Below are 144,179 nucleotides of genomic sequence, written 5' to 3' on the forward strand. Positions count from 1 at the left end.
TTTTGATTCTTTTCCATTTGATTCAGTTAAATTCCACAAAATATCTACTAAGCCCTCCTACCATCTGCAAGACATTTTATTAGGTTTTAGGGTTACAAATATAAAAACAAAACTGTCTCTGACCTTAAGGGAGTTAGGGATCATTCTTTTTTTCCTTCCCTCAGCTCTTTACCGAAAGGGACTTAATTTCTTTTTTTTTAATTTTGTTTATTTTTAAAGCTTTTTAGTTTCAAAATATATGCTCGGATAATTTTTCAACATTGACCCTTGCATAGCCTTGTGTTTCAGATTTTCCCCTCCTTCCCTCCACCCATCCCTTAGATGGCAAGAAATCCAAATATGTTTTACATGTTAAAATATGTTAAATCCAACATGTACAAACATATTTATATAATTCTCTTGCTGCACAAGAAAAATCAGATCAAAAAGGAAAGAAAATGAATAAGAAAACAAAATGCAAATGAACAACAACAAAAAAATGAGAATGTTATGTTGTGATCCACATTCAGTTCTCACAGTGCTCTCTCTGGGTGTAGATGGTTCTCTTTATCACAAGATCATTGGAATTGGCATCAGTAATCTCATTGTTGGAAAAAGTCATGTTCATCAGAATTGATTGTCCTAATACTGATGTTGCCATGTACGATGATCTCCTGGTTCTGCTCTTTTCACTTAACATCAGTTCATGGAAGTCTCTCCAGGCCTCTCTGAAATCATCCTACTTGTCATTTCTTATAGAACAAAAATATTCCATAACATTCATATACCATAACTTATTCAGATATTCTATAGCTGATGGGCATCCACTCAGTTTCCAGTTTCTTGCCACTACAAAAAGGGCTGCCACGAACAATTTTGCACATGTGGGTCCCTTTCCCTCCTTTAAGATCTTTTTGTGATATAATCCCAGTAAAAACACTGTTGGATCAAAGCACCGTTTGATAACTTTTTGAGCATAGCTCCAAATTGCTCTCCAGAATGGCTGGATCTATTCGCAATTCCACCAACAATGCATTAGTGAAGGGATTTAATTTCTACTAGGGAAGGGATGGGGGTAGGTGTAAATGTACAAAAGAAATGACAATGGAATTTAGACAGTGTGGACAAATGTGTAAAACCTACAGGCCAATTGATTCTCCAGGACTTGTGACCATGAAGCTAAATCGAAATTGGAAAACCTGGTATATTTGAATCCTTTCCCTGCCACTTAGGAGCAATGGCATCTTGAGCAAATAATGAATTTCAGTTTTCCTCATCTATAAAATGAGGATGGCAGTAATTCTAATACCCATAGGTTCTTTTTCAGGGCCAAATGTCCTTTGGAAATTGTGTAATGTCAGCCAAATCATTTAACTTACTTCAGTCTCTGTATGCCTCTTTTTAAAATGAAGAGATTGGTTTATATGACCTGTAAGGTCCCTTTTATCTTTATACATGTAATCCCATGAATCTATGAAATAAGTTAACACATAGAAAGTGCTTTGTATCTAGCAAGTGCTGTGTAAATAGAAATTGGGTGGCTGGGTGGCTAGGTGGCTAGGTGGTGGATGGAGCCAGGAAGATCATATTTTTGACTTCACATCTGAACTTAGACACTAGATGTTGTGACTCTGCGCAAGTCATTGTCCTCAGTTTCCTCATCTGTAAAATGAGCTAGAGAAGGAAATGGGCAAACCAGTCCAGTATCTTTGCCAAGAAAATGGGGTCATGACTAAAAAATGACTGAACAACAATAAATAGAAGCTATTGTTATTGTTATTTTAAAGAATAATGCTGTTCTTGCCACTCTTCTAAATACTTGAAATATACACTGGTATTGGTTACAAGAAAGTAGAATGCTGATGTTTACCATCCAGAGTTGGGACTGGAGGTCCAGCTTATACCCCAGATGGGCTCCATATGCTAACAGTCTGATCCTTCCCAGTTCATTGTGTATTCAGGATGCAGATTTGAAGAATCTTATAGGTTTTCCCCTCCTTTGTGCTTATATTGTCTCTATTCAGGTTGTGTGTATTCTGTATTAATTGTATCTTCATTGCTTTTCTTTGGACAAAGCTTCATCCAATCCACAAAACTGGGGATGACTTTCTGTTTTTGACTCACCAAATACACACAAACCACAGGCCAATAAGGGGGCGATTAAAGGTCTTTATAGAATAAATCTCTCATTGACTAGAGCTTTGCTTTCTATTACCACAAGTCATCAAAGTCTTTTGATGTGTGTTGGGCTCTCTTGCTCACAGACCTCAGCTTTATCATCACTTAGCAGGGCTATGAATCTTAATACCAGTGTGAATATTAAATTTAGAAGAGGTCATGTCCAACAGGAGATACATGTAGAAATCAACTTGGAGTTTGGGCTGAAAAATCAGAGAAAAGGAGCGGGGGTGGGGGGGAAGAGGGAGATTAGGAGGGAGAATTAAATAAAAGGTAAGTCCAGAAGAAAGAAAAGGAAAATCAGCAGAGACTGGAAAATCTTTCCCAGCTGGAGGCCTCGCTCCAGGCTGAGTTCCTGGGCCAATATTTGTAGTTGAGGTCATTCTTATTTCCAAAGGCAGCAGGGGATATAAGACTAGAGCACATCTGACTTAGGGGCAGACATGCATCCACTTTGGCCTCTTGGTACTTAGTCAATGATGAATTATGGGGAAGTTCCAAAAACTTCAAACTGCCTAGTGATAACGTGTTTTCCAGAAATAAATTTGCATGCTCTGACTCAGGACTGAGTTCATGAGGCACCGAATTTCTGGGTGCAAATGCAAGCATTTCACTCCATTATCTGTATGTTTGGCCTCCCACTAGACAAGACAAAGGAGTTGCTTTGGGCAACTATTCATTGAGAGGGGAGCTAGCTATCCATCAGTTCTGATATTGATGGTTTGAGTTCTTAGCAAGAGTTTTCTAGCAAAGTCCCCCCTGAAGCAACAGTAACTCTCATTTTTCATGGTTTTCATAATCTTCTTCCCAAAATAGACCAATATTTTTTGTTTAATGGATGAAAGAGAGATGGTAATTTTGACAACAATTCTTATAGCCCTAGAGCTCTGCCAGCTAAAGAGCAAAGGAATGAAAATGGATTTTTTCTCTTTTAAAACCACATTCTTCAAATATGACAAACTGTAAATAAACCCTATAGTGCCTGCCGAGCCCAACTGGAGTGGTGGAAACACCACATATGGACACTGGAGAGCTCCAGTTTGGGCTTTTCAAAATGTTTCAGATCACTCCTGACATGGCCTGCCTGTTGGAAGCCATCTGCTTAAAAAGGAATGCTCTTGGCGGTTGGTGAAGGCTGCCAGTTTTACGCACTTAATTTCAAAACCTCTCATTTGCCACAGTGCGACTGTCCATTTTCGGATCAAGGATAAGTATTTAGGATGAGATTCTTGGGTCTTGGATAAGCTGCCCTAGTTAGAGTAAGCATTAATTTAGTCAATTTTGGTTATGTCCGATTCTTTGTGACCCTTTTGGGGGGAGTTTTCTTGGCAAAGATACTGGGATAATTAGATTTTTCCTTCTCAAACTCATTTTACAGATGGGGAAACTGAGGACAAGTCAAACGACTTGTCTAGAGTCATACTGATAGTTTTGGAGGCTGAATTTCAGTTCAGGTTTTCCTGACTCCAAGTCCTGTACTCTATCCATCATACCACCTAGATGACCTTAATTTTACTGGACACAGTTTAAGGATCATGGTAAAATAGAAGAAGGTAAGAGCTTTGATGGGACTTTCTTATGTTGCAGAAGTGGAAATGAATCTGTTTCTTCTGGTGAGCATATTGTAGAATGTAAGTATATAGTATACTGTGTAAGTATAAGAACAGGGACAACTTTCCACTCCAAAACGTTGTAAATAACAGGGGATTGTTGGATGAAATGCCCCTTAGATTGGCCAGATTCATTTGGAGAGTGAAAGCTGAACAAAATCTATGAATTCTCTAGCTATTGCTTAACTCATATCCAAGCCACCTGTCCTCGTCCTTGCTAGCAGAACAGACTTTGCTCAGCTAACACCTGTTCCTAGAAACCCGACTCACTTCCATATCTCAGATGGATCAAAGTGAAAAGAACTGGCTATTTCAAAAGATTCCATCTCTTTCATTGGAGTCTCCTGATAATATTTTACCATTTCCTCCAGAGGAGAGAGAGTGCCAAATGACCAAGGCAAGTGACTCGGTGTCCTCCTATCCAATACAAATTTTGTAAGAAAAGTAAATTGAGTTATTAATTACTGCAGGAGAGGGAAATAGGAATGTCATTGATCTCTAAGTTTTCCAAAGTATCTACTTCATGACACTCCCGAGGGAGAAACTGTGAGGTACATCTTTATTTGGAGGGTCCAATTCATCTATGACCATTAGGACATACCTCCTTTACAATAACAATGGTTATTATTTACATGGCACTTTAAGGTTGACAAAGCACTTTGCATACTTTTTCTCATTTCAACCTCATTATCTGTGAAATTGGTGGTAGTGTTATTCTCATTTGATAGATGAGAAAATGGAAATTTAAGGATCTAAGATCCTTAATCCTGGAAATCTAGGATCATATTAATTTAGTAAATATTTAAGGCAAGATTTTAATCCAGATCTTCTTCAATGTTAGTATTATTTAATAAATTCTTGTTTCCTTTCTAATCAGAGGATAAATCACTTAAATTTATTTTGATGTCAGGTTTTTTATATGTTAAATAAAGGAGTAGACTAGTTATTCTCCTTTGATAGATGAGAAAATGGAAATTTAAGGATCTAAAATCCTTAATCCTGGAAATCTAGGATCATATTAATTTAGTAAATATTTAAGGCAAGATTTTAATCCAGATCTTCTTCAATGTTAGCATTACTTAATAAATTCTTGTTTCCTTTCTAACTCAGAGGATAAATCACTTAAATTTATTTTGATGTCAGGCTTTTTATATGTTAAATAAAGGAGTTGGACTAGAGGTTCCTTCCAACTCTAGATCTATGAAACTACAATTTGAAATTGAACACTATTCACTACACCAGACTGCTTCTAGTTATAGAAAATGGGATTTTAGTTGAATGTTGAAGGAAGCCAGAAAATCCATTAGGCAAAGAGGAGGGAGAAAATTGGAATAGCCAGGGAAGGATGCCCAGAGACAGGAGATAAAGTGTCCCGTGTAATGAATAACCAGGAAGTCAGTTGTCACTGGATTGCAGAATATGTTGTAGAGAATAAGGTGTAGAAAAAATGAAAAGGTAGGACAGGGCTAGGTTGTGAAAGACTTTGTCAAACAGAATATTTTGTATTTGACTCTGGAGACAATAGGAAGATACTGTATTTTGTGTGTGTGTGTGTGTGTGTGTGTGTGTGTGTGTGTAGTAATGGCAGGGGTGATGGAAGGTGGGGAGGTTGTTAAACATAGTCTACATCACTGGAAGGATGGACTGGAGTGGGTAAAGACTTGGGGCCACCAGAGCCACTGTAGGCTATTTTAATAATGCAGACATGAGATGATGAGGACCTGCACCAGGATACAATAACTATAATTTTCTGAGCTATTAAAAAAAAGAGATTCAGATGCAATCATTGTGTCCTCCCAATATTGTGAACAATTTAGAATTAGCTGTTAAATGTAATTATTACTCACTTTAGGTCTAATGCTATCCAACAGATCTTCCTCACCATAACAACTTATATACACAAAGTAGACAACTGTTTAAGATGGTGATGATAGCTGGTATAAAGGAAAGACAAATGTATCAGAGCAGAGAAAAGGATGTATTCAAGAGACATTGCATTGATGAAAGAATATTTTAGATAGGGCTTTGTGCAAAATAAATCATACGGGCATTCATTCATACCATTTATGTGACATCAGACACCATGAAGTCTTTGGACCTCATTTTTCTCACCAAGAAAATGAGTAGATTAATCTTGATCGTTAATATTTTTTGCAACTCTAAATCCTTGCAAAATAGTATATCATCTTTCTTTGGTAGATGAGGAAATTGAAGTCCAGAGATAAAAAAATTGGTATGTCCCATGGTCACCCAGCCAGTATGTATCAGAGCCACGAGCCACGGTTCTCAGCCAGGTCCCAAGATACCAGGTTTAGCCCTCTTTCCACCAAGCCATGCTCCCTGTCAGCACGGAAAATCTGCAGCGCCGCTGAGCACTTGGAGAATTATAATTAGTATTTCCAGGCTCTGGAGAATAAGCTTTTGCCTTCAGTTATTTCCTGGCAAGAGTTAACTCTAAGGTATAGCTAAAAGAATGTGGAGTGGGCTGGATCCCACAGGAGGGGCAGCCTGGCTGGACTTGGGTTCTGAGCTTTGCTATTGCAATCAGAAGACAGCCCAAGTCCCAGTTACAGAGCCCTTTGAGGAGATGCCAGAGTTGACACATGTTCCCAATTATCAAATGTGATCTTGAGACAGTGTACAAGTTGCACTTGCATTCTGTCAAAGTGAAAGGAATGGTGAGGTAGAGATAAAGGGAGAAGGACTGCTATCGTGGTATCTGTGCCCAGGAGGGGTAGCTAACACTGGGCAAGAACAGGAGCCCATCTGCCCTTCCCTAGACCCAAGGCTGTACCTCTGGAGAGCTGGCCATGGAGAGCATGTCCTTTTCCCAAGTGGGTTTCTTTGCCCACACATTTGGGGAACAGAGAGGATGGAGCTAATGTGTTTGGAGGAGTCTGTTCCTCAAGTATATTTGTTGGATTTTGGGTAGCATTCTTAAGTATTCAGCCTGGAAACTCCATGAGTCTTAATATAATTGAGGGTGAACTGCAGTTTAAAACTGAAGAGAGATATCTTAAACCTGATCATTAGTGGTATTCATAAAATTTTGGACAGAATGTTTCCAAATTAAGCTGAGCCAGGACATAGGGATGCTTTTTATCCATCCAGTGGAACTAGGTTATTAGAGATGCTATCTAGTATATTAGAAAGAACATAAACTCTGGGTTCAGCTCTAATCCTAAGAGATGAGGAAATGGGTTCAAAAATCCAAAAGAAAATGCCTAGGGCTACTTATGTAACCCTGTTTGCCTCAGTTTCCTTATGTGTAAATGACATGGACAAGGAAATGGGAAATTAGCCAAGAAAACCCCCCAAAGGGTCACAGAGTCAGATATGACTAAAATGATGGAATATAACAAGCTGGTCCTAGTAAATATCAGAGTTGGGACTGAAAGCCAGGGTTTTTGCCTGGAAATGAAGGTCTCTTTGCAATACAGCTATACTGATGGCCTATTATATGCAGTAATCATAGGATCCCTAGAAAGGGTCTTTGAGGTCATAGAGGCCAACCCCTGTCATTTGAGAGGTGTGAAAGCTCTATGGAAGGTCCTGTGGCAGAAAAAAAATAACTTCTCAAGAAGTTTCTATCTTGATTCACCTGTCTCTTGGTTTAGGGGTTAAGGGAAGGGTGGGGAATGAAGACAGAGTCTATTCCAGTGAGGAAAATTGACTGATGTGAGCAGGGCTGTCCATTTGACTCCTGCATCTTTGTCCAGGGAAAGAGAGATTATCCTGAGATCTATTCCCATGGACCTAGGAGAACTTTGGGAAGTCGAGGGCATATTGGGGCAAAACAAATTCTGCATGTTGGCCACGTGGAAGCTCTCAGAGCCAATGGTTTATAAATCTGCCAAGTGGCCAGGGAGTAAACACATCAGGGAAGAAACATGGGGCAGCTCCCCTGCAGCTGATGCACGCAAACCAAAAACAGACCTTGTTCAGCCATCTGCCTCATGAGAGCCATATGACTGGATTCAAGAAGCATGTTTGAGGTGCTGAGTAAGATGGGGCACCTCAGCAGAGGCATGTGGGAGCAGCCCGGGCATCTCCCCTGGGGTTGGAGCCCTGGCCCTAGAGTCAGAAAGACATTCTTCATCATCGACCAATGACCCTATATTTAAGCAGGGTTAATTAGCTGTTTGGTCCCTGCTGAAAATTTTATCCACATTATAGATTTTCTACTTTTAGAGGAAGCAGATTTCATCTGGGTCTGTAGCAGAGGAGAGGTCAGAACGACAATATGCGATGTTAGTCAGAGTCAGGAAGCATATTCTTCTCATCTCTGGGAACCAGGAGTTTTGCCTGAAGCTGAGAAAGGTAAAGGACTGATTCATTTGGGAGGCAGAGAAGGGATCTGGACACATTTATTTGGGCATTGTGGGGATGCTCTTGAGGGCAGATGAGAAAAGAGGAAGGGGGGGGTAAGTCTTAAGCTTTCAGAGTTTTTGGTGAAACTAGAAAGAAAGGTTTTGATGAACATGGAGTTGGAAAAATCCCTTTGGTTACGTAATTGCTGTTCTTTCGCACAGAATAATGTGAAGTTTTGGGGTGTTTTTCCAACATGAGTTGGAGCCCACACATTGCTGGCCTGTGTGTCCCTGGAGGCAGCTTGGGGTAGGTCTATAAACCAGAGATCCCTCCAGTGTGTGGGAGCAAGAGACCAGGCAGCTGAAACCACCAGGCCAGCAATTGTTCTTGGAACCCTCCAAATGGGGTACAGCCAAACTGATATCCTCCTGTGTTGTGTGAAAAGATTTTCTCCCATGCTGGGACTCCACATTTCAGCTCAGGGCAAATTTTGAGTTTAAGAAAGGTAGGGGAGTGAGGAGAGTCAGGACCTAGATGGTAGAGCCTTTCTCACCTGGTGGTATTAGAATGATAGTCACAGCTGAGTGGCCCTCGTACTACTAGCTAGCCTCTTCCCTATAAGTCAACTTGTAGGGAAATCAATAGGCTTAGGTAAACTCTTACCTTTTACTCCAGGTGTTTCTAGAATTACCTACTTTAGTTTCTTTTTAAACACTTTTGGAAACTTTTTCCCCCAAAAAGTTCTAATCATTTTGTGTGCAAGATATATCCTTCCAGGGTTGTTTGTGATGGTGTGACAGCTGATAAAGGGAAACCTGTCCCAGCCAGGAGCTTCCCTTGTGGGATTTCTCCCTGGGCCCCTTTAACCTTCTCTAGATTTGTCAGGGCACGTCAATGCTGCACAGGAAAGAGGCCCCAGAAGCTAAATCTGGGGAGACTAGATCATTTGATGCTGAGAATCCCAGTTGTTTCTTGCAAACAGCAAAAGGAGAGGAAGTGAGATCTTGGAGGATGGAGTTCTTTCTCCCTCTCCATGGTCCCTATCTCAATTAGTATCTCAGCACGGAATGTTCTTGGGGTTTCTTTCACATAAATCTTTATTCTGGGTTGCAGTAGCTTTGATAGAAAAAACAGGGCACATTTCATCATGTCTCTCAGGCCAAGCTCCCTGTTTCTCATCTGCCTACTTCAGTCATGGGAGTAGGGAAGGAGAAAGTTGTAGAAAACATTAACAACTCAATGTGCATTTTTCTTGGGAAGACTTTGGCCAGTTTTCATGGTGGGGGAAAGGAACTGGCAAAGAAATTTCATTTGGGGGGAAAAATGAAGAATCGAAATGTTAAATGTCAGTCAATTCAGGGGCTGTAAAAGTGGTTTTAAGGTAGGTACAGGAAAATGGAAGTTACCTAGGCAGAACACAGCCTAAAGGGAAAGATACTGGCTAATCAGCTTTCAATCTTAAGATTGATTGGCTCCCGCCTCTGAGTCAAAGACAAACTCTCCCATCTGATTGTAGACCTAAACCTGGAAAGCTCTTCAGAGAGGATTCAGAACCAGGTTTTCTTGATCCAACTTCCAGTATTCTTGCTCCAAATCTAGTAAGATCTGTGAATTCAATTTCCCCACAATGCTCATTTTGCTGCTACAGGCACTGTAGCCTAGTGGGAAAAGCTCCAAATAAAGACTCGGGAACCCTGAACGCTTGTCTTTATTCTTATTTCTCCTATTTTGATTATTTTTTTAAAAATGGAAATAGAAAAAAATCATCTTAAAGCTGTGCCTCACTTTGTCATCTTAAAAAATTTTTTTTTTCTGTGGTTTTCTCCTTGTATTATTCAGGACAAAAAAATTTCTTAGATTTTCTCAATTGGAAAATGGGGTTAGGAATACCTGTCTTTGCTACTCCACTAGATTATACAAAGAATAAAAGAGGTATAATGATGGAATAATAAACAATACTGGATTTGTAATTCCAATCCTGATTTTGCAATTCCAATCCTGGTTAGCCACTACTTGTGTGACCCTGGAAAAGTCATTTTTATCTTTCTTTCTATCTCTATCTATCTATCTATCTATCTGTTTGTTTTTTGCTGAGGCAATTGGGGTTATTTGCCCAGGGTCACACAGCTAGGAAGTGTCTGAAGCCAGATTTTGAACTCGGGTCCTCCTGACTTCAGGAACTGATGCTCTATCTACTGTGTGACCTAGCTGCCCCAAGTCATTTTTATATTTATGTGCCTCAGGCAACTCCATAGGGATTATCTCCTAAATTGTTGATGAAGTTGATATTGATGGAAGGAGTTAATCTTATGAAATTGCAGATCTTTTCTTGGTCTGTAAAATGAGATCATGAATATAAAAACATTTTTTCTCATCTGTTATATATTACACATGTATGGGTTTAGTTTGATCTGAAAAAAATGAGAAGGGAATAAAAACTTTAAATTTATTGGGGGAACAACAGAGCAGAATAGTCCCCCACGCTGTCTTGGAACAGGCTTCCTCTTTTTTCCTCCCTTTCCCCTTTTGTTTATTTTCTCTTTTCAGGATCTACTCTCCCTCTTCTTTACAGAAACAGAACCTGCTGCCATCTTTGGAAACTTATGATCTCTAGTCAATTGGAGAATCTAGTTCAAAAATCTTTTCATTATGTGTCCATAAATAGTTTTTTTTCCAAAGGACCTAAGTTAGTACTGTTAGGAGGATGATTTTTTTGGTCCAAGATTTTTTGCTGGAAGACTGAGAGATAGTCTGTGGGCATAAAAACTCTTGTTAGGTGGGAAGTCTTTTTAAGGTCAAAAAAGTTATTGTTGGACCTGATTCCATAATAAGTTTAGAAGACAAACTGAGAACCAAGGACAAGTCTAATCTGATGAAAGGGATTACATATTTGGACAGCTTTTCAGCAAAAAGGGAATTCTGCTTTTTTTTACACCTTCTCCTCTTTCCTTTTTTCTCTTTCCTCTCCCATCAGTTGTCTCCTAATTTTTTCTCTTTCTCTCTCTCTTGTACATTCTCTGAAAGTATGATATACAGAAAAGATAGTTGGATTTGGAATCAGAAGATGTGGTTTTAAATTCTACATCTTAAAAAAAATTCTACATCTTTTATTTAAGTAGTGTGTATGAATCTGGGAAATTTAGTTAACTTATCTGGGCTTGTGTCAAAAATGAGAAAATTGGCCTATATCAGAAGAATTGAACATTTCCTAAATTCAGTCCAAACCAGATTAAAATGCAATTGGGAAATAATTAGTAAAATAAATAAAAATACAATAAGACATAGATAATGTTAAGATGTGGTTTTCTAAATAGAAGTTTCTTAAATTGTGGATCAGAACCCTATGTAGGACCTTGTAACTGAATATGGGGGTCACAGAATTATGATTTTTTAAATGAGATGTTTGATTTGTATACCTTTTATATATACCTATATGTGCAGGCTCGTGTAAAAATATTTTGGGTCAAAAGCAGGAGGAGAGTAGAAGTTTCAGAAGCCCTAGTCTAAGTCAATAAGCTACCAGCAAGGATTCTTATGTACAATTTAATGGGCTCCATTCCTATTTAAATTTCTTATCAGTGGCCCAAGTCATCTCTATTTCTCTATTATCTGTAAATCTATGATTCTCAGGCACAGAAACTGTTCTCTTTTCATGATCTGTGACCATCTCATAGTACCTAGGATAGCCACATCTTCCTATATACTATATGGATATTAGACATGTCAGGAAACAAAGTCCTAATTAGAACTCTCCCAAAGTGGGATGAGCTGCTTCAAGAGAAGACTCTTCCTCCTTGAAGTTCTTCATGACATGTGGCTATGTCATATGTATTAAACTACACCAGTTTATCAATCTAATAAGTATTTACTAAGTACCTAATTTGTACAGTAAAGTTGAAATTATCCATCCTGTGGCTTCTTATGCCCAGAAACCTTGGGCTATTTGATTTTTATATGGAATCATATGAAAGAATAAGGATTTCTCTTCCTAATTAAAATTTTCTTAAGGCAAATATCTAGTTATTTTGTATTCCTTGTAATGTCTAATGGAAGGGAAAGGGATTGGAGGGAATTTTTATGGGAGAAATGAATTAAGGATTAGAAAAGAGAAAGATCAGAAAATGCTGTCAGGAACAACCCACCTCAGGAAAACTGAGAGTTAACAATAGGAAGTTTTTTGTTTTGTTTTGGCTGAGGCAATTGGGGTTAAGTGACTTGCCCAGGATCACACAGCTAGGAAGCGTCAGGTGCTGAGGCCACATTTGAACTCAGGTCCTCCTGACTTCAGAGCTGGTGCTCTATCCACTGCACCATTTAGCTGCCGGGACAAGAGGAAGTTGACTGAAATGACTGACCCGAAGGATGTTTCCAAAAAGTTTAATAAATAATGATTTTTTTAACTGTATAAACTATAAATATACCATGCAATCCTTATAATTTAAAATAATTTACAGGCTGAGGTAGGGAGGGGCCTAGGAGAGTGTTGGAGGGCAGGGGGCCCGGGGCTCGCTCCGGCCAGCTCAGGGTCTCCCAGTCTTCCTGCTGAGCACACACACGCAGGCGGTGTCGATCCGGATGAAGCGCCAGGCCGCCTGCTTGCCCTCCATGGTCAGGGCTTTGACGAAGGTGTGCGTGGTGGTACAGTAGGAGTTCCAGTGCTTGGAGTCGATGCCTCGGCACCCGCTGGCCACGGGTTTGGGGTCCCTGCACTTTGTCTCGAAAAAATACTGTTTGAAGACGTTGTTGTTGATGTTGACCTCCGCGAGCACCGTCACCTCCTTGCCCTTGATGTCCGTGGCGGTGTTCTTGTCCCCGACCCACACGCTGACGCTGTCGCACACCGAGAACTCGCCCCGGTGGAAAACGGGGTGCGCCGACCTCTTGCCCCTGTGAGTCCGGTTGAGGGGGGCCGTGTCATCGGCAAAGTCCACGTCCTGAGCATCCGCGATGATGACGGGTGGGGGCTGAGTGCTGAACAGCACCCGCGGTGAGCGCAGCCGCCTCTTTTTGAAAAGCTTGGGGTCCACCGAGACGTTAAGAGTCTGCCCGGCTCCCCTGTTATCTACCGTCCCGGCTGGGGGGCTGTGGCTTGTGTGGTGAGCTGTGTCAGGGTCATGTGGGGCCTTAGTCCGCTGGGGTTGGGGGATGGAGTGCCCTGCTGTACCATTGTCTTGCGTCTGGGGTGTTGCCTGTATGCCGATCAAAAAAGCTGTGATCAGAGCGTAGAACAACATGGACATCACTCTGTGCGCCTGCAACGGAACAAAAACGGGAGGTTACCACGGGTGGCCCCCAGTTACCTTTTCAGCGCGAGCCTTCCCGAAAGGGATGTTGTCGCAGGGGTCTATGGGATGACCTGTGTTTTTGCCCTTTTCTAGCATGTTTTTGCTATTCCCCAAACTCCCCCTCCTGCCTCCCGGAACATTCTTCCACATCTAAGATGAAGGTCACCCACATCTCCTTAATAGACCGTCACCTCAATATGACATTTTTTGACCCTGCTGGTGGAGGCGACCCAATCCTATATCAACATTTATTCTGATGCTTTGGTCATCCCAAATTCTACCCGGAATTATTTCTCATATTGTTACATATATTCCTTATTCCTTCAAAGCTTGATTTATATGCCATCTTCTACAGCAACCCATCCTGATCTCTCTAGGAATAACAGCTAACATTTAGATAATGTTGTGAGGTTTGCAAAATACCTTACAAGTAACATCGCATTACCTTGTCATCTTTACAAACTCATGCTTTTAGTATTCCTATTTAACAAAGGAAGAAATTGAGTCAGAGGGAGATTAAATACATGCCCAGGCTCACATATCTAGAAACTTAGCTCTTTCTTACTCTAACTCTAATTCTCTATCCACTGCACCAGCTGGCTGTCTCTTGGCCAGGCTTTTTATTTTTTATTTTTTTAAGATTCTTAAGTGTTTTATTTTTCCAAATACATGCAAAGATACTTTTCAGCATTCATCATTGCAAAACCTCGTGTTCCAAAATTTTCTCTTTCTCTCTCCCTCTCCTCCCCTCCTCCTAGACAGCAAGAAATCCGATAGGTTAAACATCTGCAATTCTAAATATATTTCCACATTTATCATACTGTTCAAGAAAAATCAGATCAAAAGGGGAAAAAAAACTTGAGAAAGAAAAAAAAAACCAAGCAAACAAACAATAACAAAAAAGTGAAAAGACTATGCTTTGAGGCACAATCTCCATAGTTCTCTCTTTGGATGCGGATATGAACTGGAATTGTCTTGAATCACCTCATTGTTGGAAAAGAACCAATAGACTAGTTTTAACAGTTATATTTTTGTGTGTTATGATCCCTTCTGACAGTCTGGTCAACCTATGGATATCTTTTTATAATTTCCATATATTTTTATGTAGGATTGCAAAGGTAATCAATTATATTGAAAGTTATAAAAAAAAGTTCATAGACTCCAGATTAAAAATCCTTTCTCCAAATTGTCCTGCATGTTTTTTAGTTTTATTTTATTTTTAATTTGTATATTTATATTTATTTTATATTTTTAATTCATATACTTCTAATAATAACAGTTGATCTTTGAATAATGCTTTAGATTTGCAAGGAGCTTTATAAACATAATTTTATTTGATCTGTGAGGGAGGTGCTATTTTTATCCCCAATTGACAGATGAGGAAACGGAGGTGGGAAATGTGAATTGATTTGCTTGGGCAGTTTATGAGGCAAATCTGACTACAAGAACTGGCTTTTTTGGGAGTCTTGTTTTTATTTTCCTAGAGCTTACTACAGTGCCTTTCATATTTTTGGCTCTTAATAAAGATTTGTTAAATTGTATTGGGTTACGTAAGAAGCAAGAGATTTTCCCAAACTCCTAGGGAAGGTCATCGTATTCTTGTGTATCTTAAGTTCTTGGTCATGTCAGGGTCTACTGTAGGTCACAAAGGGAACAAGGGGTGTTTCTGGTGGTCAGGACTGGAAGAGGAATCAGGGACATTTTTGTGGCTTGTAGGCTGTGTTTCCAGCACTCTTCCCACAGAGCAATAAAAGGTCTCAGACAGCTAGGGTCACCAGATTGGGTTGTTCTGGGTTTGTGCTGCTTGTTTTTTGCTAGAGCTGTGGGACAAGGCTTGAGCAAATTTTGGAACTTGCATTCTCCAACTTCCCTTGAGTTTCCACTGGAGACCTTGAGTCTTCACTACCATATCTACTCACCTTATAACATAATAAATACCTTTTTGCTATGGAAAAAGGAATTTTCTGGTGTCAAAAAGGGCATTTATTAAAAAAAAAAAGCCACCAAATCTAAGATGTTCCTAATTTTCCCCTAAATTACCTGTTTGGGGGTAGGCAGTTAATGCTTGCCATGCCTACTAAGCCTGCCCCCTGCAGACATGTGTGTGTCACAGGGCCAGTCCCCGCAACCCCAGTGTGCCAAAAACCTGGCATTTTCCCACAGCCTCAAGCTGGGGATGTGACAGTTCCTCTTTTGTCTGTGTCTATAGCCCTGGCATCGTTTTGCATTAGGACTGCAAAGCCCTTGGTTCCATTTATATATTTCTGACCCTTAATCCTGAAAGGGTCCATTTTGTCTTCCTACCACTCTCAAGATAGAATAGGGGCTCTTAAATTTTTATGGAGGGGGATCATGGACTCCTTTAACAATCTGGTGAAATCTATAGACCCATTTTTGAGAGAATGGTTTATTGCTTACATTCATGATTGAAGGAAATGCTAAACTTTAGTTAGAGGCTACTGAAAATACTATCCAACTTCAGAAATATGCCCTGCCCTTGAAATCTATGCCTGGACTCCAAGTAAAGAACTCCTGAGCTAAAACTACATAGGAGCTTGCAGAATTGAAACAGCGATGAGCTTCGGAGGTTCACTCCTCCAGAGCCGCAGGGCTCCATGCTTGGTAAAACATCCCAAGAACTAATTTCTATCCCTATCTGCCTTACTGAGCTTTAGCACCAATCTAAACCCAGCTCAGAGAAGAAAATCAAAGCATCATATAGGTGATCCAAATTCAACCTGCTCCTTTTACAGGTGTAGAAACTGAGGTCTGGAGAGAATAAATGTCTTGCCCAAGATCACATGGATAGTGAGAGATGGGATTATTGAAGATCCTCTTACTCTGAATGTCTTACTTCCAAGTACTTTAACTCTTGAAAGTACTTTTCACATTGATTTTCCAATTTGATTAGAGTCAAAGAAATCTAAAAGGAATGGACCTCCAAAGATATCCTGCCAGCCCATATCTGAAGAGGAAATCCCCTCTATAACAAAATTGACATCTTCCAACTCTGCTTGCCAGGGTGGTAGGTGCAGGAGGGTCTATTATTCCAATTTGAAAGATTAGTAGTTGAAGAAATGAAGTAGCTTGACTAAGGTACACTAAGAGTGAGCACCAAAGCTAGGGACACAGTTCAGCTCCCCTGGTGTTTTTTCCACTCCCCTGCACAACTCTTTCCATTTATCAGTGACAAAGAAAGGATGCAATTCAGTCTCCTTTCTGCCCAAAACTAACATTATGCTGCTTTCAGAGTGGTTGTGAGCTTTTTATTGAGAAGATTAACCAATTCTAGATATGGATGTACCAGCTGAGCTTGAGGGCTTCCTGTGGAGGGGGCAGATGCTATTGAGATAGATATAGGCTCAGTTAAACCTCAGATCTTTGTTCTTCTGGATGGTGCTGGGCACATTTCTCCCAATCCCAGTTGCCTTCGGCTTCCTCTGACCATTCAGCCTCTTCCCATTTTAGTAAAAAACACAAATCTCCCTTTCTCACTCAGATTCAAATCCAATAGGACATTCTTTTTCACACCCTCCATAAAGAAGTCCATACTGGTAGGAAGAGGGCAACCCAATAGCGCTGGGATGTGAATGGCTTGACAGAATCTCCATGTGGAACTGGATCCCCTTCTTCTTGGCTGGGATTGTTTCTTTTCATTCTCTTGAGCCAGCTCAATTCACTGACTTGTGGATGTCAATAGACCTTGTTAATGTGTCAAGTCATGTGGAAACTGGATCCCATTCCTCCTCTTGTTTGAAATTAGTTCTTTTCAGCTCCTGACCCAGCTCAGTTTACTGGCTTTTAGGTGTCAACTGAATTTGTTAATGTTTCAAATCAGGTACTGCAATGCCAGGGCACTGAAATTCCTTTCAAGATGCAATTTCATCTTTCCATCTTTACTAGATTTGTGATTGTGGGTGAGTGCTTAACTCTTTGATCCCCATTTTTCTCATGTATGAAATACCTTTGATATCAACCTCTGAGGTAGTCGTGAGAAAATTGTTTTGTACACCTGAAAATGCCACATCGATGTTATTATCTCACGGCATCTGATGATAATAGTAGTATTATATGTCACATTCCAGCTTGCAAAGTCCTTCACCTATATTACCTTGTTTCCTCCTCACAAAAATCCTGGAAGCTAGATTCTCTTATTTCTATCTTACAGATGAAGAAATTGGCTTTTCCTGAATCATACAGCTAGCAAGTATATGAGGCAGTATTTTGAACTTGCTGCCTTTCTGAATTTTATCTCCTATGTTTCAGAGTCTGTGACATCTAGCTATTTCTCATATATTGCTTTCCTTAAACTCCTTCTGCTGCTCTACTCTTAGGAATGGAGGTGACCTCTGGCTGTGCTGTATCTGAGAGCAAACCACTAATTTCTACGAAGCTTAAAAGGAGTTGGTTTTGTGCCCAGGAACAGACTTTGTCTATAATCCAAGGGCCAGCTAGCTACGCATAGATACTCATCCCTAGGGACCTGGGCACTAGATGATGAACTTTTTGTTTTTTTGAGGGGAGGAACTACAGCAACTCACAAAGCTCCTCTCCTAAGGACATGGAGAGGGGAAATGGTGCAAGTTGTCCATGGGAGATGCATCCATACTTATGAAATTTGAATCTTCCAATTTTTTTGTGGACATTATTATAGATATTTCTAACTACATCTTTTCCTTCTACAAAAATATATATTCTGAAAGGAAGAGACCATATTTTATCCACAGGTTAATACATGAAGAACTAGAAGAGATCATTGAATCAACCCCTTCACTTTCCATAAGAACTGGAGGCTAGGAAGGTTATATATTAGTGCCCAAGATCACACAAATAGAAATAGCAGAGGCAGAATTAGAATCCCACATCACTGATTTCAAAGCCCTCTCACAAGGCTTAGCACAGAGCTTTATAGGTGAGAAGCGCTCAATAGGTAACCTTCAGATAAGTCAAAGAATGAAAGGTAGGTTTAGGGGCTAAAATACATCACTGCCTGATTTCTTTTAGTTTAGTCTGATTTCTTTTAGATTTCATCAGGACTGTAAATAATAATTTTGTAATAGTGCCCTAAAAACACCTGTGGGGCATATACTCATGTAATGGGGGGCAGAGTGGAATGGAGTGGGAGATTTCCAGATGGGCTCTGGATGTTTGCAAATATGATAGTGGCCCTGAATGCCCCCATATGTGCACACAATCTGTACAAGACACATACTTTCATCTTTGGTAACTTGCGTAGATGTTCAGGAAGCCAACATTCCAACCAGATGTTCTTTTCCTTCTTCATCGTCATTCTTCAAACAAGTCTGATTTGGTCTTGAGATACTGAGGCCATACTCAGTTCTGGATATCACATGTTTTAAAAAAAGACTGGAAAAATGGACAGCATCTGGAGTAAGGATTATTAATCTTTTGTCTTTTTTTGTATCATGTATTGCCTTGGCAATCTTGTGAAGCCTATGGATCCCTTCTCACAATCACATTTTTCAATGCACAAAATAAAACACATAGGATTACACCAACTGTTCGACATAAATTGTAATTTTTCACTCTCCAGACTCATATACCCCTTGAAATTTATCCATGGACCTCAAACTAAGACCTCCTGACATACAATGTGATAACTGAGTTAGTAAAAGGACTGAGATCCTAATATATGAAAATCAGTTGAAGGAATTAGAAGTGTTTAATTTAGGAGAGAGAAGTCTTTCAAGCCTGTATGAAAGAGGTCACTGTTAAAAACCTGGAAAGTCTTATGTGAACTGATGCAGAGTAAAGTGAGAAGAACCAGGAGAAACAGAAATATTGTGTGATGACTTGACTAATTTCAACAATACTGTTCTAAGACAGCCTATTTCAGATTGCTAACTATCTCAGGGAGGGAGGAGAGAAGGAAAAAAGAAAATTTGGAAGTCATTTAAAAAAATCTTAAAAATTATAATTGGGGAAAAATTAAATATTAGGTTAAAAAAAGAAAGAACCTATTGGAAAATTTTATGTATGCACATTGACTTGACAGAATCCATAAACACTATGAATTAGAGCTAGTTATCTTGTTTTGTTAATTGTCTAGACTTAAAGTGATAGAGAAAATTTTAAGAATGTATATGATGTGCACAGGATCCCACTCCTTCCCTCCCACCCCACCCCCAAAGCTAGTTGTTAAACATTTACCACTAAGTTTCTAAGTGGCTGTCTTCAACTATATGGATGACTTTCACTGAGGAATAGGAATTTGACCACTTTTTTTTGTCTCTAGAGGACAGAGCTGTTAGCAATCTATGGAAGTAGCAAAGGGGCAGTGTGCATAATGGATAGAGCACTGAGCTCAAGCAGCTTTAGGTTCAAATTTTGCCTTAGACATTTACCTGCTATGTGACCCTGAGTAAATTATTTATTTGCTCCAATGGATTTCTCATTTCCTCATCTTTAAAATGGAGTGGTTGAACTTGACTACCAACCCTAAGGTCTTCTGAGTCTGCAATAGGCACATTTCAGATTTCTGAAATAATAAGTCCTATTAAGTAGGAAGTCTTTGGGTAAAGGCTGGATGTTGGAGAGGGGGTCCCAGCCTAGGAATGAGTTTAGACTAGATGACCTCTGAGATCCTTCCATCTATGAGATACTCTATGCAATTGGCAGGCAGAGAAGGAGTCAGTGGCAAGGAAGGATTCCTAACCACCTTTTTTCTGTTTTAGCTTGTTGACCTAGAGATGGAAGTGGGTTAACCAGGCTCTGGAATTTTATGTGTTCTTCCTATATTCCCCCCCTTGCCTTTTTTCTATCGGTCATATTCAGTGGAAGCTGACCTGGGGATTCTAGGACCTGGATCTCCTTCCCTAGCTTTAATAAAAATCACTAAAACTTATCACTAATTAATCACTAATGTTTAGAAAATGTTGCTTGCAAAGTACTCTACTTGTTGTTTCGTTTAATCTTGTGAAGTGGGTGCTATTGTTTTAGGCTAAAGAGATTAAGCCAAACTTGTAATTGAGGCAGGGTTGGGACTGAGGTCTTCCCTACTCTCCATCTGGTATTCCATCCACTGGACTTCCCCTAATTTCTTGCATCATAATTTCATTAGAGGGAGAACATGCACAGGGAAAAGTAATGAAACTCATCATCAGTCTGGTTTTATATTTATCAGCTTTGATCAGTCTTGACAGGCAGAAACTTGAACCTCTTAAAAGAAGGTCCAGACTGCTCTTTTAGCTTTATTCTATTTCTCTCACTCCCCATTGTCAAGGAATCAATTCACTTCAATTCAATTCAACTCAACAATCAAGCTAGTGACTCTGAACCTGACATTTGTGACCTTAAGAGAGACCTTTAACCTTTGTGTGATTTAGTTTCCTCACTTGTAAAATGAGAGCTTTGTACTTGGCAATGGATAAGGTCTCTTTTCACTCTAAAACTACATTCTTATGATCTCCTGGCTGGAGAAGGAAGAGGTATTGACTTGCCTGCATTATATGCTATAGCTCTAGATTTTTAAAATCTTTACTGAACACATGTACAGATACTTATGAGTGCTTAGTTCTATATACTAGATCCTCACTAACAGTTTATTTTGTACATTGAAAAATGTGTTTGTGAGAAGGGATCCATAGACTTCACAAGACTGCCAAGGCAATACATGATACAAAAGAATAGTCTATTTGGTGTTCTATAATAGAAAAATAATAGATAATATAATAATAGATAATAATATTATATATAATATAATAATAGATGATATGATAATAGATAAATAGATAATAGAAAATATAGATAATCCATAATTATGAATATATATCATATATAACTTTTTATATATGTATATATGTATTTTTCTTTATAACTTAATAGAAAATAGATAATTTTAGTATGCATGCTAAAATTTAGATTTCGATGACTTCTAACCATAATAGAAACTTGCATGGTTAGAAATTTCTGATATTTTGAAATATGCTGAGTATAGTTCTCATATGGTAGGGAGGGGGATAGAAAAGAGAAATTTTTTTTTCTTTTTATATACTTTTCTTAAAAGTTGGGATAAGAAAGATTTTCTTGAGATAGTGTTATTGTCCATTTGATTTTATTATCGCTCTTTTTTCTTCTCTCTACAACTCCAAAAGACTCCTAAAAAAGTCTGTACTCTCTATTCCAGTGGTATCATTTAGTAATCATGGTTTAAAAAAAAAAATAAACATTCTCTCCTTGGTTAGTGGTGAACAACGGAAGGAACCATGGATGTTTATTTGTTTATTTAAAGCAAAAGAAAATGCTGAGCCAATGATGATCACCCCTCTTGCTCCACCAACCAACCTTAGTGTTACCAATGTGTAGTTGTGGGAGAGACCACTTGAGTGAATGACCACATTCAAGACTAGTTCTGGAGGCAGAAAACAGTTATTTTTTTCGTCATGTCTGGCTCTTCACAACCCCATTTGAGGTCTTCTTGAAAAAGATATTGGGGTGTTTTGGCATTTCCTTATCCAGCTCATTTTATAGATGAGGAAACTGAGGCAGAGTTAAGTGACTTGCTCAGGGTCATATATCCACTAAGCGTGTGAGGACAGATTTGAATTAAGGAATATGATTGACTCCAGGTCTGATACTTTATCTACTGTACCACCTACCTGTCCCTGGGGTCAGAAAATCTAGGGTCAAATACTATCTCTGGTAGTTATACCTTTAAGACTTTGGACCAGTCACTGAACCAGAGAAAGACTTGGTTTCCTTATCTGGAAAATGTGAGTGGTGGAAAAGATGGCCTGGGATACTCTTTCTGATTTCTGAGTTATGATTCTATGAAGTAAACGTTTTATTTGCTTTACCCCATCCTGGAATGGTAGAAACATGGCTCAAATTAAAGAGGCAGGTAAGAATGCTGCATTGGTCTGGTCCTGCACCCTTCGATCACCTTCCCATCATTCTGTCAGGTAGGCACACTATCTCCATTGCTTAGTTTAATCCAGCACTTTCCAATCATTCACCTGGTCAAAGAGCCCTGGCAAAAATATACCCTGCTATAGATTTCTGTCCAAAATCCACCTTACCTGACTAGGTAATGCAACAGCTGGATGGAACTAGGCAATTAGTCCACATATTTGAATAGGGATTGTGGAACTAATGAATCCAGAAGACTTGGCAAAGATGCTTAATGAGAGGAAGCTGTAGAAGGGAAAAAGAATTTCTGGTAAAACAAGACAGGAGATGAGCTGTGTTAGTGATCTCAGACCACAGACTGGACTAAAGAGCCAGAAAGACTAAGTATTAGAGGGAGAGGAAATTCTTGCTGTTAGATGAAGATTTTTTTTCTTCCTCTTTCTCCTGTGTTTTCTTCTTCTCTTTTTCTGTCTTGTTATCTTTCTCCCTCCATTCTTAGAAAAGCTTGAGTCACTTTCATTTTTCTTGCCCTCTCTCCTTCCCTTTCCTTCCTACCCTGGCTTCCTCCCTCCCCCCTTCCTCCCTTTCTTTCTTCCTTTCCTCCTTCCTTTCATTTCTTTCTTTATTCTGTTCCTTCTCTAAAGGTAAGCTGGCCCCTTTCTTTAGCTTAATAAAACAGACTGTCTTGGAAAGTAAAAGATTCCATAGCCTTCTTGATGGTCAGTGAGAACAATTTTAAGGCTCCCCTTTACATAAATGATAGCATGTTTGAGCTGAAAGAGCCCTGGGAGGTTATCTTATTCAAGCTCATCATATTAGAGATGAGAAAAAGGAGATTAAGAGAGGAAGGGCCTTGCTAAGTTTGCTTAATTAGTTAGTTGTCGAGGTATGGCTTGAATTGTCACTTCCTGATTTCCAATGTGCTGTGTATTTTACTATGCTATGCATTAGGTAGCAGCATCCCATATATCTGGTACTAGAATAGAAAAAGGAATAATAGAATAAAATCCTGACGCACCATTGCTTCTCCTCTATTAGGATTTATTGAGTACTCTGACACTCTACTTGTGCTCTTTCCATAGGAAGAAGAACTAACTTTATACCCTTATTTAAAAACCTAGAAACTGATCAAGTACTCAGCCAAGAATTCTGTCTCCTTTGTCCCCATGATGCCACATAAATATTTAGATAGACTGAAAATATTTAGATAAATGCTTTTTTTTCTGCTGACACCCAAATATTGGGCACAGTGTAAATAGCACCTGTGAAGAACATTTAAATGCCTGGAAATTCAGCACAGGTGGCACAAATATCCACTTTGTATGTCTTTGGGTGTGTTCACTGAATTAATAGAAAAAGAATCTATGATCTCAGTTTACAAGCCATAAATCCTGAGATGGATGAAGGAAAATAGGGGGGGGGTGTTTCTAGGTGAAATAAAATTAAATGAGCTCAAATGAGCCAAGGTGAGCTTTGAAGGAATGGGACTGATGCTATTGTTTAAGAACAAAAGGTCCTGAATTCATACATCAAACTTATGCGTTAGAAGTTTAAAGGTAGGATGGATCAGACCCATATGACTTAGGAGTGATGGGGTCAAGAGGAAGGCCCTTAGGGAAGACTTCTTCCAGACACGTTTGGAAACCTCTGTGTGCACATGTTCATTATCACAGACATGTCCTCTCACATCCAATTCATATTTCAGGCCCATGCCAAACAGTACTTGAGTTCAGAAATATTCCTTTTCCTCATCCTTAGGCTTATTTCACAGCTGTCCATTCACTTCTGGGTCTTTTTCCTGCAATGCAAGGTGCTTGTGATGCTTGGATAATCACATGAGCTCTTACCTCAGTGTGGCCTGGACAGAAAGCTGCTCCACAGGGAAATCTTTTATTGGGTCCAGACGCTGAGCTGCATTTGGGTCCAGCATGCCATCCAGCCCCCCAGATTACACAGTCAAGAGCCAGTAGAATCTCACTCCAGGGCTCTAGAGAAAGAACAGCATCCATATGAGAAACAAGATTTCATTAGAGTCAGAAGTAGGAATCCCTGTTATTCTCAAATCTTCAAGTAAGTTGAAATCACCCCCAAAGGCCAACTGGACATTTACCTGGTGGCCTGTGATATGACCTGGAACTTTGTTTTTATTTTGCTGGGGTTGAGGGGTAGGTTTTGATGAGAGAAAGGAACAATTAGTCCTTTGCTCCCAGAAACTCTATCCTGCAGTCTGTGGATTGTCGTAGGCAATGTCCTTTGGAGAGAGGGTTAGTCTGTGACCCTTGTGCCAGGATTAATTCCTTTGGTTTGTTCTTGGGCATGGTCCATGACTACTTTTATACCCAACAAAGCGACTGCATGACATGTGACTGCAGACAGAGGCACCCTTATCAGATGGCAAAAATGAAAATCATTTTGTACGCTACACATTTGGAAATGGAGCCAACTTTGGAACAGTATAATGAGAGTAAATCAAACTAGAAAAAAAAGTCCTGACAATTCAGAACAAGTCAGTGCTTTGAAGAAAACTCAGATGAGCAATCACAGCAAATTAAAAAATGCAAGTATTTGAAAGATAAGGGTAAATTTTTTATGAAAATATGACAGAAATCTCAGAGAACCAGACCAAAGTTCAAATTTTAGGAATCTAGAGATAGAGAGGAGAAAATAGCTAAAGGGGGGGAGGGATGCCATTTAGTCTTAAAGTCGTTAACACTGAAATGGGAAAGAGGTTCTTTTATCTTTTTCTTGCCCCTCAAATAATTATTTAATATAATTATTAAAAGTTTGAATGGGAATGGAGGATGGGAAGATATTAGGATAGCTTTTTTCTCCCTCAGTTTCCTCCATTGTTTTTAGAAGTGACAAAGATCACTCTTGCTCCAATATCTTTATCTCTCTTCATTTTGGAAACCTGCTGGGTGCATATTTTTCCAATGCTAATACATAAGAATTAGCAAAAGAAGAACTGAGGAGGCAGTGTCCATGTACTAAAATTGTTTTCACCCTTGGCAGTAAAACCCCATCTCTCTGGTGCTTTGTTTATAACAAGCCTGTAAGGTAGGTGGTATGAGAGCTGCTATCTCCATTTTACAGAGAAGAAAATGGAAGAATTGAATATCCTCTAAACAAAAACTGGGAATGCCCCTTCCCTTTCAAGCTCAAATTTTGAAGTTTGGTTTAGTCTCAGGAAATGCCTGAAAACACCTCTGACTCTTAATTAGATTTTAGGTCTAGAGGGAACATTTACCTGGCAATCCTTAGAGAGAGTCAGATGCTCATGGGGAAAGACAGTGAATTCTGACTATTCCAAATTGGAGCTTAGTTTCTGGAGGGTGGTGTGCTATGGGGAGCTATGAGAGAAAGAATCAAACATGTACTCAAGGAAAACAGGATATGGTCAGTTATAGTAGAATGGAGAAAAGCTCAACCAGTTCTCCATTCTGAGCTCATGTTGGCCAAACCTGACAAAATCACCTTCCACTCTCCCACTCCTCAATCCAATAAGTTCCTTTAGTAGGCTGCAATCTTCTAATCCAGACCTAACCTAGTAAATCTCAATGCAGTAAAGCTGAATCCAAGGAGGGATAGTATAGTGGGAAAGCATTAGCATCAGAGCCAGGATGATCTGAGTCACTGCTAGCCTCTGACACTTAGGACACATGTAACCACAAGCATACCACTTCACCTCTTTATTCGGTTCTTTAATCTATAAAATGAGGACCACAAATACCTGTAATAATAACTCACAGGGTTGATGATGAGGAACAGATGAGACCATGGGCGTTAAACACTTGGTAAATAATTAAGAGCTCTACAAAGGTCAGTTGTCATAATTTCTGGTGATCCCATTCTATGCCTGGGATCCCAATCTCTCTTGTTGGCTAAATTTGTTCTTCACTTTCAAAGAAAACTGGTGACCTCAGGAAGGTGATAATTTGCCAGGGAATTGGGTTTAAGTGAGGTAGAATTGTGCAAAGCTGTCAGACTCTCTTTCTCTGCCAGCTAATAGAGCCTCCATGGAGGTAGAACAAAGGGATTCTCCTTCTGCTTGGACTTTCTACTCACAACTGTGCTTGCTCATGCTGGAGGTATTTTTGGTAGATAGATTAATTCTAGTTGTTCCTCCTACCTCTCTGACAACTTCTTGGAGAGGGGAAAAGACTATAATCTGTGAGGAACAGAAGGGTGGAAGGACTGATCATCTGGCTCCTCCAAGGTGACTGTATCTATGACTGCCCTCCTGGCCACCAGGATTCAAGTCAAGAGTATGGTGAATAGTCTAAATACTAACATCCTCTTTTGCCATGACATCTGACCAGGTATTGCTGTACCAGACTGTAGATTGAGTTTCAGTTTCTTTGATACTTTCTTCCATATCCTACAGAGATTTGAACTTACTGTGTAATCTTGGACAAGTTACTTACTCTCTTGGGGACTGATTTTCCTCCTCTATAGAATGATGGTTTTGAACTATAATAGAGGTAAGGAACTTTTTTTTTCTGCCAAGGGCCATTTGGATATTTATAACATCATTTGGGGGCCCTAAATTTTTTTTCACCTTAAAATTGTGTCTAGCTTTCAGCTCATCATTGCTTGCAGTTGCCTTAGAAAGACCAGATTAAATAATTTCACAGTCTTATACAGCCTAAGGACTGGATATTATCCACCTCTGCACTGGAAGATCTCTAAAGCCTAGAACTTTATGGATAAATATGAAAGGGCTTTCAAAATAGCAGAGTACTATATAAATGGAGCAGTAAAGTAAATGAGTGCTGAATCTGGAATCAGGAAGACCTGGGTTTGACATACTAGCTTTTTTATGACTGGTCAGATCTCTTAAACTTACTCAGTCTCATTTTCCTTATCTGTAAAATAGAGACAATAATAGCACCTACTTTACATGGTTGTTGTAAGGATCAAATAATGATAACATATGGAAATTGCTTTGTAAATCTTAATGCTTTATATAAATGCTGCTGCTGCTGCTGATTGATCATGATGATCAAAATGACAACTGGCATGACTCCTCATTGCATCAGTGTAGTTCAGGATCATAACAGTTGGTGGACAATATTTGTGAATTTCTTTTTTAACTTGCTAATATTTTGTTTGGTTTACTTTTCAGATTCTTACATCCATTGGGATCAAAGGGAAAACTAATAAAGCATGGGAGCATTGGTTCTTCATTATAGAGCCCTGAGAAAAGTCCTTAGAGATCTCTGAACATATATTTTATAGAAAACAAAACTGAGGCCCAGAAAGGGAAAATAATTTGCCCAAGCTTACAAAGGTTGTGCAAGGATTTAAACCTGGGTCTCTGATGCGAATGTCAGAATTCTTTTCCATGGAAAGAGAAGGAGAAGGGAATATGCATTTGTATGGTATTCTACTATGTGCCAGGCACTGTACTGATCTCTTTACAAATCTTATCTCATTTGACCACTTGGTCAAATGCATCACTTAGTCCTTCTAACAATCCTAGGAAGTAAGCAGGATAGAGGTTATGTTCATTTTACATATAAAGAAACTTAGTCTCAGGAAATTTGAATGATTGACCCTACACTGCACTATTGGTAAATACTAAGTCCGGAACCCAGAGCTTCTATCTCTTGGAACAATATTCTGAACACACTCCGGCCATTTATTGTGAAAGGATTATTTTGGGAACTGATGATTAACAGCCTAACCTGGTAATGGTTAGAAGGTTCCAGTGGGCACTTGACTTCTCCCTTCCTGACACATTTAACCCAGCAGGTGATTAGCATCAAGTTCTGTAAGAGTACAAAAACAAATCTACTTCTGCATCACATCTCCCCTCTCCATGTATTAGCCCTTCAGCTTTTTCTCCAAGAAATAAGAGCTTCACTTTCCAGCAGTGAACCTGGATGCTGATTTCTTCTGTGAGATTGCTCCAGTCTTCATAAATCTTGCTTGCCTATTCATCCCCCTCACCCTAGCCCCATTGATCCAGTGACAATCACTTCCCTACTATTTTTCAAACAAGATACTCTATTCTTTCAAGTCTCACCATTCCCTCTCATTGTCCCTATTCCTGGAATGCTCTTTTTCCTTATCTCCACCTTTTGATTTTCCTGCCTTCCTTCAAGTCCCACCTTAAATCCTATCTTCTACAGAAAATCCTTTCTCACTTCATTTTAGTGTCTTCCCTTTGCTGATTATTTCTCATTTGACCTTTTCCATATCTTTTTTGTACAGTCATTTGCTTGGTTTTCCCTCTTTCCCCATTAGATTGTGAGTTTCTTGAGGACAGGCACTGTCTTTTGGCTTTCTTTGTATCCCCAATACTTGGCACAATGCCTGGCACATGGTAGGTGATTAATAAATGTTTATTGGCTGAATTTCACTTTGAATAATAGATATAGTCCTAAAATTTGCATGAGATTAATTTAGCTTTTAATTCATTCATTTCAAAAACTTATTAATGGTTTTTGGCATCTGCACAGCCTTGTATGGATGCTGGGGGCATCCCCCAGGCATATTAAATACCTACTGTGTGCAAGGTACCATATTGGATAAAGAGCTCTTAATTATTTACCAAGTGTTTAACGCCCATGGTCTCATCTGTTCCTCATCATCAACCCTGTGAGTTATTATTACAGGGGGTAGATAATGAAGATAAAAAGAGACTTGTATCCATTCTAGTAGGAGGACAAAGTAATTTAGATATGGCCTTGTTGGTATTCTGTAAAGGGCATTGATTTGAGAGCCCATCATCAACTGTGTTACAATAAAAGAGCTTTGAGTTCTGGGCTTTTATCCAATATGGTACCTTGCCCACAGTAGGTATTTAATAAATGCTTGATGACTGCCTAGGGTCAGAAGATCTTGGTCAAATCCTGCTTCTAATGATCAGTATGACCTTAGCCTTTATGTAGTTTCTGTGGATCTCAATTTACTCATCTAAAAATAATGAGAGGGGGTAGTACAAAAGGTGACCTCTGAAGTCCCTCCCAGCTTTAGATCCATTGGGGTTCTATGATCTATGATATTATTATCCCTAAAAAGTTCATATCTAATGAGAAGTAATAATATAATTATATACTAATAACATGATTATACTATATGATTATAGCAAATATATTTAATTATATAAATATAATAATTATGGTTAATATTTATATAGAGAGAACTTAAAGTTTGCAAAACACTTTACATGACATCAGTTCTGTAAAGTAAATGCTGTGGTTATATCCATATAACAGATGATGAAGCATAGAGCCTCTTTGTCTAAGGTCAAACCACTACTATCTGAGGCAAACTCAGATCTTCCTGACTCTTTCCATTATACCATTTCTGTCTCCATAGAGTAAGAGAAATGCATAAAAGAATCATAAAGTATCATAAGAACAGCTGTCGGAGAAATCAGTTCTATAGTTTTATGAAGGAGTTGGAATTTTACCTGGATCTTGAAGGAGAGGTATATAATACCTAATAATATTAGTAGAGGAAGGGATGGTTGGGAGAAGACATTCCACATAAAGGGAACAGGTGTGGAGTTGAGAAAAATACTTGCCATTTGGAGAATGGCAAGTATTCTTACTTGCCTCTTCATTCACATTTTAAATGTCCCAAGCAGAGTGCTGGGTCACTTTCACAATTCCTAATGTAAGTCCTTTTATGAAATCCACAATCTTTTTGTAGAGTGATTTAGGCAGACTAAATTTATCTTCTGGGCAAATGTGGTCTTGTACATTCTTGGGTCTTCAGGGAGGTTTTTGATAGTAAAAAAGAGCAGGCAAGAGTGTTAATGATATCTATATAGGTCCAGTATTAATAAAGGGCTGCTCATCATTCCTGGATGATAAATTTGACACATCCTATCAACTGATGCTGGAGAATTAGCAAAGACTTTTTTTTTTTTGGCTCAAATGATCCACAATGGATATGGGAAAGATTGTCTTTCTAAGTTGTTTAAGCTAACAAAACTTCTTGCACATGTTCTATGACTTCTAAAAGGCATAGGATTTAGAACTGATAGGATTTGCTGAAGGGGAGAAGGTGGATGCAATAGGGGGGAGTACCTGCAATCGCATTTACATGCATATATATATATATATATATATATATATATATATATATATATACTTGTATGTGTGAGAGACAGAAACAGATCATGCTTCATGGGGTGGACTGGTAGTCCAAATTAACTCTAGGGTCTTCCTATTTTTTTTATGGTACTAGTAATGATGAAAAGCAAGAACACAGGTTTGAAAAGTGGTGAACTGGGAATCATAACCCGTAAGCTCTAGTCTGGGCTTTATGCTATGGAACCTTAAACCTAACCACTCCATTTCTCAAGGCCTCTTATTTCTGCCCCTGTAAATGAGGAGGAAGAAAGGAGTTAGTTGTACCAACTGATCTCTACATACTCTTTAGCCTGGTTAGATCTTAATGATTTTATGTCAAGTTGAAGTAAGAGACTGAAACAAATAGCAAAAGTTTCAAAATTAATATCTTATTCAAACTAGACCTTAATAGAAATATCAGGTTTTCTGCTAATTGTTATAGCCGAGGAATGATGGCCATGTCGCTGAAGCCAACTTTTCTTCTCTGACCTTAGTATTCACTCATCTGTTTCCTCTGTTCCAGTAGTTCTTAAGTTATTTTTGGTTCAGATTGAAAGCTCCCATAGACCATCTCCCATCTGCTTTCTACCCCCTTTCCTCTCAATGTGTCCTCTACTTGCCTTTCTAATTCTCACTTACTGGCATGAAATTCCTTACTGGCGTGATAGAAAGACTACTTTGCCATGAGTAAATTATTAATGTATTCCAGAAACTAAAACAGGCATGAGGACAGTCCTTGGGGCTGTCTCAGAGATTCTTAGAGGAACCTACACTGCCTTTTCTGACCTTTTCAAGCTATAGGGGGAGCACCTGATCAGAGAAGAGGCTCATCATTAGAATGGGAACTCTTTGAGGGCAGGGGCTATTTTTAATCTTTCTTCTCATTCCTAGTGGCTGCTTAGCACAGTGCTTGGCACATATTAAATGCTTGATAAATTCTCTTTGATTGGTTGATTTTGATCAAATTAGAAAACTTGGGTTTGAATTCACCCTCTTTCATCTAATTCATAACCAATTTTGCCTGCATAGGATCATAGACTTGGAATTGGAAAGGATTTTAGAGGATCCTCTCATTTCACAGATGAGAAAACTGAATCCCCAGAAAATGATTTGTCCAAGGTCACATAGGTAGCAAACAGAATGTGATTTTAACCCAGGATCTCTTCTTCCAAATTCAGCACAATACACATTTTCTCATATTCAAAAATGAGAATGTTATGCTAAGTGAACTCTAAATAATATCCCATTGTGTATAATTCTGCTGCTTTCTTTAATCTGTACACGTGTACATGTTAATATAGATGGGTTTGAAGATTAACATTCATATGCATGATTAAGTATCAAGGTTTTAGGAAAATCACCAAAACGATCCCCTTCAGACTGACCTTTCAATATGATTTTGAAGTGAATGCTTAGGAATAATGGCTAGTTCAGATGATGGAAAGCTTACAAAAAATTACCAGTGACATCCCAACATTTCTAACTGAGAAAAATCAGAATTCAAACCTAAGCCCTCTGATGCTAAATCTAGAGCTCTTTCCACAATGCCTTCATCTAACTATAGAGCCTCTTACCTCTCTTTGGAGGTATTTAGACAATTCTGGCTACCTACTTGTCAGATATGTCCTTCCTGGGTGTCTATTTCATTTTCTGGGAAAATGAGGGGCTTAGCCTAGGTGGCTTCTGAAGTCATTCCCAGCTTTATCATCCCATCATTCTGGGATGCTGTGATTTCTCATTATGGAGAAGGTTGAGCTGAGGAAATGCTGTCCCAATGTACTTCTCTAATTTAATTCAAGGAGCTATGATTCCACTGGTATAGGACTTCCTTCATGAAGGCAGATCCCAGCCCCCCATGCATGCCATAGTAGAAAGTCTTCATCAACTAATGTGGTCAAAAAAAATTGTCAAATGGGAGCTAATCTTCTGGTGAGGAATCTCTTTACTTAATGGGATTGGCCTTCAGATAAGCTTGTTGGGTATGACTTGCTAGAACTTATACCTTCTTATCATCATTTTCAAGAAGCCAAGATTACCTTCATATCATAATAATGATAAATATAATAATGATAACATTGATACCTCACTTTAAGGTTGGCAGGGTGCTTTACAAACATTATCATTTTTATCCACATTTTCTTTATAATATGACGGGGCAATAAAGTATGAATTTATTAGAGAATTTAAATATAATCATTGTTATTGTCATTACTATACTAGAGTCCCTCCTTTCTCTGTCAATTCTTATTCAGACTACGTGACTATAGGAAAACCGGGGACAGAATTTGGGCACATATTTTGGAGACCCGATTCATTTTTTTCAGTCTAATCCCCTTGTTATCCTTATTTTGGGTCTAATCAGGAGTTTAGTAGTATGGAACCTGAGCATGAGGCTGGCCAGCTAGTAGGCTTTTTAGTTTCATGGAATTAGAGAAAAATCACTTTGGTTAGTTTCTACTGATTGCAATGTTTGAGAAAAAAAGAACATGTTTAATGATCTAGTGGTTTTGGCACATTCAATAGGAAAATAGCAGACCTGGTACCAAGGCCTTGGGAAGGCATAAAAAGTTCAGGAAATTGCCATGTTTTTCAACAGAAAATTATTTAAAAGGGACAGATTTCTGGGTATGTCCCTTTCAAAGAAAACTGGCCCAATGGACTCCTTGAGGGAGATCCTGGATCGATTACAGAAGCACTTGCCAGTCACCATCAGCCACTCTTTGGCTCTCCCCAGAGACAGGGGCAGTTTAAAAGAGAGGCCATTGTGGTCGGCTGACCTTGAAACTTCAGATTCAAAGAGACTTTGATGTACTTGTAAGTGGCCAGCTATTGTTAGAGGCTGTCCACAGAAGACATGTTATTTACCTGACTGGGCTCATGGTATGGGTAGCAGCCTACGCTACAGAGAAACAGTCATAGAACAATGCCATTAATGTGGTCAACACAAAGACGGCTAAACACAAAGCAGTCTGCTGTGAGGACGGTATATTTTTGTAAGCCTACCCTGCTGAAATAGTAACCCTCATCATGTAGCCCATCAGCTTAGTAATACTAATGATATATCTATAATCTCTCCAGCAGTGCCAAAAACAATCTAGCAATTTTTCAAACTCTTTGAGACCCTAAGAAAACATTTCCTTGGTTCCAACTGGCTGATCCTTAAACCACAAAAAAGATCTGTTTCAGTTATGTTTTTGGCCTTTCTCTGCTTTGCACTTTGTGTACTCGGGACTGAAGGTAAATGACAGCACCCTGTCAAAGGGGACCACTCAGATTGGCTGGTGGCAAGCTTTCTATTGGATGATTTTAGCTGTCCAGCTTAAAGCTGAAACCAAACTTGGCATCTGGACTGGCAGCCCAGGTCCCAGCTCTTTATCCCCACTGGCCCGATCAGATTATATGTCCTTAGTTTTGCCTTTTCCTTCTCAGTGTGAGGTATGTTTTCCAAGCAATAGGTCAAGCAGTGTTACAATACATAAGCGTATAATGCAATTCAGATGTCATTTAAGAAAAATCAAGGGAAGCTACATCCCTTAAAATGATCAAGTCAGAGTCTAACTTAAAAAACATGGGATTTGAGGACTTTCTGAAAGCCAAGACAGTAAGTTCCACAATTAAAGAACAGTGATAGGACTTCAATTTAAATATTTCAGCCATGAGGCCATCTTTTTTGTTCCGAAAGACATTCTATTAAGTGTTGAATTGTCTGTTGGTACCATGGAGCTGTTTTCACTGAGAAAATGTTAGCACAGCCCCATCTTCTGCACTACCTTGTGTCCAACAGATCCACTGAGGACTTGTGTCCTGAACCTAGTGAGCATCATATGGAAAACTCAAACTTGGGGCACAGGGAAACTAAGTTTTGACTTTATTCCTACCCTTCTGCCCCCATGATTCTGTTGAAGGTACTTGGGAGCAAGAATTGACATAATATCTTTGATGCTCTTCCTTTTTCTTGCTGACATTTATTGGCATGTCCACTCACTTCACACCCAGAAAATCTGATTCAAAGCATGAAAGAGATAATTCAGTCCCACTCTGCCCAGACATGCTTCTCAGGCAGATCCTGGGGAACTTGGGGCTAAGATAAAGGACAGGGAAGAGAGATCCTCTTCCAAAAACGAAGAATTTCCTTTCGTGGTTGCTTTGTCTGGAGCCCTGCGATTTAGCTGCTTCCTGTGTATCTTTTTTTTTTTTTTTAAACAGCCTGAGTCTTAAATTGGCTCCTTTTCCCCATCCAATGCCGCATGTACTTGATGGAGAATGGTAGAATGTCAGTCAAGCAGTTAACTCTAATGAAGGACTATTTGAAGGGGGTATTTTTAAGCTTAGGTAAAGCGGAGCTCTTTCATTATCTCGGGAGGAAAGGTCAGCACAGATGGAAACCTGCTGTCCTTCTAAAGTCACATGATTCTCATATAATTACATCTCAGAATATTCCCAATCTTCTTGAATTTCTTCTTTTGGGTTTCATTTGACCATGACATCATGAACAAAGGGAAAACTACATAGGAGGAGAATTCACCAAGGGGTTAACAAGAGCCCCACAGTGTGCATCTGTCTCTGGAGGCCCAAACCTTTTGAGTAATAAGAGAAGGCCAGAGATTGAGAGCAGATTGTGTTCTCCCTTCTCTCTTCAGTGTTAAGGTCTCTATAGCCCAGGGCATACCTATAGGATGAAGAAAATCCATTGGCATTTAACCTATTATCTCCTGTTTAACATTCAGGAAAATGGAAAATACCATTTTTGATCTTCAGTCATTTCAATTTTTGTATTATCTCAAATCATGGAATCACCAAATCTTGGGATTGTAGGATCAATAGTCTAGGAATGAAAGAGATCCATCTAGCTCAAATTCCTCGTTTTTCAGGTGAGGAAACTGAGGGATAGGGAGTTAAGTGGCTTGCTCCTGACCATACCATCAATAGGCGGATTTGAACCCAGGTCCTCCAATGTATTTTCCATGTATATTGTTGGAATATCATAGAGATAACTTAATCCAAAGCATTTGTTTGGCAGATGAGAAAACTGCAGGTTCAGAATTTTATCTAAGATCACAGCTACTTAGTGTCAGAGTTGGGTCTGATATCCAGGCAATTCAATTCAGTTAAACAAATTGAGAGCACAGTGATGGGCAAGATGGGGGGGACAAACCAAACATTAAAAAAAGTAGTACCTCCTCTCATGAAGCCTTATAGGTAAGACAGGCATAGGTATATCACACATTAGAATGAGTAATAATATTATTTGCCATTGGAGAGACACAGGACAAGTGCTATATAGCCAAAAAAAAAAAAAAAAAAAAAAAAGGCTTTAGAAAGGAAGTGACTGAGTTTGCCTTTAAAGCACAGACATATGGATGAGGACTGGCTATTCTGATATATTGTGTTTTACTAGTCACCTTCTCTAGCTAGGAGAGATCATTTGCTAACATTTGGTTGAATTGTTGGCTGCACATGCCTGGTGTCTGCTCTCTGTAACTGTGAGATGCAAGCAACGATCCTGCAGCTGGGGTGCCATTATCTATAATCACTGAAAACAAAGATGCTGAGTAACTGACTTAAAGATTATTTTTGAAATGACCCATTTTTCTTGGTTCCTAGGCAGTCAGTCTCATTGCTATTTGGGAGATGCACAAATCCTGTTCATCAGAGACTGCTGTTAGATAAAGCTACACACTTAGGTATCAGAGGGGCCAGTGGATAGATAGTATGACATAAAGGGTAAGGCTTTGGACTTAGGAGTGAGGATGAAGTGGCTTGATTTGACCATCCTCCCCTTTTTGGCTAAAGTCTTTGAGAAAGATGTCTACACTGGGTGTTTCCACTTCTCTCACTTGCTTGATTCAAACCTCTCTTTCAGTCTCATTATTTAACTGCAACTGCCCACTTCAAAGTTAACAGAGATTTCTTTATTGCCAGACAGAATAACCTTTTCTCGAGCATCATTTTTATTGATCTCTGTAGCTCGTGATACTGTCAATTACCCTCTCCTATTTGATGCTCTCGCTTGTCTAGTCCTGTGATTCTCTTCTCTCCTTGTTCTCTTTTTACCTTCCTGACACCTTTTCTAATATCTTTTGCTAAATTTTCATTCAAGGCAAACCCACTAATCATAATGTCCCTTATGAGACTATTATGGGCTCTCTTTTCTTCGTCCTCTTTACCATCAAAGTTGGTTATTGCATTAGCTCCCATGGGTTCAATTATTCTCTCTCTGTGTAGGTGGGTTTCACCTATATTTTCAGCCTTACTCTGTCTCCTGAGTTCTGGTGCTACATCACCAACTGATTTTTGGACATCTCCAATAGAATGTTCTATAGGCATCTCAAACTCAACATGTCCAAGACAGAATTTATTATCTTTCTTTATCCTGAAAGTTTCCCCTCTTCCCAGTTTTCCTTTTACCATCAAGGGCACCATCCTCCTCCCACTGACCCAAGCGCATAACTTTGGTGTCATTCTTAGCTTCTCACTCACGCTCACCCCACTTATCCAATCTGTTATCAAAATTTGTCATTTCTATGACCATGACATCTCTCATAGACATTTGCTTTTCACATATCCATTGCTTGGAACAGCTTGGGACCTTCATCGATTTTGCAATACCATTCCCCTTGGTTTTCTTCCTTAATGCCCTTCTCTATTCAAATCTATTATATACTCAACTGCCAAAGTGATTTTTCTAAAGTGCAGGTATGATCCATAAATGTTCTATTCAATAAAGTCCAGTGGCTTCCTATTGTCTCCAAGATCAAACAAAGTCTTCCAAGTGGTTTTCAAAGCTTTCCACAACTTGAACTCTTCTTCCTTTTCTAATCTTCCTTCATTTTATCTCCTTCCACTCATTCAACAATATGGCCACACTAGCCGATTTGCTTTTCTTCACATACATCACTCCATCTCCCAAATCCATGGCTTTGCACTGGGTACCACCATGTCTGGAATACTCTGTCTCTTCGTATCCATCTGTACTGGTTTTCTTCAAGACTCAGCTCAAATCCTGACTTTGACCACCTTCCATCTAATGTTATATGTATCTTTTATGTACTAGTTACTTATAGGTTGTCTCCTCCATTGGGATATGGGATTCTTGAAGGCAGGGACAGAGTTTTTTATCCTTCTTTGTATTCTTAGTGGTTAGCATGGTTAGCTAACAAATGTTGGCTTACTGCCATGCCCCCATTTGCTTATCAAAGAAATTATACGATAAGAAATTATCTATGAAATTATAAATGAACTCAATGGCCTTTCTGATTTTTTTTCAGCTCTAAATCCCCAGAGAGAGACTCTATAGCTTTCTCCTTCATTCTGATTCTTGATCATTACTAAGCAGTTAATAGTTCCTTTGGGTTCACCTAACTTTTGCAAGAAGACAGCCAAATTCAAAATATTGCCCAGTAGTGTAGGGAGATTGGAGAACATCACTATTAGAGATGACACACTCCAGGAGGCTTCTACAAAATTCTCTAGACTCCCAATAAAATGTAATTTGAAAATGCTTAACAAAATTAAAGTACAATACAATATTACATTATTCACAGTAACATTAACATAGATGATGTTAATTTGTGATTTTTCTACGCCCAGAGAGGCCTGCAGGGACACATTTTTATTTTTCATTTGATACCACTGATCTATACAGTCACTCCGGGTCATTCAACAAAGTTGGACTGCTTTAGGCCTGTGTTATTAGAATTGGCTTGAGGACAGTCCCATATTTACTACTCAGGGTTCCTGGAAAACTTTTTCATGTTGGCTTGGATAGCCTGACCTGAAAACTGTAGCAAGTACTTTTGAAAGTATGAGAAAGTTATCAAGGCAGACAGAAGACAGGTGGATGGAAAGCTTTTGGCCCGTTAACTTCTGATGAGCAGAGACTCTGAGGCATTAGTAGGCAGTGATTCCTGCTTAAACTTGAGTGCTTAAAAATGCACACAGGTGCTGTGGAAAACTAGCTGGCTTCTCTCTTCAGTTTGTCTATTTTCTTTGTCCATATTTTCCATGAATGAATAATGCTGTGCTCTGTCCCAGCCTCTGGCTGTTTGCTGGGCCCTCTGGAGAAGGCAACTGCCTCGTTGTTTAGTTACAACCCGTGATGTGAGGCAGAAAATGAAAAACACACACACAGATACACACAGACACACACACATACACATACAGACACACACACACAAAATGAGGCTGAGGTTGTGCAATCAGTAATTAAAACCATTTGTGAGCATTTTCCTCCTGTCTGCATTGATATCCCTTCAAAGTCGGGGCCCTGGTCTGTGCAGGAGCCTACTTGTGACTAACTCCCCAGCTTTGACTTCTAAGGAATATGGGTATGTGAGCCACTGGTCCAGAGACCTTTCTGCTAGAGACTGCCAAGCCTGACTCTCTCCCCCATCCCAATCTCCCCAGATACTTTCCACTTTCTACTCCATGGGCGGGATATCATCCCATGCAGCGCTGTGTTTATGCAGTTATTTTTAAGCTTTTTTGCCCTGTTGGATTTTATTTTGAAGCAGAAGGCAGACATCCAAGATCCCAGAATTAATTGTCTTTGTGGCAGAATGGAGTTTCACTTAATATTCTTCTTTTAACATAATACTTAATAAAAATAGTGGGGGAAAAAGCTAATGTTTAAATCTCTTTATGGTATTTAAATACATTATCTCCTTTGATCCTCACATCTTGCCCTCTTCCTACCTTTCTAATCTTTTTGAACCCTTCCCCTTTCCATTTATTCTAAGAATACTGTAGCTATTTTCACCTCTGTTTGAAAGATGAGGAAACCGAGGCTCCAAGAGATAATGTTACTTGTCCAGGCTCTCACAACTGGTGGAAGTCAGAGGGAGATTTTGATCACAGATCTTTTTGAAATCAAGCTCAGCATCCTTTCCCCGAAAAGATTCCTTGAAAACTTAGTTGGTAGGGCAGTACAACTAAGGCCTACTTCATAGATATTGATGATGTATTATCAAAAAGTGGCTTCTCATCTGGGACAAGGTTTGGTTGGAAATCTGTGGCCTCTGGGTAGGGTTACTGCCCATTGGAGACAGTGTACTGAAGGAATAGCAACAACTCTGGGGCATCTATGATCTTTGTAGATATTCCCACCAGTGTTGAGCCTTCTTATCCTGTAAATCAGAAGTGTGTAATCCTGTTAGGAGACCAAAATCTTGGATATGGCCAGAATCAAAATAAGATAGAATTGGGAAATATTTAGCAAAATAAATAAAATATAATGGAATATAGATAATAGTAATATGTGGTTTTCTAAGTTAATAGTTAGCCTTCAAGGATCCTTATATATAATTTAGTGGTTCTATTTTAATTTGAGTTTGACACCATTGATGTAAGATTCTTCTAAGGAAATTAAAAATCAGCTATAGAGAATTTATATATTGTCTTAGAAACCTTTCTCTGGATATTCTAATATTTCCTGGACCGTAGGATGGCTCTGTAGGTTTAGTGGAGGAGTGATCTATCTATTATCCTTCCTCTGGCTGCATTTCCAGGTCATCTCTTTTCCCAATATTCATGTGCATATGGTTATAAATAGATACAGAGATAAAGGTAGATATCTATCTGCCTATTATCTATCACCTATCTATCTATCTATCATTTATCTATCTTCCATCGATAGCTTCTGTGATGTTCCTTGAATATAAGTCATGATTGCGAATGTGTGGTAGCTTCCCTGTATCCACTAGAAATCTTTTCTCCCCCTGAAATTTGGGTTCTTCTGAGATTTAAGTGTTCTATTAAATTAGTTAAGATGCAACACCACCAAGAGAATACTGGTGTTAAAAACAATGGCTTCTGCAGTTTGGAGATCATTGAGAGATTTCTCTGGTTTCCCAAATGCAAATCTATCCCATTTTCCTATGCAGTTCGTGCTTAGCTCATATATATGCAGTACCTTGCTAAGATTTACGTAATGATGGACTAACACAATGCACCATCCATCCAATTATGTGTCATCATCTAGAGATAGACATTCTTCATCTTCTTTATGTTTTGTGTTTTTATGGCAAGGTCGGTTTCTTTTAAGTGAGTGTGGATTACATCAAGGAGATCTTAGAGTAGTCTAGGATACTATCAGCCTGATGTCACTTAAAATCAAAATCATCTGGAGAGCTTCATCACCCATAAGCAGTATTAAATCCCAGATAATGATTTTTTTGTTTCTTATGCCCTCTGATTGTGAAAGTACCATAAGAGAAAAAAACTGTCTTGACTTAAATTCTTACCTCTTCCAACGTCTAGCTCAGGGCACTACACACACTAGATTATTAATATGTGTTGAATGACTATTTGGAACTTGGAGTAGTGAAAATTAAATTTCTGGCATTGAAATAAATTCATTTATTATAACACCTACCATTCAGAGAGCATTTTTAAGGTTTATAAGGCACTGTAGTGCATTACCAAATTTAAATCATACATTCTCTGAGGTAATTGCTACAGGTATTATTTTTGTTTTACAGATGAAGAAACTGAAGCTCAAAGTCATAAAAACTAATAGCTGGGGAAAGTATACAAACCCAGCTCCTTTAAGAATGTAAATCCCATTCTCTCTCCATAGCATCATATTTATGACAAATGGGGACTCAATCTGTTCCTATTCTTATTAGCAAAGGGAGTTTCCTCATCTGGGAGTCCCCCATCCAAGTTTCACTCATATGAGTAATTTCCAGAATTACAAGGTAAATTGGTACCTTGTCTCTAACTTATAGCATTATAGAGAATTGCCTTGAACACTGAGATGACAAGTGACTTTCTGAGGGCCATAAGGCTATTATGTATCAGAGGTACACTTGAATCTTCTTTGCTCAAAAGCTGGCTTTTTATTATTTTACACACTGCCTCTTGATAAGTAACTAACCCTTAAAAAATTCAACATCATGATGTGGTCCATCCATCCATCCATCCATCCAGACTGCATATTCTTCCTCCAATCCTGTGTGTTCTGCTAAAGAGAGCTGATTACCTTGCCTGTCCTGACTCCCTCTTCTAATTCACTCTAAAATTATAAGGTTGTGACTTATAGAGATTCCTCTGTGCTTAACAGCCATCTGCAGCCTGGACTGCTTTGAATTTAGGTCAAGGGCTACACAAAAAACAAAAGAACCACTGGAAGTATTTGACGGCAAATTCTCCCAATCTCCCTGGTCATTGCTCATCCCCTCTTGAAGGCCAGCTGTCTCTCTGTTCTATCTGCGGTTGCCTTTCACTGACTTAAAACCACCAAGTTTCTTCATAGAAGCTGCCTGCCAAGTAAGCGGTCTGATCTGAAATGTGCGCTGAATGTGTGCAGTCTGGCTGGCTTTGAGGTAAGACAGCCTTTTAATTTCAACATGCCTCAAAAGTCAGTGGAGCTCCTGAATCCATATGAAGAAGAATTCACTTGTTTGAAGGAATAGCTTGGCCACCAAAGCTTCGATAGATGAAGACCTTTCTGTTGCATAGTAGGGTTTTTCATTTCTACTTAGGAAATGAGCCAATTGCCTTGATGAAAGAAAATTGGTTTAACCTGTAACATTCCCTTTCTGTAGATTAGCCTTGGCATCGTGGATAGGGAAGCCAGCAGAATTGTTCAGAGAGTGAGCAGTGAGCTGTCCAGCTAGTAAGTGAGCTGCCATTTTGGGATGGAGCTAGGGTGTTTAAAGAGAGAGGATAGTGACCAATGCTGATGAATACTACCTATGTGACTAAGGATTTTAAAATGAATTAATTTATCAATGGAGAGAGTAACTGATTCAGGTAGTTTTAGGAAGTGTGAGGAAAGTTTTATCTCCTACTATATGGGTAATCTGAGGTCACTTCCTATATGTAGGTACTTCTATGGACTCTATTTTGTCTATATCTTCTGTACACTAAGGAGTTTTCGAACTGTGATTATACTTGGCAATTTCACCCAAGCAGGGGTCTATTCATTAGAATGGTGAATCTGTTAGAATAAAGAAATTCTGATTCAACCTAATTGGAAAAAGTCATTGAGCCCAGACCCTGCAATTTTGCCATACCACCCTAAAAACAACATTGATTCTGGAATAAGAGGACCTGGATTCAAAAGTAATCCATTCCCAGAATTCCCTTCTGATACCTTATTGTAGCAAGGAAAAAAAAAACCTGTGGATGAGAAGACTATGCCAGTGGGGGCAGAGTTGGGCAAGCTCCTTCATACTAAAAACCAAAATCAATCATTCAGACAGGAAAAATTGATTAAGCCTCTATTACATGGCAGGTACTGTGCTAAGTAACAGGCAGCACTGCTAAATATCTAGTGGATATTTCTAGTTATATCTTCCATAGTCAAATTAAATTTAACAAATCCAAGACATAATTAATTTCTTTCCCTTCTCCCAACCTTCCCTTTTTCTGGGCACCATCATGATTCCAATCACTGAGATTTTCAACTTCAGAATCATCATGAATTCTTCATCTCCCTCCTGTGCTCATATAAAATAAGTTACTAAGTCTTATTGATTAGAATTCTACAAATTCTCTGGCATCTACCTCCCTCTCTCTGTGTATCTAGCTACCAGTCTAATTCAGGTTCTCATTATCTCTTCCCTATACTGTTTTTTGTAGTCACTTTCTAATAGCTATTCTTGCTTCAAGTCTCTCTTCTCTCCAATCTATCACATACTTACTGACATCATTTCTAAAACACAGATCTAACCATGTCACTGCCACACTCAACATTTCCACTGGCTTTCAAATATCTCTAGGAAAAAATATACATTTCTTTGACATGTAAAATCTTTTGAAAGTTGGCTCGTCTCTGAATATGCTCCAATTTGTCAACAGTCTTCCTAATAGGTGGTGCCTAGAACTTAACTCAATACCTTTTTAAAAAAGATATTGTGGGGGCAGCTAGGTAGTACAGTGGATAGAGCACCAACCCTGAAGTCAGGAGAATCTAAGTTCAAATCTGGCCTTCAGACGCTTAATACTTCCCAGCTGTGTGACCCTGGGCAAATCCCTTAACCCCACTTGCCTTAGTGGGGGAAAGTATTGTGGTTTGATCAGGGAAGAGTAAAGAGAGACTAGCAGTTACTTAATACTGGATGATATATATCTCTTTATGTACCCTAGGACCGTATTAGTCATCATATCTTATTGCTGATTACTATTGAGCTTGTAGGCCACTAAAATCACAAGTTTTTTTTTCCAATTGGATCATTCTTTATCCATAATCGCTTTATTTTGTACTTATTAACTTGACATTTTGAAATAAAGTCTAAGATTTTATATTCATCCATATTACATTTCATCTTATTAGATTTGTCTTATATCCTGGCCTTTTAAGATCTTTTTGGCTGACCCTCTTTCATTTAACATATTAACTGTGTTTCTCAGCTGTCACTTATAAATCTGATAATCATATATGCCATTTACATCTTTATCCAAATTACAGAAAAATGTTAAACAGCTTAGGGCCAAGCCCAGATCTGGAATCCACCAATAGAGTAGTCTTTTCTGATAGATCTCAAATGATTGATGACTGCTCTTTAGGTTAGGGTTGATAACCACTTCCATGGGATTACAGAAACATAGCTTCAGAATGGGATGGAATCTCAGTGATCTCCAGGTCCAATCACCCCATTTTACAGATGAGGAATCTCAGAAATGAAGTGACTTCCTGGAAATAAATGGCAGAGCTAGGTTTCCAACTCAAAAGACCTGAGCTTGTCAGAAGACCACAAATCCAGAGCTATTTCTAGTCTAATATGCTTCCTTGAAGTCACTTCATTGTACCATCCTCTACTGTCCCACTTTTTTCTGTCCTGTCTGTGACAATAGCATGCAAGCCTTTGTCAAATGCTTTCCAAAAATCTAGGTAAACCACAATGATATCATTCCCCTGATCTATAGTACCTGTTTAAATATCCTGTTTTTTTTTTTTTAAAGGAAATGTGACTAGTTTGATGTGACATGTTTTTAATTAAGTTATGCTGACTTTTAAAGATCTTGGCTTTCTTTTCTAGATATACATCCATTTAATAATAATATATCCTGACTTTTTCAGGAATGAAATTCAAAATTACTGGCTTGTAGTTTACCCAAATAGAACTCACACATCAGAGAGAAGGAAGGATCTCTAACAAGCCATCCCAAGAACCTGAGCTCACATAGCTAGTATCCTCCAGTTTAGGATAATCTAGATTATCCTTAAATATTATCTATACATGAAGGTATAGTCACTGATCCTGATTGGAGAGAATACTTGTTAAACTGAGTATATCTAGAAATGTTCACTAGATCTTTGGGGGGAGAGGATGGTGACAAGTTAAGAATGTGACTTTTGCAAGCTGAAATTGTTTCCATCCATTTTTCAGGTTTAATTCAGTTTTAAAAGTGATAATATAGTGAATGATCATGAAGAAGGCCAGAGCTTCTCTTACCAAGGAAAAAAGCACTCACTGACTTCAGATGGTGGTGAGTGCTTCTTGATTAGTCAAGTTTTTGGGGGTAGCTACAAAGACAAACCCCAAAGTTGCTACAGCCAAACATTGTCTGTTCATATTTCCATTCAAGGCCATGCAATAAAAAATTAAAAAAAATCCATCTCCTACACTTACAGGAAAACCTAGAATATAATATCTTTGTCAAGCTTAATCAGAACCAGAGTAAAATTCCGGCCGCCAAGAATAGAAACAGACGCTAATGATTTCATTTTTGGTCCAAACTATACAGTGTTTGCTTTGCCCATTTTGTTTGTCACTTTCTCAAACAAGGAATTAGAGAAGGATGACTGGTTTGAGGGAGTGCAAGAAACCAATCAACATGGAGCAGACACGTAAAGAGATCAAATGTCAAATGTCCTCAGGGAAGATCTTTCAGAAGTGGATTTCTTTTTTCCTGGCATCTCTGTCAATTAGTCCATCACTGGTGAATTAGCTTTTCCTTATTCTCTCAGCAGCCAGCACTATATGTGAGAAGTAATACCACAAAGCCAAAGAAAGAATGTCTGTGGGGGGTTACTGTCATTCTTTTAAAAGGAGATGAATCACAGAATCATAGAATACCAGAATTGAAAGAGACCTCAGAGGTCATCTTAGTGCAATCCCTTAAATGAAACATGTATCCTATCTACAGCAACCCAGCAAGGAATCTTTCAGTCTCTGTTTGAACACCTTCCATGTCAGGAAAATCATTCTATCCTGAATTGGCCAATTCCCTTTTTCGCCATGTCTGATTGTTGGGGTAGTCTTCCTTTTATGAGTTGGAATCTGTCTCCTTATAAATTCCACTCATGGGCCATAGTTTTGTCTTCCAGGATCAAGCAGAGCAAATCTTAGTTCTTTTTCTTACGATGCTTCTTTAAGTATTTGAAGCCAGAGTCCACGTTTCCACTACATTTTCTCTAGGATAAACATAGAGGTGTGCTGAAGCCAGCTTTTGCTGATTGCTAAAATTTTAGTCTACATCTCAGAAGCTGACAAATACTACTAATCAGGGCTTTGCTTATTTTGTTGATTGCCAAGATTTAAGAAAGTGATGGCGAAAATGTTAATAATGCAGATTAAACTTGAAAGTGTGTCATGGTGCTTTTTCTGTGTGGGGCGGAGGTACAGATAGCTGGTTGTTAAATATTAACCAACATACCTCTGGATGAACACTACTACTGTCTTACAGCTGAATTTCTTAAGGCATGATTTTCTCATCCCAATGGTCTTCATGTATATTACTTCTAGTCCAGATCAGAACACAATACACTTGATTTAATCTGATCAGAATAGTGTACTGTAAGATTATTAGTATTGGACACTATTGTCCTTATATTTTGATTTGTCATCCTAACAAAAATATTTCAACTTCTGCTTCAAAAACCTCCAATGATGGGGAGTTCACTATCTACCAAGGCATCTTCATGTTGGGACAACTCAAAATCTTAGAAGTTCTTCCTTCTACTGAGCCAAAGATCTTCTTTCCTTTAACTTGGGCCCAATGGTCCTAGATCACTGATAATAAACATAAGTCCTCCATATTATGATTTGATTATACGCTGATTAGGAATCACAGAATTGCCATGTGTAGGAACAGGAATGGACATCAATTTAAACTCAAAACATGGAGACGAAATTTGGAAATCTCATGCCTCACCCTCTTGGCCTCCAGTGCACTGCCTTCAGGAACCCTTTCACCATGAAAAAGCAGTTAGGTCTTTCTTTTGTGGGTCTTGAAGAACTCAACTAGGACTATTATTTCATGGTGTTCTTTCCATTTCTCCATTGATACACGAGATCTGAAAGATATTCTTTTTGTTGTGCACAGGAAGGTAAAAGGTGTAAGGGAACAGTAGAATGGAGAACAGACTCTAAGGGGATGGTGTCACCCAATATTCTCTTTTTCCTGGCCATGACAGGGGAAGAGAACTGTTCAAGGTCACAAGCTTATCAATCACATAGTCAGACTTGAATTTCTAGCTTCTTGATTTGAAGTTTAACACCCTTCCCTTATATTATACTGCCTCTCTAAAAAGCACCTTTGCTGCCCAGTGGAACAATTATTGTTAAGTCAGCCAGTGCTTTTCCAAACCACAGCGCAGTCTGCAAGTCACAAATACAAAAGTTGGTCATTAATCCTGAAGGTTGGACCCAGGCCCTATTGGGCACTAGCTATGAACTGAGTAATGTTGGCACTGCAGCTGGGCCTGGCAATGACATTGGAATGACTGAGTGTACTTAGGGGCCAGCTCAGGGCTGAGCTCAGGCCCCTGACTGAGGGAGCAGTTGGCAGTCTCTCTGCCATACTGATGACAGGTCCAGTTCCCAGGTCACCACTCTTCCTGTATGGACCATATTCATACAGAGACTGGCATTTGTATAGATTGGGCAGACTATTTAACTCATGGCCTTCCCCAACATGGAACGTCTCTGAGAACTGCTATATAACTTGCTCTTAGAGAAAGAGCAAAAAGAAAGGGGAAAAGGAGGGAGGGAGGGAGAGAAAGAGAGAGAGCACAGAAGAGAAAAATATAGAGGACAGGGAAACCAGAGAGGTCCCCCCTTTCTGAGAAAGAAAAAGAGAGCCTAGAGAAATGAGGAGAGAAGGGGAGGGGAAGGGAGAGGAGGGCAGAGAAAGAGAGGTGGAGAAACAGAGAACAGAGAGCAAAAACAATGAAAACACATGCAGTGAGAGGATTGAACACATACCAAGAAAACATAAACACATAAAATAAGAAAGAAAAGGAGGTGGGGAGGAAGAAAAAGCTGAGAACGGGGAGACATACAGACAGACAGACAGGGAGACACAGAGAGGCAAATTCAGAGACACACAGAGAAAGAGAGACAGAGAGAGAAAGAGACATACAGAGAAAGAAACAGAGAGAAAGAGACAGAGTCAGAGGAAGGGAAGGAAGAAGAGAGGGAGGTAAGGAGGGAGGGGGAGAGAGAGAGACAGAGAGAGACAGAAACAGACAGAAAAGAGAAAGACCCTCATACAAAGAAACAGAGACAAAGATGGAGGGAGTGAAGGAGAAAGGGCTTTGAGGGGGACTTCAACTTTAGCTCTAATGAACAATGAGAAATCCCTACACAAATCACAACCAGATTCTTCATCCACAGTCTGGGATTTACTGCTCTTCTTGGGGAAACTCTCTGGGGCCTTGGCCCAGACAAATATGCCCAGGGAGCAGGTAATCATTGCCATTTACAATTCACAATCACTCCCCAAAGAGCCCATACTTAACTCTACTAGTTTCCATTATTAAAAGATCTCTCTGATTTGCTGCAATCATTAATTTCTAACAAGAGGGTAATTTTGCTGAAAGAATACCAGACCTCTCAGCCCAAGAACCCCAAGATCATGACATAAATGGCCCTGGCAGAACAGCAGCAATGATTCCATGGACTTGTCTGGGATTTAGCATCATCTTGGAATACTCTATGTCAACACAGATATTGCTAACCTTGGGGCAGTTAGGCTGGACACGAGAAAGAATGAGACTGGATGTCTTAATCATCATCTGATTCAGAGAAAATATCTAGGGAAGGGAGTCAAGAGCGAAAAAACAGAGGGCAACATCAGGGGAATTGAGGCTTTCCATTGATGCTTGGATCCAGCTGGAAAAAGTTATAGTGTAACTCCATCTAATCAAATTCATTGCCACTATTAAAATAAAAAAAAAAGAACTCAAACAAAATGTTGATAAATGATGTTGAACTTTTCTTGAGTTCGGCTAGTTGTACTCAACAATCATAGGTCATAAATCTGGGACAACTGCTCCGACACACACTCTAGATGAATTTGATCTGTCTCAAGAGTGTGTCCTTATGACTCACTACGCACTACTGTCTTTTCCCCTAAAATACACCTGCTCCTTTTTTTAATCAGCCCATGAGGGGGTCAAAGGAAATCACAGAGGTTAAGTCTAAGACTCCTAAGCCTTTCCCTTCCACTGAAAGGGGGAGGGAAGGACATTGACAAACTAGCAAGAGTCCAAAGGAAGGCAGCAACCCTAGTGAGGGCCTGGAAACAATTTGACATGAAGACTAGCTGAAAAAAGGAGCTGGGGTATTAAGGCTGGAGAAGAGACAGACAGGCTGAAAGAGATAGAGACAAAGAGCGATGGAGAGACAGAGAAATACTGGACAGAATGAGAGAAGAAAGTGAGAGGGAGAGAGAAGTCAGTATTAAAAGGTCTTATAAGTTAGGAGACCTGGGTTGGATTCCTGGCTCTCTATTTATTAACTAGGTAGCTTAGTCATAGTCACAAGTTCTCTAGGTCTCAGGTTCCTCATTTCTAAACTAAATGGACATTACTATATGATCTCACAGGTTCCAGTTCTAATATTTGGGAATTTTGTAATTCTGGGAGAAAACCAAGGAAGAACACAATAGTTACTTTACTATTATTTTTTGGAAGGCTGAATATACAAAAAGAAGAAATCTAACCCCAAGCTATCTTTCTAGGATAATTCTATGTTACCCCATTTTCTACACCCTGCAATCCAATCAATCAATCTCTTTCATAGGGGTATATATGTGTGTGTAGATGCATGTACATGTATGCACACATATGTATATATGTATATGTGGAGAGAGAGGTAAGGAGAGAGGAAGGGAGAAGAAAACATAAGGAGAAAGAGGGGGAGGGAAAGGGAGAGAAAGAAAGAGACAAAGAGACAGAGAGACAAAGAGACAGAAACACACACACACACAAAGACAGAAAGAGACACAGAAACAGAAAGACAGAAACAGAAAGACAGACAGAAACAGAAAGACAGACAGAGACAGAGAGAAAGCCAGAGCCAGATAGAGAGAGAGAGACAGACAAAGACAGAGACAGAAATGAGGAGAGAGTAAGAAGAGAAAGAAGGAGGGAGAGAGAAAGAGAGTGAGAGAGACAAAAAGACAGAGAGAAACACGCACACACATAGGCAGACAGAACAGAGAGAGAGAGAGAGGGAGAGAGAGAGAGAGAGAGAGCCAGCTAGCCAGAGATAAGAGACAGAGAGACAGAGAGAGACAGAGATGAGAAGAAAGGGAGGGGGAAGAGTAAGAGAGAGAGAGAAAAAGAGAGACAGAGACAGAAAGAGACACACACACACAAAGAAAGACAGACAGAGAGAAACAGATATGGACTCAGAGACAGAGAGAGATGAAAGAGACACACACACACACACACACACACACACACACACACACAGTGCTCACTCCATTTTCTTTCTCTGTGCTTTTACACTGGTTGTACTCTGTTCCTAGAAGGCACTTCCTCCTCATCTTAGGCTCACAGAGTCCCCCTCTCTAGTTTTGAGGTGACCTTCAAGCACCACTTTCTATGTAAAGTCTTTTCTGATTCTAGTGTCCTCCCTCTCAATTTTCTGTATATTTATATATGTACTTATTATCTTTTTTGAAAGGAATTCTTGAAAGTAAGGATTATTTCATTCTTTGTATTTGTATCTCTAGCACTTAACATAGTGTCTAGCACACAGTAAGTGCCCACTATAACAGCTGCTGACTGGCTAGGTTTTTCTGTGTAGTTTAAGGGTATAACTGAAAGGTTAGAAGGCTACAAGAACTCAGATTTTGGCTCAACTGAAAAAGGAACGTTCTAATGACTAGATTTGAATAATAATAGAACAGGTTGCCCCATAAGGACTAATTTCTCCAATAGAAGAAAATAGTAGTAAAATTTAATTTACAAAAAAAGGTCAGCTTTCAGAGACTTTTAGCTTTATTATAGAAGGGATTTCAGCATTAAGTGGAAGAGTGAACTAAATGGCTTCTAACAATGCTTCTACATAGAATTTCAGTACTAGAAAAGACTTAAGTCACATGGTACCTCCTAAACAGTCAACCTGTCAATCATATCCCTGTCTAGTGGTCACCCAGGAACCTTTGGAAAACCTCCAGTCAGACAGAATTTATTGCTTAATAATAACAATAATAATACTTAGTATTTTTATGATGTTTAAGATTTGCAAAATTCTCAGTTATGTCATTTGATTCTCACAGCAACCACGGGAGGTAGGTTCTATGATTATGCCCATAAGGAAATGAGGCTGAGAGCAGTGACATGATTTGGTCAGGATTAAACAGCTTCTTAAGACAGTACCATTCTGCTATTGTAAATAATGTATAGAAAAGTCTCCAATTTTCAGGAAATATAATCTTTTGTTGAACTAAGATATGCTTTTCTATTATTTTGACATATTATTTCTAGCTCTGCAAGATGGGACTAAGTAAATTATAGAATCCCTTTCTCCTATGGCATCCTTTAAAATACTTGAACAGAGCTAATATGTTTTCCCTAGTAAATCCTGTCTTCTCTAGGGTTAATACTACAATTCCTTCAACCAATTTTTTGGTCTTCTCATCATCCTGGTTATCTTCCTCTGTACACATGTAAATGTCTCTCCTAAAATATATCTCCTCAGAAGTACACACAATACTCTCCACTCGTGGTCTGATCAGAGCAGGGCACAGTGGGAAAATCACATTTCTGAATCTGGATTATAATATGTTTTTTAGTAATTCAGCATAAAGTCACATTAGTTCTTTTGGCTGCTATATCACACTGTTGACTTATATTAAACTTGGTCTTCACTGAAACTATAGGTTATTTTCACTTGAATTGTTTCCTGCTTGGTCTTCTTCTCAGAAACCTTCTAATCTAACATTTTCCATTTATCTTTATTCATTTTTATCTTTTTAGAACCATATAGAACCAGAGAAACTGGGTTTAAATTTTGACTTGGCTGTGACTATAAGCAAGTCACTTAATTGGGTCTAAAGTTCCTCATCTGTAAAACAAGGTGGTCAGATGAGATCGCCTTTAAGGTCCCTTTCAGGTATAAATCCATGGTCCCATGATCCTATGTTTCTGCAAATGTTGGATTCCAATTTATTCTTCTAAACCTCATGTTATACATACAGTTGATAGCCATATCATCTATGCTTTCATCTAAATAACTGGCAAAAGTATTGAAAAGCCCAGATGTCAAGGGAAAATGCCTGAGGCATTCCACTAGAATCATTCCTCTAGGATGACATTACTTTTCAGGCATAGTCTGAATTCAACCAATTGCTAATCCACTTAACTGTATTATTATCAATTCCACACTCTTCTCATCCATAAACAGATCATAAGAAGCTGTCAAATACTTGCTGAAATCCAGGTATACTCTGTCTATGGTATTCTAATTGTGCAGCATAGTAATCTTATGAAATATGCTGACAGTTTAAATTTGGAACACTTCCAGTGATGAGTAGATTAGACTTCACAATGTAGCATCTTCTGTGTTGGACAGATCTAATTATTAAAAATATTCTTATGGAACCAAAATATTAGCCCTTGTAATGTCTAATCATTTATTCTGCTCTCTGGAGCTATGCACTAAGTATAAAGTTATATATTTTTCCAAAGCAGCTCTCACAAAAGACGACATCACACTCTCCTTTGGTCTTTTCACAGAATTATAGAATGTTAGATATAGAATGACAGATCAATAAAAAATACTTAAAGGAAAAAAATGGAAAACTAAAAGAAAAAAAGAAATAGAAGGAACTTTAAAGATCCTTGGTCTAGCCTATTCATTTTACAGAGGAAGAAACTGAAGTCTGGAGAGGTGAAGGCCACACAGCTTGAAAATAGAAGGGCCAGGACTGAAAGTTAGGTCTGCTGATTTCCATCCTCAGGCTCTTTAACCTGCTGGTCTTTCATGGCTTTCTCCAGTCTTATACCCTTACTTCCTTCAGATATTCTTCATGTGAAATTGTTTCCAGATTCTCCATCATAATTGCTGCCCTCCACTGGAGTCTTGCTCTAAATGTGTCAATAACCCCCTACGCTGTATAATAGGGTCTGGAAGAGAGGGGCAATGGGGTCATAGGCTTAAGGTGAAAGAAGTCACCTCATCAAAGAAAGAGCAGGTGTTCATTAAGTGAGCAGTGGATCATTAGAACATGCTGGAGACAGTCCATATTTGGATGCAGGGTGGGTCTGAGTCCATATCCCAGATTTATGACCTGAGGTTCAGTATGATAAGGCTAACCTGATATGATTTATTTTCAATGAAGCCTTTATACTTTATATACTACTTTATAGTGATATATAGTTATACTATATATCGATATAGTTATACTATATAGTTTCCATAGCTAAGTGCTTTTACATCATTACGATATCATGGAAGAAATATTGGTCTCCATGGTAAAGTCTTGTATCTGATACATTAGGTGTGTAATTCTGGGCAAATCAATTGTCCTGAGTTTCAGCATCTTACCTAGTCTATAAAATGTGACTCATAATACTTGTACAATTTACTTCCTTGGTTTATGAATAAAGTTTATTATAAAAAACCATAAGGTGTAAAATAAATGGGTCGTATTCTATTAGGACTGGAAGACTTTCTTCTTGTTTTGTTTTTTTGTATCCTCTATACTTAGTATAGTGTGGCAGATAGTAAACACTTAATAAATACTTAGTGACTAACTGAAATCAGGCTCATTGGCCTGTAGTTTGAAGGATCATTTTCTTTTTGTATTTGAAAATTAGAATATTTGTGAACATGCATGCAGTCTTATGACAGTGATAGGTTCTTTCCAAAATTATATGTTGCAGTGGAGTTCAGTAGCATGGTGGTACAATGAATAGGGAGCTGACCAGAGAATCTCAGGTTAGATGGCCATTGATGAATTTTGTGACCTTGAACAAATGACTAATCTTTCTTCATCCAGAAAATAAGAGATTTAGACTTGATGATCTCCATGGTACCTTAGGCCTCCAAATCTATGACCTTACAAACCTATAGACATATTTCATGTGCAATGTAGGTTTATTTCATCCACCTTAGAATTTCTCTACAATGATCCCAAGCTGATCTCAAACTCCAGCCCCTTTTCAGCTGTCTTTTCTGTGTTGTCTTCCCCAGTGGGAATACAAACTCTTTCAAGGCAGGAAATCTTTCTGCTTGTATTAGCACAATACCAGGCACAGAGTAAGGGCTTACTAAATGTTGGTTGACTGAGGGCATGACTGATTTCCTGTTGATGATGGAAGCTTTTTTTAGTTATTTGAGCACCCCTTGGCCTATAGTGGGTCCCCTTTATAACTTTTATGGTCATCATTTTCTCTCCTCCTCTTCCTCCCTTTTTTCCTCTTCCTTTTCCTTCTCTTCTTTTTTTTCCTCTCCTCCTCCTGTTTCTCCTTTTTCTTCAGAGTATCTGTGTTAATAGTCAGCCATTTGCTACCTTGCTAAAGTTGAATCCAAATCTGTCTATTATAATAGCATCTGCCTTAACAGGATTGAGTATCAAACAAGATCATACACATAAAAGTGCTTTGCTTTTTTTTTTTTTTGGCATATTAGCCCCATAATACTAATGCCCTCCTTCCTCATATCTGCTTCCCAGAGTCCCTCTCTTCCTTAGGATACAGCTTAAATGTGAAGCCTTTTCTGATAACAATCTCCTCCCCCAACTTAGTGCTGTGCCTCTCAGACAACTTTGTGTTGAATTACTTTGTATATATTTATATTTATTCACTTTATATTTATGCTATTTTATGTATACTTGCTATCTTCCCATTAGAATGTAAGTTTGTTGCAAGGAGATACTGTTTTATTTATTATATTTGTATCCCTAATGCTTAGCACAGAGTTTAGCACATAGGAGGTACTTGATAGGCAGCTATGTGAGGAGACTACTGGACTTGGAGTCAGGAAGTTCAAGTCCAGTTAAACTTCCTAGTTAGGGCACCGTAGGTAGGTGATATAACCTCTATTTGCCTCACTTTCCTCATCTGTTAAATGGGTATGATGATAATAGGACATACAGCACAGGGTTATTATGAGCATCTAATGCAGTAATATTTGTAAAGTGCTTTACGAACCTTGAAGTTATATAAATATTAGCTATTACTATTAGCAACAATAATAAATATTTGATGACTAATTGACATGTTAGTGAACTATGTTAGAAAATGGCTATTCAACAATTTGGAATTATGCCTTCAAAGTTACTAAACTTTGACCTAGCAAAGAAACTACTAAGTCAGTGCTCGAAAGAGATTAAAGAAAAGAAAATGTCTGATATGAATGGACATATTTATAGCACTTCTTTTTATAGTGGCAAAGAATTGGAACTAAAGGGGTACATCCACATCAACTGGATAATGGCTGAACAAAATATGGTATAATACTAGAACACATTCATGGCATACACACACCTGAGAGACTTTGGGCAAAGCACTTGATCTACCATTTCTATGGAAATGGAATAGGAAATGATGAGAAGAAGAGTTTCAAACAAATCTGGAAAGACTTTTTTAAACTGATGGAGGGTGAAACAAGCAGGACCAGGAGAGGAATCTGTATTCATACAATAATAGCAACAATTGAAAGACAAATAATGCTGAAGGCTCTGCAATGACCAAAAAGAGAACTAGAGTTGGAGAGGTGAGGGACTCAGGATACAGAAGAAAACATACCTTTTGGTACACAACCAACGTGAGGATTTGTTTTGCTTGACTATGCATGTTTGTTATGAGGCTTTTGTTTTTGTTTTTAATGGGGAAAGGGAGGTGGAAGGATGAGAAAATGTTTATCATAAAACAAAATAAAATTGAAAACCCAATTAGAGCTTTTCTCTAACTTCCTGGAGCCCAACACATAGTAAGTATAAATATCCATAGTATAAATGCTTCATAAATATTCTTGATTGGCTCTATGACTTAAGGTTTTGTCCTGTTAATGTGTTTCTATATGCTAATACTCATCTAATACTCATGCTCAAGGATATATACATATATCCTGCTTGGTCTTGATGAATCTTGAGGAATTTAGCTAGGAATTTAGTCTTTGTATGAAAAGATGAATAGTTTATCACTGGCCCTGTACTCAAAATCCCTTAGATTTTAGCTTAGATTTAGATCTGTGAGTAACCTTAGAGATCTAGTTCTAAATGAGGAAACTGAGGCATGAAAGTAAAGTGGCTCACATCACCCAGGTAACAGTAGGTGGGCAGATTTGAAATGAGTGCCCTTCTCCAAATCCATTGCTCCCCCCATCATAATACAATGCTTTCTTCTATTGGCACATCACTCAAGAACCCAAGGTCACCTTCATGCAACAATGAGACATTAGAGGCGAACTTTATTTAATAGTGATTTATGAGTGTCTTTAAATCTTTTAATGTATTTCAGTTTTTCCTCCTCCAATCAGAGTAGAAGAGTCTGTGGATTTTTCAAGGTCAAGAATTATTTCTTTTCTTTTTTCTTTGTTAGTAAGCTCTCTACCCATAGTGTTTAGCTGGGGTTCTGTCACATGGTAAGACCGAATTGAATGTTGCTGGCCAACTAAGAACTCAAGGTTCATAAAGCCTCTCTTCCTCAATTTCCCCAGGAGGCCTTGGCTTGTACAATTTCTCCTTGTCAAAATTCACAAAAAATTTAAATATGCATTTAATCCAGTTTTATCAACTTTACTATAAGCAAATAGTGGAAAGACCATGAAATTTTAAAGACAAAATTTGCCCCTGGAGAAAAGTTGAGAAAATGCACCATTTATTTCCCTCTTTGTAGTTTTGGGGAACTATGGGAGTAGACATCACATATATCGGTCAGAGACAGTTGATATATTGATTGGTTTGACTAAACTTTCCCCCCCACTTGAAACAATTCCTTATTACAAAGTGTAGCTTAGAGGATATCGACCAATCAGATTCTGCAGGCGGCATTATACCTTTCCATTCTAATACCTAGACATTTCACTCTGCTTGTCTATTAAAGGTGATCCAGAGACTATAAAAAAGAACTGATGCTAGTAATGTAGATAGGAAGGAGTCAGGAACAGTGGAACTCAGTGGATCAGGTCAGAATATCTAATAGGGAAGGCAGCAAGGTTTTAAATCTGCTTAATTTTGACTGTGATCATTTATACTTTAGAAATCTTCAAATGTTTTGCATCAGGATTTAATTTATTATTTTGTTAATGGTCTAGATACAAGAAAATAGAGAAAATATTAGTAATGCCAATTAAATTTAAAAGTGTTTCCCACTGGTTATTAAACCTTTCCAGTGGCAGAGAAGAGTTAACCAAAGTGGGAATAATGTCTAAAATAGGTAAGTAGTCTCCAAAGAATGACAAAATCTTAGTATCAATAATGATGAAAGAAGAGACAGGAAGTTTGTGTAAGGGAGACAGCAGTTCTCTTCTGCAGAAATACGATGAAAAGCTCCATTTCTTGATGAAAGTTAGCTGAGGAGGCAGGGTTGACATATTCCCTAAATAGGGAAACACATGGAGACATGGAGACCTAGGAACGATGACCAGTTAGCCACTGGGGCAGCTGTTCCTAATTACTTTCCATCATTACCAATTAGGAACAAATCTATTTAAGCCAGTGTTGGAGCCAGGCATAGCTCTGGTGATCATTAGCCTGGCACATTTGATTTTAGGGAGGTTGAAGAAATTTTTTTTGTGGCAAATCAATAGATTTATGGTTCAAGAGATTGGAATAGGGTATTCTTATATTGATAGGGGTCTTGGGGTTACATCCTTTTCTGTCTTTCTATTAGTGGCTATAACTTCTCACAGGGAATTTGAAGAATTGGAAAGGCCAGTCTGTATGTATTTATATTGAGCAGGGAATAGGGATCTTGAAAATAAGAACCTATCTTGTGTCTTATGAGTCTGTAGGTTGTGGGAGCAAACTGGGGTGTAACTTAGTTTTCTTGGGTCAAAGAGGGAACCTGCCCAACATATGATCTCGCCATGGGTTCTGCTAAGTAATATGTACTTGAAAGTCTCCTGTTGAGACTTTCCTGTGATCAGAAGAGGTGAAGGGATGTCAGATAGGTGGTTTATGATCCTAAACACCAAAATGCAGATGCCAGGAAAGGATGGTTTAGATAATAGATATCTCTCTATCTATAAAGAATAGATATAGATATAATTTTATCTATAATTAGATATTATTATAATATCTAATTATTAAAGAGTTAGCTGTGGATAATTTATAAACTAAAAAAATCCATGTTAAATTGATCAAGAGTTGACTTCAATCATGACATCATAGATATACTCAGTATAACTATACTAAAACCCAACCACCTCTTCCCAAAAGAAACCATGATCATATAGAAGGCAATTAATATGGGAAGTGTCTGAAGGACTATCTGCTTCCTGATAACATAACTGGAAACTCCTCAGGAGATGTAACTCAAGCATACAACGATTCTAGCTGTCAATGCCAAGTTTAAGTTTGAAATTTATACAATGAGTTTACCGTGAAATTGGCAACAAGAAATTAACAACCTCACAAGTGTTACCAGTTGTGGCAAAGCCTAATCTGTATTAAATTCTGTAATGAATAGCTAAACAGCCTCTTGATTCCCAGGGATTTCCATGTGTCAAGTTAAAAACTTGGCTGTTCTCCTAATCCTAGGTCAAATTGTGAAGTTCTCACCACAGACTGTGTCTATAAGCAGAAAGTAAATATATTCAGTTTGCTGTGGCTTGTCTATAAGGAAGCATTCACTTGAATGTCAGTATTCAAACAAATCCTAGCTAATCATAGGCTTGATGAATTGTTGAATACTGCTGTGGTCCACATGGTTGTATGGATATAGGCTTATGCTGAAGCCATTTTGTGGCTAGTAGGTGGCTCAGATGATAGAGAACTGAACCGGGAATCAATATCCAGCCTCAGACACTAGCTATGTGACCTGAGAAAATCACTTGGCCTCTGCTTGTCTCAATTTCCCCAATTACAAAACAGCACCTGTCTCTCAAGGTGTTTGTGATGAAAAAATCCAAAATTATGTTTGTAAAAATGCTCAACACATAGTAAGTAGTACAAGTGGTTTTTTCTTTCTCCCCTAGGATAGTACTTATGATTTCTAGAAGAGATTATAATTGATCAGTTAGACCAGCTTCCAGTAGTAGAGTAGTAGTAGTACAAGTAGTAGAATCAAGTAGTAGAACAAGTTTGTTTTGAGTATCTTACTAAGTATTCTTGGGCACAAAACAGATACATGATTTGGTTACTGTTCAACTATTAAGAGGAAGAGACAAGAAGGGCGCACAAGAAACAACTGGAGAAAAATACAAGATAACAATATAATGTAACAAGATAATTAGCCTACTGTCTGCACACTGAGGTTAGTGGATCCCTTGGGTTCAGGAGTTCTAAGCTGCATTACAGCTAAAGCCAAACAGGTATCTTCACTAAGTTGTGGGGAAGGACAGATAAAATTATACAACCAGATATTATGGAGAATATCAGGCATAACAATAAAATATGGTGACTTCTACTCCCCCGCCCTTTCAGGGGATGTATGAGGTGGTGGTAGTTAGGCACCAAGCTGCTTAAGGAGGGCGATTACTCTAGATCTAAACCTAGCAATTCAGCTGATCAGCAGTGGGATCTGGTCCATGAGTTCCACTGTGCTTCCAGTCTGGGCAAGACAGGGATATTCAAACTCAAAAAACAAAATAAAACAAAATAAGAAACAGGTAATGTGCAATTGAATGTTAAGCTATATGACAGAATTGTTCAAAAGTGTAATAAGTATCTCTCAATACCGAGGTCTTAAAGCATCCATTGTCTTACTACTACTCAGGGCTGTGGTGGAGAGCATTCTAGCTTAGGTGCAGCTTGGACTAGGTCTATTTTCTAAATTCTCTTGCCACCCAGATTCTAGAATTCTACAGCCATAAGACCCTTAGGCCATGACTACCTAAGGAATTCAGAGAAGGAGAATATCAGGGATGACTGGAATAATTAAAGGAAGGTTTCCTGAAAGGAAGGAAGCTTTAGTTCAGCCTTAGAAGCAAGGGATTGACTACCTAGAGTGTTCAAGAGATCCCCAGGTTTAATACAGCCAATGATGCAGTGATGTAGACTAGACTTCATTAGAAAGAGAAAGAGGAAATTTCTTTCATTCAGTTAGAAGCAGAGAAGAGTCAGAATCCGTTATATTTCATTGAAATGATTCCCATGAGCAGCCTCTACAAAGTATAACTTTAAAGAAGTCCTAACTTAACCTCTGAAACTGAACAGCTGACCCCATGGAATCAGCCACAGGAGGATTCAGGATCTGGGCTCTGGTAATGCAGGTGCGTGCCCAGAATTCTATTATCTATAGAGAAATTCTTTGGCTCCCTCCTCTGATAACAGCCTGGCCAGTCCTTCATAGTTGGACAGCCAGAAGAGGGAAGATTGGTGGTCCTGGATGATGATAGCTGTGAATTTCCCCAAAATAAATATTTTATTTTGCTTTCCATAGCCTTTCTGGCAGATTTCCAAATAATGAGCAGTATTAGTGGGCACTAGACTACCTCCACCTAAAATAATCCTTGATAGTCCCTGCATTTGGTACAAGTGCATTTTGGACTCTAAAATTCTCAGATAAAATTACAAAAACTATGGAGAACATTGGGCATGAAAATTAAGGTAGAATGACAACTGAAAAGATATTAAAAAATCAAAGAGGAAGTAACCAGCAGCAGAATCAGACACAGTGTATATATCCTCAGATGTCTGTATACCAATGCAAAGAGTGATGGATAAAAGAATGGTTACTCCTGGGAAAAGGTAACAAAGGCCGAGGTTAGTCAATGTTGAAAATGACACATGAATATATTGTTGGTGGAGGCAGGAATCAGGACATTTGGAATTATGCAAATTTCCAAATGCTTTGGCTGTGCTGGGCACATACTAGCCGCCCCCTACCCCCTACCCCTCACCAAGAGTTCATTGACAAAAAGGCTCCACATACACCAAAGTATTTATTGCAGCATTTTTTTTTGTGGGAGCAAAGAATTAATAACAAAACAGACACCCAAAAAGTGGGGGAATGGCTAAACAAATTGTGGCATATGAATGGAATGGAGAATTATTTTACTATAAGAACTGATAAATAGAATGGATTAGAAAGAGACATGAAAGACTTGCACGAACCGGTGCAAAGTGAAGCAACAGAACCAAGAAAACAATATATGCATTGACTATATCATTTTAAGTGAAAATAATGACAACCACAAAATAATCAAAATGAATTTTGCAAAATTGCAAAGTTGGCCCCAGAGAAGATATAATGAAAAGATGTTTCCTCCTACTTTTATGCAGAAGTGAAGTGGGATGTGGTCCACATGTATGGAATATCGCATATGATGTCAGATTTTTTTAAAAAAGGAATTGGCTGATGTGGCTGATTTTTTCCTTTTCTTTTTAAATAAAGTTTTTGTTACAAAGGAAATCACTCTGGGAGGGAGGAGAGATAAAGATAGATGAGAAATTTATGTGAACAAAAGATATCACTAAAAATCTATTTTTTAAAAAGTGAGGAGAGATTTTTATGACTGGAGTAGAATGATTTTAAAGACATGACTTTTTAAAAAGAACAAACAGATCAGATAAAAGGGATGGCAGACTAGTACTGCCTGTTAAAGAACACTGCACATGGAGGAAAATCCTAACCTGAGGAAGCCAATCAATAAATATTTATTAAATGCCTACTATGGGACAGAAACTGTGTACCATCCCAGAAATATAGCTGTTTCTTGTGCAGAAAACTTGACTGATGCTTAGAAGCTAGTGAGCTTTTGAAGTTTATTCAGAAGAGCATGGGGTAGGGATAATAGGTTGGGATTGGCCCAAACTCTTTAGGTTAAAAAGATGTCAGCACAGTCTCACTTCCTTGAGCAAATGTAAGTATAAACCTATCTCTTTATATAATTTCAACCCTGTTTCGATGTCCCATTTCCTGTATCTTAGCTTAATTTAGGCCAAATTTGTCTTCCCCGCTTTGGATTACTGACTCCATTACCAGCCTTTGCCTCTGGATCTTAGATATACTTCTTATGTCTTGTCTCTTCTTACTGATTTTGTAACTTTAGAAGCTCTAATGATGGGCTCATCTGCTTCGAATATATCATCACATAATAATTAACATCATTAGTAAAGACTTCAACCCTAAAAATCACATCAGTAGAATAGCATTACAGTTCATTGATATAGCTCTCAGCTATATCCCTCTCTCATCCTGTACAAAGACTGGATGACTACTCACTGGGTATATTATAAAGAGAATTCTTGCACAAGTCTGGGTTGAATGATATGGCCTTGATAGTTCCTTCCAAATGTGAGATCAAAATGATTAAAATCAAGTGAAAGCACAGAATATCATGAATCAGTTGAATGTAATGCGTGGTATTATAGAGAACTTTTAAGATAATATGAATATGAACAGATTGTAGTGCTTTTACAGGGGAGTGTTATGTAAGAAGACAGCACAGTGCAGTAGATAACAATATGGGGTCTGGAGTCAGGAAAACTCATCTTTATGAGTTCAAATCTGACTTCAGCTATTTACTAATTGTGTGACCCTCGTCAAGTGACTTAACCCTGTTTGCTCTAGGTTCCCATATCTGTAAACATGAGCTGGAGAAGAAAATGTCAAACTACTCCAGGATCTTTGCCAAAGAAAACAAACAAAAAACCCCAATGGGTCTACAAAGACATTATGCAACCAACATTATGCAAGAGGATTGGGAAGGCAGGATGATATTAGATTAGGGAGGGATTTGAATGTTGAACAAAACGAATTGAACTGAGATCTAATATAAGACAGGAGAGGTTTAATCAGTAAAGATTTCCTGAAGATGAATTTTGAGTAAATTTATGAGAGAAGAGACATGAAATAATAGATTTCATATACCCTCAGATATGCTAAAAAGGTTGAAATAGATCCACTTGAGCATGAAAATCTGGCATCCTTCCTTTTCCTGCTTCTAGGTTCAAGGAGAGATGGATACCATTTGAAGCAAAGTCATCTAATGAAAGTGATATGTTACCTTTTCTAACTATAGATAGAAATCTGCAAAAGACATTGCCAAGGAACAGCTTTATGATGCTGTGAAGAGTCTAGAAAAGACACTCAGTGCAAGGGAAAGTTGATCTGCTTAGATGTTAAAATCCTAATTCCTCTAGGTATGAAATTAAATATGATTCTTTTTCTTTGCCTTTGGGACACGTTCAGTAATCCTTCAGATACCCACTCCATTCTATGTTCTTCCCAGCTGAGTCTTTGAAATCCCCCCAAAAGTCACAAACACGGACTATCTAGATAACATGGATATAGACTTGTGTAAGTCATAGTCCCCTGCCCTTGGAAAAATTAAACACTCATTTCTGATATAATTGATCACAATATTCCTGAGAATAATTGAATGCCAAATAGGAAAGTACTGACCTCACATACAAGCTCTAGACACATAAAGAGCTGAATGGAAGTGCTTTAAAGGACCTCAGCAGCCACATTTTACAGATAAGATAATTTGGGGGAATGGTAAAAGGTCACTTAGTCTACCTCTTGAGTTACAGAAAAGATTTAAAAAACCTCAAGATATTACTTTTGTCTTCTCTTTCCATCCTCCTTATCTTACAAAACAACATTTTTATACAGTTCCAGGAAAATATAAAATAGCTCAAATAAAAGTTTAATAAGTGTGTATATATACACACGTATAATATTCTCCCAAATAACCTTACCTCTAAAATTAAGAGATCATACAAAGTAACAAATAAAATGTTTCTCTGGGAAGTTCCCTAAACTTAGGTGAAAAAGTAATGCCTGATGTCAAGTTATTTCAGTTATTCAGGATTTTCCTGATCATATATAAAAATGTCTTATTTTTAGATTGACCATTGTATATGAGGTAGAGGGAGGTAAAGGAGTGAGGATAATAATTTTATGATCTGGGTGTTCATATGTACATATAGATACAAATATATGTTCACACACAAAACATAAAACACTCACAATACACAAAATAACACTGCACAGATATGCTACATAACAAAACGTCGTAAAAATGCATGTGTACATACACACAGTATAATAAACACATGTGAAATATACCTATGCACATATACATGTGTGTACACTTGCACACCCAATAAAAGTATACATGCATATGTGTACATAATGCAATATATAATTAATATTGTTGTTGTTCAGTCATTTTTCAGTTGAATGATTACTTATAATTATATTTGGGCTTTTCTTGGTAGAGTAACTAGAAGGGTTTGTGATTTCCTTCTCTTGCTCATTTTACAGATAAGACATTGAGAAAAACAGGGTTAATTGACTTGCCTAGGGTCACACAATTAGTAAGTGTCTGAAGTCAGATTTGACTGAGAGAGAGGAGTCTCCCTGACTCAAGACCTGGCACTTTATCCACTGAACTATGTAGCTGCCCATAATTAACATATAATATATATATACATATATAATATTTACATATTAATACATATATACATTATGATAAACATAATATACATATGTACACTAATGTGCATATCCATAAATATATCACATATAGGGATGCATGCATACTTATTCATGTACAAACACTCATAATATTGACTTGGATACATCTTCAGGCATTCTCAAGGACATCAGGATGCTATATTTGGCTTTGTCTGTAGGCAAAGATATAGACTAAATGATGCTCTGGACTCCCTTTCTGTCATTTTTATTCTCAACATGGCAGAATTGCCCTGGAATCACTATGTTTGGAGAGGAGAGAAGATTGGTACCTGAAGTATTCAGAGTATGATCTGGTTGCTGTGCTTTCCCACCCATGGACCTGTCAGAGCTTCTGTATATTCTAGGGCCCTCGGGACACCTCTTGGATTTCACACCACTTGACCCCAAGACTCTAGTTACTTTTGGAATTTCTTCAATCCTGGTTCAGATCATATTTTGATCTAGTGGCTTTTGGGGTATGAAAGTTAGGTTAGTATTGTTCTTTATCATTAATGGTGTTGTCTTCATTATAGGGAAAAAATACAACTATGAAGTCTGGAATTCCACCCACACATGGAAAACAAGACTCATAAAAGCAAACAATGGTGCTGTGTTTGTCACCCACAGAGTACCCCATCCGGCCACATGTGATAATGTATTTCTTCTCCCAGTGCTCTTCACCTGGGATTGATAAGGAGCAAAAAGTGAGCTAATGTCAGGAGACCAGCTAAGCAATTACATGGCAGAACATAAATTCTTGGAACCTCTATATAACTGGGAATACATTCCTAACACTGGCAGAAGTCCCATCTTTACTGTAATGTTTAGATAATTATCAGCAAAGAGATCTTTATTTAACAATATTTAGACAATGACTACAATAACTAAACAAGTTAATTATTTCAATCTTAATAAGGAAAACATGCCTTCATCTCCGGACCAAACATATTTGAATCAAGTAAATTGGTCTCTAAGGCTGGTCCAGAGCAAAGTAGGCACACCTGGTCAGCAGCATCTCTTATCCCTGCTCACTAATCTGTCTCATCTTTATACCCCCCTTTCCTCTTTTTGTGGCTTTTCTCCAGGTTTCTGGTACCCTCTTGTTGTCTCCAGATGCCAGCACTTTTCATAACTATTCCCTAGATGAGAACCTCTTGCAGTAGATATTTCTTGTTCAGGTATCCTAATGTACTAGTTCCCAAATTAATCTATATCTGTCTTCTTTCAAGCCTCTGTTAAACAGCAGAAAAAGAAAATTCATAAGTCAGTTCCTCAAGAACTCATGATTTTGTTGGGGTTGGTCCCCTCACTTTCATCAATTGAGATTACAACCCGTCCACATATTAGGAAACTGTCTTTGTGAGTTTTAGAAGCCATCGGAGACACTTCTTGGTAGCCAGTCTCGAGGTGATGATCCACAGGCGATAGATATGCAGTGTATTCGAAGTCTTTCCAGATTGAAATTAATGGGCAGGACTTGTCAAGAAGTTGCATTTTCCAGATGCAGCCTTCAAAAGTCAGGACCACCTCCAGTGCCATAATGAGGCAATGAGGAACACATTTGAAGTCAGGGAACAAGCACAATGCCAAATTCACATTAAGTTGCTCTTCAATACTTCAATTGATTTATGATCTCACTCCTTCCTAATGGTATAGAATAGATCATAACCCACCCACAGTCTCTCATCAGTGGACTCACACAAATGCATAAATCATCTGTATAGTGTCAATTCAGCATCCTGGGGGCCTTCCTCTAGTTCTTCAAATATTACTTGGGTACCATTACAAGCAAGGGACATGATCTCTCATTCTCACCACATGAATATCTCCTTTTGCAGGCATACATCTCTGACTAGTTCACATAGATTCTGGGCTTACAGTTCATTGTTTGCTATGGGATGTTGCCCATTTACACCCACCATGCATCTTTCCATTGCCTTCTGGGTGACCTGCAATTTGGAGATTGTGATATCAACCATTTGCAGTCATACATCATCAGGGGAAGAAAACTGGCATTAGAAATAGTGTTTTATTTCACTCAAGTAGTAAAAAACACTCATCAATTTCCCAGATACAGTTCAGCCTACTCTTCTCTGAATTGATTCTGGGCCAAATGCATTGTCCAGCTGGAGTATCTCTCCAAAATATATATGTCCTAATAGATCAGTTCAATGGGTCACCCATCCAACTGCATATCATAGCCCAGACAATAGGCATTCTTCATTAGTTCAGTTTTTCTTGGAGTGTCAGGCTAAACTTTTCTGAGTGAGTGTGAATCTCAATTAGGAGGCTCTGCAAGGTCATCTGCAACCAGGGAAGCCTGGAGGACCCCACAATCTATAGGGAATTCCCCTTGCATTTGGACTTATTCCTTAGATAGTGTCAAGTGTCTTTAGCAACAAATATCTCACTCTCTTCTATCTTAGTTGATATTCATAATCAGAGAATCATCAAAGTTATTTGTTATTGCCTCTCTCAAGGAATCTTGAGTGACCTTAACACCTGCATGAAGACATCCTGTTGGGAAGGAGATTTTCAACTTTAAGTTAATTTTAAAAAATCAACCAATATATGACTATGACTAAGTTGCTTAAATTCCCTAGGCCTCAGTTTTCTTATCAGTAAAACAGGAATAAAACAGGTACAATGGATGGAGTGGTAGAGTCAGGAATCCCTGAGTTCAAATCCAACTGACACTTATTAGCTGTTAATTTTTGTTTGCCTCAGTTTCATTATCTGTAAAATGGGAATAATAATAGCATCTACAGAATAGGCAATATATAAATGTTAGCTATCATCATAATTAAAACCTTAATGTAAGGTATTGTAGGGGCATCTAGGTGGTGCAGTGGATAGAGCATCAGCCCTGAATTCAGGAGGACCTGAATTCAAATCTGGCCTCAGATACTTAATAATTCCTAGCTGTGTGACCCTAGGCAAGTCACTTAACCCCAATTGCCTCAGCAGAAAGCAAAAGATATTGTATATAAAGTATTTTCCAACCTTAATGCTAACCATTGCCAACTAATATAACTATAATTGTTATTATTTATCAGTCTTCACGTTCAGAATTCTCTATAACCAGTTTGCATAACAACATAATTCTTGAAGAGAACAGAAGTAACTTAGGCAAAACTATAAAATAGGAGAACTATGTCTCTGATACCATATCATGTCTCTTCCCCATCCCTCCTTCATTCCTTTCCTTCTTCCTCTAGGACCCTTTCCCAGCAACTTCTACATATGGATTCTTTCCATTCTCTGTATTAAGCTTACTAGAACTCATTTCCTTCAGGCCTCTGCTTGGATTTTTGTATTTCAGTAGAAACTTCCTAGAAGTCTTATGTCAAGAACCTTTCCACTCTCTGCATTAAACTTACTAGAACTCATTTCCTTCAGGCCCCTGCTTGGGATTTTTCATTTCACTGGAAAGTTTTTAGAAGTCTATGTTCAGAACTTTTCCATTATCTGCATTAAGCTTACTAGAACTTATTTCCTTCAAGCCCTTCTTGGGTTTTTTGCATTTCAGTAGAAACTTTTTGGAGATATTAATTACCCTCAAGAACCCAAGACTAAAATTGAGAACTTTTTGGCACTGTGCCAAGAGATGGGAAGAGACACATGGTACATTTTCCCCATCATAACCAATAAAAGTGACCATGTCAAAGACTGTTTCTGACTGGGAGATCTGGCTTGGAGGGTTTTACCTCCCTTAGTTTCTCTAGTGCTCTGCCTGGCATATCATAGTCACTCAAATAAAGACTTATTTGAGCTACAGAGGGGAAGAGAGTTTACCAACCACCAGTTGTTGTAGCAGCATCCTTCAGCAAATTTGTATTAGTTCACAAAACTTTTCCTCCCCAAGACCCTTATCTCTTCAAACCTATTAGCTCCCCAAAATGACTCTTCTTTCTCTGACTGCATTCTGCTCTGCCTGCCTAAAATCATTTCCTGCCAACCCCTTACTACGCTCTCTCTCTTTTTCCCCCTCTCCCCCTCCTTGCCTCTGCCCCAGGCTGAGTACAGAACTTGGGTGTTTTACTGACCCAGAGTTTAATTTGGAATTATGCATCCTGTGGAGTGTGCTTTGGAGGGAGCTATTCTTTCTATACAGCTCAACACCTCTCAATTGTCTTCATTGCCCCCTTTTCAAAGAGGGAAGTCATAGGCTTGTAAGAAGACATAGATGTAGCGCCAAAGGAGATTGTAAAATTTGTATAGCTCAGTATTTCTCAAACTGTCATCCAAGAAACCATGAAATACCTTCAAATTGCTGCTTTTTCTTTAAAAAAAAAGTCTTATTTTGTTTGGTGATAGTTTTGAAAATATTCCAGAGGATTTTATAATAGTTCTGTGAACGTTTTGTTTAAAGTGAGGAATTCTTGATGCTGAGTGAAATGAGCCAATAGAACCAATAGAACACTAGAACAATAACAACAATATTATGTGGTCAAATATGATAGACTTAACTCTCATCAGTGATGTGGTGGTACAAGACACTTTCAATAGACTTGGGATAGAAAATGCCATCCACATTTAGAGGGTGAATTATGAAGACTTAATGTCAATCAAACCATACTATATTCCCTTTCTTTGGTTTGTTTTTTATTTCTTATGTTCTTTTCCCTTTTTGTTCTGATTTTTCTTTCATAACATGACTAATATGGAACTATGTTTATAATGATTATACATGTATAACCTAAATTAGATTGCTTGCTGTTTAGGATGGTGGAAAAGTAAGGAAGGAAGGAGGAAAATGTGGAACTCAAGATTATATAAAAATGAATGTTAAAAGCCATCTTTACAAATAATTGGAAAAATGAAATAATATTGAGGAAAAAAATAAAGTGAACAGTTAAGCCACCCATTTTATAGATGAGTCAACCAAGGCCCAACCAGAAAGATTTCGGGTAATACAGGTAGGAAGCATGGAGATTCAATCCCTGGTCCTCTGACTCCCATAATCAATAATCTTTTCAACACTGCACCAGAGCAAGGGATTTCCATAGATCAAGAAAATCTACTTCTGCCTTCTATTCCTTCAAGTTTGCTATGTCAACTACTTCTTACCACATGACCTCATGCCCATTTTCTCCTCTTAACTTTCAGTTTTCTACGTGATGTGTGCACTTAAATAACTAGAAAATAGAGCATTTTCATTGGGAGTCTCCTCTCCCTAGAACGGCCTCCTAGCTTCCATCTGCCAACACCACCATCCCCTCCTCTTAAAAATTCCTTTGGAAAACTGGCCCCATAGTGGCCATCTGCCCACGGAAGAACTGGGAGTATATAATAATGACAACTCTGGGCTTTAAAAGCGGTTGGAGTCTTGTGACTTTGAATTTTCACCATCTCCTCCCACCTGGTATTTTTGGTCTATAAAAATGCATCTCCCCCAATGATCTGAGCGATATCTCTTCATCTAAGTGCATTATAAAAATGGGCTGAATGTAGTTCTCAGCTCTTGGGCTAGGGCTGCTGGCAGCCCTAGCTTAATGTTAATGAAGAACAATGTAAGCCTAGTAACCCCAGCCTGCTACAAAATTCCTGAGGGGTCAGAGGCTGACTTCTGGTCTATCCATGGCTAAATGTCTCATACACTGCCAGGCACATGTGGGCGATTGATAAATATCATTAGATGATGGTAGCAATGACAAAGATCAGAAGAATAGTCTTTTCTTCTGCTACTTGCTACTTAAATTTCTAGGATTTTCTTCAATTCTAGGATAAACCTGTGAAGAGAGGGAACGTTCTTCCCCTATTAAGGAATAACAGGGAAAAGGAATCTTTACTTGACCTGGCTGGCACCTCAATTACTGCTAGATTGGCCAACCTATCTTGTAATTGTATTTGATCTCCAGGCTGCTCCAGTATCCTCAATTCAATTCAATAATTAAATAGTAACATCTAGAATGTGCCAGGAAATGGGTGCTAGACACTGGGAACATAAAGACATGAATACAGATGAGTGAATATAAAACATGAACATAATAAATCTAATGACATTTCCGTGTGTGTGTGTGTGTGTGTGTGTGTGTGTGTTGGGGGAGAGGAGCAGAGAATACCAAGAACTAGGATTGGTAAAGGTGGCTTTAATGAATGGGTATTTGGGCCTTGGAAGGAACTGGGAGTTAGAAAAAAGTGGAGGGGAAGAGGGAGAGCACTCCAGGTATTGGGGTGCCATTAATGCAAAGGTATATAAACACAAGATGAAATGGCATGAATAGAGAACACCAAGTATGCCACTCTAACTAGAAAAGATTCCAGGCCTAAGCCTTTGCATTATCATTCCTTTATTTTAGTCATCTGGAAACAGAATTTGGGTTATTCTCAAGAACTTTGGCTTTACTAGTAATTAAGGGAATTAAAGTAAAAAACAAACAAAATTAACTGAACACAGAATTGTCAAACCATAGAAAATAAGAATCCGTAATCTAGCCATGGAGGCTGGCACAAGCTTTCTGAGTCAATTAGGTTCTCCTCTCTTTGATCCTCTCTCCCATCTCAACCCTGCCACATGGCTAGACACAATTCTGTATGGGCAAAGCTAGCCTCTGCATCCACCACCCCTATACCACCTCCCAGTACAATTCCCTGTCAAAGCTATCATCCTCTCTACTCTATTCCATCAACTTTCCAAGTCAGTATTTTTGAGCCATCTCTCATATTAGCAAAGATCCACCTTCTTCCTTCTTCAGCCCGTGACTTATTGAGCCAAAGTCTCCTTCTTCGCCTATCCTTACCCATATATTCTATCCAAACTCACAGTATCTCAGACAGCCACAGAAGTTCCAACCACAGTAAGGAAAGGTTGATTTTTTTTCCCTACAGCTGCCATCTGGAAATTCCTCTCTCATAGACAGAAGATTACAGTTCTAAGCAAGCCCAGAATACTTGGTCTCAACTTCCTCCTTGGTGGGAACTTGGAGATCAATTCTGCATATATAAAGGGATCATCTCCCACTTCACCCATGGTCTAGATCTATATACAGCCACTGAAATGGAGGAAAGCATGGTGATTGAAAGAGAAAAGACAAGAAAGAAATTATCTTCCTGCCTTGCTCCTGAGCAGATGGATCTGTTTAAATTCTACCTGTGGGAAAAAAGTGTTGCATTTAACTATTTTTCCTGTTATAATGAAACTAGAGCCATCTTACTTTCAAAAAATTATTTCACGTCAAGCATTGTATGTAGGTATCAGAAGGATATTTGAGAAACACCTTATGTTTTCAGTTCAGCTCAGCCATTAATTTGAGGTTAAAAATTGATTAAATTTCTTAGTCTTTATGGGCTATTTTAGTTGTTATCTTTATAGAACCATTAATTTTTGTGCTAGATGATGGTCTTGGTGGCCATATAGTCCAACTTCTTTATTTTACAAATGAGAAAACTGAGGCTCTGAGGAGTGACTTGCACAATATCATAGAGGTAATAAATGACTGAGCAGAATTTGAATTCAAATCTTCTTGGCTCCAAATATAATACTCTTTCCCCTGAAGTACACCTGCATTTTATAAAAATACAAAATGAGAGAGTTAAGCTAGACTGTTTCTAATGTCCCTTCTAATTCTGAGATTCTATGAATCTTACTATAGGGAACAAGTGGTTTCAGCAATTTCTTTTTTCTGGGGTTCCAAGGGAAGAAAAAAGGGAAGGAAGAAAGAAAGGAAGGAAGGAAGGAAGGAAGGAAGAAGAAAAATGGAAGAAAGGGAAAAAGGAAGAGAGAAAGAAGAACATTTGGATACACTATAGTGGAGATTCTTTTAGGGGCATTGACTGGGCTAAATGACCAATACAGTCTCTTCTATTGTAAAATTTCGGTGTCTAAAGAAAGCCTATATATCACAGATGCAAGAACTGCTTGAATGGCACCTTTGCCTCTGTGAGAGAAAAAAGGAACCAGATTCCAGGTATCGTTTCTGGGTACTAATCGACAGTATGACCTAGGAGGGAAAAAGGACTATAGGATCATAGGTTTTAGAAGGAGCCATAGAAACTATTGAGTCAAACCTGCTCATTTTACAGATGAGGAAACTGAGGCAAGGAGGTTAATTCACGTGTATCAGGAGGTATCTAAACTCAATGTAGGTATTTCTCCCATTCATCACTGCAAACTTTTTTTGTCTTCTCATTCTGCAAAGTCTTAAGGGGACTTCTAGGACTTTCCTATTTTAACCTATTCTTATTAACAAGTGCTAAAGTTCACCTATTTCTAAGCTATTGAAAAACTTCAAGTGTTATGGCTCCTCTCTACCTTTTTGCACCTTGGAGCAAAGTCTATTATACCTTACTCAAGTTGGCCCTGACCCTTAGGTCTTGTGTGACAGCTCTCCTTTCACTTCTATAGTTGGGAGTGGTGGGAAAGGGACCAAAGAGCACAATTTTTATACCCTCTATAAATATTCATATAACTCTAGGCGACATTGGTATGAAATAGTTTTTTTTTAAAATAATAGTGATGTGATTACATTTTAAGGTTGAAAATTACTTATAAAAAGTATAATTTCATTTTATCCTCATTTCAACTCTAGAAAGTACGTTGTTTTCATTCCCATGAGGGAAATGAAGATGATAGAAATTGAAGAAAATTTTCCAGTGGGAGCTACATAACAATAAAATCTGAACTTCCTTTATTTGTTTCTTAGGGTACTGTGTAGTGATGATAATGATGATGTAGTGATGTAGTGATGATAATGATGATGATGATGATGGTTTTTATATAGCATCTACTATATGTCAGTTACTTTACAATTATCATCTCATTTGATACTCACAACAGATCTTGGAAATTGTTGTTTGTCCTTCATTCTCAAAGAAGAGCAATGACATCATGAGCATGATGTCTTGATCTAAATGTGAATTGGATTTGAATAAGGAAGTGTTGCGCAAAGTAGTCAGCCCTGATCTTTCTTCCAGAATCACTGGTGACAAAACAAAAGTCAAGATGACTGGTCCAGGATGCAGTGGATCACTTTGACCTTTCTAAATTAAAGTCTTTCTCAGGTCTCAGCTTGTCTGAGGCCATGCCCACTCCATAACCAAACGCTAGGTAAGAATTTCTTGAAAAGTAAATGCTATTCTTCTCCCCATTTGACTCATGAGAAAACTGAGGCAAACATAATTTAAATGACTTACCTAGAGTCACACAGCTGGTGTCTGAATTCAGATTTGAACTTGCTTCTTCATCCTAGCCACATCACCTAGTTGATACTGCTATTTAATTAGCCTGATTCTGGAATGGCGAAGTAACCTTAGCTAATGATGTCAGTCTCTTTGGCTTTTCCTCAGGAAGCCTTGCAAACAGCTTTCTGGGATAAAGCTATCCATCAAACAGGGTCTTTCTGGCCACATGATCCTAGGATGAAAATGTAGTGAGTTTCATTTCTTTAGAGCAGGGGTTCCTGGGATCCTGAGACTTTTAAAAAATGTTTTTGATAAATTAGATTTTGACATAACTGTTTTTCTTTATAATCCTATGTATTTTATTTTATGCTTTTAAAAACATCATTTGGAGAAGGGGGCCAATAGTCTGTCCAGATTGCCAAAGGGATGCATCCATAATACAACAACCTTAAAGAGGTTTATGTTTTCTTGAAAGACACCCTACAAGAGAAGTCACAGTTCAAGTTATTATCAGTATCTTCTACCTTGATTTTTTTTTTTAACTCAACTTCATGTTTTGGTTAATGGAGAACTAAGGGAATGGACGACATTGAGAATGGAGGGCATTGAGGATAGAAGAGAAGGAAGCAGGAGGCTACTGCTACTCCTCTGCAAGGACAAGGAAAAGCCCACTTCTATCACTTTATCTCCAATTGACCTGGATCATAGAGGTTTTCATGAATCTAAAAGTAAAAGTGAACAAGATATCACAGGGAAGTAGATGCCCTCAGCATCAGGCTGATTTTGTGACTTCCCCTGGGTTCTTGGTGGAAGTGTGATTTTTCTGGGACTCCCAAGCCTTAAACTCAATAGCTGCCATGAGGCTAATTCTCCTGGAAAATCTGGGCTTCTATCAACTATGAGTCAGTGTTAATTACACCTCCGGCTAAGCATTCATTTCATTGTCATTTTATCCATCCTTATTCCTTATAAATGCTTATGATGATGCTTTTTATATGTCTCAGGTAGGTACAATCTTAAGACTACATCAGTTGGTCATTAAAATGAGTCCTGAAAAGCCTAACACTTTGCCATTCTGACAACAAGAGGAGCCAAAGTTGTAAATGTCCTGACATGGTCCTGTGGGCAGGTGGTCCTGATTCCATCCTTGGTGATTGCCTGGCCCCCACTTTAGACTGACTACAAGATGACCAGGCCACGGGGATGCTTTGTGTCTCTGGGATGAGTCACCAAAGCATCTCCACAGACGCGGCTCCCTTCTGGAGCCTTTCTGTATCCACTATCCAGGAGTTCAGGGAAATCTTTTTGGAGAGCTATGTACCCCTTGATGGTGAGTGATCTGCTTGAATTCATACGGCTTGGGAAACATGAAAACTGAGACTGAGGCTCACTGGAGACTGGCATCATAGAGATTTCCAGGCTCAGAGCCAGAAATAATAATATTAGCTAGCATTTATGTGGTATTTTACATGGAATCTCATTTGTTATTCACAGTAACACTATGAGGTAGGTGGTAGCCCATTTTATAGTTGAGGAAAATGAGTTTGAGAGAAGTAAAGTGCCATATCCAGGGTCACACAGCTAGTTAGTGTCTGAAGCCACATTTGAAGTCTGGTCTTCCTGACTCAGAAACCAGTGCACTATCATTATGCCATCTATCTGTGTTTCTTCATCTGGGAATTATCTATATCAATTAAATCATCAATTCAGTTATTCACTTTTTTTTCCAGACATGTCTAACTATTTGTGACCCCGATTGGGGTCTTCTTGGCAAAGAAAATGAGGTAGTTTGCCATTTCCTTCTCTAGGTCATTTAACAGATGAGGAACTAAGACAAATATATTTATCCCAAACAGTTATGAATTTTCAATATCAGTGGATGTGTTCCCACTCTTTTCTAGTTCTTTTGTTCCCAGCCTTAGGTCACGATGCCAATTGGCATTAGGAACAGGACTGCATAAAGATCACAAAATATCCTCCTCTCCAAACACAAGATGGAAGGAAGGCTGTTTTGATAGGGAGAGAGGGGTGGCCAGTTCAGGCTGGGCCATGTTTCATCAATGTAATGATAACAGTATCTGTCATTACCATCCCCCATTTGCAATATCCCAAAGATGTACGAGCGATCTTCAGCTCTGTATGGGACCCACTGTTGCCTTTTTTATTTGCCGTTTAGTTGTTCAGAAAATGCAAGGCAAGGGTGGAGAAGGGAAACAGACAGCTTTCTCTGCCTTAATAGCATACCCAGAAGGTTAAAGGAGTGGTCATTTTCTAGAACAGAAGTCAGCACATTACTGGTGCCCTGTGGAGAGGTAAGGAGTTCAGCCTCTACTTAGCTTTGAGTCTTTCTTTCTTGATCCTGAGAAATGTAGTTTCTCTACTTGTTCATTTTTTCCGTAACGTCCTAAGCTTTCCCCAACTTCCACTGATAGTGAGGACTTGAGGTACTTTTTAATAGCTGATTCTTAGGCACCATTTCTGGGATTTAGACAAAATAGCAGTTGTAGACAATTCCCCACACCCCAGAGTTGGTTGATCTTTCTCCCTGGTCCCCACACCCAGAGTCTTTTCTTCTCCTCCAAACTGCTCTCCTCCTGCTCCTGACCTTAATTAACTTAATCCTTTCTCTTCCTCTGACTCATCACTGTTTTTTCTTCTTGTTGTTCAGAAGTTTCTGTTCTCAGACTCCTCCTATCCCATCTAACACCTAAAGTCCACACTATTTTTCACCTTTTGTTCTTTTCCAACACTCTATATTCCAGTCAAACTAGCTTGCCAATTGTGCCAAATACATGGCATTCCTGTCATTTCCCACTTCTGGGACTTGGCACAGGTGATTTCCCCCCCCCCTCCCAACACACACCTTTCTGGAACACACTCCTTTCCCAACCTCACCTCATCTTATGGAATACCTATTTTCCTTTTGAGCCCATCTCAGGTGTCACCTTCTAGGCCTGTGTCTTTCCTGATTTTCCTTCAGTGGTTAGTGATCTCATCCTCTTGAAATTACTTTATATAACTTTCCTATGTAATTTGTATTGACTCACCAGCATATGCTCTTAGCACCCTCTGCCTGCTTTTCTGTCACGCTGTCCCCATAACTGTAAAGTAGAAGGTGGATCAACAAGAATAAGGGATAGTTCTTTGTTCCATGTGTCTGGGGCACACAAGCTGGATGAAGAGTTAAACTGAAACTACCTTCAGCAACCACAAAGCCCCTTTAATGACTTCAAACTTCCCCTGAAAACAAAGCTCTATTATTCTAATGTAAACCGTTTACCCGTGTTACTGTATGGCCCATAAGACATGGAATAAGGTAATACCAGAAGAATCTAAAAAGAAGGGCACCCAGAGTGTAACGAAGGTATGCCTAGTGAATTTGCGAACAGACCATAGCATATGATAGGAGAAGAACTCTGCTGAAGAGCAGGAGTTAAAACATTATTTCAAAGAACTATATGATAGTAAGATGAGGTGGGCTAATTATGTGACAGGGCTGGTGGGGCTGACTGACAGACAGGCTCATGTTAGAAGAAATTAAGGAAAGCCATCAGGAAATTAAATGACTCTTTCTTTGTAAGGAACTTAAGGGAGGACATGGTAAAGAGTCCCAAAAGATGGACAGGTTCAAATAGACTGTGACTTGTATTATTGAAGGGAACTTTCAAATTGTTAGGAATTTTCAAATTCAAAATGTCAGATCTATTTTAATATTGAGTGTATCTATACATATGTTGTACTATTCCCTCATTCCCCAATCTATATTGATTTAAGTTCCTCAAACTTATCAGTTTCAACTGTTTCTAGTGACTTTAATGATCACTGATTTAGAGTGAAAAAGGAAACAGAAAAAACTTTGGCATCTGAGAAATCTGTGTTCAAGTTTTTTCTCTAGCCAGTATTAACTATGATTATGGATAGATTACTGAACCATTCATTGTCTGAAGCAATTATCTTCAGTTGCAGTTGTTGTTGAATCCTTTCAATCATGTCTAATTATGTCTAACTCTTTGTAGCCCCATCGGAGGGTTTCTTGGTAAAGGCACTGCAGTGGTTTGCAATTTCCTTCTGAAGCTCATTTTACAAATGGGGAAATTGAGGCAAACAGGGTTAAGTGAATTGGTCAGGGTTACATATCTAATAAGTGTCTAAAGCTGTCTGTCTCTGTCTCTCTCTCTCATACACACACACACACACACACACACACACAAACACACACACACACACACAAAACTTTCTTCTAGCACATGAATTGATACCATGGTAAAATGACCAGGGATGGGGTTGGATATCTGCAGACTTTACATAATCAGTGTCCTTTTTTGAAAACACTTTGGACAACTGGACGAATTTAGGAAGATTTCACAAAACACTTAAAAAATCTTTAAAACATTTAATGTTCGATTTTATTTTAGAAGGAAAGGCATGTTGCGAATCAACCCAAAATAAAAAACACTTGAAAACTCCACCCCCCAAATATTTTCTTTCTTTTCCAAGATACAGAGTTGCTGACACATGGGCAGAGAATCTGGAGGCAGGGTTGGAAGTCTGACCTCTTTAAGAAAAAAACTTTGTAATTAGTGACCTTTCTTGTAAAATAACAGACAACACTCTTGAACCCAGTTCAAAGGAAAGCTAACTCCTAGAATCATTCAGTTTCATATGTGGTAAGAAACTTTCTCTCCTGGTGTGTCATATTTTGGGAGAATTGGCTCGATTTGCCTTTGCAAGTTTCAGAAAAGGGTGGGAATGAACTTCTTTTTCACTTTTTTTTTTTTTTTTTTTTTTTTGGCGCTGGAGCCAGAGTCAGAATTTGCTTTATTCTGCAGGTAGAAGGAAAGCAGTCCAAGCCAACTCAGTAAAAACAAAACAAAACAAAACAAAACAAAATAACAAAAATCCCACAGATGTTTAATAGCTTATTTACTTTTTTATTGGGAGCCCAGAAAATCTTCCCTTTGCTTGATGGGTATGTTGTTATTGTTTGTCCTTCATTCTTGAAGAAGACCATGATATCAGGGAGGAATTGCCATGACATGTAAATGAATTTAATTTAAGTGAGGGAGGACTGGGCAAAGTAACCAGCCTTATTTTCTCCTCCAAAGTCATCAGCTTTAAAGTGAGAGCTAAGGTTATGTGACAAAAGCAATGAAAAATTCCTTTGCTTACGCTGTCTTGCTCTTCAAGCAAGTAGAACTTGTCACTTGCAATTGTATAATTAAAGGGCTGCCATTAATTTCATTTTTAATGTAAGAACTTAACTTATTATGAACTTCACAAATAAAAACATTTCAATATAAAGAGAAAAGAAAAGGAGATTGTGAAGTTTTGCTGTGTACCAATTGGATTTTTTAAAAAGTATATATTAAATTTAACACTGTAATATAAACCTGCCCTGCTTGTTTGGGTTCCCCTTGAATTTCCTTCTCTCTTCTTCTGTGTATTTTTAAAAATAACATTCATTTTATTAGATTGATAATGGCAGCAGGGTTTGAACTATAAACCTTTCTTTATGTGCAAAGATTATCTACTCTTCTATCACTCCTTCTAAACCAAACATACAATTAGTTCTTTTGTCACTCTTGGAAAGAGTAAGAAAAGGCAAGAACTTGAATTAGATTCAGATACAAATATGTCATCAGATTGGATACTATCAATGTCTTCTTTGCATCCAAGAACTGAAAATGGAGTCCTTTTATGAGACAGTCCCTATTTTGAGAGAAGAGATGTGTAGTAAGACACATGGGAGAATATCTGAGATGGAAGAAGATAAATATGTGATATGAGAAGATTAAGTCAGTCATTTGACAATACTTATCTTCCTTTGGAACTTAAATTGGATAGGAAGTCACTCATTCAAGCTGTCATCTGGTATTTTTTTTTTTTTACTTGAGCAAATGGACCCTGACGTAAGGAGGATCTAATTCAAATCCAGCCTCAGACACTTAACACTTAGTAGCTGTGTGATCCTGGGCAAATCACTTAACTCCAATTACCTTGCAGGAAAAAAAAAGATAACGTTCAAAATTTTTGGTTGCTTATTTCACCAACCTATAAAAGGCATAGAAATGGAAGAAGGAAGGTCATATAAGTAAGTACAAATAGAGCAATTTGACTGGAATACAGTGTGAGTAAACCTGGAAAGATAGGCTTAAGACATTTATGGGAACTTTTTTTTAACCTCTAGAGTTTCTGGAGCAGAAAACTCACTTGGTCACATTTGTAATTTAGGGATATCAATTTGCTAGCTATTTGGGAAGGAATGGAGTAGAGAAGAGAAAGACTAAAGGTGGGGAGAACAATGAGGAGGTTATTGCAATTGTTCAGGTGAAAGGTGATGAGGGTCTGAACTACTGTATAAGTAGAAGAAAGAGGATGCCTGGGAGATATGTCATGGAAGATGGGACCAATAAGATTTGGCAGTTAATTGAATGTGCAAAAGAGTGAAAGAACTACTTTTGAGATCCTTGGTGACTGGAAGAATGGTGATATCCTTAACAGATGGTATGAAGGTAGAAAGGAGGATGGATTGTAGGAGAAAAACTAGGGCTGGATATATGGAACTAAGAGTCATTGTTTTCACAATGGTAACTCAATCCATAGGAGTTGATGAGATTATCATAAAATATATATCGAGAAAAGGTCATAGGAAAGCTCACTGGTGGGTACACCCACACATGGAATGGGGAGGGACATCGGTGATGAATCAGCAAAGCAGAATAAAAAACAGAATGACCATATAGGTAGGAAGAGAACTAGGAGAAAGTAGCATCATGGAGAATCTTGGGAGGAGAATGGTCCATGGTAATTAAAAATTTTTCAGAACTGGAAGGGACCTTAAAGTCTAATCTTTTCTTTTTTTTTGGAGGTGAGGAAACTGAAGGCCAAAGTCACATAGGTGACTATCAGATTTGGATCTGAATGAAAGAATAAGTTTCTTCATTGTTCAAATTTTCTGGTTGCTGATTTCATCAGTAAAGACTTAGACTCAATGTAACGTAGAACTTTTCCTGTTATGGGAAAATTCTAGGCCCAGGGCTCTGGGAAGAAACTTCTTTAAAATTATGACAATGTCAACATTTTAATGGTATCTTAGCCCTGTTGGCCTTATAAAAATATACTATGGTGGGGGGGGAGGGATGTGATTTTGTGGGAAATTAAAGCCCTTTCACAGACATTGCAACTAGGATAAGATGATATCCTGCCTGCATCCCTAGTCACCGGCCATCCTCCTTAGCCCATAAGTTTTAGGCAGCTTCTGAAAAATTGGATTTTGCTTCCAGAAAAGCTAACAAATCTCAAGGTCCTCAAAGAGTTTTACTAGTGGAAAAACTTAAAGGAATGATCATGAAATCATAAATCTAGAACTATAAGGGATTTTAGGGATCATTTTGTCCATAACTCTCATTTTACAGATGAGGAAACTGAAGCCCAGATGTGTCAAATGAGTGGCTCAAGTTCAAAAAGGGAAGCAAAAAAGTGGTAGAACCATGTATTCATCCAAGTACCTCATTCAGGATACTAGATCATCACAATATTAGAGCTAATATTTGAACCCAGGTCTTCTTTGATTCAAATTCCAACTCTACATTACCTAAAAAAACATGGAAATGGAGTAGTAAAAAAAAAGATATTATTCACTAATGAGAGAATGAGCAAATTCAGAATAATTTTTTCTTATACAACTATAAGTATAGTTAGCATTTAAATAGTGCTTTAAGGTTGGCAAAGCACTTTAAAAGTAGAATTTTATTTGAGTCTCACAACAACCCTATGAAGTAGAAGTTATTATTTCCATTTAATTGATGAGGAAAGTAAGTCTAAGAGACATGAAGGGTCACACAGCCATTTGAATAAGGATTTGAATTCACATCTCTCTTCCAGTCTAGCACTGTATATGCTATGTCAACTAGCTGCCTCAATGAAGGTAAAAGAATGAATGAAACAGTTAAAAATATGTTTGTTAACTGTTTACTATATATCAAGCATTGTAATAAATCTCAGGGATACAAATAGAAAAATTGAACCACTTCTTACCCTCATGAAGCTCCTATTCTAGTTTTGAGAGACAATGTATAAACAAATTTCAGATGTAGCAGAGAGAATGGAAAAATCTAGAAGTCCTAAGGGCTCAGTAGTAGGAGAGATGGCAAAGTCCAGATCCCCAGGCTTTATCTTTTGGGAGTGATCTCTTTTTTGATGAAAAGTCAACCCATCCTAGAAGCCTTTATAGAAATCTGAATTTGGATATAACTGAATAATTCATAGCTATGCAAAGAGATGTCCATGTTTCTCAGTTCTTTCTTTTTTCTTATCTAAACAGGCAATAGCTTTCAGACAATCACATACTTTGGACTATACAGATCAGAAATAGCAGATATCAAATACTGAAAGAATAATAAATATCTGACAAAGCTGCTCCCTCAGAAACAAGCTCTATCCAGGAAATCATATAGAAAATATGATCACCAGATTCACAGCTGATCTTCCTTTTTTTCTTTCCTCCCTTTCCTCCTCCTCTCCTCTCTTCTCTCCTTCCTTCTGTCTCTCTCTTTTTTTCTTCCTTTCTTCCTCTTTCCTTCCCTCCCTTCTTCCTTTCCTTTTTCCTTCCTCCTTTCTCTTTTTCTCTCCTCTCTTTTCCTTTCCTTTCCTTTCTTCTGTCTCTCTCTTTTTCTCTTTCTCCCTTTCTCTTTCCTTTCCTCTCTTCCTCTTTTCCTTTTTCCTCCTTCCCTTTCTTTTTCCTCCCTCCCTTCTTTCTTCTCTCCTTTCCTTCTTTTTCTCCCCTATGTCTCTCTGTCTTTTTCTCTCCTTCCCACTCCTTTTATTCTTTCTCCTCTCCCTTCCTCCTCCTCCTTCCTTTTCCTTTGCCTCCTTTCCTCCATCCCTCCCTCCTTCCTCCCTCCCTCTTTCCCTCTCTCTCTTCCTTCCTTCCTTCCTTCCTTTTCTCCTTTCCTTCCTTCCTTCCTTCCTTCCTTCCTTCCTTCCTTCCTTCCTTCCTTCCTCCTTTCTTCCTTTCCTTCCTTCACCACTGTATGACTTTGCTTAATATCCATTTGCTTCCTATTCTGAATTTTCCAGTTATGGAGGAGATGATTTTTCTCTGCTTTGGGAACCTATATTGTAAAGTGCTAATGTGCTCTGACAGGACAGTGAACAGCCACAATCTAATAATAAACATTTAAAGAAAAGAAAGCTGAATGAAATCCAGAACACATTGAGAAATATTAGGAACTATTTTGGTGACTTTAAACTTTATTTTTTAAAAAACACATCCAGGGATTGGGGGAGGGGAAGGATAGATTTATGTATTGTCTGACCAATTGGCATATAGGTCAAAGGCTCCTTTCAGTCTTCATTTTCTACTGAAGTGTGTCTTCTCACTTTTTTGCACACCACAACTCAAATCTAAAATTAGGGTTCTTTTCACTGGAGTGTGTGTGTGTGTGTGTGTGTGTGCGCGCGAGTGTGCGCGTGTGCCTATACACGCGCATGTGCACACATGCCCTGGCTTATTGTAGGGATGTTTTTGTTTCTGTAGCCAATAAAGATGCTAGCTTGTAGGAGGATCTGTGGTTATCTGAAACAAATTTTGGTAGGGGGCAGAAAAGGGGGAAGAAGTGGAGGAAAGTGAAGTTCAGAATCAGGTGGCTGGTTGGTCTCAGAGCTGATGGATGGCCCACACAATGACTTCACTCCAAGCAATGTGAAAACTAATTGAGAAAACATGTTCCAGTGATGTCTTCATGGAAAAATCCAGATTGGGGCATTTTTTTTATTCCTTTAGAATTCCTTGAATATTTGTTGTGCGTGTCTCTACAGCCTCCTGGATCATTACCCCGTGCTTACTGAGAAGGACTGAGATTCCCTGCTTTATCTAAAGTTAGGTCTGTGAGGGGTGGAATTCCCTCAGAGGACTAATGGACCAGTGGTCAGTCAGAGTATGGGGCAGGGACAAAGATAATCTGCTCTTTTTTGCTTTTTCTATAGAAAGAGAGAAACAAAAGCTAAAGTTCCTGGAAACTCATTTTCTCCTACATCCATCATAGTCACTCTCCCATACATATCATGCTTTAGTCTATTCAAAATGAATACTATTTTTTCCTTTCTCTATTAATTTTATCAAAGTCTTGTCAACCATTCAAGGACCATTTCCTCCATGAAACCCCCCCCCCCCCCCCAACAATTCCAGTCAACTGAAGAGATGCTTATTAAATTCCTCCAAAGAATCAGGAAGTTAATTGGTGCCAAGGACACAAGGGAAACAGAAACTCAGTCCCTGACTTCATAGAGTTCCATTCTATTGAGAGGATATCCCATACTTCTAGATAATTATAATCCAGGTCATAGAGAAAATCAATATATCAAAGAACTTTTTATAAAGTACCTACTATGTACCAAGTACTGTGTTAAGTACTAAGGATACCAGAAAGAGGCAAAAGACAGACTCTAGTCATAAATTCCTTAATGGAGAAAACAATATGCAAATACAAAGCAAGTTATATACTGTTTAGGATAAATAGAAAATAAGCAACAGAGGAAAGGCACAAGAATTAAAGCTGGGAAATTCAGAAAGGACTCCTTGGAAGAGAAGAAGGGAAAGCAAAGGAAGTAAGCCTTTATATAGCATCTGTTATATGTCAGGTACTGAAGGGAATAAACTTTTATATAGTATCTACTTTGTGCCAGACACTGAAGGGAATAAATATTTATATAGTACCTACTATGTGCCAGGCACTGAAAGGAATAAACATTTATATAGTACCTACTATGTACCAGGTGATTTACAAGTGATTTACAAATATTATTTCATTTGATCCTCACACCAATCCTGCAAAGTAGGTATTACTACTATCCCCATTTTACAGTGGAAGAAATTGAGTTAAACAGATTATGTGACTTCCCCAGGGCCATACAGCTAGTCTGTATCTGAGGCTACATTTGAATTCAGGTATTCTTGTCTTTGGGTCCTGTGCTCTATTATCTGTGCCACCTACCAGTCTCAGGAAATAGAAATAGCACCTGAGTTGAGCCTTCAAGGGAGACAAGAATCTTGAGAGGAAAAGAGGGGTAAAGGTTGTATTCAAGGTGTGAGAATGGTTTATGGGAATGTACTTTATAGAGGCATGTAGAATTCTGGGAACAGTATGTTTGTCAGTGGTACTTAATGGGGAGGAGTGTGAAATAAAGCTGGTGGGGTAAGTTTGAACCAGAATGTTTAGAACCTTAAATGCTAGGCTGAGAAATTATTTCCCTTATTCCAATTTCTATAGCTCTTAGTGACTGCAGCAGGCAATTTAGTGTTAAGCATTTCCCTTTCTTCCTCTGTTTAAATATTTTCTAGGAAGAGGAAATAGAAAAAGAGGGCATTTTATGCAGGGGGTATAGCATGAGGGAATAGATGCTTGGGGATCTTCATGAAGGCACAGGAATGACTAGGAGGTATCTAGGAGACAAGTAGTTCTGAATTTGAAGGTAAATTCTTTTAGGACAGGAACCGTGTCTAATATTTCTTGATATTTCCAACAGTAACTTGAATAACACTGAGCTTTTAAATTGGTGCTCAGTAAATACTCATACAGAAGCATGGAGTCGATTGATGGAAATATAGTCTGGGGCCCTGGGATGATGAGTATTTGCCTTTTCCGGTTTTTTAAAATAGTTCACCCATTGTTCTTTGGTTATCATCTGTCAATTAAGAATTACATCTGAGAGCAATGGAGATAATTATTCTATTATTGCATTATATACTTGGTAAAATAAACTGCTTCTTTCTATCTACATTTATTTCTTCCTATCTTTTTTACTTTCCCAAAGGTCAAAAGGAAATCATCATATTGTTGCATTGGGTAAGAAGCTAAAATAAGATGATAGAATTTGGAGCTAAAAAAGATCATGGAGTCCAATACCCTCCTAAAAATACCTACAAATGCTTTCAGTCAAAATGGCAACTTTCAAAGAATTCTGTATTGAAAGGATGATGTTTTATCATTTCCAAAATAAAATCTGGGGCAAAAAAAAATACATCTGAACATCCACTGATATTTCACCCAGATGTCAAGAGGCTTGTAAAGATTATTTAAAGTAGGGAATGCAAACCAACCAAGATGTTAACTGTAAAATATTAAAATATACAACTGGGTAAATAAAAATGATTTCTTGTGCCAGAAATACCAATAGTAGATTTGTACAAATTAGGCCATCTAAAATGGAAATGAAACTGGAGGGGGGGGGGACAATTGCCCCAGGACTTAATTTTAAATGGAAAGATAGATCTAAGAAATGCAAATGGAGTGTACAATATGTTAGAAACCTGTCTTTTCATTCTTATTTTTTCTCTAGCTGAGCCTTCTATCCCAATCACAGAGGTTTGTCACTATTCCCAACATATCATTTCCTTTAGTGGATAGAATGCAGGATCTGGAGTCAGAGATTTGGATTCAAATTCTTCCTTGGACACTTATCTCTGTGATCTCTTGATCAATTCACTTCGATTCTTTGAACCTCAGTTTCTTTATATCCAAAATAGCTAGCTGACTGGAAGTGTTGGCCTCTAAGGTTCCTTCCAGTTATAGATCTTTAATTCTTTCTTTCCCTTTCCGGGTACTACTCATCCTTTAGCATTCTGAGTTATAACAAATATAAGATCCAAGCATGTGGAAGTGGGGAGGGCTCAGGAGTGACTTGTCCAAACATTTCATTTTACAAAGGAAAAAAAAAACAGAAGCCCAATAGCCTCCAAATGTGGAATAACCTGCCCAAAGTATTATAGTAGATCCAGGATTTGACTCCAAATTCTATTTCATCATTCCCTATGCTATTTAAGAGCCAAGACCACATCCCTAGCACGTAGCACAGCTAGCTAAATAAATATTTTTGGCACCTGTCAATCTATGCTTTTTCATCTGAGGCTGTCTTTCCTTCAGAAAAATCAGTAAGCATTCATTGTCCCTTGCTTGATTAGCAGGCAATTAGAACTACCTTGACTCACATTTCTTGAGGGTGAGGTGAGGAAGGGGGAGTAGGGAGGGCCCGAGACAATACTGGCCTATTGGCTTATTATCCTTGATATTTTGATGAATCTATGATCTCACTAATGTGGGTCCTCCCTCTAATGATGCAGAACATGAGCCATTCACGTCCTTTCATTCTGTATGACTGTGTCTATATACTCCCATATATCCTCTTCAGGTGGGTCCGCCCAAAATTCTGGAGCCCTTCCTCTAGTTCATGGGATCCCAGATTTAAAACGGAAAGGTCAACACTCTCTTTTTGCATGTTTGGGACCTGAAGTCCAGACAGCTGAGCAAAGAAGGCAATGAAGTGAAGTGACAAAGTCAGGATTCAAATGTAGATCCTCCTGGATCAACCCTTGTGTTCTTTCTACTGCATTATATTCTCTTGACACTGAATGGATACCAGTGCAGCATGTGAGCTTTTACTCCATGACTGGCCCACTTTCTTTTCAGATATACATCTAGGATATTCTTTAAAAGCTTGACAAATGCTTTTCATTCATTCATCCTTTATGTGGCTTCTCTTGTGAAATTCTTGGATGTTAATATTTATCATCATGGGTACAGAAAGGCTGGATCTTTTGATGCAGGTTTTTCATTTCTTTTGAGAGAGATGGGCATTCAATGTAAAGAATGAGATATAACTAATTCTAGATAGGGAAGTCAGAAGCCGCATGGAACATACCAAGGCAATTCAGCACATCTGCAGCAGATAGCAAATATTTTGCGGTTACTTGGAAACGATCATGTAGTATAATGGATTGTAAATTTCTTTATAGTAAAAGGCTACTGTGGTAAATTTGGACACCAGAGCCCATTCATTCATCACCACATCATAGTCAGGTCCTTCTATTTCCAGATTTTTTTCGGTTTTTAGAAAAGACCACTGCTGACCTCTAAATCTTTCAAACTTCTCCTTAGCCAAAGAGTATATTTACAGGAAAATTCTAGTTTCTGACTATGAATCCAAAGACAGAAAGGAAGAGGAGGAAGAAAAGTAAGAGAAGGAAGAGAATTTATATACTACAAAACCAATTAGGTTCCTGGATAAATCAAAGCAACTATGTAATTGGGTCATAACTAATAGGAGGAAATGTGGTGCTAAGAAAAGAGCCTTGGATTTGGAGGCAGAGGATATGGGTTCAAATTTCAGCTTATTATTTATTTGGAATGGAAAGATTTTGGTCCAGGGTGGGGGTTGGGATGGGGGAAAGACATTGCCTGATAGAAGCAGAAAGAACCCCCTGGGACAAGACTCTGGTAAGATGCTGCTACTGAAGCTGTCATATGAACAAGGAGCCTCCCATTTTCTGCAGCTTTTGTTTTATCTCAATAATTGCTTCAATATCCAATTCTACCTTCCCTGTCCACCATCATCTTCTCTTCTTTGTTCTTAATAAATATCAGATATCTTGTTATTACAAATCTCATTCCCTGAAACTGTATTCCTTTTATTCCTTTCAAAGAAAAAGACTCAAAAACAAGTCACCCATTCTTGCTCTTCTGAGCTATTCTGAGAAAGGCAGTAGGTAGGTAGAGGATGATCACTCTCAAGCATTTTTCTAAACATCTCTTTTCATTGTAGAAAAGTACCTAATTTGAAAACTAAATGGGAAATTACATACTCTCATTTATTTTAACAGCTTATGCCCATTTTTATTCATCTTTTGTAGAGATGTATGAATGTTGTATTAACTGGCCTTAGTGGTAGGGAAGGTTCTACTTGGCTGATGACTCAAAGGAGGGATCCCTTGGTGAGTTTAGAGATCACTCTCTTCATTTAAGAGGTAAAAGGATATTTCCCAGATTAGCTAAAATGATTTCCTAAGAACAGAGATAGATTGGGACTCATGCCTTCTTCCTACAAGTCTTTCTTCTACCAATTCCACGAATTTTGAAAATTTTCCTCTTTGAATATTGATGTGTATCACAGTCAACGTGGCCCATATAGTTCTTGGAACTACAGCATTTGACTATCTTTTAGTTGGTGAGGAAACAAGACACTATTACAATATATAGTCTCTGAAAAAAATCTAAATCCACATCCAAATTAGTGCTCATACTCATTTGTTAGTGATAGTCATTTAAAACTGCTTGGTGAAAAGATTTCTTCTGGATATGAGTTAAGTATGTGAATCAGTAGTCTGTAAAATTAATTACCTTATTGAATAAATGAATACAAAAGTCACAGGTACTATTAGGTTTAGTTCTGAGGATACAAATAGTACACCAAAAGTAAGAGAGTCTATCCTCAAATAACTTAACAGTCTAACTAGGAGTATCCTAGGTGGGTGCTTTATTTTGGGAAGTCACAAGGCAAATGATTTGACAAACCTTTTCCAGGAATGATAGTGTTGGTAGTACTATATCCAAAGTTAGGGGGTGGAACTCTGGGGAGAGGGAAGAGCATATAGTTGAGATCTGGTCCTATCAGATGTAGATAACTCTAATCAATCAGGAGTCAAAATGGATAGCTGGACAAAAACTGGGCATCTGGATTGAGGCAAAGGCAAAGAAGGTAGAGTGAGATGGAAAGACATGAACATGAATGGAAAGAGGCAAACTTGGTCTTGGTTTACAGAAATGTGATTTGGACTTCTAGAAGAGTCATAACTGTAATCAAGACCAAATTCAGATCAGAGGATAGAAGTATGTATGATAGATATCAGAGGTATAAGCTATATAATTGCTTGACTAGTATATTATAGGGAAAAATTTTTAATTGGGGGAGAGTGTTATGCATTGGGCAAGATGGCTTCTGAGTCCCTTCAAATTCTGTGAGTCTGACTATAGTGTGCCTAATGGTTTGTGGGTTGAGAAGGAATATGGACCCTCAGAGAGGAGCATTATAATGACAAGATGCATCAGGTAAGAATTGTACTACAGGCTTAAAGGGTAGTGAAATGAGGCACAAAGAGGAAACACTTCTCCATGTTCCCATCCTGAGGCAAAGATTCATCTGTCCATACTAGTTATGGCTCTAACCATAGGTCAACCATTTAGTAACCTTCCAAATCAGATACAGTAATTACCATGACAAATGAGGGAACAGAGCCCCGTTTCTAATGTGTAAGGAGAAAGTTTGGTGTTAGCAAAAGATATTAGTGTCTTTCATGAATTCCTAGTCCCTAGATGATTTTCTACAGAAAGGCCTTGGCTTCCGATGCCAGTTTTCACGGCTCTTGATTTCAGTGTCTGCTTGGGGACATTCCTCTTCTATCCCCCAGAAATGAAGCCCTTCATATGGTGAGAAGAACTTTTCATCCACTCCTTAGCAATGAACCCTTCATACAGGGATTAGTGTAATAGAGTGGCTGAACTGATTTTTTTGTAGTATTTGCTCTGTGATAGAAGCCAAGTGGCCACTGAAGCATTCTACAGACATGTTGTGAGTAATGCTTGATATCCAATTCAAAGAGCAAATTTCTCATATTTTTTTTTTTTCAGTAGGATATCCTCAGTAACCATGAGAAATTCCCCTCAGGCTTTTCCCCTGCCCTCCTGGCAGCTAAGGGCCTTCCTCTTGTCCTGACTCTCAGTTCCATCTCAGTCCAATATTTAGAGGATTGGGTGGGAAGCAACTGCATCAGTCTGGGTCTGGAACCTGCCCCTGCTCTACAGGACTCATAATATTTGGGATGGAATAAGAAGAGTAGGGATGGGAGTTTCATTTTCCCAGAAGTGATTAGGAAAAAAAGGATAACTAGAGATGCCTTAGGTTAAGGTAAATTGAAAGAAATATGTATGCCTATTGTGTTTTGAAGGGACTGGACAAAGGAAGATACAGCATTATTCCTATATGCTCAAAGCCCTGTTATGTATGTATGTATGTATGTGTATGTGTGTGTATATATGTGCACATGTGTGTATATATACGTGTGTGTTTAAATTTTACAAAATCAACCAGTCAATAAGCGTTTATTAAGGACCTATTATGTACCAGGGATTGTGCTAAAAAAAAAAAAGCATTATTATTCTAAAAGAGTCCACACTCTAGTGGAGAGAAAACATGAAAATAAGTATGTCCAAATCAAGATACCTACAAGTTCAACAGAGTGAAGGGACCAACCATTAAAGAGAGTTAGGAAATTATTCTTGTAAAAAATAGAATTTTGGTTGGGACTTAAAAGAAGTCCTTTAAATGGACTTAAAGGAAATAAAGAGGCAGTATTAGACATGAGATAAATTGGATAAGATACCTGGAGTCAAACTGGAAAAGACCTCAGAGGTTTAGTTCAGTCCCTTCATTTTATGTGAGAAAGCCAAGGACCACTGACTTCAAACGGCCTGCTCAGGATTATCCAGGTAATAAGTGTGAGGGATGATTTTTATAGTACCAAACTTTCTCCTAACTGTTTATAGAGTTCAACTGAACTACCTCCCCCACCCAAAGAAAAGAAAAACAAGGAGAGCTTATCAATTTCCACCTCCAATTTCCCTTAACACAATCCTTAGGCTTCACATCATCTTTTAAGAACATCTCATCCATTCCTAAGCAGCTCTCCATCACCCATTTTATTAGTAATTCACCAATATAAAAATGTAGGGAGTATCAATAAGAATTCAGTGATTTGTTTGAGGAAAGGTTGGTAATGAGCCCTCATTTCAAAGTAGGCCCCTGAGATTTATAAGAGATTTGAAACTTTCATTTAAATGCAGAAAAGGGAATACATTTTCCCTCTATGCCAGTCCCTCCTGTCTTTTTTGCTCTGGGGTGTTTTATTTTCATTTTATTTTTCTGTTGACAGACAACTATCGCCTTCATCAATAGCCCCTGGCTAGGAAATGAAATGTGAACTGCCTATATTGATACTTGGCAATGGTAACAAAAGAGGCCTATCAGGTTGGTTGAACTTATTACTCATTTGAGAGTCTGAGAGTTCACCTGACAAAGGGAGAGAGAGAGGCAGAATTAAAAGAAAGACTATAAGATCAGGGCGTTGTCCAGTCTCTGGCACAAGGTAGGTATTTAATAAATGCTTATAGAATTGAATAGGACCAGAAATTCTTCCTCCAGGGCAGGTTGGGGGGGGATGTTTCCAGTCTTTGGATAGTCTTGGTTAAGATTTTCTGGAGAAGTTGTTCTGAGTTTTTGACTATCATTCATTATTACAACCTGACTCCCAGTTCCATAACTGGGAGTCCTAAGTGGGAGATCATGACATACCACAGTGAGTGAGGGTGCATAGAATACAGGCAGAACAATTTCTATAGCTCTTTCCTTAGGGATTTCCTTAACTTCAGATCACATATTGACAGAGTAGAATCAGTGAAGATTTCACTTCTTTTGTTTCCAGCTGGGACGTGTACTTCGTTTCTCTTAATACCCCAAGCACCCAAAAGGCTTTGCTGTAATAGACTTTAATGCCTGAAACACCCATAAATTATCCTCCAAACTGTTACAACTTCCAATCTGGAACGACTTGGAAAAACCAGCCCGGCAAGCAGGATCTTTTTTAAATCTCACTTTTTAGGAGCATAGAAAGTTAGAGCAGCAACCCCTTTTCATCATAATCTGGTTAAGTTCTTAAGGCGATTAGAACAATCGCGATCAGCCCGAAGTAAAATACTGTCGGGTATCGTTTCCTGGCCCCTGAAGTCTTCTTTCTCTCCCTCTTTCTGTCCTCCCTGATTTAGAAGGTGGTGCCAAGTCTCTATTGCACCTGGCAACACCCGGCAGGGAAGGATGTCCCAAGAAGGCGGAGCTGAAGCCTTAGCTGGCTCGGCCGGACACCTGAAGGTGCCCGTGGCGTTTTGAAAACGAAAAGGTTGGTGCAGCCCAGCCTCCATGCCAGTTTCTTGACAGTGGGCACATCGGCGTTCCCATCCCTAGAAAGGAGCCTTTGACCTTGGGCACCACCACAGTCCGGGAGCTCTCGGGAGAGCCCCGAGCCCTCAGGGTCCCAGCTGCCGCGTGGGGAGGTTGGAGAGGGACTAGATAGTGAGTGCTAAACCGACTCCTGAGCTTGGGGCTAAACTCTTCCCCTCACCTGGGGAGCCCCTGGGACCGCGCCGTCTTTGGGCAGCAATGCTACTTTCCGGATTCAGCCTGCTGTGGTGCACTCGCGTGCCAAACCCTCGTACCTGACTCTCCGGAGCTTTCTGCGTGATCAGAGCCAGTGGCCCCTGCCCCCACCCCTCACCAATTCCTCCCTGGCTTTCAGGTTTCTCTCCCCAGGCGCCGCGTACCCTCAGAGAAGTCTTCCCTGGCATTGCGGGATTCCCCGTGCGGAGCGCAGCTAAGCGCACAACCGCGGAGCCACCGGAGCCTGGCAAGGTCCGCGTACCCCCAGCCCAGTCCGGCTCCACAGCCGCGCTCTTGGCAAAGCCGCTTGGGACACTCACCTCGGGGCTGCGCCTCTGGATGCCGGGAGCCTAGGGGTTGCCCAGAGGGTCGGAGATCTCGCTGGACCGGCGTCCGTAGACACTCTCCCAGGCGGACACAGCCATCCACCCTGCCCCAGGTCCTCGCCGTGTGCGCCTCTGCCCGTGCGCTGCAGTGCCCGTGCTCTGGGGCAGTCCTGACTCACTCGGAGCTCCGCTCCCCTCGGGCTCGCAGCGCTTTCTGCTGGAGTGGCTGCCTCACGCTCTCCTCCTTAGCATTTTTTTATTTTAGTCCCTCCCCTTTCAAGGCTGCTCAAAACCTCCTCCCCCCCCCCTTTCCTGCCCCCACCCCCACCCCAGCACCTGCTCTGACTGACTCCGAAGGGCTGTCTGCTCCGCAAGGGAAGCGTCCCGAGGCTAGTCCAAGGTGGCCAGACTGAGAGAGAGATCGATCCCAGACCAGTGCCAGGCCCAGGAAGCTCCGGAAGGGCATAGACTTTGTCTCTTGGCAGCACCTCAGGCCGTTGTCTCTAAGGAAGGAGAGGGGCACCGGTTGAAGGGCTGCACATAGGTTCGGGAGGCACCCAGAGCTGGGCGCTGTATTTGGGGGTATATTCTTTTAAGCTCCCAGTCCCCTGCTCCCTCCTGGTCCAGCTTACTTGCCCTCGGCCACAGGAACCTCGAGGGTGGGCATGTACCTCTCCGCACCCTCTCTGATTTTCGCGGATTAAGAGCTCTTCTTCCTTGACCCGGCGGAGCTGATCCCCAGGAGAGAGAGAGATCCTGTAGTGCGGACCCCTGAGAGGCGTCCCCGCCAAGCGGGGGTCCCAAACGCGGGGGAGGGGGCTAGCCGGGACCGTAAAACCTGTGAAAGAGAGATCCTGAGTTTGGGAGAAACATCAGGATAGCGGAAAAAGGCGAGACTAAGGGATGGCCGCGGTCCATTTACACGGCCGATGCCAAGGTGGAGCGACGAGGTTCTCTGCCTCCAACTACAGGGACACCCCCTCTCGGCGCGCGCGCGCGCATAATATACCCTTAAGACAGTGCCCCACAGCCCAGTAACCTAATAAACCTCTCTTTTGACCTGTTCTCCACGCTACTTGCCAGATTTCTTCGCTCTCTTTGTGTGTGGAGCGTCCTTGGTTAAACCCTCAATTTATGCCCTTTTGAAAGCCAAATTGGAGGGGGCTTAGTTGCTTGTCCGGGCTCAACAAAGCCCCACGTGGCCCAGCCAAATGCCACCGACGATGCCAGGGGCCTGCTGGCACATCACCCACTGTTGTGCCAGGTTTTCACCAGTGTGAACTACTGAAGGGTCAGAGTTATCAACCCCTCCCCTTCCGACTTCCCCTCCACACACCACGGGGCCTCTGTATTTTTTCTAATTTTTGCAAAATCCTGTTCTGTCCTGGCTTCACAGACTGTGATTGTTCAGTGGATGGGGCAAGAGGAACACTCTCTGTAACCTTGTTGAAGTACAGCAAAAACGATGCTCTAATTTTAGTCAAATATCACCCCCTCCACCCCCACCCCCACCCCAGGGTGCTTGTAGGTGATGGAGACACCTTAGATTGATCTCTGGCTTGTTCTCTGCCAAGACTCTTTACTTGTCACAGCCTGGTACTGAAACACCAAGTACTGAGCATAAAGGGAAGGTGTTTGCTCTGGCAGACGGAAGAAGCTGGAAAACTTTGAGACCTTACATAAAGGGACATCTCTGTGAGTGCACCTTCTTCAGGATTTGGTCAAAGATGACCAGATCTATCCTAACCTGTCCACCTGTGAAAGCTGAACCCAGGAGCCTCTCTTGCCAGCTGGCAATGTTGATGAAACAAGGAAAGCATTGAGGTAGTGACCAAAGTCCGAAGGATGATTTAGAATTTATTTCAGTCTTTTCAGCTCCTGGAAACTGGGGATACCAAAAAAAAAAAAGCAAAACAGTGTTGTGTTCAGTGGCAAGAGCCTTGAATTTGGAATCAGTTCAGGAGCCTCAGAGTGCCTTTAGGGTAGCAACTATTTTCTGTTTTTCTTTGTATCCTTGGTGCTGAGTACTGTCAGGTGTAGAGTGGATAGATAGTCTCAGATACTTATTAGCTTTGTGACCCTGGGCAAGTCATATAACTATTTCCTTCAATTTCCTCATCTGTAACGATATTAGCACTTACCTCCCAAGATTGTGGTGAGGATCAAATAAGACAAAAATTGTGAAGCACTTAGCCCAGTGCCAGGCATATAATAAATGTTAGTTATTGTTTATTTAAGCAGCTATGATGTACTAGAGACTATAAAAGACAAAGACAGAACAGTTCCTATGCTCAAGAGTATGAGATCTTTGTTCAAGCCTCATGTTATGCTCCTTTATTAAATAACATTCCATTTCCCATCCCTATGTGTTTGCCCGAGTTATGACTGATGCCTGTAATATTTTTTCTCATCACTTCTGTTTAGCACACCCCTCAGATTCCTTCTGAGCTCCAATAAATTGTGACTTCCTGTGGGAAGTCCGTTTTGATTTTTCTACCTTTGCCTACTTGGGAAATACTTTCATTTACTTGGTATATGTCACTCCCCCCCCCAAAAAAAAAATCATCAGGGAAAAGTCTATTTTGTTTGTGTATTTGTATTCCCAGTGTCTAGACTCAGGAATGAAGAAAAGAAATTAGACCTATGATTCCATTGGTATAGGGACATAATGAGGGTTTAACAAATTATTTTTGAATGAATTAATGAATGAGTAAAACCCCTTACACTCTATAGGAAGAAACATGTCTATAGATAAAATGATCTAAAATAAATACAAGTTGATTTTAGAAAGGGAATAACAATTGGGGGAAGAATTAGAGGCTTCTTGTAAGAGAGAATACTTGACATTAGCTTTGAAAGGATGTAGAATTATTGGATGGAAATTGATTGGGTCAGAGTTTGGGATCCTGAATCTACATCCTAGTTCTTCTATTTTTTGGTTTGTGATTATGGGTAAGGCATTTAACTTTTGTGAATCTCATTTTTGTAATCTCTAAAAACAAAATTATCTTTTAAATTACTTTCTAACCTGACTGTTCCATTGCACAGCTGGGAAAATTAAGACATTAATTTCGTCCCAAAATTCTTATATCAAAAGAACTAAAACCAGTCTTTCCATTTACTTAGTATGAATGTATTGTCTCTTAGAATCCTAGATTCAGAGCTGGGGCATTGAAAGTCATCTATTCTGACTTGCTTATCTTACAGATAATGAAATCACAAACCAGAGAGATCACATGATTTGCCAAAAAAAAAAAAAACCAGAGGTACTAAAAGGTACAGAGTGGGCATTTGAAGCCAGGTCTTTTAACTTCAAATCCAGTGCTCTTTGTGCTGAACGTTAGTGAATAGTGTGACATAATGCATAGAGAAAGTCAGCCTCAGAACTAAAAGTCCTCCCTTTGACCCTTACTGGCTGTATGATCCTGAGCCAATCATTAACCTCTCAGTATTTTGGACAGTTCACTAAGACCATCAGCTCCAGAGAAGGTACTGTTTTATAAAGGAAGGAATTTCTCATACCAGTGAAATCATGGGTCCTGTCCTTAACCCTTTACAATCCTTTACAAGGATACAAAGAAAAACACATAGGGATGGGAAAACAAGCCTCATGGAGGTAAATAACCTAAGACAGTTTCTAAAACTGTAATTCTTGACCTCATATGTGGTCTTGTAACTTAATGTGGGGGTTGTGAAATTATGATTTACTATCAATAAATGTTTAATTTGGGTACCTAGTTTATATATCTAGGTTCACATAAAACTTTAATGGGCACAAAGAGTCATGAATGGAAAAAGTTTAAGAAGCTCTAATAAGGTTCCTTACCTATTATATGACACTCTGGTACTCAAAAGTGTTCCAAATACAAATCTATTATCCCTTTTATTAAACGATGTGGATGTAAATGATGAAAATGTTAATGGAGATTGAGACAGATGTTAAACTATAGTGTCTTCATTTTTACTTAATTATCATGATCATAGTAATTCACACTTATGCTGTACTTTAAGGTTTTCTCAGTTATTTCTCACAACAACCCTGAGAGGTATATAGTACAAGTTCTAGATTTTAAAAATTCAAAGACCATGGCTAAGGTGATGCAACTAAATGTTAGAGTCAGGATTTAAATCAGAGGCTTCTTATCATCTCTAGGATCAAATATAAAATCCTCTGTTTGACATTCAAAGCCCTTTATAATTTAGCCCCTCTCCTATCTTTCCAGTCTTCTCACACCTTACTTCCAGCTATGTATTTCTCTATTTAGTGACACTGGCCAATAGCTGCTCTTTTGATAAGACATTCTGTCTCTCAACTCTAGGCATTTTCTCTACCTGGAATGTTCTACCTCCTCATCTTGGCTCTCTTGGCTTTATTTTATTCCCTACTAAAATCCCACCTCCTGCAGGAAAACTTTCCCAATGACTCTTAATTCCAGTGCTCCCCCTTTTTCATTATTTCTCATTTATCCTATAGATAAATATGTATATGTATACACACATACTATATATATATATATATATATACATCTTGACTATATATATTTGATTACTTGTCTCTCCCATTGGATTGTGAGTTCCCTGAAAGCAGGAATCATCTTTTTGCCTTTCTTTGTATTCCTAGGGCTTCGCATAGTTCCTGGCAGATAGCAGATGCTTAATACATGCTTATTGATTGACAAATTGCAATGTCTCCTGTCATTGAGTCCATCAAAATTAGTATAAGCTCCCTAGAACCATTGGTGCTGAAGAGCTGGATCAAACAGATAAGGTTTGAAGTTGGGTTTAGAAGGATTAGAAGTTGAAATATTTCTCCCCCTACTTAGTTCTGTTTGGGATGCTTTCTTTATTTCTCAAGATAGACTTTCTAAGATGGGTTTTTACAGAGCATTCCTGTCCAGACAAACCTTGTAAACTAGCAGAGTTTGCAGGTGAAGGCAGGAGGCTCATGAAACACCATAAATGGTCCTTTTTGCATTGAAATCCTCATAGTCAACATTATCCATCAGGAAATTTATCATCTTTAATTAAACAAAAACATTTTCAGACAATAGGATATTTAGTTCATCACTTATGTCATGTACAAACTTGTCTAAAGGCACCACCTCAACCTTTTACAAAACTGTCCAAGAATTTGGGGATGAAGTTTAAACTTTAGATGAATAGAGAGTTCATTTTTTGAAGATGGAGCTTCAGTTGATGCAGCCTGGTGAGAATAATCCTGAAGAATAGAAAGGATTTGGAAGTCATGAATATACTATAGTGTTTTAGTTTTTTTTTTCATGTGCTAGATAGGAAAGGGGAAAAGGAGAGAATTAAATACTGAATATAGGACAACCCCCCCTGCTCCATGTGGGTTTCTTGAGAGTCTGTAGAAGACCTATTTAGCTCTATTGCTTACTACTTATATGACTGTGGGCTCAATTTAGAGAAAGAGAACTGGTCCTGATCCCAACCTGTTACTTACCACCTGGGTGATGTTGGACAATTCATTTAAACTCTCTGAGACTGTTTTCTTATCTGTAAGACAAAAGGGTTGAACTAGAAAGCCCTTCCAGATTTAAATCTATGAAATAATATGAAACTTACAGTAGCTCAATCTCAGTTTCCTCATTTGTAAGACTGGGATAATAACTGAAAGGACTGTAGGAAGAATGGATATATATATATATATATATATGTATATATATATATATATATATATGTTTTCTCCCCCACTAGAATCTAAACTCCTTGAGGATATGGACTAAACGTCTTCAGTACCTAGAACAGTGCCTGGCACAAAGCAAAAACTTTAATAAATACTTGCTCTATTTGCAAATTATAGTAGAAGTATTCCAATATTTGAAGGATCTGTGATTTTATCTGGGTGATAATCCTTCTAATAAATCACATTACAATCCTTTCATACCTTAACAGATAGTCTTTGTGAATTGTTATCCTTTTACCCGAATTTTTATAAATTAAAATAAAACCATCATTTGTTGGATACTCTTCAGATTGTGAACCTTTGTAAACTAAGTGAGCCATTTCTTTGAGTCACAAGTACAATCTATTGCCAGCTTCCTATTTGGGATCTTTTTATCTTGATAAAATCCACAAGAGCTTATTATATTCCATAGGCAATAGCCTTTAAAGAACTGAGAATTCCTCCCCACCCCCATCCTGACCAGGTATTGCAGGAAGATATTGACGGAGACCAGGAAAGAAGTCTAAAACATAAACTCAGGGGATTCAGAGTTGAACAGGGATCTTTGTGACATATTGTCCAAACACCACATTGTACAGAGAAGGAAACTGAGGTCCAGATCACCTAGGGGACTCAGTCATGAAGGTTGTAGGCAGCCTTGGGATTCAAACCAAGAAGATGCTAGAGACAGATATCTCATTAACTTCTATATGAGCCTTTACCCTTCAGAAATCAGCAAATGATACAAATCAAGACTGGAATGATTGTTTTGCTGATTGTCTAGACATAAGGAGGTGATGGAGAAAATATTAATACTGCAAATTAAACTTAAATGTGTGTTCTGCATACATTCTCTCCTAACTCTACTTTGATGGTTTTTAAAAATTTACCAGCAGACACAATTCAAAACCAGGTTCTCTTACTCTTTTTGATATTGCTAAACAGAATATCATAAATGAAACGGAACTCATATAGAAAATACAAGATATTTGAGAGGTTGCAGGGGCAGCTTGGTGTCATATTATGTGTCATTGGAAGAAAGGAAGAGATTAGTGGCCAGCCACAACAACTTGGGTAAGAGAGGCTCAATATCTGTTACTAATAATACTAGCTAACATTTAGAGATAGGCTGCTTTGAGGCTAGCCAAGCATTCTGTAGTCACAGTAATCTTTTGAAGTAGATAATATCTTATTTTACAGAGAGGGGAAACTGAAGCAAAGACAAGTTATAACTTGTTATACTTTATGTAGGGTTTATACTTTGTGTCAGACATTGTACCAGATACTGAAGACATACAGTCCCTGCCTTCAAGGAGTTTAGATTTTAATGGGGGAGAAAACACATATATGTGTTGACAAAAAATTCGTCAATGACAGATGTGGGATTTCAACCTCAGTCAGCCTAACTCCAAGTCTATGACTTTATGAAAGATATTCATTGCTCCTTCTTGTGCCATTGAATACAGAAATAAAGAGGGGAAGAGTTGGAGAGTAGGACTTCAAAGCCAAAGGAAGGGTTTGGAGGATATAACAATGTGGTAGTTGATTCATTGCAAGATTGACCTGAGGGATAATTAAGATGCAGACAGGGGAACAGATTAGAGCCAGGACTGATGGCATCAGTATAGAAAAATTATCCAAATGCCCTTCATCCTATCCTATGTGAGTCAATTAGCACAACTTTTTTTTTTGATTAAGAGAAACATAGATTTAAATAGTAGTGCATGTGGATCGGTGATAGCAATTCAAATAAAGCCTAGCTTTACCATTTGAGACTCCTGGGGCAGAATATACAAATCCAGTCAGAGGTATAGGGCACAGATACTCCAAGAGAAGAAGGGAGGTCTGCTCAACTCACTTAATCCTACCCATTTTGAGACAGAGTTGGTTAATCTTTTCTGTAGCATTTTCCAACATCAAGGGAAGAAAATGGAATAAATATTTATATAGTGTATAGGGGCTATATGATATGCCAGGCATTGTGCTAAATGCTCCTACAAATATCATCTCATTTGATCCTTACAACAACTATGCAAAATAAGTGCTATTATTTTCACAATTTTGCAGTTAAGGAAACTGAAGCAAATAAAGAATGATTTCCTTGTACAGGGTTATATTAGATTTGAATTCAGGTTTTCATGATGCCAGGTCCAGCACTCTAGATCTACTTCCTCTGGCACCCAGGACCTATGCGTTTCTCTTGGTTATTTGGTTAGTAGCAGTACATTTAATTTGGTACTTGATAAATGCTGAAATTGGATGAAATCATATCTCCTTCCCTCAGTACCTAACATAATACTTTGCTCATAGTATCCGATGATATGGTATACACTAGCCTGATTTTAAAGAAAGAAGATGAAAGGCTCAAAAAACTATAGGCCAGCAAGCATGGCACAGATTCCTGGTAGAATTCTACAGAACTCCCTGTTATTAAAGGGATGCTTAGAATATGTAGAAGAGGAAACAGTAATTACAAAGAGCTTCCAACAAGAACTGTTTATGCGTCTAGCTTCATTTTCTTTTTTTTTTTTTTTTTTTGACAAGGTTTTTGCAGTGATAAAAAAGTGATTCTGCATATGTGTGGAATACACACACATCTTGTATGTATTTTTTTTGGTGGAAATCAGCAAAGAATTTAACAAAGCATTTTGACATGAAAGCAAGGTAAATTTGTAGCTGGTTGAATGACCATATGTAGGAATATCTTGATACCAGCTAGAGGAACATCTCCAGGAGAAACACTGGACTCTTAGTTTGACCTGAACTATATATAATGTTTATCAAATACTTGGATGATATACTTATCAAATTTTTGGATGACACAAAAACTAAAGTGACTAGCTAACATATTTAATGACAAATCCCCCCAAAATCTCTTTAATTGGGCTCCATCCTTTTTTTTTCTGGAGCAAGACTCCTTACTCCCCCTAACCTTGGCAGTCTGTGAATCAAAAGTATAGAAATCAGTATCTCATAAATATCTAACCATGAACTTGGATGGATATACAATCCATTTCCTTTTGTCTTCTACTTTTATTTTTTAATAGTATTTTATTTTCCATTTACATCTAAAGATAGTTTTCATCATTAATCTTTTGTAAGATTTTGAATTTCACTTTTTTCTCCCCTTTTCTCTTTCCTTCTCTCCTCTCCAAGACAGCAAGCAATCTGACATAGATTGTATACATACAATCATTTTAAGCATATTTTGATATTTATAATGTTGTGAAAGAAAAATCAAAACAAATGGGGAAAATTGCTATAAAGAAATAGCAAACAAACAAACAAAAAGACAAAATAATATTCTTTGATCCACATTATCTCTCTCTGGATGCAGGTGGCATTTTCCACCCCAAGACTATTGGAATTGTCTTGGATAATCACATTGCTGAGAAAAGCTAAGTGTATCATAATTGATCATCATATGATCTTGCTGTTACTGTGTAAAATGTACTCTTGGTTCTGCTTACTTCACTCAATATCAGCTCATGTAAATTTTTCCAGGCTTTTCTGAAATCAGTCTGCTCACCATTTCTTATAGATCAATAATATTCCATTATATTCATATAGTATAACTTTTCCAGTCATTCCCCAATTTGTGAGCAATCAGTTTCTAATTTCTTGCCATTACAAAAATACCTGTTACAACTTTACTGGATGACCATTACTCTTCTGATGTTTACTTGAGGGTCCAAGTGTCCCACCAAGATGAGGGAGGTGAAAACTAGAAAAGGAACAGAAATAGGTGGATTATCTAATTTTTAAATATTAATCCAGCTTTTCTCAACCCCTAAATAAGTATATCTGTTACATAATACCTTATGATGAGGTCATTTTCAATTTGATTTTTCTTTCACAACATTATAAATATCAAAATATGCTTAAAATGATTGTCTGTATACAATCTATGTCAGATTGCTTGCTGTCTTGGAGAGGAGAGAAGGAAAGGAAAATTTTTGCACATGTGAATTCTTTTCACTCTTTCAAAAAAATCTCTTTAGGACACAGACCCAGTCAGTTACCACTTTAATTTTCTCCAGTTATGCAGTTTCCTCTGTCTTATTCTTTACTCCAAAAAGACAATGATTCATATGTGGGAGAATCAGAAAATTAGTCGATTGTTCATTACTTCAGCAACCACCTTTGTTTATCCTGAATGCTTAAATCCTTCTGAAAGCTCTAGTCCCTTATGTCTTTGTTATCTCTCAATGATTCTTTGTTTTTTTATCTCACAGGTCAATCTTTCTTCTCCCGTTCCCCATAACCTATTTTGTATATATTTTAATATATATTTATATAGTTTCAAGACTTAGTTATATCTTGATAATTATACTTACATATATTTCTTGTTCTGTTTGTGAAAGTTTATAGTTGAAATAATTTACTTACCTCTATCTTGTTGTTTTTCAAATATGCTTTAATGCTTCCTTCTTCTTGTTTGGTTTATAGTATATGTTGTTTTGGTTTGTGATTTGGGCTTTATTGATTTTTGGAATAAAATTTTCCAATCCCTTCTCTGATTTGTTCTAACTTAAAAAATAATTCTTTTTATCATATTTGAAGATCTTTCTGCTAGTGGTTTAAAAAAATTGGTGTCTTTGAAATTATTAAATTTGATCATTATATATTATGGATATTGAAATGTGGAGTTTAATTCATGGTATCCCTTGATCCATGCTTTCTGACTGTATTCTGAACTTCCTATTATTATTTCCTACATTATAGTATTCAGGCTTTTTGATTTGTCATGTTTTTTTTCTGGTGATTTATGATCTTCAATTTCTCTCTCAACTTCGATTTTTCAAGGCCAGCCATACTGACTTTTTTCTATATAGTTTGTGGATTCTTGACATTTAACATTGAATATTCTGTTTCCTTTTGCTTCTCTTCTGTCAAAATTTCTTCTATTTTGGTATTTTTCTATTGAAAATATACTTTTTATCTTATTTCTTTGAAGGATTTTCTATCATAGATTCAATTTTTTAACTTGTTAATTATAATTTTAAATTCTGCATTGAGAATTCCACTTTCTCTATTGAGAGGTCTATTTTAAAAAATCTAAATTCATTCATAACTCATTTTATGAGGGTTTTCTAAGCCATTTTAAATTTTCTTGTTTTTCCACAATATCAACAGGATGCTCTTTTTCATCAAGTACTATTGGTTAACTTTCCTCCATGTTGCAATATTTGCTAATCATACTTTCATTTCTTTGTGGTTTTACTCATCTTTCCTTCTGTTTTTAATATCTTCTGGCTGATTGATATTTGTGATCCTGGCAGCTAATAAAGCTTTTCCTCATGATATCATTGGTCTTTTAGCTTTTTAATTTTATGTTATTCATTTTCTGCCCCCACCTCCCAACTTCTCTTATATTAGTGTCATAGACCCCTGTGGTTTAGTTGCAGCCATTTCGTATAGAAAATATGGAGTTTCCAGTCATGGTCTGTGCCATGAGTAACCTCCCAATAACTGGACTGATCCCAACTGGTTTTCCTGTTCCTTTTCCCTAAGGCTTGTCACAACTAACTGGGAAAAATCCATTTTCAGCCTCTCATCTCTCCCTTCCTCATCTCCCTCTCCCTTCTCTCTCTCTCCTTATTTTTATTAACAAAGTTGGGCAGAATCATTGTCTGTCAATTCAGAGCAAGTATATTGAATCAGCCATTTTAGTCCCAGAGTTACCTATTCTAGGGCCAGGCCTCCTGTTGCAAGGCAGAGGATTTTCATTTCATTAGAATCCCCTCTACTGCTAATCTCTTTTCCTTCATGTATCAGACATTGCCAGCTTCTACTGCTTCTCATGAGATAGAGATTTGGGCATTTGGGCAATAACGATAACCCTGGAGGATAGTGGTTTCTTCTCTGAGTAACCCCAGAATGTGAGACTAGTCCCAGTTGGATTTTTACTCAGGCCCAGTGCGTCAGCTTTTTTGGCCTTATTTTTTTGTTTTAGCTTGTTTTATTCTTCTATTTTATCTCTTCTTTTCCTTTCCTTGCCTGGAAAAAGCCAGTATTTTCTACTTGTTAGGTGGGATAGATGTAGGTATTTGAACAGAGTCACTGAAGTATGGGGATAATGGGGGTGGCATGGGAGAGAAAGTGCAAGATTTTAGAAAAGATCTTGATATGGCGACAGAATGAAGGCAAAAGGAAAAAGGGAGCAGACGATGAGATAGAGATATAGTGTCATGGAAGCGACCATGAACTTGGATAGACTTCAAAAGATAATGGAGGATACAAATTCCTGGCAAATGAAAGAAAAGAGGAGTTAAAAAGACTTGAGTTCAAATTCTATCTCAGACATTTATTAGCTGTGTGATCCTAGGCAGTGAGGTAGCACAGTAGATAAAACCCTGAGTCTAGAGTCAGGATGACTAAGTTTTGTGAATTCAAGCCTGGTCTCAGACAGTTACTAGCTATATAACTATGGACATGTCTCAATTTCCTCATCTGTAAAATGAACTGGAGAAGGAATGGTAAACCACTTTAGTAATTTTGCCAAGAAAACCCCAAATGGGGTCATGAAGAATTGGACACAACTGAAAATAACTGAAGAATAATCTATGCTAAGCAAATCACTTAAACTCTGCCAGCTTCAGTTTCCTCAACTATAAAGCAGAGATGATAATAACATCAACCTTATAGGGTTATTGAGCCTGTGAGGATCAAATAAGCTAGTATTTGCAAAGCACTTAGCTCAGGGCTCAGCACATAGAACAGTTGGAAATGACTGAAACAACTAAATAACAACAGTACATAGTAGGCACTTAATATATTTTTGTTCCCGCTTTATTTCCTCTCTGCCTCTGTAATAATGATGGTAGAGGGAGAGAAAGGGGGTATAAGGTGCTACTCATTATAGTTTTTAGAATATCTATAAATTTAATACTTCTGCTGACAATCTCAATGTGAGATCCCTGTTTATTCATCAGTTTGTTGCTGTCTTGGTAGAGGAAGTGAATTACATCAATATTGACGTTTTTTTCTATAAATAAAACCAGAAGAAAAGAAGTTGCAAATAGATGGAAGGATAGCATCAATTCTTTTTAGAGAAGAAAATAGAAGATTGTGGTATGGATTCAAAGACAACAAGAAACATAATTTTATGAGATATTTGGTCATCTCCTATGGTTTCAAATGCATAGAGACAACCTAAGGATTATAGATTTCCAAGAGCAATGTGGCAAGTAAAAAAAAAAACACAAAAGTGCCAAAGAAATAAAAGAAAAATGACACTAATGTAAGCGAAGTTGGGAGGGGGGACAGAAAATGAATAACATAAAATAAAAAAGCTAAAATACCAATGATATCATGAGGAAAAGCTTTATTAACTGCCAGGATCACAAATATCAATCAGCCAAAAGATATTAAAAACAGAAGGAACATTACAGTGGAAGAAATGATACATGGAAATTACAAGAAAACAGAGGACTTCTCATTATAGAAAGGAAATGCCAATCAAAAGAATCCAGTGATCAATTCCAGAAGGGAAAAACAAAAACACACAAAAAACCTCTGCCACAAACTCCAAGATATATAGTGTTTAAATAGAAGTAATTCAATAAACAGCAAAAACCTCTGCCACAAACTCCAAGATATATAGTGTTTAAATAGAGGTAATTCAATAAACAGCAAATTCTGCAAGTGACCAAGGAAAAGATCTTCAATTATAAAGGAAAGCCTATTAAAATAACACCAAACTATTTTATATCCAGCAGAAATCAGAGAAAGAAATGGAATCATGTGTTCGGAAGAAACAAGGAGCTTGAGATAACAATCCAAGATGACATACCTTGCAAATCTGAGCCTAACCATAAATTAAAAAAGAGAGAGGTTCAGTAAGAGAGGGATATTTGAGACATTCCTACTAAAAGCAAAAACAAAACAAAACAACAAAGCCATAGACATGAGTAGATTATTTACTTTGCAAACATTCCATGCACTAAAAACACAAGAAAGGTATATAAATACAGTCACCAAGGAAAACACAAATAACAAAATAAGTTAGCCTATAAACTAACATGTGGAACTTATTATATGTTTGTTCATATTCTTTCTAAAATTTTATTATACAGCATATGTCTGAACAATAACATGATTTTAAAATACAGATGGTATCTACTTAACATATTGTTTTTTAAATTAATATTCTCCATTCTCAATAATGGTTATATAAATAGCAGTCTTGATCTGTTAAAGCAATGCATTGAAATTACTATGTACCATTGCATAACAATAAATTAAACTGAAATAAATGTGATATATCTTACAGAAATATTCTTCATTGTTACAGTTTTTCTTTTTGGAAAAAAATTAATGTCTCTTTTCCTACCCTCCTCACTGAGCACATTTTTTTAAAAAGCCCTTAAAACACACAGAAATTCCTTGTCTGTCAAAAGAAATGTTTCCACTGGCCTTGTTCAAAAGTATATGTCTTTCTGCATCTCAAGTTCATTACTTCTCTGTCAAAAAGTGAATGATGTATTTCATCTTCATTCTTTGGGAGTCATAATTTATCTCTGCATTGATAAGAATTCTAAAGTTTTTTTAAGTTATATTTCTTTGTAGCATTTTTATCATTGTAAAAATAATTCTCCCATTTCTGCTCACTGTTTTGCATCAGTTCATAGAAGTTTTCTAGCTTTCCTCTGAAACTGTACATTTCATCATTTCTTATGGTACAATAATATTCCATTACATTCCCATATTATAATTGTTTAGCCATCCCCACAAAGGAAGCTATTCTCTTAGTTTCAAATTTTGATTAGCACAAAAAGATCAGATATTAGTTTTTTAAACATGTAAGCCTCTTTCTTCTTTCTTTGATTTTTTTTATGGGGAGGGTTTACAACTTGATGAGTGCTAGGGCTAAGTCAAAGGATGTGAATATTTCGATAATTTTGAGTGGTGTAGTTAAAACTTCCACCTAGAATGACTGAATCAATTCAAAATTCCATCAATAGTGCAGTTGTTGTTCAGTCACGTCCAACTCTTCTTTTTTTTTTTATTTAATAGCCTTTTATTTACAGGATATATGCATGGGTAACTTTACAGCATTAACAATTGCCAAACCTCTTGTTCCAATTTTTCACCTCTTACCCCTCACCCCCTCCCCCAGATGGCAGGATGACCAGTAGATGTTAAGTACATTAAAATATAAATTAGATACACAATAAGTATACATGACCAAAACGTTATTTTGCTGTATAAAAAGAATCAGACTCTGAAATATTGTACAATTAGCTTGTGAAGGAAATCAAAAATGCAGGTGGGCATAAATATAGGGATTGGGAATTCAATGTAATGGTTTTTAGTCATCTCCCAGAGTTCTTTCTCTGGGCATAGCTGGTTCAGTTCATTACTGCTCCATTGGAAATGATTTGGTTGATCTCCTTGCTGAGGATGGCCAGGTCCATCAGAACTGGTCATCATATAGTATTGTTGTCGAAGTATATAATGATCTCCTGGTCCTGCTCATTTCACTCAGCATCAGTTCGTGTAAGTCTCTCCAGGCCTTTCTGAAATCATCCTGTTGGTCATTTCTTACAGAACAGTAATATTCCATAATATTCATATACCACAATTTATTCAGCCATTCTCCAACTGATGGGCATCCATTCAGTTTCCAGTTTCTAGCCACTACAAAAAGGGCTGCCACAAACATTCGTGCACATACAGGTCCCTTTCCCTTCTTTATAATCTCTTTGGGATATAATCCCAGTAGTAACACTGCTGGATCAAAGGGTATGCACAGTTTGATAACTTTTTGAGCATAGTTCCAAACTACTCTCCAAAATGGTTGGATTCGTTCACAACTCCACCAACAATGCATCAATGTCCCAGTTTTCCCGCATCCCCTCCAACAATCATCATTGTTTTTTCCCGTCATCTTAGCCAATCTGACAGGTGTGTAGTGGTATCTTAGAGTTGTCTTAATTTGCATTTCTCTGATTAATAATGACTTGGAGCATCTTTTCATATGATGTCCAACTCTTCTTGACTCCATTTGGAATTTCCTTGACTAAATTATTGAAATGGTTTGCCATTTCTTTCTCCAGCTCATTTTTACAGAGAGAAACTGAGGCAAACAGGTTTGTGACTTGCTCAAGATCCACAACTAATAAGTATCAAGTGTCTGAGACTGGATTTGAATTCTGGTCAAGAGGACCAGAGAGGCTAGTGTTCTATCCACTTTGCCAGAAACTAAGAAATGCCTAGACTAGTGAAGAGAAGACTTGGGGTCAATAAGAAGTGTCTCTACATGTTTAAAATGTAGGAAAATATTTTTTTGGTTGGTTCCAGAGGGCAAAGCCAGGAACAATGAATAGAATTTGCATAGAGGCAATTTAGTTTTGGTGTACTGAAAGCCCTCCTAACAATTAAAACTTTTCCAAAGGAGAATGACCTTTAATGGGAGGTTGTAGGTTCTCTTGAAGACTGAAGGTCTTCAAAACAACTTGTGTCATATGTTGGACAGGAGACTTTTGGTCAAGTACAGATGATATTTAATGGCTTTTAAATTCTCTTCCAAATGTGATCTTTGTAATACTTGATTGAATGAAATTAATAACTGCTAATGACTAATGAGGTCATTGTCACTCAATTAATCCATGGGATTTGTTTCCAGAAGATTTGAGATCAGGTCAGCCACATCTGGGAAAACTAATATAATTAATTGGTGATGCAGTGGATAGAGTGCCAGGCTTGAAGTACGGCTTCTTAGACATTTATTCTGGCCTTAGACATTTATTTGCTATATGACCCTGGACAAGTCATTCACACTATTGGATTCAATGTCTTCATCTGGAAAATGAGCTGAGAAGGAAATGGTAAACCACTCCCAACATCTTTGCTGAGAAAACCCCAAATGGAGTCATGAAGAGTTGGACACCATTAAAACTATTGAACAATAATAATCTAATAGAAGAAGCTTTAAATTGAAAATGGGGATGGAACATGGGGAAATGATATTAGGTGTGTCATATAGAGGATTACAGTAAAGATAATGACCAGAAATGTTTGAGTGTAATTGGGAAAAATGTTGTTAATAGAGCTCATGGCCCCAAATAACTATATAAAAATGGGGAGAAACTGAGAATAAATTAAGTGGGTTTAAAATTTTAATTCAAACAGACAAATACAACTTCTAAGGGATCTGTGAGGCTTGATGTGTTAAGACTTGTGACTGAAATAGAGCAAAATATGGTGGAAATAGTAAAATAATGATTTAGATAAAGAAAAGATGTGTGAATCATGAGCAAAATCTAACAACATAAAATTGAATATAGATAAAGGAAAACTACTGCATTTAGGTTCACAACATTAGTTGTACAAAAACAATATGAGTGATGACTTGTTGGTATTTCCTCTGCGGAAGATGAAGCTTACTTAGTAAGTTGGATATGAATCAACAGTGTGACATAGATTTCTCTCTCTCTCTCTCTCTCTCTCTCTCTCTCTCTCTCTCTCTCTCTCTCTCTCTCTCTCTCTCTCTTTCTCTCTTTCTCTTTCTCTCCTCTCCCCTCTCTCTCTCTGCTGCTGCTGTTGCTTCAGAATGCAGGCTACTCTTTCCTGGAAGGGAAAACTCTCTCCTCTTTCTCCTCTGTCTGTCTCTCTTACACACACACACACACACACACACACACACACATATGCACGCATACACTCGTTAATACACATACACATACTAATATAACCAGTAAAAGTACTATGATTACTATTGCTACTACTGCTGCTGCTACTACTGCTATTACTATTACTACTACTACTACTGTCATTACTGCTACTGCTGCTGTTGCAGCTACTATTACTACTACTATCACTATGGCTGAAGCTATTATTACTACTACTACAAATACTACAATTGCTACTGCTGCTGCTACTATTACTACTGCTTTTGCTATTGCTACTATAATTACTGCTAATACTTCTACTACTATTGCAGCTGCTGTTGCTACTCTTACTACTATTGCTACTATTGCTATGGCTACTACTACAACTACTGCTGCTACTGCTACTGCTGCTGCTTCTGCTGCCATTACTACTACTACTACTATTACTACTTCTATTCCCATTCCTACCACTATTCCTATCACCACTATATTACTTCCACTCCTCCTCCTCCTCCTCCTCCTCCTCCTCCTCCTCCTCCTCCTCCTCCTCCTCCTACTACTACTACTCCCACTACTACTCCTACTACCACCACCATTACTACTATACTACTATTACTACTACTGCTACTACTACTATTATTATTTCCATTCCTCCTCCTCCTATTGCTCTCACTTCTACCAGCACTCCTACTAACATTTATATAGCACTTAACACGGTGCTTGGCACCTAAAAGGTGTTTTAAATATTTATTAACTGACTGGCTTTTCAAATTGCTTTATCTCATGTATTATCTCATTTGAGCTTTACTACACCCCTTGTTGTAGGAAAGAAAGTTCTAATAAATAGAGATGGCTGCAAATACACTCTGAAATAGTTAACTCCCTGTCCCTGGAAGTGTTCAATCAGAAGCTAGGTGACCCCTTGACAGGGAGGTTTTAAGACATATTCATGCATCTGGCAGAGGGTTAGACTAGATGACCCTAAGATCCCTTTGAATTCTAACATTCTTTGATTTTTATCTTTGAGCTAGACCTGCCCAGCCCCCTTTCCTTTCCAGTCTTCCATGAAGAATAAAAAAGGAAATGATCCCCTGTTGGGGGCATTTCCAGAAATGTCTCCCCACCCTTGACCAACGACCCAGTGAATAGTATCGATAACTGTCCAATGTCTTCAGAAAGTCAGGGCAAAAAAGGATAGTGCAAAAACGCCAAGAGTATTTTTCTGTAGGAGATTTTCTTGAAAGAGCTTTTATCTAGGGTATCAAAATAACCAACAGCTGAAGCATTTGCTGACTCGCAGGGGGAAATGTAGAACGCACAGTAATTGTTGTTATTTCTGAAGGATTCAGAAGCCTGGAGCCGGTTAGGTCCCTGTCAACAGCAACACTTCCCCTTAGCACTAAGCTTCTGCCTAGTTCTTCATTCCAGAAGGCCAGAACAAAGTGCACAAGCTATTTAAAACAGGAGGTTTGGTGGTGATCTGCCAGCAAAGATGGAAAAATGTGATCTATTCACTATGCACGTGTGAAACATGAAATATCTTTCCAGATTTTTGTAAAAGTGGAAGATTATTCCCCAGTACCAACCTTCCCAAATCTTCTTAATTCTAGGGATATTACTCTCTTAATTATTTCCTATTATCCTGTATTTAACTTGCTTTGTATACAGTTGTTTGCTTGTTGTCTCCCCCATCAGACGATAAGCTTAAGGGGAAGGATGACTTTTTTTTGGCTTTTTTTTGTATCCCTAGTGCTTAGCACTGTGCCTGGCACATAGCAGGTGTTTAAATAAAATGTTATTGTTGATTGGATTTTCATAAAAGAGAGCATTTTCTTTCTAATACCAACTGTAGTCCCCAAGCACAGTGAAACAAAATTTCTCCTGGTGACTCTGAAGAGGTCATCAGAAATTCAGACAAATTCAAATCAGCAAACATTTATTGAATACCTTTTATGTGAATTGTACCATGCTGGATCCTAGAGAGGCAAAATAAATAATGTCTGACTCTCAAGGAACTTATATTCTACCAGGACATAATTTATAGTATACCAGAGCAGAGGTTATGAGAAAGAACGACTTAGACCAAAGATTGGGATTGCAAGGTTGCAGATATAGAAATAGAAAGGAATTAGAGGTCATTGAGTCGGCGTTCCACACACACAAAATGTGAGGCACAGAAAGATCAAGTGATTTTTCTTGGGTCACACAGATAATAAATATCTGAGATAGGATTTGAACTGACTACAAATGCAGTGTCTAATAGACTACAACAGGCTGCCTTGGTTAATTCACACATTCTTTCGCCTGGGAAGCTGGCCCATGCTCTCAACTCCAAGTATCAACTCTGATGAGGATTCTTCCTCAGACTAGTCCAAACTGCTCAATTAAGTTCAGTCTGCAATCAACATTTTTGAACATTCACCAGAGCTAGTATAGCAATTACTATGGAGCAACCATCCTGATTCCCAATCATGCTAGCAATTTGCTTTCCCAGAGGACAGTTACTAAATTCACTCAGGCTATTAAATTTCTTTCTAATTGAGAGAATACTGAATATTCAGGAAGAAGATTTAGTTTCTAATTACAATTTTTCCATCTACTAGTGATCTTTGACAAGTCATTTTACTAAATTGGAGCTTGGATTTCTCTTCTGTAAAGTAGGGGCCTTTCACTGGATGATCCTTTGAGTTCTTTCTGGTGCTGACAGTCTATGTACCTACTATGGCATTACATGAAAAGTAGATCCCACACTAAATATATATACCACATATAGATAATCCAAATGAACGTAGCTTTCATATATTTATATACAGCCCATGATAGTTGTAATATTTAGAGATCCAAGAAGCTTTAGAGATTATCTGGCCCATCTTCTACCTCATCATTTTACAGATGAGTAAACTTAGGGTTAAATGACTTTTCCAAGATGACATAATTTAAGTGGTTTTCTAAGGACTCCAAATTTTATTATGCCATATATTAGGAAATGATAACTCTTTTTCACAGTGTTCAGTTGGTCAAAAAGCATTTATTAAGTACTTCTGTATGCCAAGTTCTGTGTTGTTAGGTAAAAAAAAAAATGAAAAAATAGAGACGTTACCTTCAAGTAAATGACATTCTAATTGGTGACACAATATGCAAAACTGTACATTTCAGGGGCAGCTACATGGTGCCATAGTACATAGTGCCTGTCAGGAAGATTCACCTTCCTGAATTCAAATCTAGCTTCAGATACTAACTAGCTGTGTGACCTTAGACAAATCATTTAACCCTATTTGCCTCAGTTTCCTCATCTGTAAAATTAGCTGGAGAGGAAAATGGCAAACCATCCAGGATCTTTGCCCAGAAAACCCCAAATAGGGCCATGAAGGGTCAGACATGACTGACATGTCTGAACACACACACATACATAGGCAATTTGGTGGCACAGTAGATCCAGTAGATCCAATGGATCAATATTCTCTTACCCAACAGGTTTATAGCTGCCACCTTGGCTGCCTGAGAGGACTTGCTAAAGTCCTCATCCTTTAAGGCAGCAATTCTTAACTTTTTTTGTATTATGAAGTCCTTTGACAATCTAGCAAAGCCCATGAGTCTCTTCTCAGAATAATGTTTAAAAATATATAAAATAAAATGGATAGATTTACAAAGAAAATCAATTATACTGAAATGAAATCATTAAAAATTAAAAAAATTCATGGATTGTAAGTTAAGAATCCTTGCTTTATAGTGTCATTGATTATAGAATTAATAACTTCTCTGGTCTGTTTGCATATACTGCTTTTATGTAGAATCACATAACTTGACTCTGTGTTCCATCTACAATTCATTCCCCTTGCTATCTTCATGTCTTTTTGCTAGTTTTTCTTTGTGCCTAGAATTTGCTCCCTCCCAAACTCCACCTCTTAGAATCATTGCTTTTCTTCAAAATTCAGTTCAAGCTTTCCCTTCTAAGTAAGGATTTTATTGATCTCCCCAGCTATCAGTGCCTTCCCTTCAATAGTTCTTTATAGCTATTTTGAAATATACTTATAACAGAAATTCACATTTATCTATTCTGATAAAATATAAGCTCTTTGAGTACAGGGCTGATTTTACTTTTGTCTTTGTATCTTTGCCATTTAACATGGTGTCAGATGCATAATATGAATGAATGAAAAGCTTTTATGATAATGATTTATTATGTGCTAAGGAGATATAAATCCAAAAATGAATATAATCTGTATTACTCAAAGAACTTGAATTCTAATGATAAAAATACATAGAGGAGATTGATGATCAGAAAAGTGTGGTTTGGAAGTCATAAAGATGATATAAGGAACAATAGAGGAATTACTTCATTAAATTGTGGAGATAAGAGTCATGGTAATTTTATTGCAACACTCAGAAAAAGAAGTGGAAAGAGGAAGGAGGGTATTTTCTCATGCTTAGAGAAAGGGCAAGCAAATAACTGGAATGAAAAGGAGGATGCATGGTACCAAGAAGTATAGAGCCCAGCAGTTTAGCTCCTCTCAGGGATGGTCTCTTGGGTCCTGTATGGTACATGGAACAACAGCAGCAGCATGAAAAGAGAGGAGAAAAATAGCAGAGAGGAGAATGGAGGCACATAATAGGCACTTAATAAATGCTTGTTTATTGTCTCGTCTTGACTTGGTTTGGATTACAGAATTCCTCATTTCTAGAAGTTTTCAAGAAGAATCTGAATCACTTTTTTTTCCTGATGGCTGAAAAGCTTCAGAAGGGATTGATTCATGCTTGCAGAATGGGATTAAACATAATGAGTTTTAAGGATTCTTTCAAATCTAAAGTTCTATGATGTAAGGTACTGATTTTTTTAGCCTGATGTTCTTTCCACTATGCCATTTTCCTGATCATAACAATTCATTCTTTTCAACTACATTTTCTCAATTTGGGAAACATTGTAGTTGAGACTACGATTGTGTTTTAGATGTTCACATGGAAAATTTTAATGAAATGAATAACCTAAAATTCAATGAATTAATATAAAATGTGCAAGAATATGAAATAATGGAAAGAATTTGAGATGAAATTAGAAAAAGAGTAACTAGAAATTTGCAGCCTTGTTCTGTGATTTAAGATACTGATTTTTTTAAGTGATATTCTTCCCACTCTGCCATTTTACTGATCATAACAGTTCATTCTTTTCTACTACATTTTCTCAATTTAGGAAACATTCTGTTTGAGACCATGGGTGTGTTCAAATGTTCACATGGAAAATTTAAGTGAAATGAAATAACCTAAAATTCGATGAATTTATATAAAATGTACAATAGTATAGAATAAGAGAAAGAATTTGAGATGAAATTAGAAATAGAGAAACTAGAAATTCTTTTAGTCAGGGAAAAACAGAATGGTAGAAATAGGGAATAGGTGAACATGTGGGACCAATAGTGACAAGGCACACACTATCACCCCAGAAAGGAGTTTGACTTTCACCCCCCCAAGGGAATTAGAGAGAAAGCCAAGTTTGGATATGGATGAGATTGTAACTGTGACACCTAAACTTCTTGTTTTTTTCCTTTGTGGAGATCTTTCTTATCCCTATTTCAATGCCTTGGGAGAAAACCCTATTTGCCTTAGGCTAATCACTAGTCCCGGCATTCTGGATCCTAGTCCCAGCACAAACACTAAGGATTAGATATGAGAAAAGTCACTTTCTATCTCTGGGACTTAGTTTCTTCATTTGTAAAATGAGGATGTTGGCTTAAATGCTGGTTAGAATCCATTTAAGTACTAGTCTTCTGTAGCCTGACTCTATTGGTAGACCTATGTTCACCAAGGGAGTCTACATTCAAAAGAAGGTGAAGAATTTATATTTTGCCATTCTACTATTCCCTGAGGCTGTGATGTCCTCAGACCATCCTCTCTTTTCTCCTCAGAAGATGCCACATTCTAGCTAAGGTTTTTCTGATGTATATTCATTTCCAGACATTCTAATTTTAAAAGTTCTCCATGTGAAAGGATGACTTTGATATTCAGCAGGAATTTATTTCTTCCTATTAGCATCACATTATACAAGTCTCTGACAGATTAATCACAGCTATTGTTTTGCTGTTTATTCTTACCACAGTATAATTTTACTTTCAAAATGTTTTTTTAATTAAGAAGGAAGTACAGTAGGGGGAAGGCATCGTTCCTGCCAATGGCTTCTCTAGCTCCAGGGGTGTGCAGGTGGATGATGGATGCTGCCTGAAGCCCTACTGAAGACATCCCAGGATTTGTAGCTGCTCTCCCACCAGTCAGTACCAGGGAAGAAGCAAGTCCCAGGAGGTGACAGGAGGTGTGTGAATACTAGGTTGCTTCAGAACAATGTGTTTATCTAATAGTTTTTCCTTTTTATCCTTTTTTCCCCCCCAAATGAACATCCTTGACCTTATGGCAAAAAAATTACCCTGAATTTTGATCAAAGACTTTTCCCAGTTGAAGTAGGAATTCTAATTGTCTCATTGTCAACTTAGAATGAGTGGGGCAGGAAATGAATCTTTCAAGGTAAGAAGGATTTGGAGCCACCTCCTGATCTGAAGTATCCTTGGTAAACCTTTCAGCTTGAATTAGGTTTAGAAGGCAAGATCACTGTAAAAATGCAAATACATTTAACTTCTATTCATTTAAAGGATTAAGAGGTATTTTTGAATCTATGTTCTACCTTTGATTCTGTCAGTTTCAAATCTGACTATATTCTAGCTTTGATTCAATTTACTTATTAACTAAGGCAAAACACTCAACCAGAGCTTCTATTCAATGTCCTCATTGATAAGAGTATTCAAATGGATTTGTGAACTCATTTAAGTGGTTTCAATCACAGTACACAGCTCCAAAGTGCCTGAAACATAGTAGATACTTAATATATGCTTATTACTTTTCTGTTCTTTTCCCATCTCTTACAGTGTAATTTTTTCTCCCACATTTCCCTTCTATTTGCCACTAGAGGTCCAACCATTTTGTGGGAAGTACTCCCTATTTAACATGGACATTACCAGTCATGGATAGTTCCTCCATTATTCCTTGTGCTCAGCCCATCTTTTTCTCCTCTTAGTGCATTTTTTAAAATGGTATCCTTTACTCCAATTCTCCTTTATATTTTTTATTTGTTTATGATGTATTACAGCCATGCTCATACCCACCAATAGACTCTCCATTGTCCTCTGAGTGATTTTTTTATTTTAATATTTCTGAGATTATGTATGGTTCCTAGACATAGAATTAATAGTGGTAGAACACTATTTTAAAGATGAACATTTGTTTCAGTGAAAGTTTGAAATCATTTAAAGCAACTTTATAATTTCCTAAGGGCAATTCAGTCTCTTCTCCTACTGTTTAGAGCTGGACCCACATCTTTGTCCATTTGCAGTATCTGTCCGAGGTACCAAAACATCTCATTAAATTTGTATCTAAATCCTTACTAGCTTTATCTTTTCTGCCCACTCACTATCAATCAGTCTTTTCATATGTATGAATGATGTCTTTAACTTTTGAAAGCCCTTGCATCAGTGACTTTGCTGTATTCAATTGTTTAAGTTATTTATGTATTTGCTATGATCAGCAAGGGTAAAAAAAATTTTTTTTATTAACTTCAGAAATTATTCTAATTTTAACTTGATTGGCCAACAGACCAATACCATTAAACCAATAATTTATAGAATTTCTGTTTTCTAAATTTTTATTCATTTTGATTTACCACCTCTTTTCACTTCTGTAAAAGTTTGACATCTAGAAGTAAATACTTTGATTTACCAACAGCCATGTTTTATTTTCAGTAATGATGGTGGGCAGTTAGTGGTATTTTTTTGGTAGCTGACTAAGCTGATTAAGTAACACTTAATAAAGGGGAAAAGGAAGATGAACACTATTGTAAATGAAAATCATAAATATTTTTCCTCCTTTAATAAGATATATCACCTTCTAACTCTGTAATCTGTATTTGCTTTAATGTTTTGAATTCTGCAGTTCTTTCTTTTCACATGCAAAATTCATTATGACAGAGTACAATTTACAGAAGTATTTGCACTGCCTTATCTGTTTTGAGTAAGGTTCAATTGAGAACCCTCTTTAAAGCCTCTTCTTTTGCTGTGTGCCTTCAGATATATGTCACTGCCAATTTATTATATATATATATATATATATATATATATCTTTTTCCAATAAAAGCTAAAATTCTTTAGGACAGGGATGTAACCTAGTTCCACTGGAACTTTCCATTTGCTGTAAAGCTGAAACATTTTTCTTGTGTTATCCCTCCTAGTTGGAATAGAAGCTACTTTAGAACAGGGATGGTCTGTTTTTTTTAACCTCTTCTGGGTTTTAGCACGGTATTCGATACATAGTAAACACTTAAATGCTATTTTTCTTTTTTCCTTTTTATAATATTTTATTTTTCCAAAAACATTCAAAGATAGTTTTAACATTCACCTTTGTAAAATCTTGTATTCCAAATTTTTCTCTTTCTCCTCCCCTCTCCCCAAGACAGTAAATACTGATATAGGTTAAACACATGCAATCCTTCTAAACATATTTCCATGTTCGTCATGCTGTACAAAAAAAAAAAAAAAAAAAAAAAAAAAAAATCAAAAGAGAAAAATACAAGAAAGGAAAAAAACAAGCAAACAACAACAAAAAGATTTCGATATCACTATATCTTTATAGTGATATACTACTGAAAAACTACAAAGATGGGGAAAGAATCTGTACTAGACAAAGTATATTTGCAGAAAATTTGCATTTGTAGTGATATAATTGTGAGAGCACAAAAGAAATAATTCCCCAGCTATTTAAAGGAAGAAAAGACACAAAAGGTGTAGAAGAGAAATCCTGGAATTTATTTAAAAAAAAAAAAAGCAATCCAGATAACACATCATCAATATATAATTTTATAAGAATGATTAATTGTATTCTTAACTGTGGTGTTAGTGTGAAATAGGCTTTTGTGAGCAATGCTCTTATAGTAGACTTATTCATTACCATAATTCATTTGCAGAAAGACAGACAATTTATAGTCTATCCCTATCCCTATCTCTATTGACCAGTTTTCAGTAGTAAACCTCACTGAGAAAAAATTTTTAACCATTGAAGATCATTGAAATTTAGGGTCTTGGGGCAACTAGGTGGTATGGTGAGTAGAGCATCAGCCCTGAAGTCAGGAGAACCTAAGTTCAAATCTGGTCTCAGACACTTAACATTTCCTAGGTTTGTGACACTGGGCAATTCACTTAACTCCAATTGCCTCAGCAAAAAAAAAAAAAAAAAAAAAGAAGGAACTTAGGGTCTTAAAGAGTGGATTAGGCTGCTGAGAAATTTAGTGATATGTGTAGGATCACACATCTAGTATGTAGCAGAGGCAAGATTATTTTATTATTCATTATTCCATATTTTCTTCCTCCTATCTGCCCTCTCTCTTTTTCATATACATTCATGGATAAATTTATATATATATATATATATATATATATATATATAATATATATATACAGTTATTCAATTATGTTATTATAAATAGATAATTATGTATCTACCTAGTTGGATCTGTCTATATCCTTATAAAGTATCTATCTGCCTATCTATCTATCTGTCTGTCTATCTATCTTTCTATCTATCTATCATTTATCTATATATCATAAAATTGAGAGGTGAAAGAGACCTTGGTGTCATTGTTTCTTTTTTGGCCAGAAATCCTAAGACTCTTCATATGGTTACAAATATAGATGGATACATACATACATACATATATACATACCCAGATAGATAGGCAGGCAAACAGATGGATACATTTGTGGATGGTTAGATCAAGCTCTTTTAAGTGGTAATGGATCTTGTCTAGGAGGTTTGGCAGTGTATCTAGACTTGATGGTATCAAAACAGTGTTACTAACATATAAGAATATTGTGACAACCCTACTATATATATATACACATACACATATGAAGTATGACAACGGCAAATTCTTAGCATTTGTCATAGTTTTATGCCATTCCTGTTAAAAATCATCCAACAATGGTTATCCAACAAGCTTGGTGCAATTGTCAAATCTTTCAAAGAATTTTGTTTCATCTTGACTTAAGCAGGGAAGACATCTTATTAGAGGGAAACTTTTCAAGGCTTCGATTTGCTCTATCCAATCAAGTTTTTTTTTATAGTCAATAGTAAACACACCAGGATAAATTGTCTGTCTTTCTGCAAATGAATTATGGTAATGAATAAGTCTACTATAAGAGCATTGCTCACAAAAGCCTATTTCACACTAACACCACAGTTAAGAATACAATTAATCATTCTTATAAAATTATATATTGATGATGTGTTATCTGGATTGCTTTTTTTTTTTAATAAATTCCAGGATTTCTCTTCTACACCTTTTGTGTCTTTTCTTCCTTTATATAGCTTGGGAATTATTTCTTTGGTGCTCTCACAATTATATCACTACAAATGCAAATTTTCTGCAAATATACTTTGTCTAGTAGAGATTCTTTCCTCATCTTTGTAGTTTTTCAATAGATTTTTTTCTCCATTTCACCAATTCTATTTTTAAGTTGTTTTCTCTTTCTAAATTGTGAAATTTCTTTTTTTTCCTTTTTTTTTTTTTTGAAAGAATCAGGATTAAGTGACTTCCTCAGGGTCACACAGCTAGGAAGTGTTAAGTGACTGATGCTGGATTTGAACTCAGGTCCTCTTGAATTCATAACCATCATTCTATCCACTGCACCATCAAACTGCCTCTCCAAATTTATTCTTTAAGGAGTTGTTTTCTTCAGTCAAATTCTGTGCTTCCTTTTCTAAACTGTTGGGTCTTTTCCCCAAACTTTCATACTTCTGCATAGTACTAATTTCTTTTTTACATTTTTCTTCTATTTCTCTTAAGATCTTTTTGAACTCTTCCAAGAGAGTATTTTGAGCTGGACACCAGTTCATATCCTCCCTTGAGGCTTCACCGAAAGCCTCAATTTTTCCTTTGCTGTCCTCTTCTGGAATTGTGTTCTGATCTTCCTTGTCTCCATAGTAGCTTTCTATAGTCAGAGCTTTTTTTGCTTTTTTGCTCAGTTTTAAAAGTTGAGCTCTGCTTCTAGGGCACAGAAGAGATTGTCCCAAGCTCTATTGCTGGGGGACAGGAGCCTCTCACTGCCTGTGCTGGGGGTGAGCCTGGACAAGTACCCCCGGTTATGTTGGGGTTCAGGGGCTCACAATTTGCTTTCTCTTGTTGTGTTGGAGATTTCACAGCTAGTCTGCTGATCCATTGGCCTTCTAAATCAGGACAGAATAGCCAGTGCTGCTGTTGGCTAAGAACTCTTGATAGATTCCCCACCCTAGTCCTCACCACAGTGGGCCTCCCCATGTGATGCCTGCAAGTGGCCACATTTTCCCTTCCACAATGAGACAGATCTTTCCTGAAATCCTTTCAAGATATCTTATGCTGGAAAATTGTTATGCTCCAAATGTTTGTGGGGTCTGTCACTCTAAAATCCATTCAGAGGCTCAATCTAGCATTGATTATGAGTGAAGCTGGGGAAAGCTCTGGCAATGTCCTGTCTATTCACCATCTTCCATCTTTGTACTTTTAAGTATTATTTCTGTCTCCTTTCTGATCATGTCCTAGACTGATACTAGAATTTGAGCCTAGAATTTGTGGCTCCGTTATTCTGGATGGAGAAAAGGGTTTCTCATAAAAAAGAAACTTTTACACATCTTTACATACTTTATCTGTTTGTTTTCTCTGTTCCTTCTAGTTTTAACTTTAAATGAGCTCTATATGACTTTGTTTAGTTGGGTCTCTTGCCAAGCTTTCTTTAAACTGATTTTATCCTCCACTACTTTTCTGTATTTTATGATGCAATTTTGGACATAATCTTTGACCAATTTTTTTTTATAAGATTTTAAAAATGTGTTATTATTCTAAACCTGATCTGACCTTGGCTGTCACATATCTTTATTTGGAAAGCAAATTAAGTGGTGGTTAACTGAGACAGTTTTTAGACATTTGATCTCTTCATTACGATAGTGGGTTTGCATTGGTTAAACTTCTACATAAAAGTTTTGTAGTGTATGTCTGCAGACTTTATCCTGTTAGCTTTTATTTTGATATTAATAATAGTAAAATATAATAAGTTGCAATTTTTACAATATTGTTTGGTGCTCAACATGTCTAGTACCTCCCAATTTCCTTCTTGGAGATTGCATTCATGATATATATTTATGTGAAACATCTGTTGAACTAAACATCTTTGGCCTTTATCATTTCTTGTTCTTGATCCTTTTTCCAAAAATGAAATCCTCTGCATTGCTGATTATTAAAGTTTAGGATGATTCAAAAATCATTGAATTCTTCATAAAATTTCTCTGTCTCATTATCCTCTTTAATATAAGTTAATGTATGAGGTTAAATTATTTTCATTTTTAATTGTTTTATTTTTTCTGGTTGTACATGTACATTCTTTCAAACATAACAGCTTTTTATTTTCAAAATATATGCAAAGACAGCAAAGACAAACTTTTTGCATATGTGGGTCCTTTTCCCTCCTTGGTAATCTCTTTGGGATATAGGTCCAATAGAGGCACTGCTGGATCAAAGGGTATGCACATTTTGATAGCCCTGTGGGCATAGTTCCAAACTGTTAGCCATACATTCACTATTTTACACACATTTCTTTATGACTCATGTTGGGAGATGTTTTAATTTATTGTCAGTCTTTTGACAAATATGAATCATGAGGACAGCAATGAAAGAGAACTAAATAGCCCCCCAAAATGACATTCCTTGTTGCTTTTTGATGTATGATAAAACCCACTTTATCATCTACTATATTTGCTTTTCCAAGGAGAATCTGAGTTAACCTTCCATCTTAGTTGCAACATTCTTCTGTCTTCTGCTAACAACAACAACAATAATTATGATGATAATATCTACGATTTACATAAGGCTTTAAGGTTTGTATTTAAAATGCATATATTATATCATTTGTTCCTCATAACAATCCTATGATATTAGTGCTATTATTACCCTATTTTATAGATAAATAAACAGGCTTAAAAAGATTATGAGTCTTATTTAAGGTCATACAGTTAGTATCTAATTCAAGATTTGAATAATTTATCAACTACCTTATCTTTTTATTATTCATAATAAGGATATAGAAATTAATGTCATTCATTCAGTTGAATATATCCAGTTGTTGGTCATTAGATGAGACTCTCATACTTAGAGTACCAATTACCCAGGTGAATTGTGAAGGAAGTAAAAACAAAATTAAACAAACCTGATTCTTAGCATCTATTTTTCTACCTCTCTACCTCCATCACTACAGATTAATGAAGGGACCACAGGAATGAAGATCATTTTGGATTGTTCTTTGTCACATGGCTAACAATCTGTAAAATAGCAATGCATTTTGAGCACCCTACCTTACTGAAATTTCTTGAGAACTTGAAATGAGATAATACATCTGGCAATATTTTGTGAATTCTTTTTTAAAGTAAATGTCAGCTGCTGTTACTTCTTGGCTTATCAAGGTTGCTTTTTTTCAATGAACGGACAAATGTATCATTCAAGAATAGATAAATGCATTTTTACCAAAGATGGTTATTTTCATGGAAGATGCCCTTCAGAGAGTGCAAATGGAGCAGGAACTCACTATAGGTTGTGAGGTTCTCTGGTTGTGTTTGCAAATGATGTTGTACTGATTAGTTTACTTATAAGAACTGGAAAGATATTCTTTAAATGAGATCCAGAACATTCTAATTCCTGGGAAAAACACATATTGATGAATAATGCTTATTATCCAAACTATTACATTCAGTGATTGGTGGGCAGTTCATTCATCATTCAGCTCATCTTTTTTGTTTTCTGGATAGGCATTGTAAAAGTGGTAATGAGCTGAGTTGTATTAGTAATAGGAGGAACAGAGAATGGATAGTATTTGGAACATTATGTAGCATTTGTGTCTTCTCAAGCTTCTTCCAGCACATATCTCCATCTTTTTAGTACAGTATTCTTCTGACAAAGCAATATGGCTATAAGTCATGGAACACTACGGTCTTTGAAAAATCATAATTGCAGGTTGGCACAAGGCCAATGGAAAAGCAAATATGTACATAAATGTATTAAAACATTGACTTGTGCTCATAAAGCAGCATAGAAGATAACATTTAGGAAATTATGATATGAAAAGGAGGGATTCAGGTCTTATAGTGAGGGAAAGGCATGAGAAATGGATAGCCTGAGTACTACATTGGTTCCCATAGAATGTTAAGCGTATTTGAGGAAGTCCCTTTGCATATTAAGTTAATCATTCATAAAGAAAATATGAGGAGTGATCTTGTTAGAACCTGCCAGAAATAGTACTTTTCTGGCATAAACTTCAAGAATTTAATGCATTACCTTCATGCAAGGCATTTGTGTGCACTTTTGTAGAAGTATCAATAAATATATCAATATTTCAATGCAGCTGTGAACTCACAAATGTGAGTATATTCTCTATCTATCCACATCTTCTCAATCTTGTTGATTATTACTCACCACTTCCCATAAAAGGAATATATATACACAAAAAGCTATTATGTAGGGATCATCACAAATGGAATGGAAGGGTTAAAAAAAAAAAAGGAGTTGTACCAGGAGAAAGAGGAAGGGAGAGAAAGAATAGGGACAACCATCTTCTAATAGAGCTGCATAGGTACACACAGACTGGAGTATAGATATTCACTTTAACCAATAAGAAAGAAAGGGAAAGAGCTAAAAGAAAGGGAAGATACAAAGAAGGGCATATTAAGGGAAGCAACTGTCAGAAACAAAACAGACTTTTGAAGAGGGGAAAGAGAAGGATAACTAGAAGAAAACAGGATGGGGAAAAATACACAGCATAATTGTGAATGTGAATGAGATGAAGTCACCCATAAAACAGAAGCAGGGAGTAGAATGGATTAGCAACCAAAACCCAACAATGTGTTGTTTACAAGAGACATACTTGAAACAGAAATATACACATGGAATTAAAAAAAGGTACTACCATAGAACCTATTATACTTCAACTGAAATTTTAAAAAGCAGGGATAGTAAAAATGATTACCGACAAAGTAAAAGCAAAAATGAATCTAATTAAGAGAAATAATCAGAGAAACTACATTTTGCTAAAAGATACAGCAGACGATGAATCAATATCAATTCTGAATATTGCCAAATGGCATAGCAACCAAATTCTTGAAGGAAAAGTTAAACATTGTAGGAAATTTAAATGTTGACTACTTTTTAAAAATTAGCAACACATTTTTACAAATATATATATCTTCTATACATATATAGTATCTCACTTTATCATCTCAAATCCAGGTAAATCTAATTATACAACAAACAGTAAGGAATTTAAGAAGATAAATAGAATTTGAGAAAAGTTAGGTACGATAAATGTTAATGAATATTGAATGTAAATAGAACTATTTCTCATTTGTGCAGAGCATCTTCACAAAATTGACCATGTATTAGGGCATCACAAACAAATGCAGAAAAGTAGAAATATTAAATGTACCCTTTTCACACCATAATTCCATAAAATTATATTGAAAAAAATCTTTGAGATAAAGATTAAAATTAATTAGAAACTAAATAATCTAATTCTAATGAATTAGTGGGTCAAAGAACAAATTATAGAAAAAATCTATAATTTCCTTAAAGATTATGATAATAATCTGGCAATAGACCAAAATTTTGGAGATGTAGTTGAAGCAATATTTAGGGAAACATTTGTAGTTCTAAATATTTATATCAATAAAAGAGAAAAAGAATAGATAAACAAATTGGGTAACCAACTTAAAAAAAAACTAGAAACAGAATAAATTAAAAATATTTCATTAATCATCAAAAAAATCTTAAAAATCAAAAGAGAAAATAATATAACTGAAGAAAAACAAGTATTGAACTAATAAATAAAACAAGGGACATATTTTATGGGAAGGAAATCACATAAACAAAACACTGACTAATTTCTGATCTGAAAGAAGAAATTCAAATTACTAGCATCAGAAATGAAAAGGGTACACAAGCAATGAGGATGAAAATTAAAATAATTGTTAGGAGCTATTAATCCAACTATATGCCAATAAAACTAACAACCTAAGTGAAATGGATAAATATATACAAAAATGTAAATTGCCTAGATTAACAAAAGAGGAAATCAAATACTCATATAATCCTATCTTTAAAAAAAGAATTTGAACAAATCAAAAATGAACTTCCTGAGGGTAAAAATAAAACAAACAAAAACCTTAGGACCCTATGAATTTACAAACAGATTCTATCAAATAAATAAGACCAACTAATTCCAATGCCATTTTAACTATTTGAAAAAAAATTAGGTAAAGGAGTACTACAAATTCTTTCTCTGCTTCAAATCAGTACTGTTACCTAAACCAGAAAGTAAAAACAGAGAAAGAAAACTGAAGACCAATCCCTTTAATGAATATTGATCTAAAATACAAATAAACTTGCAACAAAATTACAGCAAATTATCACAAAGATCATAAATTATTACCAATCTGGATTTATTCCAAGAATTCAGGGCTCATTCCATAGCTAGAAATCCATCGGCACAATTCACCATATCAGTAACAAAAACACAAAAATCATAGGATTAAATCAATAGACACAGAAAAAGCTTTTGACAAAATACAATACTCATTACTATTAATGACACTAGAAAGCATAGGAATAAATAGAACTTTTCTTAAAATAGTAAATAATATTTATCTAAAACTAAGACTAAAGATTATCTGTAATGAGGTAAATTAGAAGCCTTTTGAATAAGATCAGGGGTGAAGCAAAGCTATCCATGTTATCATTGTTATTGTCCAATACTGTACTAGACATGTAAGGAGCAGCAGGTTAGACCCCCCCAAAAAGTAGAAATTGAAGGAATAAATAAAAGCAATGAAGAAATACAGCTATCACTTTTTGCAAATGTTATGATGTATGCTTGCACAAAACAATTGACATTAGCAAAATTGCAGCATTTAAAATAAACCTACATATCAGCATTTTTATATACTGCCAATAAAACCCTCGCAGAAATAGTTAGAAAGAGAAATTCCATTGGAAATCACTCCAGAAAGTATAAAATATTATCTGCCAAGACACATAGGAACTATATGAACACAATTATAGAACACTCCACATAAATAAAGACAGATTTGAGCAATTGGAGAAATATGAATTGCTCATGGGTGAGCCAAGTCCATAGTTTTTCTATAATCTCTTAGATGAGGGAGGTGTAATGTATGATTTCTAAGGTTCCCTTCCAACTTTAAATCTATGATCCTATGAGATGCCATAAAGGCTAAAGATTTAGGAAAATAAAATCACCAAATATCAAAAAACTCTTTCTCTTGATATAACGAAAACTAGAGTCAGAGAATATGGATTTGAGTATAAGGGAAGGGGGATTAGCAATGTTATATCTTAAAACTATTACAAAGTAATTATCAAAATTATTTCTTATCAAGTAGAAATTAAGTGGTTGATCAATGGAATAGATTAAGTATATATTTTATAGAAGCAAATGAGAACAGTAATATTGTGTTTGATAAACAACTATTAGGGCAAAAATTCACTATTTAACAAAAATTGCCAGAAGAACTAGAAAATAACCTGATTTAAATTAAGCACAAGCCAATATTTCACACCTTATACTAAGATAAGTTTGAAATGAATACATGATTAGGCATAAAGAGTGATATAATAAGCAAGTTAAGGGCATGTTCATGATTAGATAAAAGATAGAAAGCACCATTGAATAAAGCAGATAATTTTGATTACTTAAAATTAGTATATTTCTGCACAAATAAAACCAAATGCAGCCAAAGTCAGAAGAAAAGCAGGAAACTTGGAGGGGGGGTGTTATAGGAAGTTTCATTGATAAAAGTCTCATTTCTCAAATATATGTGGAACTAATTCAAATTTATAAAAATAAGAATAAATCCTTAATTGATAAATGTTCAAAGGACAAGAATGGGAAGTTTTCTGAGGAAGAAATCAAAGCTATCAATAATCATAAAAATACTCAAGATAATTAGTAATTAGAGAAATTCAAATTAAAACAACTCTAATCCATTAAATTGGCTAAAATGACAAATAAGGAAAATGACAAAAGCTGAAGGGGATATGGAAAAATAGTTACACAATTCTATTGATATACCTGTGAACTAGTCCAACCATTCTAGAGAGCAATTTGGGACAATACTCAAAGGGCTATAAAACTGTGTACATAATTTGACCTAATATTACTGTCACTAGGGTTATGCTCTAATGTAATGAAAGAAAATGGTAAAGGATTCATACATAAAAATATTTATAGCAGTTCTTTTTGTGGTAATAAAGAATTGGAAACAGAGGGGATACCCATCAGTTGGGTTGTGGCTGAACAAGTTGTGGTATATGATTGTGTTGGAATACTATTGTGCTTTAATAAATAACAAGCAGGATGGTTTTATTAAAATCTGGGAAGTCTTACATGAACTCATGCAAAATGAAGCATGCAGAACTAGGAGAGCAATTTATTCCTGTATGTATTTTGTTAAATAGAATAAAAATTCATTAAGGGAAGAGATTGCTTCATTTTTGTCTTCTCATCTCAGTACCTAGCACAGTGATTGGCACTGAAGGGACTCCTAACAAATGAATGTTCAATTGAATTGGATTGACCCAGAAAACTGGCCCCAAGGGAAAAGATTTTTAATAATTCATAAAGTTGTAGATGGGTGAGGTATCTGAATCAGCTCAAGGGTTAGGGTCATAATCTAGATCAGTAAAAAGGTGGCCACCTGTGCCCTAGGGACAGAGCGGGTTATAGAGAAATCTCATAAGAGAGCCTCCCAATTCAAACTCCAAGAATTCTTGCCTTTGACATCAGCATCATAGAATGGAGCTTAGACCACTGTTTCACCCAGGTGAGGTCCATTCCTTAGGACATTTATATTGCCCTGAGGAACAGGCTTCCTGGAAGGGGTGGGGAGCAGACAGAGGGAGTCCCCACCCCAATGAAATCATGTCTCCTTAAAGTATTAGTTGACAGCTAAGTGAACACAAAGCTCTGTAGGAATGGGCCTCTTGATGGGTGCCTTGGAAGCTGTAAGAAGAGAATTGCCAGGAATGGTGTGAGAGGGGCCCAGCCTGGGGACGTGGAAGGCAAATTTGTCTACTTCACAATTTTGTTGGAGAGGTCACCCTGGTTAGGACACCGCAACCACTCTTCAGCCTCTGAATCCAGAAACACATTTTAATTTCGCCATCTGCCCTCAAGCACTGTACCCAGAGCCAGACATCAAGTCACTTGGAGCAACAAGTTCATTTTTTAAAAAAAGAAAAACAGACTGTGGTGAGAGGAAAAAAAATGTTTCCCTGGGAAGCTCCAGCGTGTGATATACCAGCAGTGGTTGGAGATTAAACAGGGCATCACAATGGTGCTGAATTTGATTTCATCACTGTGTGTTCCTCTTTCTTTTGTGTGGGCAAAACCCAGATCTTCTCTAAGATGCCAACAACAATAGGAGGAGGTTCAGAACAGACCAATAGGGCTAGTACTTTTGGTCCTCAGGACCTCTGTGGCTTCTGCAGACTTTCCATGCTAAACCTGGACATGAACAATCATAACTTACATTTTTCTGGCTCTTTCATGTTGGCAAAACACTTTGCCTCCCAATGGTTTCCTGGGATAGATTAGTGCAAAGATTATTTCCTCATTTTATAGATAAAAGCAAGGCTCTAACACATTAAATGACTTGTCCATGGTCCCACAACTCTGATCTGAGATAGAATCCAGGTCTAGGTCTCCTAATTCAAGTTCAACTATCTTCCCATTGCATTTATTTAACTCACAAAATCTGAGAATTGGGGGGTGGGAGTGAAGCTCAGAAGCTATTTGGTCTATCTGATACATTTAAGGAATTCCCATCATAAGATTCTTGATAAGTAGTGGTCCTGCTTTTGCTAGATACTGCCAGATTATCCTCAAGAAAACTGGGAGAACCCAGCAGGCACAAAGGAGAGAAAGGAAGGAGAAAGGTAACAGATTTGGAGTCAGAAATCCTAGCTTTGAAAACTAGTTTTGTTTCTTGTGACGTGTGTGATCTTAAGCAAGACATTTTACATTTTGGGGTCTCATCCTTAAATGAGGGAGGTGGACTGTATAATTTCTAAAGTCCACTTGTAGCCCTAAATCTATGATTCTATGAGATGACATGAGACCTAAAAGAAAAAGAAAAACATCAAATTTCAAAGAATTCTTCCTCATGGAATAATGAAGAGTCAGAATATGGGTTCATATGTGAGCTCTGGTACTGAGGGATCCTAGGCAAGTCATTTTTAATCTCTCCTGGACTCAGTTTCATGATGTCAAATGAAAGAGTTAGATTAGATAATCTTGAGGTGCCTTCTGCCCCTTACTCAATGATTCACTGTTTCTTTAGTACTGTGGTACTATGATTTGGGTTAGGGGCAAAGAGGTCAGAGTTCACCTTCACCACTTAGTATCATAATCCAAATCCCAGGAACTTATTTCAAAAAGTTGTCACAATTCTTTTGTTGAAATGGAATTTTGTTGAATTAACTATTGTGCTGAAAAAGAAACTATTACCTGATCATTGGGTATAATTTGGTGGACAGAAATAATAACTGACATTTATATAGGGCTTTAACATTTATAAAATATTTTACGTAAAATGTCTTATTTGATTCTAGTAATAAAGGCAGATACATAAAGATATTATCTTTATTTTCTTTCTCTCTTTCATCTGTCTTGTTCTTTCTTTTTTCCATATCTTCGTCTCTGTCTTTCTCTGTCTCTCTGTCTCAGATTCTGTGAGTTTAGGAAATTTCCTACAAGGAAACTTCTCATGCTGATTGGAAACTGTTAAATAATTTGTAATATGAGTCAGTTGTCTGGGATATTCAAAAGTTAGTGATTTTCCAGGGTCACACAATCAGTATATGAGATGTGATACTTGAACTCAGGTTTTCTTGACCCTGAGGCTGGTTTTCTACCTGCTATACAATAATGCTTCTTATCTCTATTTTATGGATCAATAAACTGAGGTTCAGAGAAATTACTATGATCAGCCCAAAGTCACTCAGGTGATAAGTGTCAGGGATGGGTTTGGAATCCATTCCTGGACTTATTTGTCTCTGGGTCACTACTACCCTGCCTCTCTGTTGTAGTGATAAGTTGTAATGTTACCAGTTCTATATTCTATAAACAACAACTGGGCACTGTGGAGGTGGGTTGAACGGATAAGTGGGCTGAAATGAGCACATATAGCATTATCATTAATGGAATTCAGAATTGCATTAATCGATGAAACAAGCCAGCGTACAAGAACAATGTACAATGTTACATTGTTCCAAGGTACTTTTAGCAATCTTTCACTCTCTGTACATGTGCTGGGGTAATATCCAGATGAGTTGGAGTTGGAAGAAAATGAAGTTTGCTCAAGATATCTAGGGCAGTGTTTGTAGATCCTGTGACAGAGGAGGAGAGCACGCAGATCATGCCTTTTTATGGGGGCATTTCCATTCCAAAGAAAGCAAAATCATTGGAAACACACTGTCTCTGTTAACATTTTTACAGGCTTTGATATCCTTTTCAGCACTTTTTAAATAATGTAGATATTAGTTTCAGCTTTAGATGGAATGGTTATACAATTTCAGTTTATTCTACACATTTCTCAAATACTGGGGCACAGTAAACATTGGGATTGCCTGGTGTGTCTGGCAGAGGGAGTAGTGGCCACTACGCTTTGAGATACATCTTATAGAGTTTGGGGGCTTTGAATTATTATTGTTCTTCAGAGTGGCAAGTTCTGGCAGAATCTCTGCCTGTCTCCCCCTCTTTTCTTTTTCCCTACCAACCCCCAATAAACATGCAGATTCTTTTGCCCCTGGGAAATTTGCAGATTCCTAATTGCCTAAAAAGGTGGTTGATAGTTCCTTAAATCCTCAAAAGTCCTTAGAAGAGAAACCACTAAAAATGGATGCAGCCCAAAGTCTCCAAAGGTCATAGGGAAAATATCCATGTTAATTGTTTCAAATAGTTATTTTAAATGGATAATAAAAATAATGGTCAAGAACTTTGCAAATATAAAAGTATGACATGTAAATACATCATAGAACTATTAATGTTAATACTGCTAAAAAAAAAAAGTTCATCTGTTAGATTATGGGAGGCCTGTGGAAGCATCTGTTTTGAGCCATACCCAGCTTATGGGAAGGAACTGGAAGAACACCTTGGAAAATGAATGGTATGAAGCCAGCACAAAGAGGCAAGGGAGATTTTTTTTTTTAAAGAATTGAAGGGACATGAATACAGCACCTACTCTGTGTGATAGAGTAGAAAGATCCATGACCTTAGAATCAGAGCTTTATTATTATTCAGTCATTTATTTTCAGTCGTGTCTTACTTTTTATGACCCCATTTGGTGTTTTCTTGACAAAGATAATGAAGTGTTTTGCCATTTCCTTCTCTACCTCATTTTATAGATAAGGAAACTGAGACAAACATGATTAAGTGACTTGTCCAAAACCACACAGTAAAGGATCTGGGTTCAAATTTGAGTCAGACATGAGACACCTTTAGGAGCCTGAGCAAATTACATAACTTCTCTAGGGCTCAGTGTTCCCATCTGTAAAATGGAGAGGTTGGACCAAATAGTCTCTGAGGTCTTTTCCTGCTCTAACTCTATGATCCATCATATTAAATACATCATATTAAACACAGCATTCAGGGCTTGTTATCATTTCCCTCCTCCATTTCTTTATCCAAGTGCAATGGGAGCTCAGATACCTAAAATAAACATGGCAGCATCTTGCACCTGGCACAAGATATCCTGCTATCTTCAACCATATGGTGGGCAAAACAGTCTCTTTACATTGGTATCATAACCACAACATGATGTATCTTAAAAAATTGGGACCCTTGATATTTTTCTTCTTTTCCTTCTTTCCTTTGCTACTTCCAAAAAGAGTAAAGACCATGTTAATCCACAGCACCAGTTGTGCTGAACCAGTATGGGGAAGGATATGTCTCTGCTATATAGTATTTGACCCAAGCTGTGAACATAAGTTCTTTCAACTCCCCAGAGTATGAGGTGAAACAGGGAAGAGGGGCAGCACTTCCCCACACACCAAAAGGTGTATTTGTTATACCTTTGGAAAAGTTAATCTCATTATTAACTGGGGTATAGGGAATTCTAACATCTAACCATAGGCTGCAGCCCATGGTAGAGAGCCTAGACACCCTTAAACTCTCTTAAAGGCACTAGAGGACTCTGAAAGGGGTGAAATGTAAGATACCTGTTCTTTAAGTATTGGGGCCACAGTTGTCACTGTCACATGTATGAGAATAACCATGATAACATGTAATGTTCTCTTGTTCAGTTTTCTTGGTGGTCTTTGGGAGCAGCCTTTGCTTCAGCCAGTTATCACCACAAGTACCACCAACTCCTTTATTGTCTTTTCCTTTCCTGGGGCTTGGTTAGCTTTCTTAGAGGCCTTTTCCTTTCCTGGGGCTTGGTTAGCTTTCTTAGAGGCCTATCTCTCTCTCCTTGGTTCCGAGAGCTTGAGCTCCTGCCTATCTTCTCTGCCTTCTGAATCTCGCCAAATGAATCCTGGCTGAGGATCCTAGCTTATATGCGTCACACTGAGTATAAACCAATCATTATATTACTAGAAAACCATTATTTGATGTAAGATTAAATCAACCATACTGAACCATGCTAAATTAGATAATTATTGTCTCTATCAATTCCACTGACTTAGCACCTTGTAAGAATCCTTTGTTTCAAGTTCAGAGTTCTGGCCCATAACAATAACACCTTAATTCATGTCCATAAATCTAGAAAGAATCTTACAGATCATTTATTCCAATCCTTCTTTTTACAGACAACAAAACTAAGGCCCTCAAAGTTAAGTTCTTGCTCAAGGTCCTACAGCTAGTAAAGGGCAGGGATGGAACTCGGATGCCAATTCTTGCTTGGCCCACTAATTTTTGGTGTCCAAAGATGGAAGGGCTGAAAAACACACAAAAACTTATTCTTATGTTTCTTTCAGGACTAAACTCCCTCCAGAGAGGTACAAGAACCAACTTGAACAGTCTCAAGAGATCTGATTATTAAATTTTAGGTGTGAGCATTTACACCTTGGAAGTGAGCAAATGCTATAATTTAGGACTTGACTATATTGTTTTGTTGATTATCTAGATTTAAGAAAATAAACTGAAAAGTGTTAAGAATGTTATTAAACTTAAAAATGTGTCATGGCCCCCTTTCAAATGTTAAACATTTGCCAGCAGACTCCTGGCTCATTCCCACACATTCATGTTCAAGGTGAAATTTTAAAGAAGATGCAGATCACTTTGACTGTCTCCCAGGTTTAGTATCTCCTCCTGTCCCAGTTATTTCATGGACTCCTCCTAGCATGGGAAAAAAAAAGAAGCTGAATGAGGTTTAATGGAAAAAGCATTGAAGTGGGAGTCAAGAAACTTTCTCATGCTCCGTTTGACAGCTGTGTAAGTCACTTCATCAATTTTGATAAAATATTTGGGATTTTTAAATTGATTAAGTTATTTCTATCGGCATGTTTGCTCATCTATTAAACAAGAGGCTTGGAGCCTAGGCTTTTTGCCGCTCAGTTTCTAGATTCTATGACAAAGTAACAAACACTAAAGCATTTGAGTTTTGATCTGTTGTCTTGCCCTGTTGTAGGATTATTTGGGAATATGAATCTAGAAAAGGCAATTCTTAATTTGTTGAAAAATCTTTAATGGTGGGATGGATTTCAGATGAGTAGACATAGGAGATCCTCTTAGGGCTCCCCACCTTAACCCTTAAATCACCCAATGCAGGTAGTCCTGAATTAGTCCAATTTTTGGCTTATTCAAACCTTACATTCAATCCTCAGGGCAGCATTTAGGAAAGAAGATGAAGTGACACACACAGCCCATATTCCTTTTCTAAGTCAGGTTATAAGAAGCTGTTAGGCTTAAATTCTCTGGTTCCCCAAATCCCCACTTTTGCTATATTTTTTCACTGTAATATTGAGTGAAACAGATGATGGGGGGAAGAGTCTACTCCATTTTACATGAAAATTTAAAAAAATGTTAGCGATAACTGAGCTTAATATGTTCTATAACCACTGACATTTAACCTCTGCATTGCCTTCACCATTAAGGCAAATTAAAATTTGGGGAATAAATTTCTTAATTTGTATGAATTTCTACTTTTGCATGAATTTGCTCTTCCTTTTTGGTTTTAATCCAGATTCATTATCTATCTGAAATATTTGGTCATGATGGACTAAAACAATGTCCTCCAAGTTTCCAGATGCCATAGTCTTTCTTCATTCATTTGTGGGATTTTTTCATGGAAAAAATTGTCAGATCAATCTTTTCTGAGTGTTTGTGAATCCTACTGAGGAGACATCGTAGTATCCAAGGACTTAATGCAATCAGCTTAATATTATCTGAAGACAAAAGTATCTAGAAGGCCTCATAGGGAACCTGAACAGAACTTCATACAATTATAGTCTTAAAACTGGAAAACAGAGGTCATTGGGCCCATTTTCTCTTCTCCATTTCAATTTTAGAGATGTAGGGACATGCCCTTGAAGTTAAATGAGTTTCCCAAGATCACATAGAGAGTAAATGTCTTAGGTGGGAGAGTCTTCCTACCTCCAATTCCAATGTCCTATCCACTATGCCATGCCATCTTCCATGAGACAAGATGAGACCATCTTTGGTGAATTTGTATCAGTACCTCATGTGACACTCAGGATCAAAGAGCATTGTATCTATCAAATAATTTTTTTTACAGTTGCACATCTGTGGGGAACTTCTTGCTGAGGGAAGCTTTAAGTGTTATTTTTCTCTACACAGTCAAATGCTTTGAAAAAAATGACCATCTAGAAAATAATTTGGAATTAATATGGGATTAATAAAGTACCTAAAATATTCATACCTTTCACAAACGAGGTATATATTCCAATGAAGTCAAACACAGAAAGATCCCATACACAAGAAAATAGTCATAGTAATACTTGTTGTGGTAGGAAAACACTGGAAATAAAGTAGATGTCTATTGTTTGGGAGGAGCTAAATAGGTTTGAGATATATAAAAGTAAGAGAATATCACAGTACCATAAAAACTCACAAATATGAAGATTATAGAGAAATCTAGGAAAACATAAGTTGAAAAAGAGTGAATTAAGTAAAATTTGGAAAAATATATACTTCCTATAATGGCTATAACAAATAGAAAGAATAATAACATTTCCAAAAACCTGAAGTTTGAATAGAATGAAGGAAATTAACCTTCTTCCCTTCATTGAAGAAGTGGGGGTGAAATGCTGCAAGGTTGGTTTTGCTGGATTGATTTTTTTTCTCATTAAAAATATTATAAGGTTTTGCTTATGAGAAAGGTAAACAGGAAGGACTATATTTAAAAATTAAAAATGAAAAAAAAAACAGAAGGAATCAATTATTGAAAAAAAATGCAGCTCTCCATAATAACAACCAAACATTCAGCATAATGGGATTTTGTATGCTCTTTGTCTTTTAGTTTGTTGTTTGATTATAAAGAAATGAAAATACAATATGCTAAAGGAAGTCATTTGTGAAAGTCTGTCTTCCTCTTTTAATATTTTACTCATGAGCATCCTTGATACATACGTAGATCATTCTCAAATTTTGTAGAGATGAGAAAATAAATAAATTGGTCACTAGCTATTGATTCCTGTTTGATTACCTTTCTTGAGCAATCAAATAGTTCATTATTTGTCTAATTGTTTATCTTTCTTTCTTTCATATACTTTGAAAATCACTTCTCCATTTTAAAAATAGTGTTGCTTGTAATGATCAGTCTTTTTCAATGAATCTTTTTCCATGTCACATTCACTTAGCTTGAATGTTCCTTAAGTTTTATGATTCTTACACGGTACTAAGACAGTGGAATTGATCTGATTCTACAAGGAAGTCTTATGGGCCAGAACTTGAAACAAGGTACTAAATGGAATTGAGGAGACAATGGTTAAATTTAATTTAGCATTGATTTAATCCTACAACAAATAATGGTTTCCTAATGATGTAATGATTGGAGTATACTCAGTGTACAGTATATAAGCAAGGAGCTCCCACAAGCCCATAGACACCCAGAAGCCCACTCTCAGAGGCAAGACAGATTCATTCCTTATTTGACCTGTGTGCTGGCTAGAGATGTTCGGAGGGAGCTCTTGGAACCAAGGAGAGAGATAGGCCTCTACTAAAGCTAACTGGGTCCCAGGAAAAGATTCAAGACTTTGAAGGAGAAAATAAAGGATTTGGACTTTAACAGCTGACTGCATTTGAGGTGATTATTACTCTGAACTGAAACTAAGGCTGCCTCCAGAACCCCCCCCCCCCAAGAAATCTGCTCCCAGAGAACTTTATATTTTAGAAAAGAGAACATTTCAATTAAGGCTTTGTTCCAGGCCCTCTTTTCCTTGTATACTATCTTACTTGACCTTTGGTACTATTGTCATCTCTATGCAGATGCTTCCAGAACTACACATCCAGCTTTATTTTCTTTCCTGAACTCTTAATACCATATAAACAAATGTTTCTTGGATATCTCAAATTGGATGTCCCATTGGTATCTTGAGCTGTCCAAAATTGAACTTAGTATCTTTGCCTCTAAACTTGACCCTCTTCCAAAATTTCTTGCTACAGTCAAGAATAGCACCAGTATCCCAGTTACCCAAGTTCTTAATCTTGGTGTTAAACTCATCTTACTTTTTATGGATAGATAATTCCAACATTTGCCCTTGCAAAACCTTGTGTTCCATTTTCCCTCCTTTTTTCCTCCCATACTCTCCCCTAGATCGCAAGTAATATGTTAAACAAGTGCAATTCTTCTATACATATTTTCACATTTATCATGCTGCACAAGAAAAATCAGATCAAAAAGGAAAAAAAAATGAGAAAGAAAACAAAATACAAGCAACAACAACAAAAAGAGTGAAAATCCTATGTTGTGATCCACATTCAGTCCCCACAGTCCTCTTTTTGGGAACAGATAACTCTCTTCACTTGGAATTGACCTGAATTATCTCATTGTTGAAAAGAGCCATGTATACCAGAATTGATCATCCTTCAATATCATTACTAAATCTATAGCCTAAAGAGAGCATAAAAAAGGGGAAAAGGACCGACATGTGAAAAAATATTTATGTCAGTCTTTTTCATGATGGAAAAATATTGGAAATTGAGGGAATGATCATCAATTGTGATGTGGCTGAACAAGCTATGGCATACAAATGTAATGGAATACTATTGTGCAATAAGAAGTGATGAACAGGCAGATTTCAGAAAAACCTGGAAAGACATGTATGAACTGATACAAATGAAATGCGCAGAACCAGGAAAATGTTGTACACAGTTTTAGCATTGTATGATGATCAACTGTGAATGACTCAGCTCTTCTCAGCAACACAATAATCCAAGACAAATGCAAAGTTCTCATGAAACAAAATGTGAACCTAAATCAGATAAAGAGATGGACTCTGAATGCAGATCAAAGCATATTTTTTTTCATTTACTTTCTTTTTCTTCTCCCCCCCCTTTTAATCTGTTTCTTCATTCACAACTGCAAATAGCACAGAAATATGTTTTACATGATAATACATGTATAACCTACATAGAATTGTCTACCTTTTTAGGAGGGGAGGGAGGGAAAAAATTGAAACTAAAAATCTTGTTAAAATGAATGCTAAATATTGGCTTGACATGTAATCCTTCCTTCCTGCCTCCCTCCCTCCCTTCATCCCTCATCTCCCTTCTTCCCTTCTTTCCTTCCTTCCTTCCTTCTTTTCCTTCCTCCCTTCCTTCCTTTGTTCCTTTCTTTCCTTCCTCCCTTCTTCTTTTCTTCCTCAGTTCCTCATTCCTTCCCTTCATTCATCCCTCTCTTCCTTCCTTTCTTCCTCCATTTCTCCTTTACTCTCTCTCTCTCTGCCTTACGTAGGCTAGAAATATAACAGTCAATAGTAGACCAATTCCACTGCTGATAAGGATAAAAACTTTGATCTCTCTGTTTTTCACTTGGACAGATTTGTTCCTCCTTTACTAACTTAATGACACCTTCTTCTTATTGGTGCCATACTTAGTACAGATAAATCACCTTTAATCCTTCTTGTAGTGTAGACCTTCAGAGCTCAAGGCTTGGCCGTCCCAACATTACTGATTTAGAAATCTAGAATTTCTAACTGGCAAAAAGTCCTGGAGTAACCCTGCTGACATTGTACTTTATAAGATTTAAAAGATAAGATTTTCTCAAGAATCCTATGAAGTAGGTAGTTTATACTGCAATAGTTTACAATGCTATGAGTACTCAATAATACATATTCCAGCCACATGTTCTATGACTCTTGTCTATGTCTTCTTATTAATGGAATAAAGGTGCCCACACGTGTCCTAGGGATTTTCTTGGAATTCCATTGATATTATGTGAACACCACCTCAGCTACCACTATATGACTGTCCCCTACCTTTTTTCCTCTGTAGTGATTTTTTTCTGATGGCATCTTTAAATTACTTCTCCCAGGCAATTCTTTTATAATGTATTACAGCTTACTAATACTTTCCATGCCCTTGACTATTGCCTGATAGATGAGCCTTAGTTTTAGTTAATCTGCTGCTATAATATTCCATGACTCATAGTATAACAGCATTATTAAAAGAATGTCTGTTAAAAAGATGATTCTTTGTTTCAGGAAGAAGTTGGGGTTATACAAAGATCAATGTATTCTCTCTCTCTTTCTCTCCATTTCTCTTCTTCCCTCCCTCCCTCCCTCCCTCCAGTCTTTCCTTCCTTCCCTCCTTCCCTCTTTCCTTCCTTCCTTCCTTCCTTCCTTCCTTCCTTCCTTCCTTCCTTCCTTCCTTCCTTCCTTCCTTCCTCCCTTCCTTCTTTCCCTTTCTCCCTGTCTTACCTAGACTGGAAATAGAGCAGTCACTAGTGGGCCAATCTTACTGCTGATGAACATAGAAAACTTTGATGTATTGTTTCTTATCTTGACAGATTTGTCCCTCTTTAACTAGCCTGGTGGTGCCCTCTTCTTATTGGTGCTACACTTAGTGCAGACAACCAATTAACTTTAACCCTTCTGTAGTTTAGCCCTCCAAGACTCAAGACTCAGTCTCGCCAATATCAGTGATTTCAGGTATGCACCACCAAATCCAGCTCCAGCAGTTTTTTAATGAAGGAAATCTAGCCCTCTCCCTTCTTTCTATTTCTGGACCCAACTTATCATCCATCTGAATCCTTTCCTCCCCCCAGACAGATGAACTGATGTAGATGAGACACAAAGTGCCTCATTTTGTTAATGAGGAAACTGAGACTGAGAGACCAGTATTACTTAAGTAATGAATGCCGGAGCCAGGATCGAAATCCAGGACTCTTGGCTCCACAAATCCAGGGTTGTTATTTATTTTACACTACATCATATTTCTTCTCAATAATAATAAAGAGGATTTTAAACATTGTAATAGTATGGGAATTTTCAAAACTAAGATGTCACAACCCACTTCTTTTTAACTGTACAAATTAGTTTAACAGCACAAACATGAAAGCCTTAATAAATAGCAGCTGGATAATTCTGGGAAATTGCAATGCTTTTTCATTTAGGAGATCAGTACTTCACAGGTGGGTTTATTAGCCTGGAAAAACTATAGCAAAATCCACAATTTCCTGATCTCTCTTTTCCATCTAAGTTGTACTTCTTTCTTTGGGTTGAAGAGGCTTAGGGTTACAAATTCAATTCAGTTTCATAAATAGATTAAAATATTGAGAGAAATACTCACAGGAATAAAATAACATTAGAAAGACTAAAAATACAAGCAGTATTTCTGTTTTTTCCAAAATTATTTGATATATGACATTCCTTTAGTATATGTGCATCCTGGGATGGGGTGGGGAAGATGTAAAGGACAATGAGTAAGAGACTCTCTGGCATTTCCTTTGATGAATTTAATTCTGCTTCCCTAGTTTTATGGAAATCTGAGACACATAGTAGGTTCTTAATATTTCCTGATTTATTGCTCTTGTAACTGCTTATAGATTCTCAGGGACAGAGAATATCTTTCAGAAAAGATAAATGTTACTGCTATTCTCCACTGTTCCATACTCTGGGAGAAGGGTTCTTAATCTGAGGTCTGTGAACTCATTTTTATATATTTAATACACACACATACATATAAAAGTTTTTATTATTAAAGCTTTTTATTTTCAAAACATATGCATAATTTTCAACATTAATCCTTGCAAAACCTTGTGTTCCAAATTTTTTCCCTTCCTTCCCCCCACCTCACCTAGACAGTAAGTAATCCAATATATGTTGAACATGTGCAGTTCTTCTATACATATTTCCACAAGTATCATGCTGCACAAGAAAAACCATATCAACAAGGAAAAAAATGAGAAAAAAAAAACAAAATACAAGCTAATAACAAAAAGAATGAAATTCCTAGGTTGTATCCACATTCAGTCCCCATAGTTCTCTCTCTGGGTGCAGATAGTTCTCTTCATCATAAGATCGTTGGAATTGGCCTGAATCATCTCATTGTTGAAAAGAGCCATGTCAAGGCATAGAGCCAAGATGGTGGAGAGGAGAAACATCTTTTTCTGAGCTCTCTCCATGTTCCTCAAATTAACAGCAAATCAAGTCTCTGAACTGATTTTGGAATGACAGAACTCACAAATATTTGGAGTGTAGCAGAAGATATTTTGGAAGATCTTCAGAAAAGTTCTATTTCAATTGGGCATGGATGGAGGTGGGCCCAGTGCAGGCAGCCACAGGCACCTGAACACAGGCAGTGCAGAGACCCAGAGCTGTGTGGCATCCCGGGAATTTACCAGGAGAAATCTACAGCAGTATTGGCTACTCTGTCCTGGTTGCAAGCCAGTAGATCAGCAGATTAGTTGTGAGACATCCAAATACAAATACAAATACAAAAGGCAAATAGTGAGCCCCTAAACCCCAGAATATCACACCTGACCCTGCCCACCCACCCTGGAAGTTAGTCAGCATTGACCCAATGTAGACATTGTTATCTTTAGAGGAAGCTTGGACAATCTCCATTTTGCCCTAAAAGCAAACCTCAACTTTTAAAAAAATGAGCAAAAAAGGAAGAAGAACTCTGACCACAGGTAGTTTTTATGGAGAAAGAGAAGAACAGATTTCAGACCCTGAGGACACTAAAAGCAGATCATGTCCAGATGAATCCACAAAGGGTGATATAAATTGGTCCCCTTCTCACAAGACTCTCTTGGAAGAATTCAAAAAGTATCTTAAAAGAGAGTTAGAAGAAAAATGATGGAAGAAAATGAAAACTTTGCAAGAGAAAAGGAAATATAGAAATTATCTGAAAAAAACTCCATACAAAATAGATTTCACAAAATGCAAAAAGAAAACAACTCTTTGAAAAAACAGAATTTGTGAAATAGAAAAAAAATCCATAGAACAAAACAATTCATTTAAAAATTCAATTGGCCAAATATAAAGGAATCTAAAAAAGATAACTGAAGAGAATAATTCGTTAAAAATTAGAACTGAACAAATGGAAATAAATGATTCAATGAGACATCAAGAATATGTCAAACAAAAAAAAAAAGAAAAAATAGAAGAAAATGTAAAATACCTTATTATAAAAACAACTGACCTGCAAAACATATCTGGGAGAGATAATCTAAGAATTATTGGACTTCCTGAAAACCATGATGAAAAAAAGAGCCTAGACATTATCTTTCAGGAAATCATCAATGAAAACTTCCCCAATATCCTAAAATCAGAAGTTAAAATAGCCATTGAAAGAATTCACTGATCACCTACTGAAAGAGACCCCAAAATGAAAACTCCAAGAAATGTTGTAGCTAAATTTCAGAATTATCAGACCAAGACCATGCAAGCAGCCAGAAAGAAACAATTCAAATCTCAAGGAGTAACAATCAAGATTACCCAGGACTTAGCAGCTTCCATCTTAAAGCACTTGAAGGGCCTGGAATATGATATTCTAAACGGCAAAGGGATTTGGAATGCAGCCAACAATAAATTACCCTTCTAAACTGAACATTATCTTTTGGGAAGAAAATGGATATTCAATGATACAGGTGAATTTCATTTATTTATAATGAAAAGACCAGAACTGAACAAAAAAATTGATATCCAAATGCAGATCTCAAGAGAAGCATAAAAAGGTAAGAACTCTTGAAAACTATATCTCTGTTATGGGTACACTTAGTGTAGGCATAATTTGATTTTACTGTGATAATATAAAAAAGAAATCAGATTCTACTGGAAAAGGAAGAAAATAAAGGTAAAATGAAGGAAATTACATCTCATGAAGAGGCAAAGAAAACCTGTTATAACTGAGGGAAAGAAGGGTGGAGAATGAACATTGTGTGAATTGTACTCTCATCAGATTTGACTCAAAGAGAAAATATTAGACATTAGTTTCCACAGAGAAGTTTCTCTCACCTTATAGGAAATGGGAAGGGAAAGGGGAAAGGAAAGGGGTAGGCTAATACAAGGGGAAACAAAAGTAGTAGGAGAAAAGTATAAGAAAAGGGAAGAAGCTCCAAAGGGGGAGGTGGTGTTCAGAAGCAAAATACTGGGGAGGAGGGAAGAAGGGAAAGGAAAGAGAGAAGCATAACGTGAAGTAAATTAAGGGAAATATAGAATTAGTCATTTTAACTATAAATGTGAATGGGATGAACTGTCCCATAAAAAAAGTGGATAGCAAACTGAATTAAAACAATATGTTGTTTACAGGAAACACATTTAAAGCAGAGTGGGTAGAAGTAAAAGAGTAGAGGTAAAAGGCTGGAGCAGAATCTACTATGCTTCAGGGGAAATAAAAAAGCAGGGGTAGCAATCCTTATCTCAAGCAAAAAAAAGCAAAGGTCAAGCAAAAACAAAAATAGATCTAACTAAAAGAGATAAGGAGGGGAATTATAACTTGCTAAAGGGTATCATAGATAATGAAGTAATATCAATACTAAACTTTTATGAACCAAATAGTATAGCATCCAAATTCCTAGAGGAAAAGTTAAGAGAATTGCAAGAAGAAATAGACACCAAAACTATAATAATGGGGGATCTCAACCTTGCTCTCTCAGAACTAGATAAATCGAACCACAAAATAAATAAGAAAGAAGTTAAGGAGGTAAATATAATTTTAGAAAAGTTAGGTATGATAGATCTTGGGAGAAAATTGAATGGATACAGAAAGGGATACACTTTTTTCTTG

At 37.6% G+C, this 144,179-nt stretch overlaps 1 protein-coding gene across 1 annotated transcript; it reads right to left on the minus strand.

The window, feature by feature from the left end:
• Positions 1-12,441: 12,441 nt before the first annotated feature.
• NGF (nerve growth factor) lies at positions 12,442-92,743 on the minus strand. The gene is made up of 3 exons (XM_012549627.3): positions 92,563-92,743; positions 24,079-24,218; positions 12,442-13,330 (listed from the first exon to the last, which is right to left on the minus strand). The coding sequence occupies exon 3, from the start codon at positions 13,316-13,318 to the stop codon at positions 12,599-12,601; it is 720 nt and encodes a 239-aa protein (XP_012405081.1). The 5' UTR covers positions 13,319-13,330; positions 24,079-24,218; positions 92,563-92,743; the 3' UTR covers positions 12,442-12,598.
• Between the last annotated feature and the right edge of the window lie 51,436 nt (positions 92,744-144,179).

This window comes from Sarcophilus harrisii, chromosome 4 (assembly GCF_902635505.1).
Source record: "Sarcophilus harrisii chromosome 4, mSarHar1.11, whole genome shotgun sequence".
NCBI classification, from domain to species: Eukaryota; Metazoa; Chordata; class Mammalia; order Dasyuromorphia; family Dasyuridae; genus Sarcophilus; species Sarcophilus harrisii.

What these genes read in the sequence shown, in the direction of transcription:
- NGF (XM_012549627.3), bottom strand. Translation starts at nt 13,318, where the DNA reads ATGTCCATGTTGTTCTACGCTCTGATCACAGCTTTTTTGATCGGCATA.